General features: G+C 35.6%; 20 protein-coding genes, 1 long non-coding RNA gene and 1 pseudogene across 32 annotated transcripts in view; 12 read left to right on the plus strand and 10 right to left on the minus strand.

Annotated features, from left to right (window-relative positions):
* Positions 1-10,153: 10,153 nt before the first annotated feature.
* LOC110688270 (protein DAMAGED DNA-BINDING 2-like) lies at positions 10,154-15,130 on the minus strand. The gene is made up of 11 exons (XM_021864991.1): positions 14,268-15,130; positions 14,035-14,125; positions 13,233-13,360; positions 12,911-13,033; positions 12,699-12,787; positions 12,447-12,567; positions 12,146-12,237; positions 11,646-11,775; positions 11,191-11,439; positions 10,911-11,107; positions 10,154-10,704 (listed from the first exon to the last, which is right to left on the minus strand). The coding sequence occupies exons 1-11, from the start codon at positions 14,475-14,477 to the stop codon at positions 10,497-10,499; spliced, it is 1,638 nt and encodes a 545-aa protein (XP_021720683.1). The 5' UTR covers positions 14,478-15,130; the 3' UTR covers positions 10,154-10,496.
* Positions 15,131-20,111: 4,981 nt separating this feature from the next.
* On the plus strand, positions 20,112-23,220 carry LOC110688271 (dehydrodolichyl diphosphate synthase 2-like). The gene is made up of 3 exons (XM_021864992.1): positions 20,112-21,415; positions 21,642-21,709; positions 22,449-23,220. Exons 1-3 carry the CDS (start codon positions 21,002-21,004, stop codon positions 22,918-22,920), a joined length of 954 nt encoding a protein of 317 aa, XP_021720684.1. The 5' UTR covers positions 20,112-21,001; the 3' UTR covers positions 22,921-23,220.
* Positions 23,221-24,869: 1,649 nt separating this feature from the next.
* On the plus strand, positions 24,870-26,643 carry LOC110688579 (aspartic proteinase CDR1-like). The gene is made up of 2 exons (XM_021865347.1): positions 24,870-24,878; positions 24,965-26,643. Exons 1-2 carry the CDS (start codon positions 24,870-24,872, stop codon positions 26,402-26,404), a joined length of 1,449 nt encoding a protein of 482 aa, XP_021721039.1. The 3' UTR covers positions 26,405-26,643.
* Positions 26,644-26,839: 196 nt separating this feature from the next.
* LOC110688275 lies at positions 26,840-30,327 on the minus strand. 2 transcript variants are annotated; one of them, XM_021865002.1, is made up of 6 exons: positions 30,121-30,327; positions 29,832-29,932; positions 28,345-28,495; positions 28,138-28,204; positions 27,661-27,895; positions 26,840-27,133 (listed from the first exon to the last, which is right to left on the minus strand). In XM_021865002.1, exons 2-6 carry the CDS (start codon positions 29,900-29,902, stop codon positions 26,926-26,928), a joined length of 732 nt encoding a protein of 243 aa, XP_021720694.1. In that variant the 5' UTR covers positions 29,903-29,932; positions 30,121-30,327; the 3' UTR covers positions 26,840-26,925. The 2 variants fall into 2 exon arrangements, with proteins under 2 accessions (XP_021720694.1, XP_021720693.1); XM_021865001.1 differs by having other exon boundaries at positions 29,832-29,970.
* Positions 30,328-32,162: 1,835 nt separating this feature from the next.
* LOC110688272 (villin-1-like) lies at positions 32,163-47,024 on the plus strand. 3 transcript variants are annotated; one of them, XM_021864993.1, is made up of 23 exons: positions 32,164-32,508; positions 33,794-33,899; positions 34,409-34,508; positions 34,753-34,821; positions 34,956-35,192; positions 36,137-36,314; positions 36,557-36,689; positions 36,952-37,117; positions 37,454-37,604; positions 37,711-37,796; positions 37,876-38,031; positions 38,477-38,545; positions 38,893-38,961; positions 39,041-39,178; positions 40,032-40,160; positions 41,075-41,222; positions 41,363-41,373; positions 44,271-44,411; positions 45,164-45,289; positions 45,534-45,593; positions 45,728-45,947; positions 46,165-46,328; positions 46,600-47,024. In XM_021864993.1, exons 2-23 carry the CDS (start codon positions 33,844-33,846, stop codon positions 46,711-46,713), a joined length of 2,721 nt encoding a protein of 906 aa, XP_021720685.1. In that variant the 5' UTR covers positions 32,164-32,508; positions 33,794-33,843; the 3' UTR covers positions 46,714-47,024. The 3 variants fall into 3 exon arrangements, with proteins under 3 accessions (XP_021720686.1, XP_021720685.1, XP_021720688.1); XM_021864994.1 differs by lacking the exon at positions 44,271-44,411 and having other exon boundaries at positions 32,163-32,508; XM_021864996.1 differs by lacking the exon at positions 34,956-35,192.
* Positions 47,025-47,470: 446 nt separating this feature from the next.
* On the plus strand, positions 47,471-51,732 carry LOC110688273 (non-specific phospholipase C1-like). Its single transcript, XM_021864997.1, has 3 exons — positions 47,471-48,855; positions 50,541-50,717; positions 51,046-51,732. Exons 1-3 carry the CDS (start codon positions 47,652-47,654, stop codon positions 51,357-51,359), a joined length of 1,695 nt encoding a protein of 564 aa, XP_021720689.1. The 5' UTR covers positions 47,471-47,651; the 3' UTR covers positions 51,360-51,732.
* On the plus strand, positions 51,491-54,321 carry LOC110688274 (ammonium transporter 1 member 3-like). 3 transcript variants are annotated; one of them, XM_021864999.1, is made up of 2 exons: positions 51,491-51,608; positions 52,741-54,321. In XM_021864999.1, the coding sequence occupies exon 2, from the start codon at positions 52,764-52,766 to the stop codon at positions 54,015-54,017; it is 1,254 nt and encodes a 417-aa protein (XP_021720691.1). In that variant the 5' UTR covers positions 51,491-51,608; positions 52,741-52,763; the 3' UTR covers positions 54,018-54,321. The 3 variants fall into 3 exon arrangements, with proteins under 3 accessions (XP_021720691.1, XP_021720692.1, XP_021720690.1); XM_021865000.1 differs by lacking the exon at positions 51,491-51,608 and having other exon boundaries at positions 52,122-52,911; positions 53,062-54,320; XM_021864998.1 differs by lacking the exon at positions 51,491-51,608 and having other exon boundaries at positions 52,122-54,320.
* A 267-nt stretch (positions 54,322-54,588) lies between these two features.
* Positions 54,589-58,118, plus strand: LOC110688277 (zinc finger CCCH domain-containing protein 42-like). 2 transcript variants are annotated; one of them, XM_021865005.1, is made up of 5 exons: positions 54,597-55,045; positions 55,174-55,283; positions 55,386-55,573; positions 56,489-56,647; positions 57,413-58,118. In XM_021865005.1, the coding sequence occupies exons 1-5, from the start codon at positions 54,873-54,875 to the stop codon at positions 57,947-57,949; spliced, it is 1,167 nt and encodes a 388-aa protein (XP_021720697.1). In that variant the 5' UTR covers positions 54,597-54,872; the 3' UTR covers positions 57,950-58,118. The 2 variants fall into 2 exon arrangements, with proteins under 2 accessions (XP_021720698.1, XP_021720697.1); XM_021865006.1 differs by lacking the exon at positions 56,489-56,647 and having other exon boundaries at positions 54,589-55,045.
* Positions 57,995-60,647, minus strand: LOC110688278. The gene is made up of 3 exons (XM_021865007.1): positions 59,828-60,647; positions 59,047-59,232; positions 57,995-58,955 (listed from the first exon to the last, which is right to left on the minus strand). Exons 1-3 carry the CDS (start codon positions 60,050-60,052, stop codon positions 58,539-58,541), a joined length of 828 nt encoding a protein of 275 aa, XP_021720699.1. The 5' UTR covers positions 60,053-60,647; the 3' UTR covers positions 57,995-58,538.
* Positions 60,648-60,802: 155 nt separating this feature from the next.
* On the minus strand, positions 60,803-64,159 carry LOC110688276 (pentatricopeptide repeat-containing protein At2g29760, chloroplastic-like). The gene is given in 2 exon segments (XM_021865003.1): positions 60,803-63,056; positions 63,059-64,159. Coding segments are annotated over 2 exon segments (2,232 nt in total). The 5' UTR covers positions 63,954-64,159; the 3' UTR covers positions 60,803-61,719.
* A 719-nt stretch (positions 64,160-64,878) lies between these two features.
* Positions 64,879-66,890, plus strand: LOC110688580 (protein NRT1/ PTR FAMILY 5.10-like). The gene is made up of 3 exons (XM_021865348.1): positions 64,879-64,996; positions 65,160-65,377; positions 65,535-66,890. Exons 1-3 carry the CDS (start codon positions 64,879-64,881, stop codon positions 66,849-66,851), a joined length of 1,653 nt encoding a protein of 550 aa, XP_021721040.1. The 3' UTR covers positions 66,852-66,890.
* A 412-nt stretch (positions 66,891-67,302) lies between these two features.
* LOC110688280 (pleckstrin homology domain-containing protein 1-like) lies at positions 67,303-68,242 on the minus strand. Its single transcript, XM_021865008.1, has one exon. It carries the CDS (start codon positions 68,023-68,025, stop codon positions 67,594-67,596), a length of 432 nt encoding a protein of 143 aa, XP_021720700.1. The 5' UTR covers positions 68,026-68,242; the 3' UTR covers positions 67,303-67,593.
* Positions 68,243-68,478: 236 nt separating this feature from the next.
* Positions 68,479-70,027, plus strand: LOC110688279 (annotated as a pseudogene).
* A 1,923-nt stretch (positions 70,028-71,950) lies between these two features.
* LOC110688284 (probable NAD(P)H dehydrogenase (quinone) FQR1-like 3) lies at positions 71,951-75,606 on the minus strand. Of its 2 annotated transcripts, XM_021865014.1 has the most exons (4): positions 75,581-75,606; positions 75,392-75,485; positions 74,055-74,320; positions 71,951-72,446 (listed from the first exon to the last, which is right to left on the minus strand). In XM_021865014.1, the coding sequence occupies exons 1-4, from the start codon at positions 75,604-75,606 to the stop codon at positions 72,221-72,223; spliced, it is 612 nt and encodes a 203-aa protein (XP_021720706.1). In that variant the 3' UTR covers positions 71,951-72,220. The 2 variants fall into 2 exon arrangements, with proteins under 2 accessions (XP_021720706.1, XP_021720707.1); XM_021865015.1 differs by lacking the exon at positions 75,581-75,606 and having other exon boundaries at positions 74,055-74,332; positions 75,392-75,475.
* Positions 75,602-79,612, minus strand: LOC110688281 (anthranilate synthase alpha subunit 2, chloroplastic-like). The gene is made up of 10 exons (XM_021865009.1): positions 79,336-79,612; positions 79,037-79,215; positions 78,756-78,945; positions 78,355-78,503; positions 78,053-78,168; positions 77,719-77,965; positions 77,468-77,527; positions 77,211-77,363; positions 76,853-76,930; positions 75,602-76,737 (listed from the first exon to the last, which is right to left on the minus strand). The coding sequence occupies exons 1-10, from the start codon at positions 79,502-79,504 to the stop codon at positions 76,417-76,419; spliced, it is 1,662 nt and encodes a 553-aa protein (XP_021720701.1). The 5' UTR covers positions 79,505-79,612; the 3' UTR covers positions 75,602-76,416.
* Positions 79,613-79,898: 286 nt separating this feature from the next.
* LOC110688282 (general transcription factor IIE subunit 2-like) lies at positions 79,899-83,676 on the minus strand. 4 transcript variants are annotated; one of them, XM_021865011.1, is made up of 6 exons: positions 83,514-83,676; positions 83,008-83,114; positions 81,716-82,000; positions 81,365-81,496; positions 81,144-81,260; positions 79,899-80,519 (listed from the first exon to the last, which is right to left on the minus strand). In XM_021865011.1, the coding sequence occupies exons 3-6, from the start codon at positions 81,998-82,000 to the stop codon at positions 80,178-80,180; spliced, it is 876 nt and encodes a 291-aa protein (XP_021720703.1). In that variant the 5' UTR covers positions 83,008-83,114; positions 83,514-83,676; the 3' UTR covers positions 79,899-80,177. The 4 variants fall into 4 exon arrangements, with proteins under 4 accessions (XP_021720703.1, XP_021720702.1, XP_021720704.1 ...); XM_021865010.1 differs by having other exon boundaries at positions 83,008-83,224; XM_021865012.1 differs by lacking the exon at positions 83,008-83,114.
* Positions 83,677-89,880: 6,204 nt separating this feature from the next.
* On the plus strand, positions 89,881-90,422 carry LOC110688285. Its single transcript, XR_002504538.1, has 2 exons — positions 89,881-90,040; positions 90,164-90,422. It is a non-coding gene; the product is annotated as an uncharacterized LOC110688285 (long non-coding RNA).
* Positions 90,423-93,168: 2,746 nt separating this feature from the next.
* Positions 93,169-98,686, minus strand: LOC110688286 (anthranilate synthase alpha subunit 2, chloroplastic-like). The gene is made up of 11 exons (XM_021865016.1): positions 98,273-98,686; positions 98,002-98,186; positions 97,288-97,477; positions 96,052-96,203; positions 95,557-95,672; positions 95,218-95,464; positions 95,077-95,133; positions 94,671-94,823; positions 94,416-94,496; positions 94,243-94,329; positions 93,169-93,492 (listed from the first exon to the last, which is right to left on the minus strand). Exons 1-11 carry the CDS (start codon positions 98,475-98,477, stop codon positions 93,169-93,171), a joined length of 1,797 nt encoding a protein of 598 aa, XP_021720708.1. The 5' UTR covers positions 98,478-98,686.
* A 2,572-nt stretch (positions 98,687-101,258) lies between these two features.
* LOC110687634 (60S acidic ribosomal protein P0-like) lies at positions 101,259-104,847 on the plus strand. The gene is made up of 5 exons (XM_021864272.1): positions 101,259-102,291; positions 102,413-102,481; positions 103,632-103,730; positions 103,823-104,215; positions 104,485-104,847. The coding sequence occupies exons 1-5, from the start codon at positions 102,022-102,024 to the stop codon at positions 104,629-104,631; spliced, it is 978 nt and encodes a 325-aa protein (XP_021719964.1). The 5' UTR covers positions 101,259-102,021; the 3' UTR covers positions 104,632-104,847.
* Positions 104,848-105,144: 297 nt separating this feature from the next.
* Positions 105,145-109,563, plus strand: LOC110688287 (60S acidic ribosomal protein P0-3-like). Its single transcript, XM_021865017.1, has 5 exons — positions 105,145-105,544; positions 105,655-105,723; positions 108,381-108,478; positions 108,564-108,957; positions 109,251-109,563. Exons 1-5 carry the CDS (start codon positions 105,275-105,277, stop codon positions 109,395-109,397), a joined length of 978 nt encoding a protein of 325 aa, XP_021720709.1. The 5' UTR covers positions 105,145-105,274; the 3' UTR covers positions 109,398-109,563.
* Positions 109,564-110,482: 919 nt separating this feature from the next.
* Positions 110,483-117,053, minus strand: LOC110688288 (cell division control protein 6 homolog B-like). Of its 2 annotated transcripts, none has more exons than XM_021865018.1 (17): positions 116,587-117,053; positions 116,413-116,515; positions 115,663-115,883; positions 114,997-115,071; positions 114,809-114,915; positions 114,619-114,725; positions 114,452-114,511; positions 113,893-113,966; positions 113,724-113,774; positions 113,385-113,434; positions 112,659-112,788; positions 112,450-112,539; positions 111,871-111,933; positions 111,691-111,786; positions 111,523-111,606; positions 111,330-111,436; positions 110,483-111,059 (listed from the first exon to the last, which is right to left on the minus strand). In XM_021865018.1, exons 1-16 carry the CDS (start codon positions 116,764-116,766, stop codon positions 111,404-111,406), a joined length of 1,524 nt encoding a protein of 507 aa, XP_021720710.1. In that variant the 5' UTR covers positions 116,767-117,053; the 3' UTR covers positions 110,483-111,059; positions 111,330-111,403. The 2 variants fall into 2 exon arrangements, with proteins under 2 accessions (XP_021720710.1, XP_021720711.1); XM_021865019.1 differs by having other exon boundaries at positions 110,490-111,059; positions 116,599-117,049.
* Positions 117,054-137,586: 20,533 nt separating this feature from the next.
* The window catches only part of LOC110688289, a 3,195-nt gene continuing 1,868 nt past the window's right edge, over positions 137,587-138,913 (plus strand). Inside the window, exon 1 of the mRNA XM_021865020.1 lies at positions 137,587-138,913. This exon is cut by the window's right edge and continues 442 nt beyond it. Within this exon, the coding sequence (XP_021720712.1) occupies positions 138,070-138,913 (844 nt within the window). The 5' untranslated portion in view covers positions 137,587-138,069.

Genomic DNA, 138,913 nt, shown 5'->3' on the forward strand with positions numbered 1-138,913 from the left:
TTCGGCAAGCTGCCGAACCGGGGAGGCAGCGGCCGAATGCAGCATATCCCGGAGACTTGGCTCCCCGATACGCACTATGTTTTCCAAGAGAATATGCTGGCAGCTGTCGGCCTCAGCCGAAAGTTTAGGGATGGTAATCTTCTTCGGCTGGGGCCGAGGCCTTTTAATTATCTCTTTTCTTCTTTCATTTTGCTTTCTTGTGATGTGCCGAACTAACTGAATTGACTTCTCCCCTTTTCTTTTTCAGAACGGGACGAGACCAACATCGGCATTGATTACGCTCGCCTTGGCGTCAACCGAGAACGAGTCGTAACTGATCGGGCTCCCCCTATCACTGAACCAAGGCGCCGAGAGGTTCACCTAGACTCTTCCCACTTCCAAATTGAGGTTGTTGCTCTGTATCAGAGGCAGAAGCCTTGGTGGAAGAAGAGGGATCCCTTGTTTCAGCTGCTGGAAGAAGAAGCTGAAGCTGCCCGTACAGCCGAAGAGGTTGCACGGGTTATTGAAGCTTGTGAAGGAGGAGAAGGGTCCTCCAGAGCTGCTGAAGCCGAAGCTGCAGCTAGAGCAGCTGAAGAAGACGAGGCTTTGCTGAAGACCTCGGTGAGTTTTTAGACAACTTTTTTCTTTCTTTTTTTTTTTTTTTTTTTTTTTTTTTTTTTTTTACTCACACTCTTACTCTTCTTCCCCCCTGTCTGTTACAGTCTGAAGAGAGTAACAGACACAGAGAAGGCAAAGCTCCTGTTCGTCCCGAAGATCAAATACAAGAGTCTTCAGACTCAGATATGGACGAGCAGCCCCTTCTGAAAAGGCGCCGAAGGATGGCTATCATCGGCCCTCATGATTTTCAGCAGAGGCCGATGACCATCGGCGTCGCAATAAGGGAACCTGAGGAAGGCAATGGATCGCCGAGGGTTCCCCAGCCAACACCCCAATCTCCTCAAAAGACCCCTCCACCACCTCCTGAGATGGAGGTGGATCAGAGAACTCCCGGACCTAAGGGAGGGGTCCAAGAAGAAATCAAGGAGAGTGCTGCTGAGCACGGAAATAAAGATGCCGTGATGTCAAGTGCTGAAGGCTTCACGGCAGATATCGCAAGAGAGGTTGAGGCTTTCGTCCTCACCCCTGAAGAAGAGGAGGTCATAGTACTTGACTCCTCTGAGAAGGACGATGCTGAGACAACCAAAGCTAATCAAGCTCCATCGTCGTCCTTCCCTTCTTTCCAGACTCTGCATTCTGGAGAAATGGGTTTCTCGGCCCCCCGAATTCCAATCCCAGATCACATCTGGGACCTCATATGGGGTCAAAACCGAGAAGGAGCTGCAGCCTACTTCGGCAATTTTGCTGGCATGTCCGAAGTAGACAGGGCAAGGATCTGGTCGCTGAAGGCCACTGCTGGGATGGGCGAATCCAGTAGATCAGTTCCTGACCCAGCCAGGTCTAACCAACTGCTGATGATGCAGGTAATTTTCCTTGCCTTGATTTCTTTCTGAACTCAACCTTTCAGCTATTATTTTTTACTTTTTTAACTTGTGCCCCTGTTTTCAGTTCGTGCACAATCAGACTCTCACTGTAGAGCTGATAGATTCCCTACAAGATAGGGTGGACGCTGCCGAGCACGATCAAAGGGTAGCCGAGGAAGAGCTAAAGCTTGCTAAGCTGAAGCAGGCAGCAGCTGAAGAGAAGCAGCAGGAGGTTGAGGAGTACGGCAAAAAAGCTGCCGAAGCTCTGAAAACCTTCTGTGATGCTATGGAGATGGAGGTTTTTCCCCCACTGATGGAAGGGGAAAAATTCCTCCAAGAGCACCTGGGGGTGGACATCTCCAAGTTCAAGGCTGCTATCGAGAGCCGAATCCAAGGAGCTGCTGCACAGGCTGAGGTGCAGCATCAGCTAGAATCTCTTGAAGCCAGCAGAATGGCTGCTGAAGAGATGCTCCAAGCTAGGGATGTCCAACTCTCAAGGGCTGCTGCTGCTGCTGAAGCTCAAAGAGCTAAGCTACAAGAGGCTGAGGATCAGCTCACTGCCAAGAAGGAAGAAATGGTCCAAGTTCAGGCCGAGGCTTCCCAGGTTCAGCAAGAGTTTACCGAGCTGAAAGGCTCCTCCTCCAAGCTCGTCGATGAGCTGAAGAGATCCGAGGAAGACTTGGAGGAGACGAAGAAGAAGTTGGCCGATGCTGAGGCTCTACTCAAAGTCCGTATCTATACCCAAGAAGAGTATGAAATGGGTTTTAGAAACGGGTTCAGAGTGTGCCGAAGGGTCTGCCTTCATGCTGAGCCGAAGCTGGACTGGTCCAAATGTGCTGAATGGGTCCAAGATCCCGAAGACCCTCACATGAAGTATGCCACTCCAATCGAAGCTGAAATCCTTAAGGCTGAGGAAGCCGAGGAAGAAGCTGAGAGGATGGAGTTGGAGGCTGAGCAGAGGGAAAGGGAGGCTCGGCAGAGTGCAAAGCCTGCTTCTTCTGCTGCTGGAGCTGAGACCACCATTGGGCCCAATGAAGCTGATCAGTCTGATCCTCAGGCTGAAGCATAGGAACTCGGGCAGTCGTCTTCAGAATCTTGCGGTTCATCATGCGTTCAACTTTAGACTTGCCGCTTTCTGAATTTTTGCCTTTTGTTTTTTTTGCTTCAGCTTGCCTTATCGTACAACAGCTTATTATATTTTTATTTTGCCTGTACGTATTTCGGCAGCTGTTACTTTCCGCTTGTGGGCGGCTGCCGACTATTTTTGTAATTCAACATTTTTATTTCAAAGAAGTTCACTTTCTCAGCTTTCTTGTGTATTTTTTTTCTTCGCTTTACCAGTCTTCGCACTTTACTGCTTTCTTTGAATGATCTTTCAAATATTTGCTAAGTGCAGAACTTCGGCTAGCGAGAATCATTTCTGCTGAGACTTCTTTTTGCCGTTTGTACTCGGATGTTTTCAACTTGTGAAAAAAACTGACATAAGTATCAAACTTCGGCTGAGCTGAAGGGTATTAGATCAGTTGTGCCATTTCTCTATTTCCCTCTGCCCCCCCAGAAATCTGAAGATGAGGTCTTCTGAATTCTGGAATGGCTGATAATTTTTCTCGGCTAAGCCGAGGATCTTTGAACACTTTGCTTTATTTTCTACATCTGTTTTTAAAGTACTGATTTCCCACTTGAGAGTTTTCACTCTAGAGATGGTACTCTTGTGACACTTTCTTCAATTCATCCAAGGGAACAACTATCCGAAACACCATGCCGGGGCAGCAGTTTATCTGAAGTACGAGGCATCATCATGCAATACTTCAGAGTTGCAACTACCACCCGGAACTGATTCATCCGAAGTACAAGGCATCACTATGCAATACTTCGGGGCTTTATCAGTTCCTATTTTTTAGGCTATGTTTCGGATAAGTCTATGGCCTTTTTGCCCAAAGGAACAGATTCTCCGAAGTACAAGGCATCACTATGCAATACTTCGGGCTTGTATCCTTTTTTGGCAGGTTTTACGGCTTGCCGAGGTACAAGGCATCATTATGCAATACCCCGGACAGCGCCGAATGAAACCTTGAATTTTTTGAAAAACCGTAGAAAGCATAAAGACTTAAAGAATACACGCAATCTGAATGAATACTGGCTCGATGGCCTTTTTACAAACAAAATCAGTGTACTTACATGGATTGTACTATCCGAAGGATTTACACATAGTATTTTTTGAGCACATCGGCATTCCAATGGTTTTTCAGCTCGGTGCCATCCATTTGTTTGAGTCTGAAGGTACCGGGCTGAAGCTCTTGATAAATTTCATAAGGTCCCTCCCAAGATGCTGAGAGTTTGCCATGAATGCGACTTTTTTGAACAGCTGCAGCATTCCTCAGAACTAAATCCCCAACTCTGAGAGGTCGTTGATAGACTCTTCGGTTGTAGGACTTGCTCATTCTGAGCTTGTGTGCAGCCATCCTTTCTCGGGCTAGATCTCTAATCTCGTCAAGGAAGTCGAGGGACTCTTTCATGAGCTGCTCATTTTCCTCGGCTGAGAAGAGATTCACTCGTAGGCTTTCTGAGCCCACTTCCACTGGAAGCACTGCTTCGGATCCATACACCAGCTGAAAAGGTGAATGCCCCGTTGCCTCCTTCTCGGTTGTCCGGAGTGACCAGAGGGTTCCCGGAAGTTCCTCTACCCACTTGGACTTTTGATCCTCTACTCTTTTTCTGAGAGCGTTAAGGATCTGTTTATTTGCGGCTTCGGCTTGGCCATTACTCTGAGGGTGGCAAACCGCGGAGTAAGCCAATTTTATCCCGAACTGATCAGTGTATCGGCGCAAGGGCAGGTTGTCAAACTGTCTGCCGTGGTCGAACACAAAAACTTTTGGGATGCCGAACCGAGTTATTATGTTCTGCCAGATGAACTGTCTGACAGTTTGCTCAGATATGCTTGAAGCAGCTTCCGCTTCAATCCATTTGCTGAAATAGTCGATTCCGACTATCAGCCACTTTCTTCTGTATGGGGCCTCGGGAAAGGGTCCCAGAATATCCAACCCCCATTGTGCAAATGGAAGAGGATTAAGAATTGGCTGGAGATCTAGGCATGGCCGATGGATTACCGGTGCAAATTTTTGGCATTTCTCGCATTTTCTGACCATGTTCTTTGCATCCGAGATCATTGTAGGCCAAAAATACCCTGCCCTGAGAGCTTTGTGGGCTAAGGTTCTCCCTCCTATGTGGTTTCCGCAGATGCCGAGGTGAATCTCTCGGAGAATATAGTCGGCATCCGTTGGACCCACGCATTTCAACAATGGAGCGGAGAAGGATTTTCTGAGGAGTTGGCCGCCGAAGACGAGGAATCGTGAACTGATCCGCTTTATCTTGGAGGCCGAATTCCTATCCTCGGGGAGCTCGTCCCTGAGTTTATAAGCCAGGATGTCATCCATCCAGCTCGGCTCGAGTGCAGCGCAGCAGATTGATATTGCTTCGGCTACACTCTTTTCTCGGCGCACCTCCACATAGACAGAACGGCTTAACTCAGTCAGAGTTGAGCTTGCAAGTTTGGAGAGTGCGTCCGCTTGAGCATTTTGACCCCTTGGGATCAGCTCTACTTCGAAAGATCTCAGCTTCGCAATTGTCGATTTGATCCTTGTGAGGTAAGCTGCCATTGAAGGCTCTTTAGCCTCATACTCCCCCCGGATCTGATTGGCGACCAGCTGAGAATCTGTCTTGAGGTAGACATGCTCGGCTTCCAACGATATGCACAGGTCTAAGCCAGCAATGGCTGCTTCATATTCGGCCTCGTTGTTAGAGGCTTTGAATGAAAATTTTAGTGCATACTCGAAGGTTTTGCCTTCGGGAGAGGTAATGACGACCCCTGCCCCCGAACCGTTCACGGTGGAGGACCCATCCGTGAAGACGGTCCAGATTTTCCTCCTTGCATCCAGAGTCTCCTGATAGGAGCACTCGGCCAAGAAGTCTGCCAAGGCTTGCGCCTTGATGGCTGTTCTCGGCTGATAACCGATACTGAACTCGGTGAGCTCGAAAGCCCACTTTGCTAGTCTACCGGATTTTTCAACCTTGCCGAGGACTTTCTCTAACGGCTGATCAGTTAGAACCGCTATTTGATGAGAATCAAAATAGGGTCGCAACTTCCGAGCAGCCACCACCACTGCATAAGCCACTTTTTCTAACAATGGGTAGCGCGTCTCGGCATCCGTCAGGGTGTGGCTGACGAAATAGATCGGCTGTTGAATTTTTTCTTCTTCCCTTAGCAGCACCGCGCTTACCGTGGCTGGACTGACCGCCACGTATAAGTATAGGATGTCTCCTACGACTGGCCTTGCCAGTGTTGGGAGTTGAGCCAGGTGTTCACGGAGCTGCTGAAAGGCTGACTTTTGTTCGTCTCCCCATTCAATGCCTTTTGAATTTTGGAGCTTCAGCGCCTTGAAGAAAGGGAGCCCTTTGTCTGAGGCTCGTGAGATGAACCTGGACAAGGCAGCCATTCTCCCGGCTAGACGCTGAATATCCCTTTTTGTCTTCGGCTCGGGGAGGTCTAAAGCAGCTTGTACTTTGGCGGGGTTTGCATCAATCCCCCTCTTGCTGACCATGAAGCCGAGGAACTTGCCTGACTTCACGCCGAAGACACATTTCTTCGGATTCAGCTTCATTTTGTATTTTCTGAGGGTGGCGAAGGTTTCGGCTAGGTCCGTGACATGATCTTTTTCTTTTATGCTTTTGACGATTGAGTCGTCAACATAAACCTCCATGTTTCGGCCTTTTTGCTCGGCGAAAACCTGATCAACCAACCTCTGATATGTTGCCCCCGCATTTTTCAATCCGAAGGGCATCATTCTGTAATTGTACAACCCGGAACTTGTTATGAACGCTGTTTTAGCTCGGTCCTCGGGGTGCATGAAGATCTGATGGTATCCCGAGAATGCGTCCATGAAACTGAGCAGAGCATGCCCGCTTGTCGAGTCGACCAGTTGGTCGATCCTCGGCAGCGGATAGGAGTCCTTGGGACATGCCCTATTCAGGTCCGTGAAGTCAACGCACATCCTCCAGTTACCATTTGCCTTCTGAACCATTACAACATTGGCCAGCCACTCCGGATACTGACAGGGTTCAATGAACCCAGCATCTAGGAGCTTATCGACCTCAGCTGCGATATTCTGGTTCTTTTCGGCGGAGTAGTTCCGCTTTTTCTGCTTAACGGGTCGACTGGAGGGGTCGACATTAAGCCTATGGGAGACGAAGTCCGGATCAATCCCGGGCATTTCTGCGGCTGAGAAGGCGAACACGTCTCCACTGGCCCGTAGGAGTTGGACGAGTGCCGCACGGGTGTTTGGCTCCAGTGACGACCCGATGCTAACACATCTGTTCGGATCTCCTACGGTCAGTTCTATTGACTCGGTCAGGTCATCCGTTTCCATGCTCTTAGAGTTGGATTCCTCGAATTCCGGCCTGCTATCAATATTAGCAGACTTTCCTGACCGCGGCTGGCCATCAGAGTCGTTCGGCTCTGAGGCGGAGTCAGCCTCTTGGCCCCCATCAGATTTCTCGTTGTCTGGGGCTTCATTAGCCGAAACGTCTGAGCCTCTCGGCTTTTTGGCGTTTCGGTCCCGGTGCTTTTCCTCCCCATCGCCACGGTCGCCTCGGCGAGACGTGGATGGCTTGAGGTGATTGCATCGGCGGGCTTCTTTTTGACTGCCCTTTATTTTCTCGGAGCGTCCCTCGTCTGAAACGTATATCATGATTTGATGATACGTGGAGACGACTCCTTGAATGTCGTGAATGAGGGGTCTCCCCATGATCACGTTGTATGCAGATGGAGCATCTACGACCAAAAATTCGGCCATGATATTCCTAGCTGCTCGGCCTTCGCCGATGGTGACAGGAAGTGTAATCTTCCCATCAGGATACGATGAAGAGCCGTTGAATCCAGACACCGGGTAGGGTGCGGGGTCCAGGTGCTCGGCTCCCATCCTCAGCTGGTCGAACGCTCCTCGGAAGAGGATGTTCGCCCCGCTACCGCCGTCGACGAGGGTCCGCCAGACGTTGCGGTTGGCGATGCCCAGAATGATTACTAGTGGGTCATCGTGGGGGTATACCACCCCCTCACAGTCTTCGGCTGTGAACAGGATGTTCGGCGCCGGTGACTGGGACTGCCGAAGCTCAGCCTGATGAATCTGATGGGTTAGACCCCTCAGTTGGCGTTTGGCTGTGCCTCGCGAGATTCCCCCGGAAATAACTAGGATGTCGAGGGACTCCTTGCCCTGAGGTCCCTTATCCTTCTTCCGAGCGAAGTCGAGGTCCTGCCGAGAATCTTTTTCAGCTTTTTTCTCCTCGCGCCTGTCCGCGAGGTATCGGCTCAGGTACCCCTTGCGGACCAGATCCTCAATCTGGTCCTTCAGCTGGACGCAGTCCTCGGTGCGATGTCCGGGTGAGTCATGGAACTCGCACCACTGGTCCTTTCCCCTCGTCTGATGCCAGGGAGGCAACGGACGAGGTTTTTTGAATCTCCCCTCGTCCTTCGTCGTGCTGAAAATCTTAGCACGGGGAAGGGAGAGTGGAGTGTATGAATCGTACCTTCCCGTGTAGGGAAAGTGTCTTTCCTTCTTCGGCTCGGCAGCAGAGGACGGTTCTGAGGCCTTAGCCTTCCCTTTCCTCTGCGCCGAGATTTCGGGCTGCTGCCCTTTCGGCTTCTCAATTCTCGGACGAGACTGAGACCTGGATCTGTTCCACTCCTCGGCTCGGATGAACCTGTCCGATGCTTCCAAGGCTTCCTCCAGGGTCTGCGGGGGATGCATGACCATGAAGTCCAGGAACTTTCCAGCTTGGAGGCCGTTCCGTAGCGCGAACACGGCCAGGCCTTGATCCAGGCTTGTGATTCCGGATGACTCGTTGCTGAAGCGAGTCAGATAGTCGCGGAGGCTCTCGTCCTCCGCCTGCTGCAGACTCATTAGCTCTGCAGTGGTCTTCTCTCGGCGGTTGGCCGTAGAGAATTTGCTCTTGAACTTGTTGGAGAGGTCGTTCCAACCGGTTATGGAGCCTTCCTTGAGCCCTTTGGTGATCCAGGATTGGGCAACACCTTTGAGGGTCGTAGGAAAGTATTTACACCAGGTAGCCTCAGACCTCGGGTTCAGATACATGTGCCCCTCGTAAGAGGCAATGTGATCCTTAGGATCTGAGGTACCATCGTAAGTAATATGTGCCGGGATTTTGACCGTTGGCACATGCTCTTCCAGAATCCACTTCTGGAAGGGCGAGTTCGATGGAACCATGACCGCCTTCCCCTTGTACCCGGCCTCAGGGACCTCGCTCCCTCCTCTCTCAGAGGTGGAAGTGGTTTTCGTCCCCGGCTGAGACAAGGTTGGGTGGGGTCCGGTATCCTCTGGGAAGGTGAGGCGGCTATGCACACTCACCTCCCTCGAACCCAAGCGTTCGTGAATGCTTCGGCGGGCGAATTCCGGGTCCTTGGAGGGCCCCATAGAATTCTGAGCTTCAGAGTGGTCAGAGGGTTGAGGGTTCCTCCTCCTCTCCTTACTGGAGTTTCGGGTGTCCCCTCGCCACCTCTGGCCGAGCTGTCTATGTGGTGGAACTTGTCCACCATCATCCTGACCGATCCTCCTTTTCAGGTTTCTCGGCTGGTGATCATCAGGCATCCGGATTGGAGCCCCTTGAGCTTTAAGGAACTCCATGCAGATGGCCACTGCTCTGGCCACTTCCTCGGTGGAGGGTCCGGAGGGAGGAGTCTCCTGCGGATGTGACCTGGATTGCACGCTATGGCGCGGCGGGGAGTTCCTCGCACCTGAGCCACTCGGTCTCGGGGATGGCCCCGGCTGCCGAGTGTGGTGCGAGGTGTTCTCCTCCTGGAGGCTAGGACCTCTTGAGGCTCCCCTTTCCGGAGAAATGGGGGCCTCCGATTCGGAAGAGGCTTGCTCCGGGGAGGGATAAACCGGCTGGCGTTCCCTCACCGTAATCCGGCCTCCTCCCTTCTTAGCCTTCTTGGAACTCTTTCCACTCTTAGTCATGGCGACTGCCGGAGTGTTTGATGACTGACGCGAAATTTAGTAGCGTTCCCCACAGACGGCGCCAAATTGTTTCGGATGAAAACAATCGAATCTCGGAAGATCCTTTTATCTTGAGGGAACTTGGTCTCGGTCCGAACGACGCAGGAGCCGAGGGTTTCCTGCACAACAAATACACGTAAACTAGCCTCGGGGGGGACGCCGAGGAAGGCCCCTCCGATGCTTAAGTCAGTATATTAGAGAGAGAAAGCTGTGCAAGAGTTTAGTTGCTTGAGGCTTATTGTCTTTGTCTTTGTCCTTACCAAGAATTGACCAAATTGTTGGCTTTTATACCTTGGCTAATGAAGGAGGCGGATTGGGCCCGGAAATCAGTTGGGCTGGGCCAAGCTGATTGGGCCGTTGACTGACCTTGACATGGCTTTGAGGATGTTGATTTTTGACTTTAGCATGTTTGGAGAGTTGAACCTTTGCCTTGGGCTTTTAATTGGATCATTCAGTGACCAGGCCCAATTGGACTAAATTGGACCCAAACACATATGATGAATGAATCACAACCCTCGAACAGAGGCAAAGTCATACCAGTAAACTAAGAGGAAGGTGACACCAGTTCTAAAAGTGATACCAGCTAAAGTGGTCAGAAGTAATCAAACCAGATGCAACAATTTAGTTAGGGAAAGATGAAAAATATATACTTTATCTACTTATAATCATATATATACAACAAATACAATACTACGCATTTGCAGCTCATCTTATAAGCAAAATGATGAGGCTGACATAGCAGGCAACATAGAAGAGTTACACTAACCTAGCCATTAATGTATAAGCTAGTTTCAGCCTTCTGCATTCCTATATTTCAGGAGCTAGTTCAACGTAACAGCAAAACAAAATAGCTTGTTTGCCCGGTTGCAAAACCATAAAAGAAGTTCAAGTAACATACTTTTGGTCTTAATTACGCAAAGCACCAGTTACTCTTACCCTTAGGAATGGAAAGTTCATCAAGACATCAGAAACTTCACCTCTTGACTTTTTTGGTGGCAGATGACTTTGTTTTGGACATCTTACCCTTTGATTTGAACGATTCATCATCCGATTCATCACTTTCACCACCAAATTTCCTTTTTAGTTTACTGTCGGCCTTCCCACAGAAAACAATTGTTTTCTTTTCATCCTTCTGTTGCACATCCTCAGATTTATCCTTAGGCCTCCAGATAAATAGAGATCTGAAAGACAATACAATCACCAACTATTATGCTTTCAATACATAACTAGAAATTATCTCAATGATGCTTTATGTTCATGAAGATGAAACCAACATTCTAAAGCAAAATTTTATTTCTTTAATCAACATGCAACACTATAACAATGATAGATAAAAAAAACAGAAAGGTGACAGGAAAATCTGTGGGGATGGCCACCTAATACAAACCTTGAACTACCAGACGCCAGAACATCATCTCTGGGATGCAGTTTATTCACAGGACTGATGGTTGTGATATTCGGGTCAATCACCTCAGCAACTAATTGCCCTGTGCTCACATCTATAAAGTCAATAGGATGCAGAGCAACGCCATTGTAGTTCTCACTGATGTAACGTCCAATAACAGCAAGAGACTCTGATGAATCCTGCCCAAAGGGGAAAAGGAGGAGGTATAACTAAGTCAGCAATGCCTAAAGAAAAGTATGTAAGTTAATGCTAAAAAATCAACCTTGGGATCCCATTCAGCACGAAAAGCAGTCAAGTGGCGATTGAAATCGTGGCTATGTACAATTTCACGGCTTGGTGACTCCATATTGCCATATATTGAATCCCAAACACGAATACGATTGTCTTGTGCCGTAGTGAGAATCTTGCTCCCTGTATGCGGAGAAAAATAAGCAGAATTTACTACTCGGCGGTGTGCAAGGTTGCCAAGAGAAGATCCAGCTTCTAAGTGACGGAGATCCCATAAGCGGGCCTGAAATGGTGCCAAACAAAGTAGAAAACACATTGGGATGAATATCTGGATCAACATAGATCAAAGATCACTTCTTACAGTCAAAAACACAACGAAGGTTCCATCCACTTGTAACAAAACCTATGAAAAAAAAACACACTAATGCTGATGTCCACGAAGCAGATGAAGAAAGAAGTCGACAAATTGAAGTCTAAGCAAAAACTTACAAAGTGATCATTTCCACAACTCAAGAGAAGATCTGGCTGGATAGGGTTACAATGCAACCCTACAACCTTGCTACCCTTTTTATGTATCAAGACAGCCTCCCTTATTTTATCCTTTGTACGTGTATCCAACCTATAAGTATGGCATGAATATTATTGGCAAATATGTTTATGAACAAAAAAAAAATTCACTCATTCGTCAATCATCATAATCATATATCAAACAAAGTTACAACTAAAATATTAACAGAGTTACAGAGTACTACAAGAATAAAGATTCAAAAAAAATTTGTAGCAACACCACAAACCAGTCACAAATCACAACAGAAGCTGTTTTTTTTTCACTTTTTTTTTTTAAAAAAAATATGTACAAAGTACTAGTACTACATAGAGTCCCCAGGTGACAAGAGTGTTTTCCTATTCAAAAAGCTACATGTCACAATTACTAACAATTCAGTACTTCCCACAACTCATTCAAATGAAAGAGTAACAGATGTACTTACATGTACAGATAGCCGAAGTTATCAGCAACTAGAACAAGCCCCTTCTCTGAGTTGATATCTAAGCCATACAACATCCGCCAACTGCTTGGACCCTGCATGTGTTCATGCATCCCATTAATCATAAATGCCTAACTATATTAGCTAAGTAAAAGCACAATAACAAGTCTGAAAAAAAGATAAAGAAAAACTGCTTGGGCATGTTGTCAATTCTCAACGACAGCTGAATGCCATCATAGGCTCATAGCCAAATGCAAGAACATCTAATTCAAAAAAAACAGCCATCAATTAAAAAATGACATACATGCCAACCATTAGGATTTAGGTCCATCAATGATTCTGAGATTCCAGTTTCTAAGTCAGTGCAGCTAATGGTTCCATCAGAGGATGCACCAAATATAGTTCCATCATTGACTGAACTAAATCTGCATGGCAGAAGATAATTGTGAACCACAAGATTCTAGATAAGTATAGCTTACTCATAATAAAGAATGCCACTAAAACAGAGGAAGTGTCAACATTGACGCAAAATGTCAGCTAAGACAATGAAATTAACCTCATAGTGTTAAGTAAGCAAGAGTGAATATTTGTATAAACTCTTTTCTCGTATACTTTATCATAATCCCAGACTCCAAGTTGACCTTTCTGAAGAAAAAAGAAGGGATAGGAAGATAATACATTAGAGACATCAATAATACAAACTCAGCAATAGCAATAATCTACGGTTCTACAGAGTACCAATTAGAGATTTTAATGTTTGAAACTAACCTTATCACCAGATAAAAGTATATTATTATTAGTCGGATGGAATTCCAAACATGTAACTCGTCTACTATGGTATCTGATAACTGCTCGTGTCACTTGATCTGGTATAAGAAATCCTGGCTTGATCTAGATTACATCCGGGGGGGGGGGGGAAGGAAGAAAAATTTATAATCAGTCAGTTATGGGCTGCCAATATTTGAATGCTTAACCAACAATCATTTCATACAATGCATAGGATTTCCATTTCCACAAAGACAACCAAGTAAAACCAATAACCCATAGGATTTAAGCTACTAGAAGAGCGCATGTACTACAAAAAACTTACAGCAGGTACATGTGGCCTAAGCTGACGTTCGAAAATATAGTCCACTGAATGACGAGTACTTTTACGAGGAGCAGGAATGACACCATGCTCAGTAGCAACACGGTGAGGGCAATTCATTGTCGTATGCCCTTCATCCAAAAAACACAGAAAGACGCGTCAAAACCATCAGCAAACTACTACTCAACTCTAACTTACCCCATCCCGACCCTCAAAGGCTCAAATTCCAAAGCAATCATTCAAATGAACAGTGAAGGAAGAAAGAAATAGATTCATATTTAAAAAGGCTATGTTACTCTAACTCTTTCATCACAAGGATAACTTTGAACATTCATTTGAACAAAATTCCATTTGAAAAATCCTAGGAAGTGGAGGATTCAGGGTTTGGCACAATCATGGGAAGTTGCACTTCTAGGAATTACCATTTCGGAGTTTCGGACAAGACTAACAAATGACCAAGTCTATAACACTAAAAAAACGAAAATTTTCTACTAAGTAGTTCAAATGCACACCAAAAATTATTTGTCAACACTCAACAAAAGTGTCAACCAATTACTAACTCGTACATATAAATTCAAACCATTCAACATTTGTGTGTGTTGCACATTATAATGTTCAATTTTGTTTTGAGGTAAGTAGGTAACATTCAATCCGCCAACAAAACCATCACATTAATATGGTAACATCATACAGTAGAAAATACATTCAAACAAACTTTAATAAACTCCAAAATGAAAACCACCAAAATCTGCCAAAAAAAAAAATTAATTAAAAAAAAATCAAGGGAATAATAACAAACACTTACCAGGCAATTTGCAAAGAAAACAAGGCTTCATTGGACAATCAATATAAGTAGCCCCTTGAAACCCTGCTTGATGTCCTGACTTCTTACATACCTAATCAACCCAAAAACACAAATAGGAAAATATTAAACCCAGAAAAAAGTTCAAATTTTCAACAAAATCATAAACCCTAATGCAATTTCCCAAATTAAAAATTGGGAAATTTTCATAATTTTCTTTAAAAAAAAAAACTTACTTTGCAGACTTTTTTAAGAGAAATAGTAATGGGTTTTTTCTCTCTACTCTTAATTTCAACAATTGGTTCATCAACTTCATCTTCTTCACTATCATCAACGACGCCGTTTTGTTCATCTTCTACTTCTTCATCAGAGGAGCTTTCTTCGGAATTTTCATCCCTCTCAATCACAATCTTCGGCGACGCTGCTCTCCTTGTTCTCGGGAGCATTTTCGTCAATTCCTATTACTGCTATTTTCGCTTTCAATGGAGTTTCAGAGGAGAGAGAAACAGGGAGGAAGAGGAAGGAGGAGAGAGAAAGAGGAACAGCAACCGCCTTTACTTGGGAAAATCAATTGAGGTTGAAATTTACTGTTTTACCCTTGGTAGTTAGGGTATGATGCTGGTAGGGAGAGGGGTAAAAAGGGAAGAATGTATGTTGAAATTGGCGGGAGATGACGTGGCTTAGTTGTAACCGTGCAGATTGAGACCAACGACCCTCGGTCTCATTTTTTTTATTTTTTTTTTAACGGTAGGGAGGAGTGATTTTTATTAAATAATAAGGAGTAATAGTCATTTGGCACTTACAATCATCCCTTAATAGATTTAAATTTTCAATACAAGAATTAAACACCTATAATAGCATCGCTTCTGAACTGCTCTTGGATAATTTTAAATAATTTTGCATCGTTCTTGACGGAGCTCCATTGATATATAGTTGCAAAAGTGAAAAAACTAGATATCAAGATCTGCACATTTGCAAGACGAATCTTCTAAATCTGCACTCCTATACCAATAGATCCGCAATTTTACAAATTTGCAAGACGAATCTTCCAAATTTGTATCTCTGCACACACGAAAAACAAACAAATAAACAATATTATACATCCCATCAGGGAACTGACTAAACCCTACATAGAGGGACTGACTATAATCACTATACTGACATACTGTTGATGATCTTTATTAGCTAAAAACATTAAATTAAAGAAGAATTTGGGGCTTACCATCAATAAAAATCGATGGCAGCCCCTAAGTTTTACTATGGTGGTTAGGTTTGAAGAGATAGAACAAAGATTTTTTTTTTATTTTTTTTTTTTTGGTAATATAGATTATCCTCGATCTAATTCATAACGCTTATTTGGTACAATTTAATATAAGATAACACGTGACACATTATGAGGATTAACGCGTATTTAACAATAATAAATGCAAAAATTGTACCAAAAAAGCAATATAATATAAGATGTGATTCATTATGAAGATTTAATTGGCTTAGCAATATTGTTTTTTTTTAAAAAAAAAATAGCATAGCAATATAAAACTTGTACTGTTGTTCAAAAAAAAAATAATAACAATAATTTTACTGCATTGCAAGCACTTATCATCATGCAAATAAAATTCAAGATGCTCACTTAATTATATAAATTAATTTAATACATAGACCGAAAATTTTATAATAGTTGTTTGAAATATGACTACCATAATGTTTTAATAATTATATAGTTCATAATTGACATATTTTTTCCAAGTAATTAATTATATTACTTTATTAATGGTATTGAATATTATTATAAATATTTTTTAAATTTATCAAATTTTTAATTTCATTTATGTAATTTTTATTCTTATTTTATAGTTTCTCGCAAAATATTTATTTTATGTTGGATTAAAATTTTCAAAATTTATATTTACACTGTAGATATTATAAGATTAATTGTGGCTATTTTATAACATGAAAAAATGAACTGATCATATTATATATCATTAAAATAATATAATAGTCATTTTTCAAATGATCGCTGTAAAATCGAAATAGGGTGCTGGTAGTAAGAGGGTTGTGAAAAGAAAACATTATTGCTACGTAAGTTTAATAGTGTTTGTTGCCTTTTCAATTGATGAACTAGCTATGTTTTATAGTAGAACAAGTTTAGAGGCGCACGCAATGCGTGCACGACTATCCCCCCTCTTTATACTTTGTGCATAAAGTTATCTTTATAATTTACTTATTTGCGTATATGGCATATATATTGACATAGTTTTATTACTCCGTATTTTTTATAATTAGTAAAGGTAAGAATCCATTAAAGGGATTAGCTTTTAACCATGCAAAACAATCCTAAATTTTACAGTGCATTTGTTGTATTAGTTCTACAATTACATACATACTCATTTTTTTAAAAGGATGAATTGAACTCATTCAAGGTATTATATTTACAAATGATTAAGTAAATTTAAAGGGAATAGTCGTGCACGCATTGCGTGTGCCTCTAAACTTGTATCATTTAAATTATACATACTTGTAAAATATGTGTATAATGTAAATATTCGTACTACTAATTAAATTATAGTATGTTGCTTTTATACTTATATAAAAGTTGAAAAAACCTATGCAAACTTACAAACACCGACTTTTAAAACACCAAGTGTCAAATTTATATCATCAAATAAATATTCTCGAATTAAACTAATATACCGTCTAACATAATTACACTTGAAGGAATTATTTGATATGAGAAAAAATAACCACCATAAGAGAAGTTATCTTTTTAAATTTATGGAGTAGTTAAAAATGGAAGTTATATTTTAAGGTTAAATTTTAAATACATTTTAATTTTTTTTAATTATAATAAATATTTGTAAAGAGGGTAAAATGGTCCATCCAAAAATTTCCAACCAAAAACACCTCTTCTCTTTATATATTACATAGATTTAGTAGTACAAGTTTTTTTTTTAAGAATTGTACACTAATTTAAGTTCTATATTTATGTACTGTATTTTATTTTTGTAAATAGCACAGTTGTCACACTTGCACATTTCTCTCCTACCATCACCTCCTATGAAAGGATCATTCCACAAGCTTTTTTCCACCACCTCGGACGTGGGACGGCCACCCGCCTTGGCAAATGAGGAGGTGGAGCTGCCACCAGGGCTACGACAAGACGCAATGCCACGACACGTGGCCGTGATTATGGATGGAACTGGGAGGTGGGCTAGGCAGAGGGGGTTGCATGGAAATGCAGGCCATGCTGCAGGACAAAGGTCATTAACACAAATGGTGACTTTATGTGCAAAATGGGGCATCAAAGTTCTTTCTATTTTTGGCTTTTCCCTTGATAATTGGCGTCGTTCCAAAGTTGGTAACTTTTCCTAATATGTTATCTTTAGCCTAGCATATCGTTTGATCCTTAGTCATTATACATGAGCATTTAATTCATTGATGTTTCGCGTACATTAAAAGGTAAACTAAGTTTAATTTTTCTTAACTAGACCGAGAAGTTGTGAGTCTTGTGACATTTTGTGTTGGGTTTATAAAACTAAAAGCCTAGCACCAATTAATACACATCTGACACCATACGATGTCGTGCAACATCACTTAGATCCTCCAATAAATACAACTTGAAGATCCCTTGAGATTACTTAGTTAAAAATTGACTAGTTTTTGCTCCGACTAAACTCCATTATTAGCCAATCAATCAGCCACATGATTAACTTTTCTACAATTATGTCCAATGGTGACCTTCCATCATTAAGTACAATGAAAGCTTTAAATTTTCGGATATCTAAAAGCTAAGGCCAACATTATGTAAGCTACTTAAGCTTGAATTTGTACATCAGTATGTACCACGTATTCATTTTAAATTATATAAGTACTACAAGAAGATTACATTTGCCATGAACAACCGAACAAACACCAATCACACACCAATCACAAATTCAAACGTGATTAGTTTAAGTATGGAAGGACTAATACATCAATTACATGTCCTTTTAACATATTGTGTGAATATTCAATGAGAATACATATCTTTCTTCCATCACTCTCTATAATTACTACGAAGTACTCCGTATATTATACGGAGGGTAGGTGATTTTATTTTTGTCTGATTTTGTATTTGGCAGATGATTATAATGATTAATGAACAATGTTTTAATGACTGAAATTCAACCACAAATGTTTTTTAAGAATTCAACTACTTTATACTATTACCTTCGTTTTTTATTATGTGCAACAAAGTAATATTTTATGTATTACAAATAATTTTTTTTTTGTTGCACATAATAAGAAACAGAGTAATATTTTGTATTGCGTGTATATTGATTCTAATCAGTGTAGTCGCAATAAAACACTGGGCTTCATATGGCCAACAATCCTTGGCCCAAAAATAACGGGAGTCATAAATGCACGTCCCTAAATTAATGATGGCTCGGCCCCACAACCTCACTTGTCAAATAAAGAGATTTTGCAACGTGATATATACAGGCAAACACCCACATCTAAGTATTTATATTTAAGATATTACAGATAAGGATGTTAGTGGGGCGGGTCAAATAGGAGATCCGCCCAACAGAGTAGAGATGGGTCTTGGTTTGACGGGTGATGGGGCGGGGGTAGATTTTAGGTTGTACCCGTCATATCCCCGTCTCACCCCACTTCGCACCCGCCCCATCCCCACATCCATATATTTTTAAAAACAAAATTATATACTTTTATATTATTGTATAAAAAAAATTATGTAAAATAAAATAGTAAATACAATACTTTGTAATACACTTAAATTATAAACAAAAAAAATGTGTAATATTAACAATAATTTTTTTCTTTTTGCAATCTTTATTAATTATGAAGGATTGTGTATTAGGGAGGCGGGTCTTAGGTGGGGATGGATATTCAAGTGGGGGTTGGGGCAGTGATGGTTTTGAAATTGTACCCGTCAGGGGCGGGAATGAGGATGAATTTTAGACTCGCCGCGGGGATGGGGATGGGGATGAATATGAAAATTTTAGATGGGGATGGGGATGGGAAGGCTAACATCCGCTCTGTCCCATTGACATCCCTAATTACGGAGTATTAGTTCTAAATCCTATGGAGTAATAAAGAACATGTGTTTTTATATGTTTATTAGTAATAGTACAATGCAAAGGAGAAAGGAGGTTTTGAATCTTATATGTCTTCTTGTGAATTCAATTTAATGGGGGCATGCTCTTTTCCCTATTTTCATCCCTCAAACTTCTAAAATTTCTACGTTTTATGATCGTAAAACATAATACAAAATATGAAATGCGCGAGAACATGTTCACTAGGAAAAACACGTATTGCATTAGAAAACAATGATGAATAATAACTAGGGTTACTATACGAAACAATATCAGATAATCTAATACTTGTACTCCCTCCATTAATTTTTAAGTGCAACTTTTGCCATTTTAGTCCGCTAACAAATACGTGCAACTTTCTATTTTATTTCTATTTTTGGTACACAAAAACCCTGAAAAATTACAAATGTACCCTTACTTAAAAATTCAGATTTTCTTAATTTTACCCTTATCTTATTTTAATCACAATAACCTTTTTAATCTAATCTAAAATTATTAATCTAATTCTACCCACCCCAAGTCTACCCACCACTTATTCATCTCTTTCTTCAACCTCTCTTCATCTCCTTCACCCTGTTCATCTCTTTCACCTTCAGCCTCTTCATCCCTCCTCCCTCACGAGTCACGACCACCGCCCCTCACACCACCATTCTCTCTCCTATTACAGTAAGCTAGTCTCCCCTCACACCACCGCCCCTCACACCGCCATTAACCCACTCTCTTTCCTTTCAAATTTCTCTGTAAAACTAACCCATAAAAATGGGGTGTACAACTTCAAAGCTCGACAACGAAGACATCATTCGCCGCTGCAAAATGGGATCTACAGTTTGATTTGTTTCGTTTTTCATTTTTGTTTCGTGTTTTTATTGTTGATTATTCTAGATCTACCATTTTTATTGTTAATTTTCCGTTTTGTAAGCTTCTTGTATTTTGTATTGTATTTCTATTGTTAATTTTTATTGTTTATTATTGTAGATCTACAATTTTGTATTTTTTTTTTCGATTTTTTTGGGTGATTTATCTTCGAATTTCTGGGTTTTTTTTTGGATTTTGTTCGATTTTTTGGGTAAGAGTTAGTGTGGTGAGTTGGTTACGGTGGGGTGAGTGGGTGGGTGGAGCTGCCGGATTTTTGGGAGGTCTGGGTTAGAGGTGGGTCTAGGGCGTGGGTTTTTTTATGGATTTTGTTCAATTTTTTGGGTAAGTTTTGCCTCGTGAACTGCAATTTGCCCCAAAGTTGCACTTAAAAATTAACGAAGTACTTCGTATAAATTATCAATGTGTTCTAATGACTTTGTCGCTGCCGTCACGGAGGATGACGCCTCTTGTTGTCATTGACCAAACTGTCAAAATTGAGCTTATTGAAGATAAGAGGAGGATGGAGCATCTCATGCGACCAAGATAAAATTGGATGGAGATGTGAGAAGTGACTGAATCTCATTAGCAAAAACACGGTGAAAAAGGGGAACCGACATGAGTTATGTATTGCCACTCACATAATTTCAAATCACAAACCAGTTCTAAACATTTACTCCATATGTAATTTCATATAAATATAAATCGGTAAACATAACATGTAATAAAATTGATTTGCACCACATAATATGACATTATCACCTCCCTAAACATGTGGGCATAATTTTTGAAGTTACTACCACGAAAAATTAATGCCTCATCAAATTATAAAAAAAATAAAAAAATTAGCCACTTAATATAAGAATTTGGACGAATTACGCTACTTCAAAAACACATTCCTTTGACATTGACCTTAGTAAACTGTTAGTTTAAATGTGGCGGCAAAATCAACTAATTTTGCACAATAGTTTCAACAATTAAACCAACAGAATCAGTCATCAGTCTTCTGAAAACAGAGCCAAAAAATGTTATCTCTCCATCTTTCACCCACAACCACTTTCTCTCTCCTAAAATCCAACCCTCAAAAACCCACAAATCAATTCTTCTTACAATTTCACCCTTTAATTTCTTCTTTTTCTTCTTCCTCCAAATTAGATAAGCATCCTATCGCCACCGCCTCGGCGGCTCCCACTATGGGACCCGCCGTGGCGATGGAAGAGGAGCTGCCACCGGGGCTGCGGCACGAAGCGATGCCGCGGCATGTGGCGGTGATAATGGATGGGAATGTGAGGTGGGCTCGGCAAAGAGGGTTGCCTGGTGGTGCAGGGCATGAAGCAGGGGTGAGGTCATTGAGGCGGATGGTGGAGTTGTCTGGTAAATGGGGTGTCAAAGTTCTTACTGTCTTTGCCTTTTCCTATGATAATTGGGTTCGCCCACAAGTCAGTACTTTCTTATCCTTTTGCTCACCTACGTGTCTTGATTTTTTTAGATGACATGTTTTGACTATGCAATGTCAATCCGAGTGAAATATGATCATATTTATTGTTAAATTTGTTTTGATATATTTTTTAACTTTGTATTTAGGATGTTAAAATTATTTGAACTATGATTTTGTTGGACTAATAGTGGCAACTAACCAAAATTAACGGGTATTCCCAAATGCAGGTAGAAGTTGATTTTTTAATGAGCTTGTTCGAGAGAGGAATTAAATCTGAATTAGACAACTTTATCAGGTAGGTTATGGCATGTCCTCCTTTAAACACCCCCTTCAAATCCTTGTCTGATTCTAATTGTTCGTCTTGATTAGGAAATTAAATTATGTATTATGGTCATTTATGGATGATTTTGATTGAATTTAGTTTGAATATGTTGACTACTAATAGGATTCTACTCCTCTTGTCAAAAAAAAAAAAAAAGGATTCTACTCTCTATTACTAAAACGGCTAATCGATTGGGTGCAAAATCAATTCAATACGTACAATTCGTGTCTCATTTCAAAAATAGATAACAAGCCTCGTATTTCATTTTATAGACGGTTTAGAATAGTTAATACGTGATCGAAGAAGATTTCTTTTGCAAGATTATTTGGCAAGAGAAACTCATATTATCCTCAAAAAAGATTGTGGTTCACCAAATAAATATATTAGTACAGAGTTTTTAAAATGGATTCGTTTTTTTTTTTTTTTTTTTTTGGTTCTTAGCAGTTAGCTGCCCTATATTGCTCTCACCTAGTACAAAGACTTATGGATTAAGACCCTTTTGTCTTAGCAACTAAATGACATACTACTAGAACTTTCTTTTCACTCTTGAGTCTCGACGGTCTAGCCACTTCCAATCATTGTCATAGTCATCACCTTCGCGATTGTAGATATAGACTAGAGCTGAATTTTATCGAAATTCAAGACCACGAAAAAAGGAAAATAATATGTATCAGATAACACTTTGTTTGGCTAATAATATTTGGTTGAACAGGCAAGGTATCAGGATATCAGTAATTGGAGACACTTCCAAGCTGCCCATATCCTTACAAAAATTGATAGCTGATGCAGAAGAGACCACAAAAGATTTCACAAACTTCCAACTAATTGTTGCGGTTAGCTATAGTGGGAAATACGACATCATACAGGCGTGTAAGAACATTGCTCAGAAAGTGAAAGACGGTGCTGTGGAAGTGGAAGAGATTGATGAAGGGTTGATTGAACAAGAACTCGAGACTAACTGTACTGATTATCCTTACCCTGATCTGCTGATAAGAACTAGTGGTGAGCTGAGGGTCAGTAACTTCTTGCTTTGGCAACTGGCTTACACTGAGCTGTTTTTTGTGAGGGCTCTTTGGCCTGATTTCGGAGAAGAGGAGTTTGTAGAGGCCTTGATGTCGTACCAGCAAAGAAGTAGACGTTATGGTGGAAGAGAAGTACAAGAATCAAGTGCTAATAGTCGATGATAACGATGAAAAACTTGCTAATAAAAGAGGTTATTCTATATAATTAAGCTTAATAGAGAGTTCAAGCAATACCCATCCTGCAGAGAAGATTGTTAAACATGCAGATAGTTGGGTGTATATTGTTACTATGGGAAAAAGAAAAAAAATAAAATCCCTTGGCCAAATATTTTGGAATCAGAATTACCCTTAATGTAAACATAAACGAGAAATTACTGCATCTTGTCCTAGAATAAAATTCTTATAATGTATATAAGTTATAATAATAACATGAATTTGGTATTGAGGGCTTGAGGCTCCTAACTTTGGCAGTATGACAGAAGTGTGTTTTTTATAATTTATCTGTGCCGTACCTGATTATGGCTATAGCAAATTAAGATTAGATATCTTTTTAGTTTTTTGCATAACTGGTGCCTGGTGCTCTGGTCCAGGCCATGGCTAGGAAATCCAATCGAGGATATCAGGCCTGATCATACGTGTTCAGCTTTAACTGTTTTCTGAGTTATTTCTCTGAATACTTGCTGCTCAATTTATCAGTTTAAGCATTAACAGCAAGAAGTGCAGTCCTGAAATAACTAATACAGAGTTCGCTCCTTTAACTGGTGGAAGAACTCATTAAGCATAGTATAGCTTTCAAGCACATTAAAAGTTAAACTAATTTTAAGGAGCCTCATTCCATTTGTTAATTGATCATTCAGTCAAAAAATTTACATTGCATCCTACTGTATCATGTTTCCCTTTAATATCCTAATAATCTTTGAGTCGACTATAACATCAATGAATGAAATATTCATCAACAAAAACTAAGCATACCTCCACCACCTTCGTTCTCAGCATGTTTCATCCATCACACTCTCCATGGGAACACAGGATGCAGCTTTTGGTTCTAGTGTCTTCCTTGCATCCATTGCTATATCAAGGGAGAGTCCTGTTATACGAAATTACAAAATAACCTTAAAACCAAAACAATAAGCTTCAATTTCATATCAACAAGTTTCTCGCAACACTTCCCAGTTCAAAGTGGTTTTGTTGCACACTAATTGGAACTCATAATCTGTCTCGTTTCTACTACATTACTACCTATGCAGGAGAAACAGAAACACCGAGCATAGTATTAATGGAAAGTTTTACAGTCTGCAGCTGAAGCGATTCAGACTTTTCACAATGAAGTCTTCAGATGTGCAAATGATCAGTTCGGCCATTGGATCCTTTTTGTACATTCCTGAATAAACATCTCATTTTTCACTGGCTGGATGCAAACTGTATTAATCACACAAGATCTTTTTGATAATTTACACGAAATGATCAAAATGCAAGTAGATGATTGAAAACAAGGGAGATCTAAAGCTCCAAGTTTCCATGATAAGGTATTGACTTCTTTGAAAAAATTAAGGTGTAGGATTTTAGTGGATGCAATTACTTCTAAAGCAACTTCATTTTTATAGTTTGGTGTTACTTTTGTCTTTTTAGCAGAAAGCTTGGTCCATGCGTAGCACGAGGGCTCTTAAAGCAGGATCATTCATGCCAAAAAACATGCTGTATAAATCAGAATGCTAATTAACATTTAGAAACTGTAGGAAAAAATCTCTAGCATACAAGTACTATTTTAGCATCTCCGATAAAAATTATCACCTTTCCTAAAATAGTATTAACTTATGATTATATGTCTTTCTAACTTTTCTATCCTCGGATTTTGTTAGAGTAGAGATTATAAATGTAGACAAGACATGCAACCTATATGTTCATATCTAAACTTCTCTCATCAAGACTGTCAAAGCTTACTTGATCCAACTTACCTCTGTTACCCAAGAATAAAAAAAATGGTTCTTTTTGTGAATTCATGTTTTACATAACTAATTAGTTCAACCCCCTTTTAATTTTATATTTTTTCTGGTTAAAAGATTGGATTTTAACAAGATTGTTGTATTAAATACACCAGCAAACTTTCAATGATGAACAAAGTTACTGAATAGCAAGTATATCTGTTGTATATGTACAAGAGTGTGGCCCTTTTTAAAAAGAAGAACTGATTTTTACACTAAAATAGCATCATAAATTTAAATGCTTCCATGCATTTTTTCACAGTGCTTTATATTGTCCATCAAAATTCATCATGTTCTTCTCCATTATCTTTCTGATTATAAACTTAATCAACTCCCTTGATCAGTGTTTCACCTCATCATTATATCCTCCTGCAGAACCCCCTTTTAATCCGCCAGGGAATGGCGTTATCATGTTCTCAGCGTCCCTCATCCATCGTAGCTCACCAGAATCCCCCTTCTATGACCCCAACTACACGCGAGAGAAGCACATACAGGAAGGGGTCCGCACCTCTGTAGCACGAAGCCGCTACTTCAGCCAACTCAATACATTGACAAAAGACTATGTCGCAGCCCCAGTTTCTGGCTGGAACTTGCTTATGAAATACACCATGGGAACACCAGCATTCAATAGTTATGGTATCTTTGATACTGGAAGTAGTTTTACCTGGGTCCAATGTCGCCCTTGCGTTCATTGCTATAAGCAAGGAAATTATCCAATTTTTAACCCACAAAACTCATCTACCTACCGACAAATCCAATGTAAAGACCAAGAGTATTGTTCCATGGCACCTGGACATTCTTGTGGAAGCTCTACTACTGAAGACCCTGACTTTCCCTTCTGTGTCTATCATGCTTCCTACATGGACAGATCATCAAGAGGAGTAGTCTCGACGGAAACACTAACTCTGTCAGCCGAGAATACCTCAAGGACCTTGAGCAACATGGTTTTTGGTTGCGGTCATGACAACCACGATAAAAGCCATAGTCCAGGAATTGTAGGTGTAGGCAACAATACTGCCTCCCTCATTCGACAATTAACTGTCTCTCATTTCTCTCACTATGTGTTTGCCAATGGGACGCACATACGGGGGGTAGCACACTTTGGGCCTGGAGCATTCACATCAGACGTTGGGATGACAACACCCCTTTTACCCAATGATTATGGCCTGTACTACCTAAACCTAACAGGGATCAGTGTGGATGGAACAGAAGTGAACCTTCCAGATGGGATCTTTGAGAAATCAATAGATAAGAACGGTACAGAAGTCGGATTCATCATTGACTCAGGGGCCTCATATACAATGCTTAGAGCTGAAGCTTTTGATATCTTGGTGAGTGTTATCATGGATTTCATGTCTGAGCAAACCCCTGAGAGCACTGAGCACTTCGAGTTATGCTACAGGGATATCAGTGATGCTCCTGAGGTGGTTTTCCACTTTAATGGCCTTGACTACATGTTATGTGATGCAAATTTATGGATAAGGCACTCAGGGTTATATTGCCTGGCTATGATCAGGCTCAAAGAAAGAGAGGGTAAGGTATCGCTACTAGGATTTCACCAGCAAAGGAATGTTCACATTGGGTATGATCTGGAGAACAACTTGCTCAGTTTAATCTATTCAGGAGCTTGTCCTGATGACGCTGCCGATTTTCTGCAAGGGTGAAGGCAGCATTTACTGTTTACAATAACTACATATAACACTCCAATGACAAGAAGTTGATGCTGAAAGCAGAAATTTTACAAGTAAACCAGATCCTTGTGCTTAATATCTCACATTTAGGGGTGTTGATATAATACAGATGTAAATAACTGAAGTCCTCAAAATATTCAGGGGAAATCTGATTTTTATGCTAGAAGTTGCCTAAAAATAATGATCAAAACTGGTATAATGGTCTTAACTCGCAACAAAAGAGAGTACTTTGATTAATGTTTTGATTAAGTCAGTTTTTCCCCTCTACATGGAATCACTTGCAAGAACTTACAACCATACCCCATATTGCTGCCCATCAAAATTCCATCCACCAAGGCACCAATTAATTTCACTCACAATGATACAAAATTAGAACTTCATGTAAAACCAAGCAAAAGACAGACAAAATGAGAACGTAAGAAACACAAAATTGCGATCTATTAGACTATATATTGAATTAACTGTACATTAAAAACTTCGAACAAGCGTGATAATTAAATGTGCCAATCATAGGATGCAGACCCAGGATATGGATCCACGAGGGGTAACTTATCTAAATAAATGAACAGCCGGTTTAAATTCTCCCTCATGATAACTGATAAATCAACAACATCACGGTCACCAGTGTAAACCCAAAGGTCACCTGACTTGACTCCTCTTAGACAATCCCGACAGAAAGGGCAAGATTGAGACCGAGTAGACCTGCATTGAATAAAAGAAGAATCCAGCATCAGATTCCCATATCTTGTAATGGTGATCTGAAATCTTCAAAAACAGAATTAACATTCCCGATTGATCCAAAGATCCAACATGACAGCCACTAGGTCTACTAATGTAACACAATAGCTTTCATGACTCAAAAGATGTTTTTGGCTGGACAAGTAAAGAATGTTCTTAGAAACTGTGATTAGTATGGTTTCCTAAACCTCAATGTCCCTCACTTCAGTCTTCCCCCTTAATTTTTTCCTCTTCTCTCACTATCTTTTTTTTTTTTTTTTTTTTTTTTGGTTTGATAATCCTGTAAAAAAAGACTGGAAAGATGGGTAGACAGACATTTAAAAAGAAATCCAAGGTACCAACTGCAGATCAAACATATGGCTAGGGCATGAGCTATAAAGAGTGGTTGAGTGATCTGATACTCTGATATCTGCACTGGTTTCTCCCCTTTCAGCATAGAGCTTGCAAAATAAGACAGATCCAACAACCGAGAAAGAAAACAGAGAGCTTACCAGTCTTTGTAACACTTGAAACACAGAGAGTGGTTGCAATTAGGCAGCACACCCTTGTCATTAATTTCCATGCAGATGCCACACTCCGCTTCTATCTCGTTTTCTAGCTCCATTGATTCAGACTTCTCACACGTATCTTTTCTTCTATACCTCTGGGCACATACTTCCTTTTGTTTTCTATCGTCCAATTCTGTAATTCCTGTTTGCAGTTGCAGCAGGGAAGGGAAAATCACACCTAACACACCAAGAAAAATAATTCGCTCATTAACTTCAAAACCTTACTAACTGACTTGCCTATCCCACTTTTTCCACTCCCACTCACACCCCTCCACAACCAAGAAATTTAAAATAATAATAATAATTAAAAAAAAAAAAAAAAGGTAGTAAAATGGAAACAAGAGAAATTGAGAAAAGAAGAAGTTTGAATTTTGAGTATCAACTTGGAATGTATGATAAACATCTTCATTTATGACCCACCATAAAACTGTCGAATGCTTGCTTTCTTTTCATGGACAGACATAGTAGTTTTCCCATCTTCATAAGTCTGCACATCAGCCAAATTGTGAATAAGTGACAAATTCCAATCCATAGGGTATTTGACACTCAGAAGTTTTAACCTTAAATTTCCTAATATACAATTTGTAAGAAAAAAGGTGATCATAAGCAGATACTACGCATGTATACCATAAAAATTAGAATTCTGAGTAGCCCAAGGGCACCAGCAAGGTAACAGTCAGTCCACTGAACAAGGAAAAGAAATAAGTGAGCTGCTGGGCTGTAGGATAGTCTCATCTGGAAGCAAGCGCCATCAGGCTGTCTTCTGTACCCTGAAGCACTAAGAGAAAGAAAAAAGGAGGGTGTGAGATAAATTCAATTGAAATCTCAGCATACATCTTACATCTTACAACGCATAGTTGGTTGCACTGAATGGGACCAATTAAATGACATTATTTATGTGAATAAAACCAAGAACCAAAATTCAACACATCCATCGAAGTAAACATGGAAAGGTTTAAACAAGGTATCTCATACTAGTATATACATTTCTATCATATTGTAAGGAGAAATGAGCATCATGGCACAACTTCTTGTCTGTATGACATACTGGGTTCTGGAAGAAATTACTGGCTTCATTCCCTTGTCTAGCTTATATTAGCACTAAACATAATTTTACACACTTTCCTCTTTGGACTATTGAAAGAGGTCTCATGCCAAAGACCTAGAATATACTTTGTACTTGACAAGCCAAAAACAAAAGCCTCAGAATATCAGTTAGTTGGTTCATGAAATCAACAAGTAAATAAAAAAATTTAAAAAAACTCACTCAAAATCGGAACATAAATTACATTTACTTCACTATCAGATCTCAGGTCAAATACACAAAATGCTTCTTTGCAATATGGGGTATTAGATATTAGGTATTTGCTTCCACATGTAAATACCATTAAAAGCTTATTTTCCAAAAATCACTAGAAAAATTTTCTCGCATTTTAACTACACTTGTCAACACTCCCCTCTCTATTCCTGATGCACTAAATTACCAATTCCACACCACCAAACAGGATCGGTGAATCGCACAACTACGACAAAAGACTACCAATTCAATTTCCTGGTTTTTACCAATAATAAAATTCAATACAGAACTGTAAAGGTAAATGTACCTCGGTGGCTGCTAAGCTAGCTTAACATGTCATTCTTTTTTTCGCACAATGTTTATTTCAAGCAATCAAGCCTATCTATCACACTACCCTTCAACCTCATATTTGCAAACAACCCATATAGTCGATCAATTTCCAAAACCCAGCTTAATAAAGCGTTTAAACGTTTTTGCCATAAGAAATTATGCATGCATTCACCAATTAGACAAATCAAATTCAGCTTCATATGAATCAATTTGATATATACTTGTATAATACAATCAACAAAGATTTTGCAATCAAAATTCTGCAAATTCTATTTTATATATTTTCACAAATCCATGCAAATACAATTGACAGATAAAAGAAATTAATCAAGCAATACAAAATTAAGAGCACATCAAATTATTTCTATAACTAGATTCAAGCTTACGTAACAAAACACAATCAAATTCAAACTAACACAATCAAATTCAAATCAACATAATCAAAATCAAATTAAAAAAAAAAAAGGACAGAGAGTATAAAAATTACAGAGTATTAGCGTGCTGAATATCAGCTTCAAGAGCTTTAACAGATTCTCGAAACGATTTCTTCATCTTCATCACCAATCATACCAATCACTACCAATTCACCTAACAAAATCACTACGAAAAACCTTCATACAAAAAAACTTAAACCAAAAATTCAAAAAAAAAAAAAAAAAATCAGTGTTACTTGATAATCGAAATCAGAAAGAGTATTATAAATTAGGGAGAAATCAATCATAAACCCTAGACAAAAATCAAAAACCCTAGAAATTGTAGAAATCGAAGAAACTTACTTTATCACAATTCACGAGACGTTGAAGAGAGAGAGAAAGAGTGTGTATGAGAGTGTGGGATATTTCGTCGCCTTCCATAGAGGAGGTGAGCCAAGGTAGTTGTAACTTCTAAGCCTATTATATTTTTATTTTATTTTTCGATTTTTTTTAAATGTAAAAAAATAAAGTTGCTTGGGCAGTAATAAAAAGGTTAAAACGCAGCGTTTTATGGTATTTGCTGGAAAAAAAGGGGGGGGGGAAATATGGAAAGTAGTGTATTTTTCGTTATCCTTTTCTTTCGGCAGACGTTATTAGGACGTGGCGCTTTGTATTTTGGTAGTTTGTGTTTTGGCAATCTTAAGGAAAATTCCAACTCAAATTAAGGAATTTTTTATTAAAGTTAATCCGATGTGTTGATTTGATAAATCTATCCTATAATTAATTGGCTAATGACATCTAGCTCGGGTCAAGATGTTTGAACAATTTTATTTTTTTTACATTGACTTTTTTTTTTTTTTTTGAAATGTATACATTATGGTTTGATTTGTTTAGTTGCATCAAGTCCAAGTAAGATTCATTAGAGAGCTTACAAAAGTTTCCTTTCATTAATAATTTTGTTATACAACCTTTGTTTCCTAAATATTGCATCAATTATGTTTTAAGGAAAAATTTACAATTACGGTTTAATTACATAAACTTAATTATGATTTTGTAATCTATATCATTATTTATTTTGTGTGAAATTAAAGGAGTTTAGTTGCATCAAGTCCAAGTAAGATTGAAATCATTAGGCAACTGATAAACATTTCCCTTGAATATTAATTTTTTATTTTATTTAATAATATGGTAATTATACGACCTTGGTTTCCTAAATGTTGCACCAATTATCTTCTAAGAAAGTTTTTTACAAATATTACACAATTTCTTTAAACTCCTTTAATTTCACACAAAATATATAATACCTTTACTAAAGCATTTTAGCCTTACAATTTCTTACTTACTTCCGGCTTATATGTATTTCACCTTCTATATGCTTTATCCAGTATCCACTTCCTAACAACTTGTCTTCCATGGTGCAATATTAAAAGAGCAAATAAAGTATAACTCAACATGACAATATGAGGATCCTTTAAAAAAAAAAAAAAAAAAAAAATCTAGTTACAGACATTTATATTTTATTTGTTTAACACTATTTAGACTAACGATACCTTGTAATGTTGTACACTAATCATAGTTGTAAATGCATGTTGGAAGGAGATAGATCATTTGATTTTCTTACATCAGATTTATTTTGGCATTTTTATACTTGATTTTGACATTCTAATATCAACTTTTGACATTGTTACATCTGCTTTTAACATTCTAATCAAAACACAAAAGAGTCATCAAGAATGATCTAGGAAATTTTATGTAGATGGGACTAGATTTGTGGGTTGTGGCTGGCTTCGAACTCCTAATCTACATTCAATGAAATATGAGCTAGAACCAAATTTGCCAAGTAACCTTGCCTTTCATTCTAGAACCAAATAGTGAAGGTTGGTGGCAGCGCACGTTAAAGGCGGTTGTGGCAGGCAGATTCATGGGGATTGATTGATTGTGGTAGTGAGTGTTGGTGAAAGAAGAGGAGACGAGCGTGTCGGCATCGTCGTCTTCTTCGAGGACAACTATGGTTGAAGGTTAATTAATGAAAGAGAATGTTTAGACGACTCACGGTGTGCCCATTTTACACAATACCTTTTCCTTTTTTTCAAACAAATAATTAAGTTCAACAAGTATAAATTAACTACGGGTACAACAACAACAACAAAACCTTACTACCAATATAATTTAAAATCATTTAACATGAATTGTCATAAGAAACATTCAAAAAGGAACAAGTATAAATTAAGCAAAAATAAGTCATATTATTCAATAAATTTTATCCAAATTAAGTTTAAATAAGTCATCGACTGAACCCAAAGTTTAATACTCCATTAGAAATCGATTCGTTATCATTCCTCGGATGACACACGGTCAAATAAGAATAAGCCATTGACCCCTCTTTCTCCCCTAAGTCAAGACATCATTTAACAATGTTTGCTACGGGGACCCAAAATTAGTTGTGAAGACACCAATTCACCATCTAAAAAACTGGGTAAAAAAAATTCAAGCATGACACTACACTGCCTTTTCCCACTCTTTCTTTCGGTTGGTTTTTTTTATTTATTTTTTTAATCATTGCTGTTACGACTTTTTTTTTTTTTTTTTTCTCACCCTTTTTTTACATTGACTACACTCCACTATATTTTTCCCCCAAAAAAACTGGAAAATTTTCTCATAAAATCTACTATTTTCTCTGCTCTTTCATTCTGAGAAGGCAATTTTCTCAAAAAATCAGCTCATTTTTGAAGAATTTGTAAACAAATCCAGGTAATTCTGGTATTAGTACTAAGTACCAAGTAGCTTTATTTATTTACTTATTTTTTGGCCGTTCTGGGTTTTTAATTGGGCATGCAAAGTAAATTTTATGTTTGATGTTTATATTTTTTTTGGGTGTTTTGCATTTCATACTATGCTAGTTCATCATTGATATTTAATTTGATTTTGAGCACATTTGCTCCTGCAGTTATAATGTATGAGTTGAATGATCTTACTTTTAAAGGAATTAGGTTTAATTGTTTAATTAATTAGTGAAACAGAGAATTTATTTGAGAATTCTGATGCTTATTTGTGTTGAATCAACTAGTACCTTTTGGTTTACTTGATTTCAGCAAAAGTGTAATGTAATGCAATGTGGTTCACTGGTTCATTGTTGCTTGCTATGGTATTGATTAGCAATTGTAGGGAGATTAGAGCTTTATAATGTGGTAACTTGCTTACTGGATCATATGGTATGTATGTTGATGATTATTGTGTGAATTATAATAGGTTTTGTCGTCACGAGGAAATGTGGGTGTGAGATGTAGTCAAATTGAGGGAAGAAACACGTTCGTTAATGGCGATTTGTTCCCCTAAATGCTTGACTGAGAGTTGCATTGTGGAATTACATGCACTTTACCATTTTAGTTGATTTATTTCCTCAAACCATACCATTTATGCTTCATTTATTATTTTTCTTTAAGGAGCTTAGTATAGAGAAAATTGTCGGCCTATTGACAGTTTATGTAATAATCAACAATTATTTACTACGTGTTTGGTGACGAGATCAAGAGGGAAGGGATGGGTGGGAGAGGGAGGATACATTTTTCTTTATTTTTATAGCAGTAATCGGGTTATATAGGAGAAGGGAAGTAAGAGAATAAAAAGATTTTATCTATTATTTAGGGAAGTAAGAGAATAAAAAGATTTTATCTATTTTTTTTTTTTTTTTAATAATCTCTTTTATTGTAGACTTTTAAAGATAGGGAAGGAGAAGGCACCCTTCCCTCATCTTCCTTCTACTCACCAAAATAGTTTTTGTTGATGATATATCTATGGTAGTTTGGTTTATGGAAAGGAAGCCACGTGATGTAGTGCATGATAATACATGGGAGCTCCAAATCTTTATGATACTCAAGGACAGTATTTTCTGTGCCTTTTGTTTCATTATAACTTCATCATGTAAACTTGTTACTTTGTACAGTGAGCACCAAATTTGGGCTTACTGTTAAGTTTTTTGAAGGAATATATTGAGCTTGTTAACACATTGTTAATGATGATTATTTCTGTGATGCAGCATTTGGGTATTGGGCTGATGGTGGTTAGAGAGTTTGGTCTCTAGATACAATGTCTCGTTTTGCTAAAGATGTAGATGTTGCTTTTCAGGGTGCTGGAACAAAAATGTATCCTTTCATGTGCTTGGAAATAAAATATACCAAGTATATCCTGTACAATTTTTTTAATAGTGGTTAAGATTTCGGTGTTTGGTGGTTCTTGTCCTAAATGGCTAAATCTCACATTGTGCTCCTATAAATTTTAAGTATTCTCTCCTCTTTGTTCATAGGCTGCATTTCTTGGTGTGTGAGAAGTTGATTTTGGATTTGGAAGAATAACGTGAGATTCTGAAACACTGGATCTAATATAAAATCAGTTAAACTGACCAAGATGCTAAATTCCTTGGCCTCATGTTAAAGTGTATTCAATAACTATGTTAAGGCTACGCTCCTTGTGCTTAATGCGTTGAAGATTTAAGCGACATTGCTGCTTAGATATGGCTACATTGGCTAGATGATTCCAGAGAAACTATGGAGGCCATACTAATTATCTTTTCTATAGTAGTTCACTACCATTTATAACCTATGCTGTTCTGAATACTCCTATTTTGTTTCTGATTTCCTTGACCTGTGTTTAGCGGTCTAGAAGTTTGGTGTGTTGAGAATCTCAACCTGGTTCCGGTACCGAAGTCATCTCATGGCAATTTTTTTTCAGGGAGTGCATATTTGATTTTAAATGTAAGTTCTTTGTATTGATTGGTTGCGGGGTCTTCATATTAAATATAGTTGCTCTGGGTTGGGTGTTATTTTGCTTACCTTTTCATTTAATTCCATGAACAAGAATTATGGTTACATTCATGCAGGTTCATTATAAGCGTTAAATATTTTTTGCTTGGGGTTTCATTAATTGCAGTTTGAGTTCTGATTAAGGTTACGCTCTTGCTTATTTGTTTCACCTTTAATTTTTTCTCTTTTGAGGCAGACAATTGTGCTGAAAGATGGAATACTTGAACATGATGTACATTACTGGCTTGGAAAGGATGCAAATGAGGTTTGGACCCTTTCTTCCATTTTCTAGATTGCCTTAAAGTGTTTGCACAACCAATGTTGTTCTAGCTTAAATGATCTTTTGTGGAACAACGGTTTTCTGCAATCTACACTGAGCTAGTTGTTATTCTCATGAAGGTGGATTCACTGATGGTCTCAGATAAAGCGCTTGAATTAGATCTGGCCTTAGGATCTTGCACTGTGCAATACCAGGAAAAACAAGGTCAAGAGTCAGCAAAATTTTTGTCATACTTTAAACCTTGTATTATTCCTTGCGAAGGAGTATATACGTCAGGACCAGAGAGGTCAGATAGAGGCACATACCATATGACCTTGTTAGCATGCAAGGGTGAGCGTGCCATTTCTGTCAAGGAGGTTAGACTTATTGAAGCTTCAATCTATATTGTGTATGACCTTTAAAAGCCTTCTACAATATGCTCTTTCAAAGAAAATTGAGCCATAATCTGAGAATACAGAATAGTTCCTTCAAATAATCACCTCTAAAGTTTAGTGTTCAATTTTTGAACTAACATCCAAAGTATCTAAGTTATTTCAGAAAATGAAAAAGAAAACTCATTTTTACAAAAGCTTCATGTTGACTAATGTGCACGACACAGCCAGACATTATTAGCTGGGAAATGCTGAGAGAACACTAGTCCCTAAACTAACATACATTAATACAGGGCATACTAACCAAAAACCTTTTACGCAGAGATCTAATTGAAATTCATTTCTGAAAACACTAGTATTCAATTATTCATCCTATTAGTATCCAAGCACAAAGGTATCCAATTACCAGTAAGAACCACACTTCTATGTTTGGCAAAACATCATTTGGTTTACTGTCATCAGATCTTAGCGGTGGTTATTAGTCCAATTGATTTGTCTAAAGTTTAAACATTTTTTATTGGCTTGCCAATTAAAGATGCCATTAGTCTTTAGTAATTATGCCACCGACCACTTCATTTCCTATCTGTCAGTAATTTTGAGTTGTTTTTAGTAGTAATAAGTTTTTATGTAGGGTCTCAATGGTGGTTGTTAGTTGAATGTAATTGTTGACATTGTCTAAAATTTGTATCAACTTATGTTGGCTTGCCTCTTTAAAGAAGGAAATAGCATTCTTTAGTGATTTAACTGCCCACTTCACTCTCTAGCAGCCTTGCTGTCAATAGCATTGAATTGTATTAAGGATTTATTTATTTATTTTTTCATGTTGATTTGGGTGGAATGGCAAGAAGGGTTTAAAATTTGCTGATTTTTCAGTGTAGGATGTCTTTAGTATTAATACTGATTGTAACATGTGACACACTGACACGCAGGTGCCATTTTCACGGTCATCTTTTAATCATGAAGATGTCTTTATTCTTGACACAGAATCAAAAATATATCTCTTTAGTGGTCACAATTCTAGCATACAAGAAAGAGCTAAGGCTTTGGAGGTCATCAAGTATATCAAGGAAGAAAAGCATGGTGGGAAATGTCAGGTGGCTACAATAGGTACTTAATTTGGCTCTCTTTTCCCCGTCGTGATTTTTATATTTATTGTTTTTCCTTCATGATTTAACTTTTAGCTAAAGATTGATTGAAGCTTTCCATGCTTGGACTTGTTTTTCTACTTTAATGAATAATCACTTTTGTCGTTGAACCTAGTTGGTTAGCTTTGATTCCTTCATTGCTGCTTGATAGCTTTATTCTTTTTTGAGTTGGTTTATTCTTTATGTATATTCCCCATATTTCAGAGGATGGAAAGTTTGTCGGTGATTCAGATGCAGGGGAGTTTTGGAGTTTTTTTGGGGGTTATGCTCCTATTTCTCGTGATTCGTCCTCATTTTTCAAGAAGCAACATGATGCTCCTTTTGTGAAGTTATTTTGGTGAGTTTTTTTCTCTTTTATAAGCAATATATTCCATGTGGTTTTCATATCATATCTCAGTGTGGTGCACTCTTAATTTATAAATAAATTTTAGAGAACAGTATCATCTGATACTACAAGAAATTGCCAATTATTTGTTTTTTGCCTGAAGATCAATGTGTCTCCTCTTATCCATTGTATCTGAAATCCCTTGCTATCCCTTATTTTCTAGTTGGTTCCATATTTTGAAAAATTAAGTGTTTCAATGTTTTTGTGCCAACAGGATAAATATCCAGGGTAAACTATGTGAAACTTCCAGTGGTTTTCTTACAAGGGAAGTGCTAGATAGAGAAAAGTGCTACATGTTGGACTGTGATGCAGAGGTATTTGTTTGGATGGGAAGTTGTACTTCAATTACAGAGCGTAAGACATTGATAACTGCAGTGGAAGTAAGAAAATTTTCCTTTCTGCCTTAATTTATGACAACAAAAAAGTGCCTTTTACATGTATCTTTTACACTCCTTCATTAGTATGTACATCCAGAGCTCTGATTACTACTTAAATCATTTAATCAGCCAGACTATTAGTTTTGTTCTTGATCATACCCAATTATCTACAGATCAGAATATTTTTTCGGCAATTTTCAATTGATAAAAGAATCATGAATATTTTTGTAGTGTTTCGAGTCGTGTGAGAATAAGGATATTAAAGCGGTTTTTAAATGCATTTGCAAATATTCCTGTTGTTACCGAATATCTGTCATTGTCTTTTCTGATCATTTCCAGGATTTCCTCAGATCCCAAGGCAGGTCAACTAGGAGCCTTGTAATTGTCTTGACAGAAGGTGCAGAAACTCCCAAATTTAAATCATACTTTGTAAGCTGGCCTCAAACAGATAACCTCAAACTTTATGAAGAAGGAAAAGAGAAGGTAGCAGGTAATTGTGATTTAACTGACATAAAAAAAAAAAAAACTCATTTCAATATGTGTTGATAATCAATGTGCTTTCTTCTTTTTTTTTTTTTTTTTTTTTTTAATCTCAGCAATATTCAAGCAACAAGGTTATAATGTAAAGGAGCTTCCAGAAGAGTTCTGCCAACCACTGATAAATTGCAGGGGAAAGCTTGAAGTATTGACAATCTATGTTTGATAATTATTGCTCTGTTCTTAGATTAAGTATTCTTATTTTGATCATCTTGATGAATCAGGTTTGGGTGGTAAATGGTGAACATCTTTCTATAGTGCCTTCTGAAGCACATATAAAGCTTTTCACTGGGGACTGTTATATCATAAAGTACACATATCCAAGTAGTCAAAGGGATGAAAGCATATTGTATGCTTGGCTTGGCTTTGCAAGCGTCAAGGTAAGACCAAATTTCTAACTTACAGTTTGCTTATTATGATTTATCTAATGATGCTTTCTCCATAAGAGAGTGCTGAGTACTTGAGTACTTGGGTTATCACCTTACGTGAGAAATCAAATCCAAAATCCACCAACTTCACAACCTCAGGCACAAAATGCCTATATTATTTCATTCTCCCTCTATGCCTCTGTACTGCACCATACTATTATTTTGTTGGCTGGAATTTCTGAATTGCTGTTAAATATGCAACTGCTGTGTCCACCTTTATAACTCCCATTCTGGCAATATACATGGAGCATCTAGTCTTTCTACAGAAGCTTTTGATTCTTTGTTGGATCTGTCTCTAATATACTTGGGTCACAAAGATAGAAAAATTAACTGTGCTAGTTGCTTACTATATGATCCATTTCCTGAGACAATTATTCATCTTCGTTTCCCGTTGCAGGAAGATAGAGTCGATGCTATCTCCCATATGATTGATATGGCTGATTCCACTAAAGGAACTCCTGTTTTGGTGAGATTTCTTGTTTACTCTTCCATGCTTCAATTCTTTATTTTATTGCTTGTGTTGTTTTGCTTAACATTTCACTCGTGAGGCCTAAGATCGTCATATAATTAAGTTTACTCCTGCTTCCTGATAGTTCTGGCTATTATATCATATACCTGATGCTAGAGTTACTTGAAACCTGGTTAGTGAACTGATAGAAACTTGTTACTACAACTTAACAAGTTCATGTTATTTTGCTTATGTTGTGTGAAAAGGGATTTGGTGCCGCAGCAGGAGTTAACTCTTTATGCACCATTATATTTGGATTGTTTTAGTTTCATGGTCTATTTTTGACTTGTACATTTTGGTTCCAGGTGCAAATTTTTGAGGGAAAGGAGCCAGATCAGTTTTTCTGGGTCACCCAAAGACTGATAGTTTTTAAGGTTTGCACTCTAATGGCTGATTTTTCCTTCCACCCAAATCACAAGACCTTATTCTTTTGTTATTTCGGTTTCTAAACAGGGAGGTACGTCCACCAGGTACAGAAATTCAATTGCTGAGAAAGGCATTGAAGACTGCACTTTTAATGCCGGAAGCACGGCACTTTTCCGTCTTCAGGGATCTAGTCCGGAGAATATGCAAGCCATTCAAGTTAACATGGTAAGAAAAGATAATTTGAGAGCATGAAGTTCTGACACTTTCTGTGGTAGTAATTTGTAGTTGCTCCCATTACTTTGAGGGTACCCATTAGCTACAACTTGTGATGAACTGTTTCAAATCTAATTCTTTTGTCGATTTTGTGATTACTAAGCATTCACAATCAAATTATGTGCAAAGACTTTATATTTGGTATCAGAACCTTTTACCTTCTATTGAGAGTTTGAGATCATTGTTATTGTAGTCAGCATTTCCATCAACCTTATTGCAATCTAGCACCTTTTTGCATGCGTTTGTAATTCTTGAAATGTTATCTTGAAGAATAGAGAGACATTTCGAGTACAGGTTTCATAATTAGTTAACTTCTACTACAGGTAGTTCCATCTAACAAATATAATGATCCCTATGCCCAAGAATTAGATATCAGTCCATATCACATTGTCTCAACACCTCATAAGTAATACTAAAAAAACCTTTTTTTAAATGTCATGCAGAGTAAGTGTATCTTGGTAAATCAAATACCTTCTTTATTTTAGGAAAGATGAAAAATTTTCTGGACATTCTATAATAGTATATGTTATTATTGCACTTTCCCATCACACACAGTAAGGGTATCTTGGAAAATCAAAGGTATATATATATATATATATATATATATATATATATATATATATATATATATATATATATATATATATATATATATATATATATATATATATATATTTAATTGTCTTGGGTTTTTTAAGCTTTGTGTGCACATACATCTTTTGATTTGTTTGCTAGTTAAAGTAAAGAGCACCTTGTGTACTTTAGGTGATTAGCCCATCTCTAATCGGAGTTCATCTATATCCAGGTTGCAGGTTCCTTGAATTCTTCATATTGCTATATCGTGCGAACTGAAGAAGCTGTTTTCTCCTGGATTGGAAGTTTAACTTCAAGCAGAGACCATGACCTACTTGACAGGATGTTGGAACTGCTTAACGTATGCACGCTGTCAACTTCTGCCTCTATTCTCTGCATCTCTTGTCTTATTTCTCTCTCTCTCTCTCTCTCTCTCTCTCTCTCTCTCTCTCTGCTGCGTGTGTTCTCAATATTATATATTTTATCAACTTTTACTTTCACCTTTCACAATTTTGTGGTCACTGCAGCTATAACTTCTTATTATGACTAATTGACTACCATTACTTTTAAGGGAGAGTGAACTTTTCTTAATTATTTTAGAAATGTAGGCTTACTATAGAAGATCGACATGACCTTGATGTAGATCACCTCCCCACCCCCCCCCCCTCCTCTTCCGTCTTAATTTATACACATGGCATGGCATTGGCGTGTATGTAAAAGAGGGATTGCTGTATATATAGAGCTCTCAGATAGGCTGGACTGGGTAAGGGGAAGATATCTTGAGTTGGTATGGTCAACTTACAGTTAAATTTGTACTAGAAATTGAATAAGTAGATGGGACCTGACAAGTGAGGTACTCTGTCTCTCCCATTATAAGAAGTCCCAGGTAAATTCTCATTTAGTACCAAATTAAGAGTCCCCTTGAAAGTTCTTTGACTAGAACACTACTATTCTTTTCTTCAAATATGCATGCAAGTTCTATACGGGAACTGTGAATAGAAGATGTGTTGAATATAAAACATGTTCTGGCATTTAATTTATGCCAGAGCCTCTTTTTTCTTCTCCTTTGTGATTCATCTAAATCATATTAAAAAAAATTCAACCTATATAATTTGCTGATTTTGTTATCCATTTGGTGCAAAGGAGTCAAGTTATATATGGTAGAAATACAACCTGGCTTTTGCAATCATTTGATGACAGATTCTTAAGATTCAGATTAGTAGTTTACTTTACATTTAAAATTTCACTAACATAATTTTATTTCTGCATCCACAGCCAGATTGGCAACCTAAATCCTTGAGAGAAGGGGGTGAGCCTGATGAATTCTGGATGGCTCTTGGTGGAAAATCAGAGTATCCTAGGGAGAAGGAAATCAGAAAGCATAAAGAAGATCCACATTTGTTTGTTTGCAATTGTTCTGAAGGTAATCATTGGCCCATTTCCTTTTTATGTTTTTAAGATCAAGTTGCTTGGTTACGATGCAGACTTATCAGTTATAGGTGACTTTAGTTTGTTTCATGGTGGCTCATGATTCTCATTTAACTTGATTTGTTTTTCATGCAGATGATTTCAAGGTGCGTCTCTTATTATTAAGATGGTTGTCAATGTATGGCTGCATCTATTTTCATAGGATGTCTTCTCTTGCCTTAACTTACTGTTAGCATTGCTTTTCCCGTAAGAATGGACTGAATATTTCTACTTTTACTGTAATCATTGCTTGTTTAAAATATTCTAATTATTTAGTTAGTACCATAGATCTTCTTTCTTCCCATTTATGGGGAAAGCAACAATTCATTTTAGAATGATTTCCTGCTGCCAGCTCTTCAGTGAGTTAACCAATAATCTCAAAAGAAAATCATATTGTAGTAGACTAGCAATTTGATTTGTGTATTTATATAAATAAGCATAAATTTAAGGCTGAAAGCTTGAAATTATAATGAACTTGCTGATGGTTTTCTTACAAAAGGTAGTAGGTTTAGCCTACAATTCTCCTTTTAGTGACTTAAGGTCATAACTCTCTAATTAGTGACTTGAGGTCACAACTCTCAAAAGGATTCACTCCAAAATTCTGCCTACTGCTTCCTTCCCCTCCCCCCCCCCTCTCTATTTCATACTGGAGCTTAAAACTATTAACCTAATAATACTAGACTTCCCAAATTGCCCCTCCTAAGGTTATTCTATTACACATATCTCCCAATATGCCAATATGGTTTAAGCAGTTTTGTGGCAGAATAAACTTGTGAACCACTCTCCTTAGCTGTGAAAACTAGGATGCACAGGGAGTTCTATGCCCACATGGATTTTGGTTGTGCATGACTACGTGGGGTCTTGACCACTATGACAGATGCCAAGGTGGCAATAAAAAAACAATGGCTCACCCACCCCTCCCCCCCTTCCCCAAAGAATAAATCTCCTCCTGCTTAAATTACTGAAATATACAATTGCTATATGTAGATTGTTAGGCCTTTGCTATACGGATGAGTTGGCAATAAGTTTAGGTATAGCTTTCATATTGGACAATTTCTATATTTTTCCAGACCCAAAAAGCTAAGAGGTTAGGGCTCTTCCCATGGACCCCATGACACCCCTGAAGACCATTTGGGTGGTTGGAACCATCCACTTTGCCTTTAAACTGCCAATTTATCCATTTATGTACACGCTTCCTTTAATCAACTTAAGGTAGCCACGAGCCTGTATGTGACCAACTAGTGGTCATTTATGGTTTCAAACAATATTATATTACCCCAAAATGCATCATTTACTATCCCAATGTATTTCGACACCGGGTCTCGAAACCTTCAAAATTGGTCCAAAAGCGTAAATTATAGCCTTCAGTTTTGGATAATTTTTTACTTTTCTGGATATGGAAAGGAATCAAATCGGGGCTCTTCCCATGGACCTCATGACCCTCCGAAAGGCAGGCTGTTTGGGTGGTTGAGACCATCCACGTTACCTTTGAACTGTCAATTTAGTCGTTTATGTACACGCCTTTCTTAATTAACTCAAGGTCACCACTGGCTTTTATGTGACCAACTAGTGGTTGTATTTGGTTCCAAACAACATTATATGACTCCAAGATGCATGCTCTACCATCTCGGGACTTTTCGATATTAGGTCATGAAACCTTTACAACTGATTCTAAAACGTAGATTACAACCATCAATTTTGGACAATTATTGACTGTTCCGGACCCGGAAAGGAAACAAGCTCTGGTGCTTCCCATGGACCCCACGACACCCCAGGAGGCCATTTGGGTGGTTGTAATCGCCCTCTTTGCGATTACAAGGTTGTCCGGAAAGGAAACTAACAGATTACGTGTACGTCTCCTTTCATTGACTCAAGGTTGTCACGGGTCTTTATGTGACTAACTAATGAACTTACATTCCAAAAAAAACACTATACAAACCCGAGATGCATCCCTTACAATCCTGACATCTTCGACATTGGGTTTCGAAACTTTCAACATGATCCAATTTCGTGTATTATAGCCTTCAAATTGGCTTCTAGAGAACAATTTTGCAAGATTATGCATCGAAGTTATTCATGAGGTTTCAAGAGGGTCTTAGGCCTTCTGAGATGCCTAGTTGGTGCTCAGAAACATCTCATTCATGCCTTAGCCCACCCTACGTTATCAAGCCTTGTGATGCCTTCAAATGCCTTGTCATACTTTGGCTTGGTTTTGTGATGCCTTGGATTGGTCTTGCATTGCCTTGCCTTAGGCAAGCCAAGGTGCTAACCTCAATTGCCATAATAGCATTTTTTTTAAGGATGAGGTGTTTTTATGCTTTGTCCTTGTGCACATGTCTCGTGCCCATGCCCCATGCCTACAACATGGTCGTGTATTGGCTAGGCAACATCATCCAAAGCCACACTTAGGTGCTGTGCCTTGGACCAATTTCGTACTTAGTATTTTTTTAGCATCGTTACCCTCGTTTAGCAAAATATAGGTGTTTTTAGAAAATAAGTTTGGGGGGCGGGGGTTTGACAGATTAAAGAAGTATAGGGCTAAATCTAAGTGGATCGTGGCAGCAAGGCCAATTCTTATTCTATCATCTGCTATACATATAATTCCACAAACTGGACTGCTTGCAGCTAAGCTTGCTGTAGCACATTCTGTAATCATGTTCTCATACAAAATAGTGGGAACTACTATCTAATTTGGAGAAGTTTTAGCATTTTGTTTAGGAAATGATATGTTTACTTCTGATTAGAAATAAGTGTTTCCACCAAACAAAACATGTTTGCCAGTCTGGGACTTCAATTTAACAAACAAAAGGCGGAAATTATTTTTATGCCTACCCAAAGTTTGCCTGACATTTTTGTGGTTAGACTTGATAAATCTTGTCTGGATGAACCATACCTGAAATCCAGCTGTCTACTTGAAAGGAAAACATACTACAATATGAAATGTAGTAATTTTGCTGTCAATCGCTTATTTTTCATGTCACTGATTATTGCACTATAATTCCAGGTAAAAGAGATATTCAGCTTTACGCAGGATGATTTAACTACCGAGGATATCTTCATTTTAGACTGTTACATTGAAATATATGTTTGGATAGGGTCCCAGTCAATTGTCAAATCAAAGCTACAAGCAATACAATGTGGCATGGTAATACCATTGATATATATTCTAGAATTCCAGCTCTCCTGTATTCTTATGTGGAACTCTTTCCGTGGTGCATCAGAAAATTGCACTTTGTGATGTTTGCCAATGTTGTATCGTCTCTCAATACATTATTCCATCGAGTTCAGGATAACTTCATGGTTCTAGCTCATATATTTGAACTGATGATCTGCATTCACTTCTGGTCTAATCAGGCAAAGCTAATCTTATTGTAGAAACCCATGTAAGTTTATCACTGTAGCTTCTTTAAAGGATCAAGATGTTGAGGTTGATGCATATTGAGTTATTGACTAAAGCAAGTATAACATCAGGGAAGACATCTTGCAACTAGATTAGTCCTGAATGTAACTAAAGTATAATCAAATACTTCTAGAGTTTCTCAACCTTCAAAGTTTATAGTATGCTTAAAACATACTTACTGAGCGTTCATGGTTTATTGCATAATCTCTTTTCATGGAACTGACCTTCTTTGTGACCTCTTGTGCAAATTTATGCATCATAATTTCATGTGGTTTTAAATTCTGCTGATTCAACCTTTGACGTTGAACATCGAGCTGTATTAGTTGTTTGTTACCTCGTAGGATCTACACTTGTGTTCATTGGATGCTCACGGGGACATTATTTTTATTTTATTTTTAATTTTTGTTATTTGAACTTTCTGTACTATGGCACCAGTATAATTCACTGATACTGCTTGTCTTACAAATTATTCTCATGTATTTCACTAAATAATGCAGAATTACCTGGAGAGGGACATTTTAGCTCAAGGATTATTGCTGGAGACACCATTGTACATTGTTACAGAGAGACATGAACCAGAATTCTTTACTTGCTTTTTTGATTGGGATGTTTCAAAATCACATGTAAGGCATTAATCTATGCCTTTGTATCTGTCCTTATGTACTAGTTTGTTGTCATCTCACTGAACTTGCACGTGAAGCACAAGTGATACAAAAATGAAATATTTGTATTTTGCTAATATAGAATGTGCCAGACTGAAGTACTATTAGTGTTTTACTGCAATTTTCATATTCTCCTAAAATGAATATACAAAACTCACTTATATTTGTTTGGCATTTGACACTTTTACTATGTCCCCTCTTTCAGATGGATGGAAATTCATTTGAGAGAAAACTCGCATTACTAAGAGGAGAAAAGAAATTGGAGGTAAGTGTCCTAATACCTTCCGGCATTGTCAATTGTGCAGCCCAAAAACAGTTATATCATCTTATTTATTACTCTCAAGCCCAAACAATAATTGGTCTATGCTTCTAAAATGTATTCTTTCATTCTTTGTCTAGACACCTCCGAGGAGCTCATGTAGGGCACATTCCTCTGAATATTCCCGAAGTGGTTCAAGAAGCAAGTCTGTAAGTTGTAATGGAGTGCCAAGAAGTGCATCTCCATCGAGTTTTTCAAAATCGCATTTAATATCTTCAAATGGTGGGGCATTTTCCAGCCCAGATGTTATTGCTAAGAAACTTTTTTCAGAACAATCTGCGAACCACAGCAGTACTGTTGGTGAGTAGTAAATCCTAATTTTTTTCCCATTACTTATAAATGCAATATTCTGTAGCTGTGAGCCTGTGACAGAATATCAATTACATTTTAATTCATCAAACCATTAGTATGAGAATTAAGTGTTTGTCTGATTGGCTATCTGGTGTTATCAAATTTGATTAGTGTGTCTTCGTTATGAATTTCTCACATTGTGCCATTGTGGGTATGCATGTTGCAGATTTCCATAAACTGGACTCGGGTAATTCTGCTGAGACTGTCAGTTCTTCACTGGTTGCTGAAAATGACGATGATGATGATTCTAACCTGCTAATATATCCTTATGAGCGCTTAATGCTGACTTCTGATGAGCCAGTTTCTGACATAGATGTGACCAAGCGTGAGGTAACCTTCACATAGTCAGCGAAAATTGCACATATGATCAAGTTTCATTCGGAGGTCCATAAATATTGCTTTTCAGACTGAAAAACAGCAAATCTAGTAGTCCATGTTAGAACTAAAATTAGATAATGACATGAATTCAAAACCTTACTTTTTTTTAGTTTTACAATGGTCTATTTTGAACAAAGTACAATTTATTAATATATGTGCAGACCAACAATTTATATTCATTGGCTGTTTATAGTTTTCACTATTCTGTCTTCATGATTATTAGGCATACTTGTCCAAGGCAGAGTTCCAGGAAAAGTTTGGCATGACAAAGCGAGCCTTCTACACGCTACCTAAATGGAGGCAGAATAATCTAAAGGTCTCTCTCAATCTTTTCTGATGCAAGTATGCAGCTATTCTGATCATTGAAGCCTTGGATATGCAATTTAAGTCATCCGTTGGTGTAAGAAATGAACTCAGTTGTTTTCTTCATTCCAAATGTTGACAGGAGATATTCTTGTGATACTTCTTTAGTCTTCAGGGATGTCTTGTATTAGACGGTCTCTGAACGATTAATTATAAATTTATAAGACTGGTGTGATTAATTCTAATATAGGATTGTTATCACCTGATTTCAGAGGTAATTTCTTCTGTATAAAGTGCCTAATTGGCTATTACTTCAATAAAAGAAGTTATAGCTTGTTCTTGTCATCCCATTTTTTTTTTTTTTTTTTTTTTTTTGAAGGAATGTTCCTGTCTTTCCTTTAATATTATCATTTCTTATGTTTCTGACTTTTTCTTTCACAAACAAGAACAGTTAAAAAACCAAATTCAGTAATGGCTCCTATTGATCATATCAAGAATCAAGATATAGACAAAAAAATTTTAATGAATTTTTTATCTGTCCGAAGTTGTTTGTCGTGCACTACCTATATACAAGTATAAAAACTAAACTACTACGGAATATTCCATAATGTTTAACCTGTGTCAATTTCATGACATTGTTTATAAAACTTATTAGCCGTCCAAAGATTGGTGACAATATTAGTAGTACGCAGTACTATTAAAAACTTCAAGAAATCAAAAATTGCTCGTTTTTTATAAGATATTTGAAACTTGATTATTCTATAAACAACGACCAACAAAACTCATCCCGTTGGATGATAGAGGAAAACAAAACGTTTGTTACACATCCATCACTCATTCAAATTCAGCCTTTAAAATGTCAAAATCACTCAACATATAGTATATAAAAGTCATACCAACAAAAACAATGGCGTGTTTGTATTGAACTTTATGGTTAGATTATCACCAAAATAATACAAATAATAGTCAAAGATGTCCAATTACTTTATCTTTCTCCCAAAAAAAGCCCACTATTCTCAACATTATTCCACTAACAGTATATTCCGCAGTTCACCGAGTTCCGGTCACCGGAAAATGTCTCCTCCAACTGTCTCTCTCCTCCCCATTTTCTCTCTCCTCTTTCTTCTTCTCACTCCTCAATCTTCTTCCTTCCCTTTTCCCAAACCAAAACCAGAAATTCAATCACCCATCAAAACCATCGTCATTTTAGTCATGGAAAACCGTTCATTCGACCATATTCTTGGGTGGCTCAAATCAACCCGACCCGAAATTGATGGGTTAACCGGAAACGAGTTCAACCGGTTGAACTCCTCTGACCCCATATCACCCCAAATTCACGTCTCAAATGATGCGGTTTTTGTTGACTCGGACCCGGGTCACTCAATCCAAGCTATAACCGAACAGATATTCGGGTCGACCCGATTAACTGACCCAGCACCTATGAATGGGTTTGCTCAACAAGCTAATTCTATGTCAACCCACATGCCAAAAAATGTTATGAGTGGGTTTAAACCTGAGTTAGTTCCTGTTTACACTGAGTTAGCCAACGAGTTCGCCGTGTTGGACCGGTGGTTCGCATCGGTTCCTGCGTCAACTCAGCCGAATCGGTTTTATGTTCACTCAGCTACTTCTCATGGTGCGTCAAGTAATGTAAGGAAAGATTTAATTCATGGGTTTCCTCAAAAAACAATCTTTGATTCACTTGATGAAAATGGGCTTAGTTTTGGGATTTATTACCAAAATATCCCTGCAACTATGTTTTTCAAGAGTTTGAGGAAGATTAAGCATATAACTAAGTTTCATAGTTATAGTTTAAAGTTTAAATTGCATGCTAAACTTGGTATGTTGCCTAATTATGTGGTAATTGAGCAAAGGTATTTTGATAAGAATATATTTCCTGCTAATGATGATCATCCTTCGCATGACGTGGCGGAAGGACAGAAGTTTGTGAAGGAGGTGTATGAGACACTGAGGGCTAGTCCACAGTGGAAAGAAATGGCTTTGTTGATAACGTATGATGAACATGGTGGGTTTTATGATCATGTTCCTACCCCTGTTTCTGGGGTTCCTAGTCCTGATGGGATCGTTGGGCCCGAACCGTTTTATTTTCGGTTCGATCGGTTGGGAGTTCGGGTTCCCACGTTGTTGATTTCCCCTTGGATTGATAAGGGTACTGGTGAGTTTTCTTGTCCTGTGTTGTTTTTTTGGTGGGTTTTGTTATCTGTCTAGTTTTGTATTTTTATGTTGTTTTGTGGCTTATTGAGGTTTATTTTTATTTTTACTGTGATTATCTTAGTAAAATTGTTGGCTGCTCGATTCTCCTGTTATACTTCAATGTGAAGTTTGATAGATTGAGACTTGAGAGGCACATGTTAAGAATAGACTTTTGCATTCTATCATGTTATAGTACAACTTAAGTGTAAGCATATGACAGATGTATGATCTCAATCCTTTAGCAATTGTACTGCGGAGTAGTTGTTTATGATTTTGCCGACACTCTTCATCTATCGATTTTATCACTATTACGCTCTTTTGTACTTATGTGAACAAGTGAATTTATGAGCAAAATTGTGACAGTGTAACCAATTGTATATTAGCGTGCTGGTGTGAAGATAATTGTTTATTTTAGAGTTGGTGAAGATAATAGGGTTGAAGTTGCACTTGCTAACTAACGAATTATGACAAACTTTGTGGGGGTAGAGATTGTTTGTTTTATTAGAATGAATAAATCTTTCCAAATTAAGTTCAACAATATCTGTGAATTGTTGATTTAACGATGGTAGCATTTGTTGTTGATGTATTTCATTAAGACACCGATTCAATTGTTGCAGCATTAGAGTAGATAGGGTATTAAGTACTGACTGATGTATGTTTAGATAGCAACTCTTTCCCTATGCCTCAGGCTATATAGTACTTAGTGTAGTTGTTTTAGGCAATTCCTATGTAAGGCTTTTATAATGGAAGCTTTGCCGGAGTAGTGAGTGTGTAGTGCAGTAGAGTCTTGCTTGTACATGACAGCATGTCATGTTTTTTACTGTGCTGTACAAAATGCTACCTAGTTATTAGTCTTAGTCTGTTTGCGTACTTAATTGCCTTTTTATCCAAAAGAGTTTAATTTCAAGATGGACTCTTTATTCACTCGAATGTCTTGTCTTTTATGTTGCCAACTTAGCATTTGACTTGGACCCCACAATGTAGTTAGAAAGTTAGCTTGTGAGAGTCGTGACAAAGAGTTTTGGCTTCTTGCTAAAGTCATGACAATATCTTGGTGTTGATAATACTTGCAGCTTGTTTGGTAATTGGTATTTGGTAATCAATGGTGGTTTTTTTATTTTTATTATTATTATTATTATTATGATTGTGTATTGTATTTTTTGCAAGAGGGGGGTATGCTAATAAATTGGATTTGGATTAGACGGGAATTGGAAAAATAAAATTAAATTGTGCAGAGTAATTATTGAAATCATAGCTACTTGTCATTGCTTATTTTTGGATGGATTGCATTTTTCTTTGTGGGAAGCATCTACAGATTATGTCTTTCTTCTTCACATAATAGCTACTTTTGGTTCCTTATATATGTAAGGATTACATTAGCATTGTTTAAAAAAAAAAAACATTACTATCTTAGCTTGGGCTGTTGTAGTTATGTTTGAATCCAAATTAGGTTCTGTGTAAATTGGCAATTTAAACAGAGTTGTTCACTTGTTTGGCATATGTTATGGAACATTATGGGCATGAACCATTGCAGCTTTATTATATAGTGAAGCGTGAAACTGTCTTGAATGAGTGAATTATATTTTAAATTATTCTCTATGATGTCCAAAAATGGAGGAATAATTTGTTCATTTTGGGTTGATACAGTGATCCGGAAGCCTGATGGACCTACTCCAACATCGGAATTCGAACATTCCTCCATCCCTGCTACTGTGAAGAGGCTTTTCAACTTAAAATCCAATTTCCTTACTAAACGAGATGCGTGGGCTGGAAGCTTTGAAAAGTACTTCTATCTGCGTGACACTCCACGTGAAGATTGTCCAGGTTGGTTTTAGTATCCTTTTCTTTCCTCTCTAATCAAACCATTAATGTTTATAAATTATATAACTATAGAGTTCAAGTTATCCCAATCATCTATATAACTATATTGTGGGCTTCTGCGATTTTCATATAACTATAGAGTTCAAGCCTCTGTACTCTAGTTATGTGGTGCTTGATAAGCTGTGCCATTCATTCATAACAGAATTTGATGACCTCATGCCTTTCAGGAACCTAAGATTTTGTAGCTGGTGCTGTCTCATGTTTTGTTTTGACTTTTGAGTATCTATTGATTACTTTCTAACTTGCAAGTATGTGTGGATCCCTAAAACAGAGAAACTGCAGGAGGTTAAGAGATCACTAAGGCCATTTGGAGCCAGAGAAGATGCAAAACTTTCAGAGTTTCAGATGGAATTAATACAACTTGCTTCGCAACTTAATGGTGACCATGTTCTTAACACTTACCCGGATATTGGCAAAAATATGACTGTGAATGAAGCCAATCAATATGCAGAGGATGCAGTGCATCGATTTTTAGAAGCTGGGAAAGCAGCTATTAAAGCTGGAGCTGATGAATCAACTATTGTAACAATGAAACCATCTCTTACCAGTCGGACTTCTGGTGGTAGCCTCAGCAGCTATCAATAGAATCATTGTTTCTTCTAAGTTACACTTTGTGTAAATATTTATATACTACGATCAAATGTACGTTTATGCAACCTTTGCTAAAAACCTAGTAGGAAAAGAGCATTGAAGAATATTAATATCCTGTAAATATAACATCATATTGAAACAGTCTTCTTGTCTCTGGGAGAGGCATGCTGCTGAGTTCAGAGGCAATGGAGCATCTGTTGTGATTTGTCTATATATATTAGATTGAGATTTCAAGGTACTAAGGTATGTCCCTAATAGACCTTATTCCATCGTCTGTAATTTTCATATTACGTTCTGCAACTGTAATGTCCTGCTGAAGATTATGAAAATGTATTTGGTGTTCTGTAATGATCATATTCCAAAAGCATCTTCTTTTGTTTGATTTCCTGTTTGCTCCGTATGCAGTTTATAAGGCACTGAATATCATGAAAATTTGTTTTGCTGGGATCTTATCAAATTTGTTGGGCCCACTTGGTCCCTTAGTATCATGTGGTTCAGTTTTACTTTAGTTGTGTAAATATTAGAATGATCTTAAAAGTGTTGGTCAATTATAGCTGATGAAGTTAACCTGAGGGGGTTGATTAAAGAGTTTCTCTTCCTTTGTTTCTTGTTTATATGCCCCCATTAGGCCTTTTTTTTTTTTTTTTTTTCTGTTCTTTTTGTAAACACACTAAATTCGCCCAAAAATATGCAGGTTATTACTTTTATTTGCGATTTAGAGTATATTTGTCTATCATCCCTCATATGTGATATATGCAAAACATTAGTTGTATAAAAAAAAAAAAAAAAAAAAATAGGCTGCAGCGAGTGTTTTGATGTATGAATGGTTTAATGATGTAAGAGAAATTATGAGGGCTAATCTTATCTGATTTTCCTTGAGGGTGTGGTTTCTCACCCAAATTGGTCTTATAGTAGTAATTGTACCAAGTTTACAAAGGATAAGAAATTCATGTTTGGGGCTCCAATGATTTTGGAAGTGGCCCCAATTTTTAGCTTTGGATTTATTTCCTTTTAACAACTCACCCAAAAGCTAGTTGACAAGTTGCTGATATTCAACTGTCATTCTCACACTCCTGTCATTCTTACATAAGTCCTGCAGCCACTATTCAACTTGCTGATCACCGTAACCCCAAAAATATAATCCATCTGTAACCTCATCATTTATGTCTCTTCTAGTACCAAATTCCATTTATAGTTCCATACCTTGAAATTCTTCAATCACCAATCACTAATCACTTCTTTGTGCCATCTATCAAAGCTGCGATGGCAGTGTCATGGGAAGATAGTGTCACAAGTTCAATAAACGCCATATATCTCCTCTTCTCAGCCTACCTTGTTTTTGTAATGCAGCTCGGATTTGCTATGCTATGTGCAGGTTCAGTCCGTGCTAAGAATGCCATGAACATAATGCTCACCAATGTTGTTGATGCTGTTGTAGGCAGCCTCTCCTACTACCTCTTTGGGTTTGCTTTCGCTTTTGGAACTGGCCCTGGATCCAACCCTTTCATTGGCACACATTTCTTTGCCCTCGAAGGTGTGCCTGATGGTAAATATGACTATAGTTTCTTCCTTTACCAATGGTCATTTGCCATTGCAGTTGCTGGGATTACCAGTGGCTCAATAGCTGAGAGAACCCAGTTTGGTGCTTATCTCATTTTTTCTTTCTTTCTTTCTGGATTTGTGTACCCTATTGCAGCTCACTGGGTTTGGTCTTCCAGTGGTTGGCTTAGCCCTAGTTCTGCTTATCTGTATCTTGGTTCAGGGGCCATAGACTTTGCTGGGAGTGGTGTGGTTCACTTGGTTGGAGGGATTGCTGGACTTTGGGGCTCTATTATTGAAGGCCCACGGGTTGGTCGGTTTGATGCATTTGGAAAGCCTGTTTCCATAAGAGGTCACAATGCAACTCTAGTGGTTCTCGGTACATTCTTGCTCTGGTTTGGTTGGTTTGGGTTTAACCCAGGCTCTTTTGGTGAGATCCTAGTAGCATACCCTACTACAACTGACCAAGGTAATTGGACCGCCATAGGGCGGACTGCTGTTACCACCACATTGGCAGGCTCAATGTCTGGAATAGTTACCCTGTTTGGAAGACGTCTGTTGATAGGTCATTGGGATGCACTGGATGTTTGCAATGGTGTCCTTGGTGGGTTTGTAGCTATAACATCCGGTTGTTCAGTGGTTGAACCATGGGCTGCTGTTATTTGTGGGTTTGTTGCAGCCTGGGTCTTAATTGGACTCAACATGTTGGCGCTGAAATTGCGTTTTGATGACCCATTAGAAGCAGCTCAATTGCATGGCGGGTGTGGAGCCTGGGGTTTGATATTTACAGGCTTGTTTGCCAAGGAAGAGTTCTTAATCCAGGTTTATGACTCAGGTGTTGGTGGCATCTCTCGTTCTCATGGCCTCCTGCTGGGTGGGGGTTGGGGCTTGTTCGGGGCTCAAGTAACCGAGCTTATAGTGATTGTTGGCTGGGTTAGTGTGACTATGGGCCCGCTGTTTTACATCTTGCATAAACTGAGACTGTTAAGGATATCTCTTCATGATGAAGTTGCTGGTCTTGACATATCTAGCCATGGAGGCTATGCCTACCATAACCAAGATGAAGATGAACGTCCACAGAGTTATAATGACTATATACAGATGCGTAGCTAGTCTAAACTTGATTCGCCCAGAACTTGTTATCAGTTCAATCTTGCATCAATGATCGCTACTTAATTTCCCCATCTTATGTTTTTCTAGTCCTGCATGCTGCAGAAATTGTGTATAATGTCTAATTGTCTATAGCTTGTTATTTTTTTTTTGTTTTGAATAAATGTCTATAGCTTGTTATTAGTGTGTAAATTTTGTACCTTCAAAAAATATCGTGTAAATTTTTGTATATGATACCCTTTTTATATTTCCAAAAAATTAATAAACAATCTTACTACTATAGTCAAAATTTATAATATCACTTGGTAACATGCCATTAGATTGTAGGTGATACTGGTTGAACAATTGTAAGCTTGAATTGTGAAGTGAACTTACACGTATCATAACTTGGTCTAATTTAAGTTACTCCAGCTTTCCAATGAATATAATCAATTAATCTCTCCAAAAAAATTACTCCGTAAAATTTTGGACTTAAATAAACACAACAAAGGACAACCTTTTATTAGCATAATACTACTTGTCCAATGATCTTAATCGAGTAAAGCCGAACTTTTTAAATTTTTTTTTTTTTAGGTCAGATAAAAGCCATATTAAACCGACATATCTCACATATTAAGTTAAATTTGTAAGAAATGAATTTCCCACGAACTCTGTAATATTAGACGAGGAAATTAGTTTTACAGTACTCCATATTTTGTATGATGGTCGAGTATAAACTTACAAGGAGATGAAATATTAACAATTCATCGCGGGATTTGGGGTTTTAAAATTCCCCCAAATTGAAAACCCTAGAATTTCTCAACGCTCGATTACTCTTCACTCCTCTTGTAATTCTCAGCTCTGAAAATCAATTGCAAGATGAATCCATTAACATTGGTGAAGAGAATTCAAAGTATAAATGCTAAAGAAGCTGATTTAGGGATTTCAGATGAAGCTTCATGGCACGCCAAGTATAAAGATTCTGCTTACGTTTTCGTCGGCGGCATTCCTTACGATCTTACCGAAGGCGATCTTCTCGCCGTCTTTGCTCAGTACGATTCTTGTTTTTTTTTTTTTTGAATTATTTTATTTAATTTTACATTTTTGTTTGTTTAATTGATTTGTGTTACTAAATTTTATTAATTTTGATTTTTTTTTTCTTCAATTGAATTTGGTGAAGATATGGAGAAATTGTTGATGTTAATCTTGTACGAGATAAAGCCACTGGAAAATCGAAAGGTTTTGCATTTGTTGCGTATGAGGATCAAAGAAGTACAACTCTAGCTGTAGGTGAGATTTTCTCTGTTGTTATTATCGTGTTTCGATTTCGAGTGAGCTGGATGTAAGGTTTGAATGAGTTGGAGTATTTAATTTTGTTATTTTGTTCGGCAGATAATTTGAATGGTGCTCAAATTGGTGGCAGAACTATTAGAGTTGATCATGTTGCTAAGTATAAGAAAAAAGAAGAGGAGGATGAGGAGACGGAGAGGCAGAAGAGGGAAGAACGAGGAGTTTGTCGTGCTTTCCAGAAAGGCGAGTGTAAATATGGTGATGCGTGCAAATTTTCTCACGATGAGCAAGTATGATTGTCCTTTGAATTTTATATGCTCATTTCTGCTGGTTATGCTGTAAATAGATTGATCTTCGGTCTATCTGTTTATTCGTGCCTGTGAAATCCATTGGTGACTTGCTGAGTTGCTGCAATAAGCTTACTTTCACTGTTATTTCATGCATTTGTATGGCATTTACCACGTGTGTGTTTATCCTAGATGTAGCGAGAAGTCTTTGCTTTAATAAGCAATAAAATGGGAGATAGTGTTGTCTTTAAATCTGCAATATCAGTGCATTCATTATATCTTGGAGAAAATTTCCTTGAATATCACAGAATGTGTACTGATCAGCCCTAAAGTATAGCCTGCTGTTTATATGGGGTTTCCTTTTAACTGGGGAACCTGTGCTTCTTGTAAGCTTTATACTAGTAAATTTAGCTTAAGTTTTGGTTAATTGAACCGCATTTATTACCTTTTATTTGTATCCCTGGAGCTCAAACATCCTGTTTGCCGCCAGAACTGCTACAAGGATATTGGAAGGCTCACCAATGCATATGGATCTCTTGATAAAATTGGATTAATTGAGGGTGGGGAGTTTGTCATTCTAGAAGCACACAAGATAAGTGAAGAGCAAAAGGCTGTGTTAATGGAAGATCAGGGCATAGGCTGTGTTCATATCAATTCACCAAGGCATTGCTTTAAATTTAGAAAATAGGTTGTCTATTAAATAGATTGTTTCAAAAACAGAAATGTTTAAAGTGATTAAGTAGGAGTAAGCTCAATCATTTTAGACTATGTTGTTGGTGGTCTTTTGGTTCCTAACCTCCTAGGCTCCTATGTGTCCCTTTTGAATTGTTAGTAGCAATTGACTCATTTGTTGCATTATCTCTCTAGCTTTATAGGCAATTGTTATTATTATTTTTCTAATTGCGCATTTTTCCATAGAGAGCTGCAGATACTGGATGGGGTCACGAAGAAGATAAAAGGTCAAAGTGGGATAATGACAAATCATCCTACCCTAGGGGAGAACGGGGTGTTTGTCGTGCTTTCCAAAAGGGCGATTGTAAATATGGAGATTCGTGCAAATTTTCTCACGATGAGCAAGTATGTTTGTCGTTTTATCTTTAATCTGGCTGTTGATATTTGTCTTTGAATGATTTTACTTGTTGGCTTAACACACAATTTTAGACCTCATCCACCATTGGAGATATCCTTCCGTAATTCCGTCAATGAGCTCATCTTTTAGTCTTATCATACAATTTTAGACCTCATGTGTTTCCTCTGTTTCATCAGTGAAACTTCCACAATTATCTCAGAAGTTGCACTGATGAATCCTACTGTTTTTACTCCATAGCTTATTGTTTATTTGGGGCTGTCTGTTAATCGGTGGGTCTTTGCCTTTTTAAATATTTTGACTTGTGAATGTAGTAAAATTTTGGTAAAGTGAACCCCTTTCTTACCATTTAACCATGTCCCTTGAGCTTGACAATCCTAATTTTCACCAATAGGGGGAAATTGGAAAGGTTGCTATTTCCAATGGATCTCTTGGTGAAATTGGAGTAGTGGGTAATGCCTAAAGGAGTGGAATAGGAGACTGAAGAGTAAGTAGAGGACTTTCATCACCTGGAAGGTCAGGGCATAGTTCATCATTTTGAATGTAGAAAAAAGATGCATACCATATACCGTAGAGGATTTAATCAACTAGAATGATTTTATCAACTTTAGACTATGCTGTAGGTGGTCTTTTCCCTTCGTTCCCTATGTGTCCTTATCCAGTTTCAACTGCCAATTAATTTGCTGCATACCCTTATTTTCTTAGCTTTACTGATAACTGGTATTTATGTATTTTAATTGTACAATTTTCCATAGAGAGCTGCAGACACTGGATGGGGTCCTGAGGAGGATAAGAAGTCAAAGCGGGTGAATGACAAATATGACAATCATTCAAAGGATTATAAAAGATCACGGGATGCTCCACCTAGTCATGGTCCAGAGCGGAAAAAACCTGATGTTTATGGTGGAAGAAGTTCTGGAGGAAAGGACCACATCGAAATTGCTGACAAGAAAGTTGAAGATGGTTTTGACACAAGAGACAGGGGCAAGCGATCAGAATACAAAGATGATCGAGACAAGCGAACAGTTGAAAGGTTGAGGTATGAATCTGAATCAAAATCTAGAGATGATTATGACAGGAGGGGAGAAAAATGGTCAAGGAGGAGTGATACACAACCTTCTGTGAGGGACACCCGAAGTGAGAAAGACTGGGATAGAGATAGGGATAGGGATAGGGAGAAGCGCTCATCCTATACTAGGGATTCTTCCCCTCAACGTCATAGAGACAGGGATGATGGTGATCAGCGTCGAGCCAGACGTGATGAAGATTACCATAGATCTCAGAGAAAATAGGAGTTTCAACTTGTGTAAGCTTTCTAGGACTAGCATGATTTCCCCTTTTTTTTCTTGTGATGAGGATAAAGCATTGCTTCTCTGTTACTTTGATGTATACATTGTACTGTTACTTGCTTTATTAGTTTTCCCTCAATTTTGGGATAGTAAATGCATCTGTTAAAGCTAATGGTGTCTGCTATGATCAAATACTGACATTGTTGATTTACTGACATTTTCTCGCTGTTGTCCTAAGCGCTTTATGCTTTTGGAGGAGTGTTTTTAGCACTATTAAGGTTTGTATTGTCACCCACTAGTTTCTTTTCAGACCTATATGATTGAAGAGAGGAATGCTAAAAATTAGTTTGGAGAAATGTTAGTTGTTGAAATTTGGAGGATATTTGCAGTTAGGATTCTAGGATTAATCTGTACACTGTAACATAGTAAAGGTTATCAATTATGGCTTGTTTCCTATCATAACAAAGGGAAATTTTATTGCTACTAGTATTCATACTTCTTAATCAAAATGGTACATTTGCAATCTGCTTTATTCTTGTTTCCAGGTGCATCAGCACCAAGTGAATTCTCAGTGAGGTTGCTACTAGTTTTTCTAAGCATATTCTTCTTTAGAAGATGATAGCTGAGTCAACCCTGGCACAAGGACCGGACCTTCATCAAGGGGAACCAAATTTCCTTCTTCTCCTAGTTCAGCTGAATTTTTATCTGCCTTTGCCTGTCTTTCAAAACCTTCTCCCACTGCCACTTCTTTCCTCGGGGCCTTTCTGTCTGAATCTGGAAGAGATGGTTCCTCCAATGTGTTACGCATTAGTTCTTCATTTTCTTCGATAGCTTGTTGCTCTTCACTTATCTTGTGTGCTTCTGCATTATCCCATTCTTCTGTCACAGTTATAACATTCTTGGTCTCCCATGCTTCGAAATTCCTGTCTGGACCAGGTTGCCACATAACTTCACCCATGCTGTTCTTAAGCAAGACTTTGTACTGGATAGGCTTCCCAACCGGCAATTCCTAACAAACGTGGGAGGAGTAAAAAGGAAATCAAGCACAATTTTTTGGTTGCACATAGGCATATCTAATTCCAATTCCTTAAGAATCTTACCAAAAAAAGACTCCAGATGTGGCCTTCGGACCAGTCAAATGGTATGGCATCTGATGGGTTCCATGACCCCAGAATTGGGTCATCTCCTACTAAAAGAATTTGATCACCGAATTGGCACTCTTTCTCCAGCTGAAATTTCACACAAACCGACTTGTAGAGCTCTGTTGTTTCAGCTCCTACTCCAACCTACAAAGCCGAGTTTATAAAAGATTTAGATTTAAGTTCATCTCTCAAAAATACTGTGCTTTTCTTTCATAAAATCAAAAAATGTACACATCAGTCGATAAGTACTTCGGACAGAGATTGCTAAATCTGTCAAAGACAATCCCATTGGCTCTTAAAACACCATTTATCGTCAAACAGCAGCATTTGGTCATGTTAGAAATTCTGTTTACGCAACAGATTGTATACCCTTAGAATTTGTAACAGGGTAATATTGTTCTTTTTGGTTACAACAGACATGCTTGTTCAATGGTATATCTAACTTGAGGCTTTCTTCTATGTCCTAATGCTTTTATCAGTCCGTCAGCCTATAGTGTAACAAGTCTGAAAGTGTCCGAAAAACATACTACTAGTAACGCACTACTTAACCAGATAACCTTAATAATACATACTCTGCAACTCTGTAAGAACTAAGTAAAGAGCGAAAAATTCGTTCTATGTTAAGTAAAGAGCGAAAAATTACAAACATTTTCAGTCACAAGTGTACTAGAATAAGTTACTGAATAAGATAAGAAGGAAAACAGTAAAAAAAAAAAGAAAGAGAGAGAGAAGAACTAACCTCAGACTGTAACAATGAGTGGCAGTGGAACACTTTCCTAGTTGGAGATAAGCTTAGTTGAGGAAGATTGACACAATATTGCATCATGCTAATTCTGTCATTTGCTGCAAATTTCTTTGCAAGTTTTACAGTCTTTGGCAACAATAGACATGTTTTTTGCTCATTTACAATGCAACGAGAATCGGCTCCAAACATCTTGGCTGAATAAGCAGTTTGGGTTCCCATCACTTTCAGTTTGGGTTGAAGGAGAGGTTGCTTGCTAGTTGCTTTCAGCTCAATAATAAAAACTGCTTTTTTTTTTTTCTGGCCAAAGAATTCTGGGAGTTAGTAATTTATCGTTACTTGAAAACAGACAAAGGTACAGCTTCAACTATGAAGTTGAATCTGGGACTTTCTTAAATACTTGGAAAAAAAAATGTCTTGGAAAACATGTTTCACGAATTTTGCTAAATCTACTATCTACCACAAATCTTAAAGTAGGGCACTGGTTTATTTGCTCCCACTTGAATACCACAATTTTGTTGCTTTGTTGAACTCCACTAACTTTTAGTTTAGTTTTTTTTTTTTTTATTTATTTTTTATTTTACTGTATTTTCTAATGAAGTATTCAACTTTAAATATGAATCACTTGGCTGATAAGAATTTTTATCCAAACGATTTCCTTTTTACTCGCTCTACAATTTTAGAAGGGTGGAAAAGTATAGAGAAAAAATTATTGTGTGTGTAACATGTGTGAAACTATTTTCAAAGTTAAAGAAAGAGAAAAACATTTACCTAAATAAATAAAGCAAGCAAAATGGAGAACTTAATCATATGAAATGATTAAGTAATACTTCCTCCGATTCTTTTTAGTTGACACGTTTCTATTGTTGATGTTTTGAAAATATATATCGCGACGAATTTAACAAGATCTCACATGACTATTTTTTCATTAGGTATAAAGCACAAAACACAGTCAAAGGGGAGTGAGTGAATAATGCTAAAGTCAAAACGTATCAACTAAAAAAAACGGAGGTAGTATATCATTGGTTACTTTTTTATTGAGGAATATATCATTGGTTACTTCACACTTGGAGGAGTATTTAGAAAGGGTTATATATTTGATAGATTCATTAATCAATAATAAATTTTGCACATATTTTGGAATGGTCCATTTATAAGTATAAATTATTAAAACAAATACAAAGTGTTAGGGGATTCTAGTCATATGAAATAAATATAGTTTTGTTAGAAAATTTTAAAAATTAGGAGGGATCAAGGATAATGTACCTTCCGTCTAGAAAAGAAAAGGATAATGTACCTAATAAAATAAAATTATTTAGAATTAGAATGCTCTTTCAAACATAGATGGCAACCAGTTATACTCACTTCATCTCTTATTGTTTTTCTAGTTTTCTTTTATGTAATCTCAAAATAATTTTATGCAAAGTTGGGTTTTTTTTTTGTTTTTTTTTTTTTTTGACAATTTCAAAAATGAACTTTTATCTAACTCGAGATAACCATTTTTTTAAAAAAAAAAAAAATACGAGAACCAAATATACTTGTACAAAATATTGTAATACGACAACGGGATCAAGGGGATTGCAATTAAAATTTCTTATTATTTAAAAAGAAAAAATTAATTCAGTCTACGAAGTGGAGGCACACTATCGTTTAGAATAACACAAAAGTCACAAATCATTAAAAGAGAAATGTTGACTGTGAGCATAACAAGAGAATAAGACGAAATCCTTTGTAACACTTGAAGTACAGAGAACTACATAACATCATCATCTAACTACAGATATCAATTTAATTAAGCAGATACCATTTACATTTAAACAAAATTTTGAAGGGAAATTGTTTTTATAAACTTCACCTGAATCACCACTAATGTAGTCATGCTTCTAGCTTCACCAATACTCCATACAAGAACATAATCCGTCTTTGAAATGATGAAAACGAAATCGATCTCTCAATAATATCTTCCTGTTATAAACCCTGGATACGATTTTTGCAAATGAGTGGCAATCTCCACAAACTCGAAGATTTTTCACAATTCTGATAGGTTGAGGTGGTGCAAGGCAGAGGAGCCCAAATGCAATAGCTAGTTTCTCACTGTGAACATATAGTGCCTGCTCTTTCATACTTTCCTCATCACCAACTTGCAAAATATGTGGTTCATTTAGTACATACCCATCTGTTTTCAGCTTTGAAACGATTTCATCCAGCTTAGCGTATATTTCCCTGGCCATAGGATGAGAATTGTCAGCGACTAGAAACTCGTCGACAGTGCCATTGACCTCTATAGAACTACAACCTGCTTCTTTCTTCAATCCAGAATCTTTCATAAGCTTCCTCAACTTAGCAACCTTGTCCCAATTCCCGGATTTAGCATAAACATTGGATAGCAAAACATAAGCCCCATCATTTTTGGGCTCTAATCTGAGCAGACGACTAGCAGCCAATTCTGCAAGACTAACATTTGCATGAAGACAGCATGCCCCCAGCAAAGAAAGCCAAACCGAAGCAGTGTAAGGGGCCTCCATCTTCTTTATTAGATCCATGGCCTCGCTAAAATAGCCTGCACGACCAAGGATGTCAATCATGCAAGAGTAATGCTCGGCTTGAGGCTTAATTCCATAAAGAGGCTGCATTTCGTTGAAGAAAAACCTGCCTTCCTCCAATAATCCTGCGTGGCTGCAAGCAGATAATACATTAATAAGAGTCACAGCATTTGGTTTAACTCCAGCATCTTGCATTCTTGAGAAAATATCTATTGCAGCTCTACCGCGACCATGCATTGCATGACCAGCAATCATGGCACTCCAAGTAAACACATCTTTCTTCTTCACAGAGTTGAACACGTCCAATGCTCTTTCTAGATCTCCACATTTTGAATACATGTCAATAAGTGATGTACAAAGATAAGAATTCAACTTAATACATTGCTTCTCTATGTAAACATGGATCCAACTTCCCATGTCAGCTGCACCCAACTGAGCACAGGCTGATAAAGCACAGACGAGAGTCACTTCATTAGGTTTTGAACTCTTATCTGCCAATAATTGCTGGAAGATATTCAGGGCTTCTTTTGACTTTTCATTTTGCTCATACGCCGAAATAAGGGCATTCCAGGCAGCAATATCCCTAAAAGGCATGGCACGAAAAACATGGGAAACTTCTGTAACCCTCCCCAGCTTAGCATACCCAACAAGCATAGTTGTCCATGAAACTACATCTTTCTCTCCATTTCATCAAACAACTTTCTTGCATCCTCCACACTCGCACATTTCATGTACATATCTAGTATTGCATTTCTCAATGTCAAATTCGATTTTATTCTATTCTTCCTTATATGCGAATGCATCACCCTCCCCAACTCCAAATTCCTTGTCTTTGAACAAGCAGAAACAACACCAACCATTGTCACCTCATTTGGCCTAACATCCTCCCCCTCCATAGCCTGGTATAACTCCAAAGCCATCTCAGGGCAACCCCCTTGCACATAAGCATTGAGCATCGAATTCCACGATACAACATCCTTATCATGAATGCTCATAAACACCCTGTAAGCCAAATCCAAATACCCACAAGCAGAATAAAAACGTATAAGCGAGTTAAGTATAAACAAGTCATCAGCAAGCTCAAGCTTCACAACCATACCATGAATTCCCCTTCCCAGTTTAGCATCATCAACAACGTCAGACGCGGCTTTAATAACAAAAGGGAAGGTAAACTTGTTGGGTAAATCAGGGCATTCATGAAGCATACGCAGAAAAACAAACAAACTCCGAACTGGGTCATCATCACTTGAAGCATAAGCTCGAATAAGAGTGTTCCAAGTATAAAGATTTGGTTGGGGAATTTCATCAAACATCTTCTGGGCATAATCAAGATCACTCATAGGTGAAATTGCAAGTGCAGAAAAGAGTTTGCTTGATGAATATGGATCAAAGAAAAGACCAATACGAAGTAATTGGGCATGAATTTGTTTGAGTTGGGATGATTTTGTGCATCTGTCAACCATTAAAAGAAGAGGGTGTTCTGCAAAATAACGGTCATTGTTGACAGTTAAAGATGGGTTCCGATAAAAATGGCGGGAATGTACTGATAACTTTGGAAAGTTAGCAATTGCAACTGCCATTACTTCACTTGATGATGTTCTTGCTTAATTTCTTGATTTTTATTTGTTTAACTCTAATTTGTTCTTTCTTATCTCCATGCTCTACAAATGACAATTAGGGTGAATAATGTAAACCTTATCAAAATTCCAATTGACCTAACTATGACCAACTTTATAAATTTAGGTAATATTACGAAGTTATCTATTGAAACCTGTGGCTGCAAACTACAAAGTAATTTAAATGGTTAAAGTTTTGGGAATGTTATCGAAAATGTTGAATTGAACAAAAACATTTCTGTTTACATTCTATTTAAAATATACAATATCACTGAAAATAAATGTCTCATAAAGTAAATTTTAAAGTACTTTTTTTTTTCTCCTATTGTATATTTTTATCAATTGTTATCGAAGTCCAAACTTTTGAGATTAATGTTTCATAATTCAAGGATAATTATTCTCAAAAAAACTCCTAACAAATTATAATTGAATGTATCTTTAGGTGATTTTAAGAGACGAATGTAAATAAAGGGTTTCTTTACGATTATAAATATAATTGGGAGACGATTATAAGAGTAATAAAACCTTAATGGTATTATTTATGCCAAAAAATAAAAACGATTTAAAACCCTGAATTCTTGTAAAATTGTAAGGCTCATAAACCTAGTATTGATCACAAGTAGCTAGTACTTACTAAATATAGCAAGAGAGAAATGGTATATGAGTGGAAGTGAATTATTACAGTGAAGTTGACAACTTCATAAATCTCTCCGTGCATGTTTTTCCATCCTCCGTAACTTACGGTTTGTCCTTAAGAAAATTGTGTACAAGAAATAATCACTTACTTACATTCTAATCAAATCTTAACAACATTATTGTTATAGTTGTGTTTAATTCACAATAACAAGGTGTTCTTCCTATACTCGTAAACGTGCACTTATCAGTTCTCATGGAAGAACAACAACGATACAGCACGGTAAACACCGTGCCTGGCTATGTCAACTATAGGCATCGTCCTGCTGTTCGATCAAGGCATGGAAAGTGGATATCCGCTTGGTTTCTAATCTGTAAGTAGATTATACAAAGTACTATTATATTTTAACATGCCATTTTATCATATTAATGGACCAACTCAACCAAAAGCTTAAACTGATGGTTGAGGCCCAGGAATACATATTATACTCTATCAATATATAACTTATTATTAAGCACGATTATTATTGTTCAAAGGGTCAGAGGTAGCGGAGAGTGTTGCTTTTTCTGGAATCTCAGGAAACTTGATGATCTTTTTAACGGATAAATTGGGAGAGTCTACGGCAATGGCAGCTACGAATATCAATGCTTGGAAAGGGGTTGGTTTTATCCTTCCTATCGCGGGTGCTATTGTTGCTGATACTTGTATGGGCAAATACTTAACCATTGTTGTTTCTTCCGTCATTTATATCATAGTGAGTATCACTTCATACATTATACATAGTCCTAGATGTAATCGAGGGTGGTTTTAATATTTTATTGTTGAGTTTGTACAATGACACAAATGCACATAAAGTTGCTAATTTTATATTCGTGTGTTTCATGTTCATCTCAATTGGGATGGCTTACCAGGGGCTTGGCTTGATAACTTTGTCAACGGCGTTACCTACCCTTATGAAGGGTGACAATCATGAATGGTCTCTGGTGTTGCAGAAAATAATGTTCTTTGCTGCCCTGTATCTGTTTGCTCTTGGCAGAGGCGGGCAGAATCCTTGTATACAGGCTTTCGGAGCTGATCAGTTTGATGGAAACGATCCTCAAGAGAGAGAAGCCAAAAGCTCTTTCTTTAACTGGTGGAACTTTGGTGTTTCTATAGGTGCTTTGCTGGGTCTTGTAATATTGAGCTATGTCGAGGACAATCTCAGTTGGGGACTAGGATTCGGAATCCCTTGCATCATCATGGTCTTTAGCACGGTCTTATTCTTGCTGGGAACTATGACTTATCGGTTTCCTCTGAAAGTTGAAACCAAAAATCCATTCAGAAGGATTGGAAGAGTGTATGCAAAAGCAGCACGAAATCGAAATCTTGATCATCCTTTTCCTGAGCAACGACCCACTCGTAGACAGCTGAGATGCCTCGATAAAGCCTTAATTGTACGTGAAGATGATGTGGATAGAGGTTGCAGCGAAGAGGAAGTAGAAGAGGCGAAGGCAGTCCTTAGGCTATTTCCCATATGGGCAATGAGTTTCGTGTTAGCCATTGTGTATGCTCAGAGTGGGACTTTTTTCATCAAACAAGGCGATACAATGGATAGAATGATTGGATCTAAGTTACAGGTACCATCAGCATCCTTACAGGGTCTCATGAATATCACTATGCTTATCTCAGTTCCTTTTTATGACTATGTGTTCGTGCCAGTAGTCAGAAGACTAACCGGAAAACCCAATGGAATAACAATACTTCAAAGAATTGGAATTGGTTTGTCCATAACCATTCTTACAATGGGAGTTAGCGCGATTGTAGAGAGAAAAAGGCTAGAGATTGCTTCGCGGCATGGACTGCTTGATTCGCCAACAGCAACCGTACCAATGAGTATTTGGTGGTTGCTTCCGCAATATGTGTTGTTCGGATTCACAGTTTTATTTGCCTTGGTTGGCCTTCAAGAATTTTTCTATGACCAAGTACCTAATGAATTGCATAGCGTTGGACTGGCTATCACTTCAAGTATACAGGGCTTAGGATACTTTTTGTGTAGCCTCATTGTATCATTCGTCACCAAAGCAACCAAAATAGGTGGGAGAAAGGGTTGGATCTCTGATAATCTGAATCGCTCACACCTTGATTACTACTATTGGTTGCTAGCTGGTATAAGTGCCGTAGATTTGGCTCTTTTCGTTTATTTTGCTAAATCATACAAATACTACAAGCAAAGACATAGCTTCGAATGAGACGATATCACAATAATTTTAACTCCTTTGAGGAATACGGTCTCGATCTCCCCAAGACTTACACAAACAAGGGTCATATACTCATATGTGAAGGTGTCAAAATGTCACTCCATACCATAATTTATAGAAATTGTAAGGGCGGAAAAATGTGAATTTAATATCAAAATGAGTTAGTTTACCTTCTCAAAAAATCTACAATAGTTTTCATGTAGTATGGTTGATTTTCTATCTAATATTTTTGCTAATGACAAATGTAAATATATACTAAGTATTTAGAATAAATCAAAAAATTTAGAATACTAAACCCATGATATACTTTCCCCTTACTACTTTGTGCGATTTTACTAGTCACATTACTAACTTAGATTATAAATTATACTATTAACATGATAATTATTTACACGTTAAATAATAGTCCGGTGCCACGGGTTAGATAATAGTCCCTGTCACCCTGTGCCATAGATCATCGTGCCCACAAGAGGTTGAGGGGAACACCATTTAAACTCAGAATTTGCCTAATTTCACTGTGATCGACTAAAAACGAGCACAAATTACCAACATTAAAACCCAAAACACTAACAAACAAGTCAATTCCCTAATTCAACACCAAAATCCAATCAATAAAGAACAAACAATCAATCAAGCCAAAAACATTATACGGAGTAATAACAATATCATTATTATTTAAGTGAGTAATTTAAAAAAAATAAAAAAAAAAAACCTTTACAATAATTAAAGAAAACTAACGACGAGAATCATAGTCAACGACCTCGGAATCAGTGACAGATCTAGAGTGTTGAACAATACATCGACCAATAGAGTTAATCCATTCTTCCTTCTCTTTATCAGAATCTGCAATGAAGTACATCGTACAACCGTCCGAGGTTGCGATCTCAAAGGAAAAGGGTTTATTTAGCGTATCCTCGGCACCTTTGACGGTGAGGCAACGGCCCACTTGAATAACGCCACGTGGAACAGAGGTGCGGGTGACGGTTGATTCTTTGAACCACAAGAGCTTCCCTTGTTTGAGGACGAACCAACGGCGTCTCCAGGTTTTGATGTACTCGCCTTGTTTGTTGAGCCACCCGACCCGTTCTGGGTCGGCCCAGAATTCTAGGCCCATGTAGTCTTCCGGGTTTGGGCCTGACCCTAAAGCTCTCAATATGCTATCCATTGATTGATTTGTTCGAGGTTTCAGATGAGGAGAGAGAAACAAGAGAGAGTTGTTTCAGGGGTTTTTGGTTGGGAAGATTGATTGATGAAGGTGTTACTGAAAGGAGGAGAAGGTTTTGTTGATTTGGTGTCGGTCACGTGATTGGATACGACGTCGTTTATGGTTTTTTTTTTATTTTTTAGGGATTCGTTTTTACCAAGTCAATCGAAAGGGAGAATAATAGGAACGAAGTTTGCTTTGGATTGAAGGAGGTGAGAATCAATGCGATCCATATAATATATAATGCATATAGAATGTCACATAAGCATATCATATCATATCTTAATTTTATACAGTAGATAAGATTCCGTACATAACTAGTTTTAAGATAAAATAATTTATAAGTTTGATTAAAATACAAACATTAAAAATAATTTTTACAAAAGAGTTCGACTTTCTATAAACAATTATTCATAATAGGTAACTTCAAGGTAGATTTTATGAGTGACCTTTATGTACACGGGTAACAATCAATCATATTTGTATTGGATGTATATTTTTTGATTTGGATTTCTATGGTTTATGGCTTAATGCACATGATTGAACCAGCACGGGCCTGGTCCACTAGGTGCATGGGCCGCTGGGGCTGGACTGAAGGAGAGAATCAATGCAATCCATATATATAATGCATACGGCTCATTTCTCTCCCTTCTAAGACAAACCTATTTCCATTGCCGATCCCAATCAATCACAGCCTTAATTATATAAGTAGGGTCGGCGTTAAAAGTAAATTAATAATTTTTCAGAATTGATATGGCAAAAGCATCTTCGGGTATTATGACTGACAATGAAGAAGAATTATTCCTAGATGATTCTGATATGATTGACGAGATTGTACTCGATGGTGAAGATCTCCCTGATGTTGAGGAGGATGATGATGATGAAATTGTCTCGGAAGATATGTCATATGCTGAACCTGATGATACTGTTGAAATATTTGCACGGCATTCTGGGCCACTTTATGCAGTTGCCTGTAGCCCTAAAGAGGCGACATTAGTGGCAAGCGGGGGTGGAGATAATTTGGCTAGTCTTTGGAATATTGGTTGTCAAGATAGGGTAAATGAGCTTAAGGGTCATAGTGACACCGTTTCTTGTTTATCCTTTAGCAAGGATGGACAATTACTCGCTTCTGGAGGACTTGATGCATGTGTTAAGATCTGGGACATTTTCGGCAATCTCAAATGTACATTACAAGGTCCAGTTGAAGGCCATGAGTTTGAGTGGGTAACATGGCATTCGAATGCTCGTCTAGTCTTGGCTGGGTGTACTGATTCAACTGTGTGGCTGTGGAATGCTGATGATCAAGGTGCCCTTCTCAATGTATTTTGTGGTCATGGTGATCACGTCACCTGTGGTGGTTTTACACCTGATGGTAAATCTATTTGTACTGGTTCTTCGGATGCCATCTTGAGAATATGGCATTGACGTGCCTGACGTATATCCCCGATTCAAATCTTGCCCTTACTGGAGCAGAAAATGGTGTCCTCAGTGTAGCCGACATTGCGAGTGGGAAGGTTACCAGCTCATTCTCGCCCCACTCGAGTTCTATTCAAAGTATTGGGCATTCTTTGAGCATGCCTTGGGTAGCAACTGGAGATGCAGATGAGAAGCTCGTTATCTGGGTTTTGCAGCATTCAGCATGTCGCAACATTTTTGAGTACCAGGATGAGATAACTTGCTTGAATTGGCTTGGTGAGTCCATGCTGGTGGCTTCAGGATGCGGTGATGGGCAGATAATGATATGCGATACCCGCTCAGGAGAGCATGTTAGGAGCTTTAAGGGCCACTCAGATAAAATCCAACAACTTGCTGTGTCTGCTGATAACAAGTTTCTTGTTTCAGGTTCAGAGGATGCCACTGCTCGTGTGTTTGACGTATCAGACTTTAGATACTAAGTTCATAATTATCTTGTACCTGTTTTATAGGAACACAACAGTGAATTACTAGTTGTTTAATTTTTATTTGGGGGATTATAAGTTGAAGAGATGCTAATTATTTGGGTGAATAAAACATATATATAATTATAATGCATATAGAATGTTACATAAACATATCATATTGTTGTATCAAAAAAACATATCATATCGTAATTTTTTATATGGTAGAATTTTGGTTGAAATAAGACTCCAAGAATTTATGAGTTTGATTGAAATACAAACATTAAAATTAAATTTTTTTATACTAAGAATTTGATTTTCTATAAACGATTATTCCTAATGGGTAACTTTTAGGGTGGATTTTAAGAGTGACCTTTTTGTAGAACGGGAAACAATTAACCATAAGTCTTGTGTAAGGCGGGTTTACGATAATTTCATTGTAAGAAGGTTAATTTAAGGATAATTTTAATAATTTTTATGGTAACTTTAATCCCTCTAAAGGTAACTTTAATTTGTACTCCGTAATGAATTTGATTGTATTCAGCTAACAAAATTAATCTAATACGTAGTGTTTTTTATTAGGAAAATGTTAACTTTTATAATATATAAGGGTAAATTTGAATATTTAGATTACTTTTACCCGTTGTACAATAACTTAATGAAAGTCCGTCTTAAACTCTTAATCAATACTTTGTGAACAATTAATCGTATTTGTATTGGAAGTACTCCGTACATTTTTTTTTTTATTTGGATTTCTATGGTTTATGGCTTAATGCACATTAACCCGCAGGAGCCATGTCCACTAGGCACATGGGCCGCTAGGGCTGGATGACGACACGTGTACCTATCCAATAAGTCCCCATCAATAATAAAATAATACTAAAACAGACACTAAGAATGACATGTGTCACGTCCTGGTGCTATTTTTTCCCTCCATAATGGTTTTTTTTTTCCAACTACTTATTTTAAACTATTCTTTATATATATATTCATTAAATCATATAATTGTAATTCACTTTTCTAAAATAATATTTATTTGTGATTTACATATTTTCCATATCTTTTATGGTATAAATTATTATTTATATCTATATTATTCCATGTGTAATCAATATATTATATAAATTACATTGATTTTAAAATATATATTTTATTGACTTTGATTGATTCTACATAATTGATTATATTTCCAATATGATAAATATTTTTCATAGTTTATATATTTATGAATTTGTTATTATTGTTTATTTAATTTCAATAATATTTGTACAAGTATATCTTTTTCACAACATATTACTAATTGAACTATCTTTGTTTTTTTTCCTACGAAATTAATAGTTTGATTTATAAACCGTGCATCGCACAGGCACTATATTAGGTGACATTAAATGACACCCTAGCCAGTACAACAGAGAGGTCGGTGAAGATTATCCTCATCTACATTAACATTGATTTGTGAAGCCAAGATAGAGTTGTGAGTTGTGAGTTGTGACAAATTCAAGTTTTAGTTGACAACAATGACCTTATCTGGCAACACAAGTACATATCCTATTAAAATCATCTTATATTGCCTAGGTGATCCACATTATTCAGAGTCTTGATATGCTGTTGACAGCTAGTTTTATGTAATCTTAACAAATAATTTCATCACCAAAAATTCTTTTTCTAAATTACTAATGATTATATCCAAGCAAATCATATAATCCATCAGTCCACAGAAACTTTCATGGTGACCTTTCATCATCATAGCTTCTCTTGGACTTCTCATAGGTCAAGTTAGGAAGCAATCAAACAAAGCATTTAATAAAAAAGCTTCTAATTTCCAATCACTATTCGTATATCATAAGCGTAAAAATACACATATACATACTAATGGAGAGTTATCAATCGCCTTTCAATATCCAATCTCATTGGATACTTGGATTATATCAAGGGACATTGTCCCTAGACAATTCAGGGGGTAGTTTTGGATTAAAAACACTTGAGACTGTGTTATTATATCATAGGAGAGTAAAGAAGAGTTTCTCACAGTCATATTAGATAAAAGTTGGATGTACAGAATGAGAGCACTGTCCTTGGAATAGAATAATAAAGAATGTGTTTTTTTAATGCTGCATCAAAATGAAGATTTGATTCTTTCTTTGATTCTATATTTTCAAGTTATGGTTCAACTTCAACAGAGTACAAATTTGGAAAAAAAATTCCAATTTTACAGTTGGTATGTTGTGATGTTATATACGTTTACAATGATTGATGAGTACGTTGCACCAACAGGGGGTTTAACTTTTGAGCTTCTTTGCAACCTCAGCAAGATACTTACCTTGATAAAATGCTTGCTGAAGTTCCAGCTCCGACGGTTGACGAGATCCGTCTCCTGCAAATGTTCCTGCACCATATGAAGATCCTCCTTTCACCTTTTCTATTTCAAACATGCCCTTCCCAAAGGTGTATCCCAGAGGAACATATAGCATGCCATGGTGAGACAGTTGAGTCACGGCTGTGAATCTGTTAAATCAAGCAACAAATTCACAAAATTCTAGTTAATCTGACAGGAATTTCACATTAAGCTACAATTAAAGCAAAATTCCACAAGCCAATGCCTCCTTTCAAGCAAATTAATACTTATGCTCTTGTATGATGCTAGATTTTGAAAGATTTGCTAACTTTTACAAGCAAAAATACAGCACACAACTTGTTACAATAGACACAAAGCAAAATATACAGAAAATAGGAAAATTATGGATGTATACATACTATCCTGATTTCTTTCCTAGGATATAAGAAAAGAAGGCAACCAATAAAAAGCAAAGCAAGAGCTAGCTATCATGCTTTAAACTATAATTACGGCAATAGTTTCATTACTTTCACTAATACTCCTCCCATCAAGAACAAATTATCAAAGGCAGAATTAAATTGAAAGACCTTTAATAATTGGGTCATTCTTACAACCCCCTCAACATATAACATTGATGAGGATGTTTTTGAAAAGTCAATTAGAAACCATTACTATATACTATTTAAGAAAAAATGACAACTTTTTTCTAAATATTATAAAAACAGTAGAGTACGCGACTGTTATACTTGGACAAAAGACCAAGGGAATGCAGCTAGACAATATTGGTTAGACTTGTAGAAGAGAATCAGGACAAGTTTGGGTGCAAATATGAGACCTAGATTGGTTATATACCGGGTTCTCTTTTCTCCTATTTCTGGTCCAAATTGAAGTGCACATTTAGTGATAATACAGATCATATGAGCACATCAGCACATAAAGATAAAAAAATAGCAATTAGCTCATAGAAGACGTGAAATGTGGCTGTTATTATGGTAATTTCATAGATGATTCTAATTTTAATGATGGACAAGCTGTGAGCTTCTATCAAATAAAGGTGAATCAGAAAGAAATTCTCAATCTTGTTATTGGAGCTTTTATTTTGAAGCTCTGTAGAGCACATTGACATCATTGTCTTTTTTGGAGAAAATTTTGCAAACCAAATAATGGGAATACATGCCTTTCTTATCATAGTGCAAAACAAAGTATAAGCAGATTGTGAGAGGAATAGTCCAAACAGAACTTAGCTCAAACTTTATTCAAGTGGATAATGAAATAAAAGAATAATGAAATATACAAGTATATACAACCCAGTCTGCTGAAGTTATTAACAGAGAAGGATTATCAGACCAGACCAATAAGGTAATGATGTGCATTACTCTGGAGGAAAAGGCACATTTCCAAATACCTAACATTCAATCTAAATAGACCTTGCATGTCTATAACAAGTTAACAATCACTTCAATTTTCATGCCTTATATAGTCCTTTAACATTGGACTACATAAATTTTATAAATACGATATAGCTATTATACAAAAAGTTCCATGATCCACCAAAGTCTCAACTCAAACAATGCAAGTCAGCAGCCTTTATAGCTCTTTAATTTCACACGCTAGAGAGACTGACAAATTGATTATGGATCTTAAGCCAAACATGTCAATTCACTACATTATCGTAAAATAGCAACTTTATCATTCATGATAAAGTTAAATTTAACATACAAAAGTATGCATTGTTTTCTCATGCTCCAAGGCTACAATAGTGTTTTTAGGGAACTTACGCAGAGTTTTCCTGGCCTCCACCATAGAATCCAGTACTCCAAAATACGCCTGCAGGTTTACCAGCGAGTGATTGAGATTTCCATAACTCGTGTGTGGTATCAAAAAAGGCCAGAAATTGAGAAGGCATCATCCCGAATCGAGAGGGAAATCCAAAAAGAAACCCATCTGCATCCACTAGTTGTTCTGGTTTGATTTCTGTAACATCACTTGGTCTTGGAGGAGCCTTCATCTTATCCAATACCCTTTGGGGAAGTGTCTCAGGTACCTATTCAAACAGCTACTAACTAATTAGTAATGGATATGACATCAACATTGCCCAAGAACCTCCAAAGAATCTCCAACCCCAGCTAGAGGACAAGGAAATCAAACATTCATAGCTATATCTATCCAATTATAGAGTCATTGTTCAATTTAACCTATAATTTGATACATACATTACATACTGATCAATTGATTGTTCGGAATAAGTAAAATAAATTAAAATAAAAAAAACCACTACGCAAACGAACCTATACATCAACTACGAAACACAATTCAAATATCCTACAAGATGTTGCTGAAGGCCATCAATATGCCAATTTTTAGTTCATTACATTGCAAAAATGGCTGGGTTATTAGTTCTACCTAAGCCTTCAACCCACAATATAAGTTCGACTTATCTTCCATATCCATATGATCAGCAAATTAAAATTTTGATGCAATATTACTTATCAGTTTAAGGTTTCAACCGTCAATATTACTAAATTTGGAATGAATAGAAATACTTGTACTAATCAGCAACATTACAATTAGCCGTTGTTGGTTGAGAATAATTGATGTTAGTGTACAGTCCCAATCACCCAAAAATCGGAAACTTCGTAGATACAAACTACAAGTAGACAATTTTGGGAAAACAATGAATATGTAGGGTTAGTAATTCAGTTCTTCCCAACCAGACATACATGTTGATCAATTAACACAAGGAAAACACTAGATGAGATTTCTATTCAATTAAACCGAAAACCCGAGTGGGGCTAATTGATTAATTACGAAACGCGTAAGTCTGACAAAGATCATAACTATCATCCGGACAGAATTGAGCTAACTACACAAGCATGAAGTACAACGAATGAAATTGATCTAAATGTACAATATACAACCAGGGCAGATAAAATTGCAGAATTAATTCATACTTATTACAGTAACCAACTAAAAGGAGGAAAACATGGTTAGGTCTAGGTTCCCAAATTAAATGCTAAAATTTTAAAATTCCCACAAAATCTAAGGTCAAATTTACAGATAAGATATAACTATTGAAATGGGAAGAAATTAAAAGGGAAATTAGAAAAGAAAATACCAGCCATAATGAAGCTTCAACATCTTCAACTGAGCTAGCTCCTCTGTGTACTTCTCTAGCCATAGTTTCGACATGCCCAAATACAGAGTAAAACCTGGAATTTTGAGAAATTAAAATTGGTGTAAATTTTTCACAAAAATTAAGAAGAAATTACGCAGATTAAAGATTTTAGAGGAGAGAGAAACTTACACAACGTAAACTTTGGTAGTAGACATTGCTGCAATTCTGCAATAATGGAGAAGAGGAAGAACAATACACTGTTTTGAAACTTTTGGATTTATTATAGTACTTGATTCACGTGGAGGCTTGTCTATATATTTTTTATTTTTATTTTTTTTTTAAAGATAATCAATTCATTAATAAATAATCATACGGCAGCTGGAGGCTTGTCTATATACGTAACGTAAAGTGTGAGATCGGTGAATTACTCCGTATTTATTTTTGGGGCTGTTTGAGAAAACTGACTAATTATTCCTCGAGTTATTGAGACTGTTATTCGCTAATCATAAATTTAGAGTTTCTCGAGTCATATTTTAAGTGTGTGGAGATGTAATATTAGACATTAATGGTATCTAAGGACATGTAAATGTGGTCCATGTAGATAGTTCCAAAAGTTAAAAAAAGCCAAAGGCAAAAAAAATACAAAACCTTATGGGATTTTAGCTTATATAGCTTTTTTTTTAGTGATTAGCTTATTACGGAGTACTATTTACTGCTAATGCTAGTGATAGACATTGTATTAGCTGTTTTTAAAAAGGAGACAAAAATCAAGTTTTGTTGCACCAAAACAAATAAAGAAACATTAACAGCATCATGAGAAAACTTTAGTTAAAGATCACTATAAAAATAATCGAATGTCACTTTCAAGTGTTTCATAAAAGTATAATACAATGAATTCTTCTTCTTGATGTCACCTTTTGTACTTCATCAGCAGCACAAATATATAAATCATATCCTAGTTAGTAAAAGAAGGTAAGAAGTTATCTATGTGATACAATAATAACACAGGTAGATAACTTATAGTCTTACTGAAGAAACGACGACTCAGCAAGATCAATGGCTCGAGAGAGTGCTGCAGCTTCTTGCTCACATTGTCTCTGCTTGTCTGCAGGATCGCTGTCTCCCATGATGTTAGTTCCAGCTTGGATATGAGCAACCCATTCTCGCCGTTTCTGCAAATTTTTGGAATGATACAAATTTTCAGAGGCTTTACCAGTCGGAAACACTATGGTTTTTGAAGCTAGGGTGACGTCCATGTCCTTAGAGAATGAAATGCAGCCGAAACTTCCACCATATGGGCCTCGCCTTTTCAGTTCAAGCTTATCTAACAGTTTAATTGCTTCAATCTGTATTTACCAAATTGGTTCGTGTCAAAAGAATGCAGAAATGGTACGGTAAGCATTGAACATTCCTACATGCTGTTCAAATATTAGCAGAATAATTTGCAAAAAAGAAATCAACCTTTGGCTCTCCAATGAAAGCATCTGAAGGCAGGGCACCCCGGAGAGCATCCCAGCAAGTCGAATACACATCAGTAGCCTACAGAAGAGAAAACCCAACATAAAGGTCATGCAACAGGACTTCAAAATTCTTAGTTGAAGAGACATCTTCCCTTTAATGCCCTAAGACCTAAATCAGAATCAGTTATTTGAAGACTACATGCTCAAAAATCAAGCTGTCATCAGTAGTGAAATTTCTAAGTTATAGGTCAACATAAGTTGTAGCTTTCTGTGGCTGTAGAACTAGCATGATATAGGCCTTATTTTGTTAACTTTCCTTTTTATTAAGTAGAGTAAGCCATAGAAGATAAAATATAAACCTTTTTGACATAGTTGTTTCCCAAGTCAGCTTGCCTGATGTCCTCTACATGATGTTTACAGCCATTGATATGCTGCTTTCCTAACAGAGTATCCTCCTTAAATTTCTCATATTTTCTCTCAGTCGTAGAAAGAGTTGGATTAGTAAACTTTCCCTGCAAAAAAAAAAAAAAAAAAAAAAAAAAAATCTAATATTCAGGGGTATGAGAAAATAAGGGTAATTCCAGAAGCTAAATATACACTAAAGTGACAGTTTTACCTTTTTACCAACATAGGTGAGAATGTGAGGGCTTGAAGCAACAAGGATACACCCCCTAACCTGTTGAATCAGGAACATGGGAGTACATGAAGTGTTGTTGCAGTGAAAAAAATTTACGGATTAAATATGATTCTCTAATCTTATTTTATGTTATTACTGGTCTGAATTATATTTTACTGATCAAAAGATTAAAAATTGATTGCCACTGATTATAACTGAATTTGAAGAGAATAGTGTCTGAGTAAGCTTACTTGTATATAGGCCATAAAAGGACTTGGATCCACGATACTCAATGCCCTATAAACATCAAATGGATCTGAGAAAGTTCTCCTTACAAACCGCTGACTTAGAACAACTTGGTGTATGTCACCATCTAAAATATGCTCCTTTGCCTTTTTTACGGCTGTTTTATATGCTTCAGTTGTTAGACGCGAAACCTCTAACTTATGATGGAGCCTCTGAGTATTTAGTTCTATTGAGCCAGAAGATAGTCTTGGACTGATCAAAGAACACAACAAAGACCTGATAAGGACATAAGGTTATTACAAGAAGAGTAATACACAAAATGAAAGAGAGGCTGCTCACTTGATTATATCATGAACCTTAGACAACAAGGAATCCAAGCATTCCATTCCATTGTCCAATGCCTCATCTACTGATGAAAATCGATCCAATTGAACCCAGTGAATGGCATGAATTTTCTGAATTCACAATATTGGCAAAAAATTATGACAAGTGAGAGTTATTTGATAAATAGAGAATGAATTGCAGTATGCATCATGATAACACTTTAAAAAGAAATTACTACTCTGAAAGATTAATGTAATATTCAGGAATTATGGTAGCAACAGAGGTTAAAAAAAAGAAAAAAAAAAAAAAAAGGATACCTTTTCAATATGATCAAACACAAGCACATCATCATACAGACCTAGATGTACATCAGGGAGATTACTGTCATCTGCTGGGGCACTTGAAAATGCGAGGCTTTTCTCTGCATAACGCACCGTATCATGAGAAAAATATCCAACCCATCCACCTGAAGCACCCAAAAAAACATCATCAGCCACTTTTCTTACGTTTTTCGTTTCATTCTCTAATCAACTTCTATAAACTACAATGAAAAGATGTTTGGTTGAAACTGCAACTTAATGTCAACCAAAAGAAGTACTAAAACACGTGAATATTAGTCGCGCGAATGCTAAAATAGATAAGGCACGAAACTGGTATTCAATGGGGCCCTTGACCAGTAAGGCAAAGGATCACCCCTTCTGAGCCAATCTTATCATACCACAAAACACTTGAGGAAGCTCATCAATGCACTGAGGAGTCCATTTCTCTGTAATTCTCCGAGGAATTGACAACGGATCTTCCACAAACTCCTCTCTCTTCCACCCATCACGATGATTAATCACGGTTACTAAATTCTCCTTGGCTATGATTTCCATTGCTGGATTAGCCCCAACAATACTATACCTTCCCTACAAGTAATTGACATCAAGATTGTAAGGTTTCTTGCGTAAATTCAAGAAAGCCTAATGCTACCAAATAATGATGATCATTGATACTTACAACAGTGTGTAACCCTGGCTCTACAGACTCAAACAAGAAGCTGGGGGCTTCATGATCATTTTCGTTTACTAGACATCGATATGCAAGCACGGGTGTCAACTGATCAGAGAAAATGCACTGCGATAATGGAACCAAGTTTCCTCTTCTAGACTTTTCCACAAACTTAGCAGACTGTTCCACTGTACTCATGAAATTAATATATCAGCAAAGCTTGAGTAACATGCTTGTAAACAAGAAATTAAAAACTCAGTATGACAAATTAAACTAGTTTGGCTATTTAAAAGGTGATACAGTGTTACCTTGTGAAGGAGAGGAAAGAACTGAAAACACTACAAACTGTGTAGAATGAACGGGCGGATCATTAAACAGACGGATTGACAGCATTGAGCTGCAAGACTGAAAAGAAGACGACAGATTTCGACGATGGCAAGTAGACGGCACAAGAGGCAGAGTAATTGCAACAGCCATTTTCAAAGATGATCAGCTGAATTTCATTAAAGGGCAGCTCACTAGGATATTCCCAACTTCTGCACAAGAATTTTAGTCCTAATTGTCTTGTCACTTATCTGTTAAAAGATGTTGCTTCCATGAGCTTTAAATGCTGAAGCATGGACTTGTTTACTGGGTAGTTCTGGACTTAAATTTCATGTGGTTATTTGTTGGCATTAAACACCTCTGTTTTCACATATTTTTATCTTACAAAATGCAGTAATTTTTCCTTTTTACTGGCATAAAAAGCCTCCACCGCTCCACGAACCATTGGTCAAACAACAGCTTGTCAACTTCTATTTAATTGCGGAGTAATTCACAAGGTAGGCGTGCCCTAAAGAACAGTTTTATTATTGGTACAAAAGAAAGCAAGCAATAGAATTAAATGTTCAAGCAAAGCATGAACAGATGACATTGGAGTATATAATCCCGTGAGTTACACTAAAGAAATAGGATCAATACTCAATAATCTTGAGATACAGAGTACAATATTCGATAATAACATTTTATCCACATAAAAAGTGAAGCATCCTATGTAAATGCATGTCTTCCACAAGAAAGAAGATGGAGTATCCAGACAAAGAAAGAAGAGTAAATTTGCGGCAATATCGGCAAGGCAATTGGCAACCTTATCAACAACCAACAAATAACGTCACTGTGTTGAGAGGTTCTGAAACAACTCTGGAAGATGAGCGTTCGTGAGCTTGGTCCTCTTGCTAATTTCATGCTTCTTCTTCTTAGGTTTATTTTTGGAGGAAACACCTTGAATCTGTGCTGCAGCCCTTCTCTGGGCAGTGTTCGTAAGAGGCTTGATTCCAGTTTTCTGAAGTTCTTTCTCAATATCAAGAAAATCGCGAGGCAATTCAATGCTCCGGAAGAGTTGTTTCAGATCATCATCTACCTTAATAGGAACTCGGGGATCATTTGGATATACTATATCTTCCTGTGAATCAAAGTTTGAGAGCAGCCAAACTTTTCGATCGGCCTTCAAGGCCTATGGAGAAAATACACTATCAGCCAGCTTTTCCAGCAGTAAAATAAGGTTCAAAATTTTGAAATCAATGGCAGACTAACAGTAAAAAAAGATTGAAATTCTGTTTTTTTTAACCAATAAATGTCATCCATCCTTTGCAATCCATCAAGCTAAGAATCACTATTGACTGAATTCCACCATGAACAGCTTCAACAAACTGAATAATATTTTGCATAAATGAAGAAAGAACTTGGGAAAAGCAGGATAACAACAGGAACTAAGGAGGATGCTTTCAAATTTAAAGGAAAATGAGTCAAACCAAAACTACCAAAATGCCATAAATCATGTAGAAACCATGCCATGCATCATATATAATATAGGGTAATTGACCTCAATTAAATGTGAATAAGGGAGTTTATTTTCCCTATGAACCAACTTTGAGAAAAATTGCAAACGAGTAAACGTCAGATATTATGGTAGCAAATCCACTCTTCACCATTAATCGTTGATAAAGATAAACTATATGCTTATGTCACAGAGAGGACATATATATATATATAAGAATCCACTGGCAAATTGAAACTACTATTCCAATGATGCTGAAGAAAGGCTAGGAAGGAAAGGTTGAGAAGAAAAATTAGTTACCTGCAAGTCCTCCATCACATTTATATAAGAATCCTTTAAGTCAATGATTGGCATGCCTTCTGGATATCTCCGTATTAAGACAAGCAATTGGTCCTTGTTCTTAACTTCATGCTTTGACTGTAAGGATAAGGGAACTCAAACAATTTAATTGGTAGGAGAATAAATGGTTTCACTATCAAACCCGATGAGCTGATAAATAAAAATCAACCACTGAGGCCTACCTTGTAAGAGAAACACTGCCCATCATAGCTCACTTTTGGGTTGTTCTTCAAACTTTCAAACACGGTTTTGTTTGCATAAACATCGACATGGCATACTTGATTGATTTGCTCAGGAGTTAAGGCTTCCCTCCGCTGCAACCAACCCAAAGACATTAAGCAGAATATCCAGCCAACATGTAATGCAAGATTATTTCACTACTTATGTTCTTGTCTTTGCTTAAACACATTCAAGGTTAACAAAATACTATCATCTATTAGTTAATATATTTCTCTTGGCAATTTGCCATAACTCAGTTCATAACCTAGCTGACAGGTACAAGTGTAACACAACAGCTTGCATACCCAGCGTACCTCTAGAAGCAGATCAATGACACGCTTTATTTGAGCTCCAGCAGGAGCCTTCCTTATGCTATTAATGATCTGAAGCCTCTCGGTATCATTTGAAAATTTGACAGGAGGCCTTGCATTTATAGATGGTGATGCAGTTGGCAAATTTGATTTATGTACATTAGAGTTATGCTTTGGTGGATTGGAGGACTTGGTTGAAGCTTGTTTTTCAGAAGCAATACTCGAAAGAGTTGACTGACACTTCTCTTGCTGTTTCCGAAACCTTGCTAAATTTTCTTGGAGTGACATCTATCACAACAATGGCATAAAGGAAAACCAAACAACGCACTCATCAATGAAAAGATCAAAAGCATAGCAAACAAGAACACTGACAAATCCATCAGAACAAAGAAGGGCCGCACTTTGATCCTCCAATGTATCAAAAACTAATAATACTGGCATACATATGGTTATACATTGATTTACATATGCTAACTATTAGCTAACAAGCAAATAATCTGATAACAAAACCTTGTTTCCTACCAGTGGTGTCTCCAGGATTTTCGAAGTGTGGGTTCGAAACTTTGGAAGTTTGGAATCGTAATTAACGAAGAAATAAAAATATAATAATTAAATATTCGGTACATAAGTTCAAACAAGTTGAAGACCTTTGTGACTTCCCGGCACGTTTCCAAAATGACTCTAAACTCATGGTATATACAGCTAGTCTGCTACACACACATGATAAACGCAGAATGAAATCAATAAATGAATGATAAATTCAATAATCAATATCAATTAAATAGAAAATCAGAAATAATAATCAACATAAATTAAACAGAAATTATACTATTATACGGCTCAAATACTCAAATATACGGTCACAAGTAGTCAAGCACAACTTCAATTTCTAGAGGAAAAATCCCCAAATCGGCTAATCAAAACCAATCCTCGGTTTTTAATCGGCTAACCATATTTAAAAAAATTCATTTGGGACTTATAAATTATGAAGACAAATTAAAATTATCGTAATTTACAGTCAAAAGACTCGAAACCATCTTCAAAAATCCCCAAATCGTAATTTACATTAGCATATGAAATTCAACGATTTAGCAAAAAAAATCCCCAAATTGAGAAGTAAATTAGCGATTTACCAAAAATCCCCAAATCGTAATTTATATTAGCATATGAAATTCAACGATTTAGCAAAAAAAATCCCCAAATTGAGAAGTAAATTAGCGAATTATAACCAATCTTCAGTGATTTACCAAAAAAAAAAAAAAAAACATTAAATCAGCGAAATGAAATTCACTGACCTCACTACCAGAGTACGAGGACGAAATGAAATTCAACGACGTCGCCCCACGTCGGACCGTCGGAATCGTTGCTTGGCTGATGACGCGTCGCCGCGTCGGCTGCGGGGCTGCGGGACAGAGGAAAGGCGGACAGAGGGACAGCCGGAAGAGGAAGAGGTTAGGATTTTACAATTTGGGGGAATGAGGAAGAGGAAGTGAGGTAATTGCCTTCTTGAGTCTTGAGGATTGAGGAAAGCAGGAAACAAAAAGAAAAAAAATTGCCATCCATATTAAAATCAATTGTCTAATTAGGGTCGAAAACTCACATCAAATCAGTCTAGCTTACGTCTATTAATGTAAACAGCACATAATAAGATTCTAGCAACAAAATCGCTCATTATAATCCCTCTAAACTTCAGTAATGATAACCGATAGTTCCTTAATCCACCCTATAAGAACCCTAAATTGACTATATATTAAATGATAAATTGATATTCGATGAGTAAAATTGAAATCAAAAATCTTACCTTAGATGCTGATTAAATGGAAGATTCAGAAACCGCTTCAATGGAGGATTCAGAGTACGATTCAATGGAGAAAGGAGAGATGGGGTGCAGAGTGAGAAGCTCCAAAGAGCATGGGAAGAAACTCGAAGAACACAAACGAGTATGAGACGATTATTTTTTCCCCTTTTTACGATATAATATAATGTATTTTTTTTTTGCAGATTTTTCACCAAATACTATTGAGTTTTTCAAAAATTCACCATATACCACACAAAATTTTATAATTCATCATATACCATTGAGTTACTGTACGTTAACACATAATGCCATTTTTGGTAACTCCCGTTAGTGTGTCGTTAACGCCGTTAGTAATTAGGGTTAATTATGTCACGTGGTTGTCACTTATTGGCTCTTATTAATATTATCTAATTAATTAGTTAAATAAAGAATTAAAAAAAAAAAAAAAAAACCAGCCACCACCTCCTCACTCCACCAACCCCGACACCCCCTTCCCCCACCAAGCCAGCTCACCCTCCCCGCCGGCGGCCTTGCCCAGCCTCCTCCCTCGCCGGCCCTCCAGAGCTCCCCCTACCCCTGCCATCTCCCCTTCTCGTCCTCCTCCCAAACCACCAACGTCCTCCAGCCAACCACCACCCTATCCCAACATCCCCTGCTTGCACGAAATATGACCAGAACCCCCAGCCACCACCCTATCCCGCCCCCACCCACGCCGGCGCCGAGCCCTTCTCTCGCCAGCACGTTGGCCTCCCCCTCCCCCTGAACCGACAACACTCAAAATCTACAACCATACAACAACATCAATTCGACTTATCGGCATTTTTTCCGAACAAATTCGCTTCTAATTCGACCTTCTCTCTCTTCGTCAAGATTTGATGGGTGGTTTCTTTGCCGTCGATATTCCAATTGGGATTTGCAAAGAGGGAAATTGAGGATTTTTTTAGGGTTAGAGAGATCGAGAATTGGGGAATCGGGGAATGGGAGTCCGGCGAGGAAATCGGGAATTGGGTTACAAGTGGGGGATGATTTTCGGGGAAGGGGAGTAGGAGTGGGATGGTCGCCGGCGTAGGGGGAAGGGGTCGAGAATGTCGCCGGCGAGGGGAAGGGGCCAGGGGAGGGCAGTCGCCGGCCATCTGGGAAGTGGCTGGGATCGCAATTGTTGACGGCAGGGGTGGCGGTGGCTTGTATTGGTGGTTTTTAATTTTTATTTATTTTTTAAAATATTTTTTCTAAATTTAATTAATTAAATAAATAATATTAATTAGAACCAATTACAAGCTGCCACGTGGCACAATTAACGTTAATGACTAACTGAGTTAACGGAATTGGCATGTTGTGACATTTATGTTAAACTCAGTGGTATATGGTGAATTGGAAAATTTTGTGTGGTATATGGTGAATTTTCGAAAAACTCAGTGGTATTTCATGAAAAATCCGTTTTTTTTGTGTTCCACCTTGTTTGTCCTTTGGGCTAATTCGGATTCCCGATTTGGAGCTCAGTTCTGAATGGTTAGGTTTCAATCCCCTCTCAATTTTTGGTGCGAGGAATCGAACACGCAATCATCCCTATCAAGTGTTACGATATAATATAATGTTGACTAGACTAGGTAGTTTTTTTTGCTCTTTAGAGAGCCACAAGGGCGGGTGATGAGAATCGATCCCAAGATCTCTTGAAATCGGGAGAAGAGCTCTAACCACTTGAGTTATCCCTCACTCTCTCGACTAGACTAGATAGTGGTTTTCCAAAAATAAAAAAAAAATATTAATAAAAAATGAAAAAAATATTAATAAAAAAAAAACCTCCCAAAATGTGAAAATGTGCCCAAAATAATAACAGCGCGTTTGTATGCCACTAGCCATACCTTGTCGTTGCATGTAAAATAATAAAGGAACCTTTATGACACTAACCGAGTAACCCGTATAACACTGACGAAGTAACGCCTGTAACAGAGATCGAGTAACTCAATAGTACACTAACGAAGTAACCCCATGAATTGCAGCGGTGTGTGTGAGAGATTACCACAGTGTAATATCTATTCAACGATCATAGCTTTGACGAAGAAAACCCTTATTTTACACTTTCAATTATATGAATTTGTTGATTTTCTCCGTAGATTTCCTTTGTAGATGTGGTATGGTTTTTTTTATTAATGAATTGCTTTGTTTAAAAATAAAAATAAAAAAAAAAACAAAAACCCCATAATAGTTGGCCACACGGTGTAGCATTGTGGGCAGCCGCATATAGGAATTAGTGAAATATAGGGATATAAAGAGTACATTATTTTATTTAAGGTTAACCCAAAGATGTCATAATTTTATTATCTATTTGTCTTAATACATGATGCTTTTATTTAGGACAAAATTGAAAGTATTACCATAATATCCACTAATTAATTGTGTTTTCTTACTTTATGGTTACAAGATATTATATATATATATATATATATATATTAGGGATGAGCAAAATTATCCGAAAATTCGAACCGTAACTGAACCTAAAATTAGGGTACCCGTTTCGATAACCATAACGATTCGGGTACCCGTTCCGATAACCATAACGGTTCGGGTACCCGATCCGATAATTTATTATCGGGTACGGTTATTGGGTATCATTTTAAAATTAACGATTACCTGATCCGATCTGATAAGCATTTTTTTCTTTTTTTTTCCTACTTAAATCTATTTATCCAAAATCTAAACTGTTACTTTACTTCGTAATCACTTCATAATTTAAATGATTAGTAATTATTAGTAATTTGGTCATAATCATGTGGTATTATTGTTGATTAGTGTTGAATGATATCATAATAACTATATTATAAAGTCTAAAATTTTATTATTGGATATCATATTGGGTACCCGATAAACGATCTGAAAATCCAGGTACCAGAAATTCGGGTACCCAAACTTATTGATTCGGGTAATGAATATCATTTTTAGTGTTATTGATTATTCGGGTACCCGAATCGAGTTAACGATGTGGGTACCTGATCCATGCTCACCTATATATATATATATATATATATATATATATATATATATATATATATATATATATATATATATATACATACATTTCACACACTATGGCATAGCATTTTTGCATCATTATATACCCCAAACATTGGATAATTTTTAAAAAAACTTAAGAAATAAACATTTATCAACATTAAGCTAATTAAAACTTTTAAAATAATTAGAAAAAATTGTTAAACTTGCATATTTAATATAATACGTGTAAATATGGTAAACAATATTATATGATACTTTATGTAATAACTCGAAAAATCATCAGGCTACATACTACTCCGTAGTATATAATGAAATCAAGGTACTCTAGTTTGGGATATTAAGAGTAATAGTATTTAGCTCATGCGATGTATGGGTTAATTTTGTTGGTTAAATACAAGGTATCTGTTTTTCAATTAAACAATTTTATTATTGTGTATATAAATTGTTCTTAGGTTTTTTTCAAATCAAAACATATGTAAATATAAATTGTATTATGTTAGTAACATAAAATACTACGTAAATGTATTGCAATATATTCTAAAAAAAAAAAAAACCATCATATCAAATATGAGATTTAGAACCAAAAAGTCAAACCCAACAACATACATGTGATGGGAAACATTAGCCTACATATACGGATGTAAATGATAAATTGTATAATACAAAATAATTTATAATAAAATCACTAAACATTAATCAAACAATAATACTTCTGATTAAAATTTTTATTATATATGTTTCTTTAGTTAATATCAATCAAGAGACACTATGAGATAATGAGAGTACAATGAAAATAAAATTATTAGTACAAAACTAATCATATAAAATTCTTATTAAATTATTCCAAATGTCTCTTCACAAAATTGATATACTGTAATTTCCATCCAAACATATTGTTCCTTTGTTGAATATTGAATTTTTCACCTACAAAACACATAAAATCACCAACTAATAAATCAAATCAACAATACTACAAAAGAAATAGACTACTGAAAATAGAAAACACAATCAAAATCGATTATTAAAGCAAAAATATATAGTGAAGTAGAATGTAAAATTTAGAAACTTTTTTTTAAAAAAAAAACAATATAAAATCTAGCTTATGTGCAATCGAACATTTTGAATATTAAAAATAGATACTCGTAATTTTATCATAGAATAAAAGTACAATATAGCATCAAGAAAAGAATACAAATAACTACTTTGCAACATGAAAAGCATCATGTTAGCAATAAATGGAAATGACAATTTAAAAGCATTTTTTTTTTGAAACAATTTAAAAGCATAATTAAAATTAGATCAAATAAGAAAATTATTTTGCAAATCTTGTTCAAAATTACAAAAATGATATTAAAAACACAATAATCGAAAATCATAGACAAAAACGAAGTAAAAAAATGGAGATCTTAAAAAATTAAAACAAAATATATAACAAAATTAAGAATATTGAAAATAGAATAAAAAAAACTCGATCGTTAAACATTGTAAAAGAAAATTAATCATGCAAATCTTTTAAAAAAATCCAAGCAAAATTTTGATACACAATTCTTCTTAAGAAAAATATGATTAAACACCAATCACCCAAAAATTCAAAAACAAATTTCAGAAAAAATTTTAAAAATTATTAAAATACTACATAAATTTGATAAAAATCGAGATCTAAAAACAAGTGACACATGATAAAATAAAAATATATATATTAAAATTAATAGAAAAACTTATCAAAACAACAAAAAAGTAAAAAGAAAAAAAAATAGAAAAAAAAACGAATTGTAAATACAGTTGAGAAAATATACCTTTGATTGCTCTCTTAAATTCAATACCGCTATTATTTTTAAAAGTTTGTATACATCTTGACAATTTTTTTTTTTAATTAATTGATAAATTGTAATTTAGGGTGAAAGAGAAAAATGGTAGAGTTAGGGTAAATAGAGAAGGAGTAAAAGTTTGAGAGGGGGAAGATAAACTGTTATTAATTTGTTTGTGTAATTGAAAATTTGTATAATGAAATTTAGTGAAACCCAAGAGACCAAATGAAAATTGATACTTATCTTTTATGAGGGGATTGAATCATTTAGGAGATTTTTTATTTTATTTTTTTTATTATTATTATTGGAACCAGAGGAAAAAAAAATCAGGAAAATAGGAAGAGGATAATTGTCCTTTAAATTTCATGTTTTAAAATATAAGTATAGATTTTTTTTGATGAAAAAAAAAATTTTCTTGAATAGGCATGATTAGGGGATTGAGATGGAAGAGGTGAAGGGAGTTTAAAGGGAGTATTATTATGCAAAAACAATTGCATAACGAGGGGTAAGGGCGTAATTACATGTAATGTATATTTTTGACTTTAGAGTAGCTCCATTGAGTGATCAATAGTACCATTGGGTGATCAAATAGTACCGTTGAATATTCAGTGGTACAATGTATGTATGTATGTAGTGGTACTATGTAAGCATTCAGTGGTACTAACTACGTGCATATATTGTATCACTAAATAACCAATGGTATTACATAAGCTTTTAGTGGTACAATTAAAAGTTGTCCCACTCACTTTTCTTTCTCCTCCTTTCTCTCTTTTCCATGTGATTTTTAATATTTTAGTATTTGTTATGCATTTGCAAATGCATAACAATACTGCATTAGTACTTCCTCAGAAGAGGTTTTTTTTTTTTGTTGTTCTAAGTAAAAAAAAAAAAAAAAAAAAAAAGCATAACAATACTGCATTAGTACTTCCTCAGAAGAGGTGTTTTTTTTTTTTTTTTTTTTTTTTTTTTGTTGTAAGTATATATATATATATATATATATATATATATATATAACAGGAAAAACAGTGGGAAGACAAGTGTCCCTCCAACTTCCTGTTTTAAAATAATAGTATTGATTTGATTGACTTTACAAGGAGATCAAGGTAACTAATTGGAATGTAAAGCATATAAGATTACCTTTTATCCTTTGAGGAAAATTAGCACAAGGCCAACTTGACTCCCCGAATCACAAATGGTTTGAAATTTAAGTATTTATCTTACGATCTAAAAGGTCCACACATGCACACATGAATCAAGGCTCGGTTATTTAAAATACAGGCAATAACTCTATACATACAATTTTCATCATTCCAATTAAGTACTTGACTCGACTTGACCCGTCTCGAGTTAGATTAGGGTTCAATATTTTCTCACCCAACACCTACGCTTATTTGTCCGAGGTAAAACATGAGTACACGACCTAAATCCGAAGTCACTCAAGAGCACATAAATGACATAACAAGAGTAGAAGTTGTAGTTGTGTATACAAAGCCCAAAACACTTTTTATATTTCAACTACTAGACAGCCCAACTTGACCCAACAAGGCCTAACCCAAACACTCCAAACTAGGGTTTCACTATAAATTATCATAAAACCTCCTTGTAATCTTTTCCTCTTGAAAACCTCTCCTTTTCTCTTTCCTCAGTATTTTCCATCGATTAGGGTTTTGAAGTCGCCGCCTTTTTCGTCTGATCACCATGAGAGCCAAGGTAATTCTTCAATATTCTCATTCAATTCATCAATTCAATTATCAACTTCAAATTGTTAATATTATCCATTAATTTCGACGCTTCTTTTCATTGATTTTGATTGTTTTTTCGTCGATTTTGCAGTGGAAGAAGAAGCGTATGAGGAGGTTGAAGAGGAAGCGCCGAAAGATGAGACAGAGATCTAAGTAGAACGTCGTTATCAGCTGCTGTGTTCGGTTTTAGATTTCCGTCGTTTATTTTGTCTTATTTCGTCAAATTATCAGCTATTTTTGTAGCTTATTGTCTGGTTTTAGGTACTCAGTTTATGGTTATGTATGGTACGTTTTGTTAAACATGATGATATTTTCGGTATTGGAGTATTTTACATAATTTTCGAGTTTTATCCTCTTTTATATGCTTAATTTCATATTGTTCTTGAGATTTCTTAATTGCATTAATTTATTTAGAATTTGAATTAAATGAGAATATACTATATGAATCTTGTCATACCCTAAAAATGCTAATTATAATCTAGTTGAATTTATTGAATCTTATTTATTTATTTTTTTTTCCGTGATTGGAGGTAATAAATTGGATTAGGGTTTTGTTTTTTGGGAAGTCGTTTGTGCTTCGGTTTTGAATTTCGTTGAATTGAACTGTAAAGGAGCTTGTTAACACAATTTTACTGTCAATGCGTGTTACCAATCAGTTTTTTTTAGAGAGAGTAAAGGAGACCTGTGGATTCAATTTGGTTGCAATTCTGTTTTTGTTTGGAATGGAAATTGTAGTATGCGTGATTCGGCTGAATGTCTGTTTTCACATGGGATGGGACTGTGAAGTATTTGTAGATTAAATGTGTTGTGGAATTGCTTGCTTCAACTAGTGATCTCTATATTGTTTGAGGGAGCTATGGCGATAGATTAGTTGTTTTATAGCGTGTTTTAGTATTGTTAAGTTATAGTAAATGATTGGAAAGGCTTGACATCGGAGGTCTTTGTGAGGAAGGTTACAAGAATTTGTAAATCTTTTGTGAGTAATTTTGGTCCGAGGTGATGATGCTGCATAAGGTTTTATTAGGATTGAGGAGCTAAATGCAAAGGTTTAATCATTGTTAGAGGAAAATCCTTTGGAGGTTATTGTACAATGAAGTATGGAAATAATAAACTTATTTGCTACAAAAGTACCTATTAGTTGATGACAGAATTAAGGAAGTGCCATGAAGAAGTCTTCTTGCACTTTGCTAGTGGTTTGGTATTTATTGCACTCTTTCTGATTATGAGTTTTCTATGAGGTTAATCTTGTGAAGAGAAACTGTTGAAGCAAGGGAAGAGATCTGGCTAGAGGGGGGAGATTAAGATTTTAGTCTACATACTCCAAGGATGTAATTTGATCAGAATTGTCCTGGCCTTGTTGCCATTTTGGAGTTTGGAGTAGAGAAGCTTGTCGTACTCAAGTTTCTAAATACTTCGTATGAATCTCTAGAACTCATGGTGCGCTTGTGTTCCCAAAACAAGAAACTTCAAGTAAACATCTGCTTGGTCTCTGTTGATGTGCCCGGGCAGTTATTCCATAGTCCATCCATTGAAGGGGAGCTATGATTTTGGTTGTGAAATGTCTGGTAGCACCCGTAGCGGTTTTGAGCTTTGAATGTCTTTTTTTAAACACCTATTGTGTACAGGATCATAAATGTTCAGTGGTATACTTCGTGTTTCAATTATTATCTGTGATTGCTAAATTATAAAACTTCTGTCTTGCATTAGAGCTTAAAGTAGATCAATGTAATTAGCATAGATTAAGTTTGGGTCGTAGTTTGTTGCATTTTAATATAATAGTTTATTCTTTAGATTGTTCTCATTTATATTCACTAGGCCTCCTTTTCAGTGGGACAATTTCTGCAAGTCTGCAACCACATTTCCTCAAACATGGCATTGGCTCAATTTGTTAATGACATAATAGATTCTTTGGCAGAGTTTTAGTTTCATAATCTTGAATAATAGATGCAAGTACTCTAAAAAATTAATCAGTGCTTTTGAAATCGTGTTATTTAGGGAAAAAATTGGTTAAAATGTTGTTTACATGGGTTGATTTACAATATGCAATGGATATTATGATCATACATACCAAAAGAGAAGGGATATCTGCAATTCAGACGATCATACTTGTAGCTCCTGACAATTTAATAACGTAATTTACCACCTAAATGGTTCATACTTATTGATTGTAAGCAATTTATTAATCTCAGCAATTCGGTAACTAGTTAATTTAAATGAAACAATATTATATGGCAATTAACCAAAAGAGAAGGGACTAATTCAAATCATTGCATATCTAAACCATACTACTCTATGGACCTCCAATGAGCGACAAGATTTGAAGGTACTCTGAATACTATAAATAAATAGTTAAAAACTAGTTGCCGTAAAACCTCGAAACCCTGTCAATTCCAATTAAGCGCTCCCTGTTCAAAACCTTGAAACCCCGTTTATTACTGCTCAGAATCTCCTTTCGTTTGTGTATATCCAGCAATATTGACTTTCTTCCAAAAATATGGAATTCCACAAGCATAGCAGCAAAACATTTGCACTGAGGCTCCAATTAGTTTGACGAAAAAAAAGAACATTTTCAAAGGAAAATACTTTTTTTCAAGGTGATACATTGATTGCAAAACTTTTGTTTTGTTCGGTTACTCACAAGAAAATTAAAATGAAAAGATAAGGGAGATTGACTTTCACCTTTTGTAAACCAACCAAAGGAAAATCATTTTATCGTAAATGTTTTAAACCAACACAACCAACCAACTAAACACTCGATGAAAGTAAAGCCTCGAGAAAAAAGAGACCAATTCTATGCAATTAGTAAAACAAAAGGCTTGGATTCCATTTACTGCCAAACGTTTTGTGCATACAATGATACATTAACTTCTATCTATATGAACATACAACACAAAAAGCCTAATTCCCTCCTCCCTAAATTCACAGCGCCAAGCCACTAATGCCATGCACATTTGAAAATGCACAGGTAACAATAGCATGGTCTTTACTGCTATGATTTCCATCTATTTTAAAATGGTTAACACTAAACAACTACCTTTGAAGACAGCACTTGTTGCAGCTTCATCATCAAAAGGCAAACAAAAATACACCGTCTTTTTATTCCCTCTCCAAGAAAGATGACTCAGCGAGATCAATTGCACGAGCAAGGCCAGCAGCCTTGTTTTCACACTCTCTTTGTTCATCTGCAGGGTCACTGTCAGCCACAATGCCAGCCCCAGCTTGAAGGTGGGCCACCCATTCTCTTCTTCGAGCATCCTTGTATGAATACATTGTATCATATCGCATTGCAGTTGAAAACACCATAGTTCTCAAAGCAAGAGCTATGTCCATGTCACCAGTGAATGAGATTCCACCAAATCCACCACTATATGGCCCTCGTCTATTGACTTCAAGCTGATCTATCAACTCCATAGCTTTAACCTGTTCATTTTCCAGTGGACAATAAGCATACAGAGGATACCTCACAACAATATAATAACTTATGGACCAATGTCATCGAAAGAAGCCAGACTTCAACATAAAATTCTAAGTGTAACTCAGATGGATTCCCATAGGGGCTGAAACAGTAAGCATACATGTCACATTGTCACACAAACACAATATACTTAAACAGACAATGTTCGGGATTTTATGTCCCAAAAAGATTTTCCCAGGTTCCAGTTATATCAAATAATGGCTACCTTAAGTGCATAAACTGGTACTTGATTTCATGAATCCTTCAATCATTAGAATTCTAAAAAAAAGTCTAAAACTACTAAACACGCAATGACTTCTAACCTAGAGATATCAACTCATTACTGGAAAAAATATATTTTCAAATGTCAGCAACTTCTTCAGTAATTTCTTTAGAGAGGGGGGAAAGGGGATTTTCAAATCAGATCTGGAATTAATCAAATAGAAGTTTCACAAAGATTTCTTATTTTGGTTACACAGATTTTTCTGGACTACAAAAATTATAGCTGCCTACTACACAGATGAATACTTTCCCTTTCCAAAGTCTTGACACACAAAATGAACTAGACAACTAGGCAAGACAGCATCCCACACTCAACCACATGCAAAAGCTGTCCAATAACTACTCACAAACTCAGACATACATGAAGGATCGTATCATTTTAAAAAATAAAAGAGGGACAGGAAAGAGAGGCAGGAGCAGAGTAAGAGGGGCACCTTAGGTGCTCCGCTAACTGTCCCAACAGGTAAGGCAGAACGCAAAACATCCCAACTACTTAAATCGTCAAGCATTTCCCCTGTCACCTGAGAGATAATCAACATGTAAACAAAACTAAAATGAAAGAAAGCAGTTGGGGAGGGGGGGGGGGGTTAAGGAGAGTATTACTCACTGTAGAACTGATATGCATCACGTGGGAGTACCGCTCAATATTCATAAGCTTTTCCACATTTACAGAACCAAATTTAGAGACCTGTTTGAACAGTAGTAATCAGATTCCAAATCAAACATATCATACAAAGAAAAATAAGGAAATTTAACATGTTATTCCAAAAACAAAAATAATACTTGTATTTGTTAAACTATTCACAGTATTCACACAAGTTAAATTTGAAATAAAATATATAGCAGTGGGATATGAAAAAACCTTTCCAACATCATTCCTCCCCAGATCAACCAACATTATGTGCTCAGCACATTGCTTTTGATCATTCAAAAGCTGACTTTCCAGCATGGAATCTTCTTTTGGTGTTTTTCCTCTTCTGATGGTTCCAGCTAAAGGTCTGTTAGTGATCTTTCCCTGCAAAGTTTACAGATGCAAAAGCATTGATACAAAGTGTAAAATGGAATTGAAATGGCTACAAAGACACATACGTGACAACTAGCACACCAACTGTGATACAGAACATTAGTACATCACTATTGAAATTGATAATCAATATACACAGATTCGAATGTTGTAACCAGATACCGGCAAAGGGAAAGATTGAGTAAGCATTGAATGAGCAAGAGCATTCAATTAGAATTGGAAAAATAACATCAACAAAACTTACTTTTTTGACACGAGTCAAAATCTCAGGGCTTGAGGCAACCAAAATACATCCTCTTGCCTGACATGTAACAATGAATGAGAGGTAAGCATAAGGGTGGCTATAAAAAAAAAAATATATAATTTAAATAAGGACAATACATGCCTGTAGATATCCCATATATGGACTTGGGTTAACGATTCTTAATGCCCTGTATACTTCAAATGGATCTGCAAACGTTCGTCTCTCAAAACGTTGACTTAATACTATTTGAAAGATATCACCAGCCAAGATATGTTCCTTGGCTTGCAAAACAGCTTCTTTGTATTCTTCACAAGACATATTTGACGTCTTGAGTGTACTACCAAACAGGCGAGTCTGTAATTTTATGGAGCCAGAGGGCAGCCTTGGGCTGAAATGCACAAAAAGACAAGCACAACATATAAAACGAGACAAAATGTCATATGATACTATAAATCACACAAAACTTGATAAATTACTCACGTTACTATGTCATGCACCCTTGACATCAAATACTCTAGGCGGTTAATTCCATCTTTATAAGCCTCCTCTGCAGAAGAAAAGCGATCCACACGAACCCAGTGTATCACATATGCTTTCTGAGGTCACAAAGTAATCCTATGATTACAAGGCAATATTAAGGAGAAACTATAGTTCTAGTTTTTTTTTCTTATAAAACCCTAACATATGAATTTTTTTTTTATTACTACCCCTAACCACAATCAAAATCAATGTCACTTTCACTTTTATAACCATTACAGCTAGACTTTCACTTAATCCTTGCTATTATATCCATTATCTTTGTTCAAGTACATTAATTCTTCCATATATATATAAATATCCACTTGTTCAAGACTATTAACTTCGGTTTGATAGAAATAAAATGATACAAAAGAAAAACCAAAAAACATAAACAAAAACAAAACTTGCGCAGCCATGACAAGTGCAAAAGGAAAAACATAACAATCATAAGCATACCTTCTCCACATGATCAAACACAATGACATTGTCATATAATCCTAGATGCATGTCAGGAAGGTTCCTGTCATCATGAGGTGCACTTGAAAATGGGAGCTTCTTCTTCTCCACATAACGAACCGTGTCGTATGAAAAATAACCAACCCATCCACCTAACCGAATAACAAAAGAAACATAAATCCTTGCATAAAGTTGCAGACATCCAAATATGCAATATGAACATACTTATAGCGTAGGTTCTAATCTATATTCCAGGTTCCCTCCTGGTAATGAAGAGCATCTATTCTCTAGTAGCGAGTAAAATTTGTTATTTTTTATGGACAAAAGATTAAATTTCATCGCCTTAAATGCACATAAATCATAGAATTAATGGAGGATCAGACATTTGCATGATAATGCAATATCATACAACTGCTAGTTATATATAAATGAAAGATGACAATCACACAAAGATAAAATCAAGTAAAAGTAAGGAGCTCAACTAAGACTACACAATAATGTGCAGTGTTGTTTCTTGAACCAATGTAACAGAATTATGCTATGCTATAACTGAGCACAACAAACCTCAAAGGAGAGGATCAGTAGTCATTTTAAGCACGTGAACAGACAACAATAATTGTGTGTCAGTACAATCATTTCATATATACTTGGAAACATATAGTCCTTTTCTTTTTATTTTTCTTTTTATTTATTTATTTATTTATTTATTTGTTTGTAAATAACTTACCAATATCCCACGCCACGAATTGGTTGCATGACACGCTGACGTTTCATAAACAGAAACAACCACCGTAACTTACTCAAGAAAACGACAATATTCGAATATAGTATAATATGTTTGCCAGATTACACGCAAAAACTCACTACTACAAAACCGTTAATGAGTACATAAATGCATACAAACGTGGGCATCACTCCAAGTAAACCAACACCGTCATGATGAAAATAATAAGTGAGAGATGCATGCTAGACATCTCAAGACCTTAAACCATAAATAACTTTCATTTATAAGCAACCTAAATCCAAGACTCAGGTTATTAATTTAGTCTTACACCCTCTTGCAATCAGAATTACAGAAAATAAAGACTCTTCTATGCATAAAATTATCTCATCACAGCATTAAGCCAATAACATGTTGTAAATTCAGTCTAAAGATTAGAATAAATAAGCAATCAGTATAAAATCAAGTAAAATCAAAAACACCTTAAAGGAAGCAAATCATTCAGATTCTCTCACCACAAAAGACATCAGGAAGCTCATCAATCAGCTGAGGCTTCCATTGCTCCATAATCTTCCTTGGGACATCCATTGGATCTTCGACAGACTCCTCAGTCCTCTTCCCTTCATGGTGGTCCATCATTGTCACCAAATTCTCTTTTGCCACAATTTCCATGCTCGGCTGAGCCCCAACAATGCTGTATCGTCCCTACAAAGCCCAATATCACATATAATCATCCTCACTCACTTTGCCATCTTTTTTTTTTCCGTGTATGTTCACCCAAGTATTTGAATTATTATGTAAAACAAGTCTTTTCAAGTAAATTAATACCAAAAAAATTAAAAAAAGCCACGTTATATAAACACATATAACTCTACCAAAAAAATTCATAATTTATTACACAAATTCTACAGTTTTGCAACTTCTGTTGTTATTATGAAAAAGCATAAAAGACATTTAGAGCTGGCTGACCAACTAACAATTTTTTTCTTGCTTATTCACAAATCATGCACATTAATTATAATTATGAAGCAAATTAATAATAAGAACCACTATTCCAATATTAATTTTACTTTAACCATATCAGCTCTTCTTAATTACTACATGCAACACTTGTGTCATAAATTTTGACTCGAATTAAAAATAAAAAATAAAAATGAAAACAAACAATTGAAAGCGAACTAACAATCAATAATCAAAATAAAAAGAAAAAGTGATTGATTGATTGATACCACATGAGAATTCAAAAAACCAGGTTCAACAGCCTCGAACAAAAAACTAGGAGCTTCTCTATCATCCTCCTTCACCAAACAACGATAAGCCAAAACCGGAGTCAAATGATCGGAAAAAATACATCGATATAACGGAATTAAATTCCCGTCTTTCGCAGCTTCAATGAATTCCGCCGAATTCTTTACTGCATTGTTCAATCAAACAATCAATTAACCAAAAAAAATCACAAAAATTTTAATAAAAAAAACAATGAATTAATTTGAAAAATACCAAGCGAAGGAGAAGAAACAGCGGAGCAGGAGAGAGAGCGGCGAGGAGAGAGAAGATGAAGAGGTTGATTGTAGCGTCGGAGATGAACGGCTGGAATTGGAAGGGAGGAAATCCGACGGTGGTGATGAGGAGAGAGAGGAATGCGAGGTGTAACAGCTAGGGCATCCATTGTTGATGGTGTTGAAAAAAGCAGAGAAGAGAACATTATTCAACAGTACACAGAAAATTGGAGGAGAGAGAAAGAAGGAGGGAAGAGCCGACAAATAGGGTGGTCTCTTATGGTGTTATATTGTCAAATTATAAACTGAAAAACTCAAAACTGTGATGTAGTAATGAAGAATTTTATTTTAATTATTTGTAAGGAGAAGAGGGTTTTTGCCTCATTTTCTGCTTTTTTAAACAAACAAGACTTTGAGGTTCTCGTCAACCCACAGTATTATGGCTCTATTCATTGAGATTGCCCCCACGATTTTTTAAATAAATTAACATCTTTATCCAATCACCATTATCTGTGTAGCTCATATTAATAAAAAAATTATTGATTTATTTACAAAAATGTCATGAGAGATACAGTGTTTGTTTATCGCTGAGAAAAAACTTGTATTTTCTCCTATTTATTTCACCTAATTTTATGATTAAACTTATTTTGTGAAGAGAACTTAACCTATCTAGTCCATACCATTTCAATATAATTTGTTCTCTTCGTTTTATTTTTGCCGAATTGTTTTTTATTTAAAACCACCAGCAGAGATTATATTAATGGAGGTCGAGCTCCGCCAAAGTTTCGAGGCATTGGGGGAACAAACCTAGGCAAACAAACTCATTACTACCTCTTGAGTCCCATCTTGCAACTATTTTTGCTAAATTGAAATAATTATTATTAAATTGGAAAAAAAAATTACTAAATTGAAAATAAATTAATAATTTGAAATTAAATTTTACTGATCCTCTCTTATATTTTACTGTTATTAATTTTACATATTTACGATAAAGATAATAGGGTCTTGAGAATTTGCGTTTACTTTGTACTGTATTGAAAACATGTCTTTGAGAAATTATTTTTTTTTCTTATAAAATATACCACATATTAAGGTAAGTTATAGAAAATTAAACAAAGCTAATACTTTGTAAAATCTTATGTGATAAAGTTTGCAACAATATACATTGAGCCAAATCTAATAGAATCTAATGTGATTATAATTTGCCTAATTTTTCATGGGCACAAATGCACAATACACATAAAACGTACAAGATTCTTGTAAATCATTTTAGAATGGGAATCTTTCTATATTTAATCAATGTACATGGAATAAGTTTAAAATGTGTGTTACATACGTATTAAAAGAAAATTGTACCCAACTTTGGGGTATATTAGGAGCAAAAGCTTGTGATGTTTGAGGCAGTCTCGATCTTCGTCATGTCTAATTGGAGGAGTTAAGTGGTGTGGTTTGGTCTCAATTTGTTCTAGACAAGCCTTAGTAACTGTAGTAGTTGTAGTTTGTGTTCCTTTTAAATTTGTTGTTTGTTTTCTTTAAGGCTTGTCCCTCTCTTGCACCCAAAATAAAGTATTTTAATTTGGAAGGAATTTAATGGTTTTGCGTCCAAAATTATAATTTTAGCTACACATAAATTGTAATCTACTTTAAATACCTTATACTCGTATGTACTTAACGAATATAAATCTTTTTTATTCATAATATCCGGTCTTTTCTTTCAAAAATAAAAATAAAAATTAGATGATCAAATTAAGATGTGAATAAAAATATAGCCAAACTTAAGGACCACAAATTCCCAAATGGAATGGGTTTATCATTCGAAATGACCCATTCCAACCTGAATGACAATTACCAGATTAGCACACACACGAGTCTAATAGGCGCTTCAGATAGTGAAAAAGACATAGGTCCACTTGTTATTCTTAGCTTAATTGATCTGCTTGCCCAATCAAACCAGGCCTAAGCTGAAGAATAGTGTATCACTTTATGGCTCACTAGGCCCAATCAAATCGTATCATTATGACTGAGCTTTCAGCCCAAGTTCATCACTGTGTAGCGTGTAAGGGACAAAAAAAAAAAAAAAAAAAAAAAAAGAGGACCATGTAATATTAGGCTTCTATAGTTTCAAAATAATTGCTCAATGTGTTGGGCGCATAGATTTAAATAAACTGCTTTAATTTAGTTTGGCTTATTTAAGTTAATCCTCTTTATTAACTTATTTCAGAAATAATTGGACCAAATCAAATACGAGTATTTTCTTTTTACAATATTTTCTTTTGATTATTGTTAAATGTTTTATTTTCGCAACTTAAAAAATTATTATTTTTTTATAGTTGGATGGTGCATATTGATACGAATTTTAAAGACATCTCCTTTAACAAATTTTTATCTTATAAAATAGTAGTAAAAAAATCAAGGTATCAATTTGGTCAAATATGAAAATTAGATTCACGTGAATTGAACATAGCTTTAATATAAACTATGGAGTGCTTCATTCACATACTGTTTTGCCTTTAAGTTATTTATTTATTGACTCTAATAGTCATATATAGATAATCTAATAATAATATGTAAGAAAGTTTTGGAATGATCTTCATCTATTATGTTAATCATGTTACATCTATCATAAAGCGGATATACTACCTCCGGTTCTTATTACTCGCAACAAAGGGGTATTATTTGCGAGACATAAAATGTTGCTTTGGTGCAAGTAATAAAATTCAGAGGTAGTAATATGTGAAATAGGGTGGTGAATCACGAGTCATTCTAGGGGCTCCTCGAAAAGGGGTTATTTGGCACATATTTGGTCATTTTAACATTACATTTCTCTTTGTTACCAAAAGCATGATGTGATGAGCAATTCCAAAAGATTTACTAATATATGTGAACAATTAAAAGTTCCACGCATTACAGTAAACTAAGATGTAAAAGCATAATACGTGTGCCTACCTTATAAGTTGTAACATTAGGAAATTTTGCAACCATTTAAAAAATGTATACTCAATTGCAAGACCCAAATTATGCAACCTTAATTCCACACAACATCGAAAGACTTGATATAGACCCGTAACAAAGTTGACTCAATCAAATAAAATTTGTCACGTGTAATATTTATCTCTATTAGATAATTTGACAACAAATATTACATTACTTAACCTTTAAATTAACAATTTATAACCCTCATGGCCACATATGACATAGTTTGACTTTCTCACTCAAAACCAAATTGAAAACCCAATATTCATTTGAGTTGTAATTCATACCTAACAATAAAAGTTGAATCTACTATTACTCTTTTCGTTTCAAAATAATAGTTACATTTTACACTAATCTTAAAATACATTGAGTAAATATATAAGTAATATAACCATCGTTTCAAAAAGCTCTTACACGTAGTAAATTGAATTGGTTGCAAAATTAATAAAGGCCCAACAAAATATCTTCATCACTAATCACCACTCCGTATGACTGAATTATCAGCCGAAAACCACGTAAATAAAAAAATCAAACAAACATTAATTAATTCCAAAAATAATTTAACCCTCACAAAACTTTTCACCCATTTAAAAAATCACCACGTTTTACTTCCATTAAATCACAACCGTCCACCTCACCACAAATCCACAAAACCCTACTTATAAAAACCCACCACTCAGATTTCACCCCCTTTTATCTCCACATTTCCCAACTCTTTTTTTTTTACCACTTTCTTCTACAGTTGATCATCATCATCTTTTTTCTTCATCATCAAAAATGGCAGTCGGAAAAAAAGTTGTAAAATCAAAGATGGAGAAGAAGGAAATTTACAGTGCAAAACTCAAAAAATTGATCGATGAATACTCTAAAATTCTTATTGTTTTTGCTGACAATGTGGGTTCGAATCAACTCCAGCAAATTCGTCAAGGTTTAAGGGGTGATTCTGTCATTTTGATGGGTAAAAATACTTTGATGAAACGTGCTCTTAAATCTTACATTCAAGAAACTGGTAATGATACCATTCAACCTCTTATTGGCCTTCTCCAGGTATTTAAATCCTGTTTTTTTGCCTGTAAATTTTTAAAATTTAAGTATTTATGATTATTTTTAATGTTATGAAAATGGGTTGTGATTATATTTTCTGGGTTTTTTTTGTTTGATTTTTCAGGGGAATGTGGGTTTGATCTTTACTAAGGGTGATTTGAAGGAAGTTCGCGAGGAACTTGGCAAATACAAGGTTTAAATTTTTGTTAGGGTTTTTACGTTTAGTTTGAAGCAATTATTCTTATTATTTCTGATGTTTTTTTTTGAATAAATTTGGATTATTTTCTGTTTATTTATAGTGTAATATATAATGGCTATAATGGGGTTGATTATACTGTTATTTGTTGGTCTCAAAAAAAAAAAAAATACTGTTATTTGTTAAGCAAGGATAAATTTGAGAAGAGATTTTTAATCTTAAGTTTGGTAGGATCGGAATCTACATGTTATTGTGACCTATATATCTAATGTCACAAACTAGGGTCATGAATGCATAATTATTTAGAAATTTTGTTGATCTAAATCATTCTTTTGTCGTGCTTAACATTCATGAATTTATCACATCTACTAATTTAGCATGAAAGATTTGCTTTATTGCATTTATAAAACATGAAAAATATATGTTTGAATATTGCCACTGTTTAGATTTAAGTAATTTGTGAAGGACATCATTTGCTTGAGTCATTAAGGGAGTAAATTTCGAACTCGCCTTTTGTGTTCACTAGGTTAAAATCCCGTGCATACAGTTGTTAAATATTTTTGACAATAATATTACAAAAGATGAAGTATATAAAAGATATGCAGAAATATATCATTTGGGTATATATGGAATATGATTCTTAAACGAGAAAGAAAATATTATAGGCTATAAATAGTTTACTTATTGATTTTGCAAAAAAAAAAAAAAAAAAAAAAAAAGGAAAAAAAAGAAAAGGCAAAAAAGGCGTAATTTCAAAAGGTAATGACAAGTGTTATGAAAGGATTTGCTTTTTAGTATGGGTTAATAGATGGGTGGTAATTCATATGGAGTTAGCTTCAGCTAACATCGATCTTAAATTTAACATCTTAAGTTGATACATATATACATCTAGCTAGTTTTCTCCATTTCTATTACAAAATCTTGTATATGCACCTTTATAACTAATTTATGTGACTTGAGAAAATAGGTTTTTAAGTTTGAATTGTTGTGAAGATATACTAACTACAATTATTAGAATAAGTTAGCTAAATGACAATGTAATACACTACTTAGTATATAACAGATTGAAATTGTTAAATAGTAAGGACATACAAAACAACTTCTTCATGCACGTATATGATCTAATGTTAATGGCTATTGGTTGTAGGTTGGTGCACCAGCTCGTGTTAACCTCGTTGCTCCTGTAGATGTTGTCATACCACCCGGCAACACCGGGCTCGATCCATCCCAAACCTCCTTTTTCCAGGTCAATTTGTTCATCTTGAAGTTAAATTGATTTTGAAGTTTTCCAATTTAAGTAATTTTTTTAACCTTAGATTCTATTTTTTGGTTGAATAGATTCTGAACATCCCAACCAAAATTAACAAGGGTACAGTCGAAATCATCACTCCTGTGGAGATCATTAAGAAGGGTGACAAAGTGGGTTCATCTGAGGCTGCGCTTCTTTCCAAGCTTGCAATCAAGCCCTTCTCTTATGGTCTTATAGTCACGATGGTTTACGAGGATGGTTCGGTGTATGATCCGGAGGTGTTAGACTTGACAGAAGATGATCTCGCGGTTAGGTTTGCTTCTGGGCTTGCTAATGTCACTTCACTCGCCCTCAGTATCTCGTTTCCCACCCTTGCCGCTGCCCCGCACATGCTCATCAACGCCTACAAGAATGTGCTGGCTGTTGCTGTTGCCACTGATTACTCTTTCCCACGAGCTGAGGAAGTTAAAGAATACCTCAAGGTTGGTTGCTTTGCTTCTCCTATTTGGTAATTGGTTTGCATATTAGTGCTTGATTAACCTTGTATCTTGTTATTTCGAGGAACTCCTAGTTGATCTCGGGATTGGAGTAAACTATAAAGTCCAATCCTTTAGAATTTTCCAACATTACCCCTACTTTTAGTAAAGGAAAACCCCAAAATACCCCGGTAAATCTGGCATTGGTGTTAGTTTGATCTAAAGTGATTTTTATCATTGCTCATGAATTCATGTTACATGTTCAATGTGTGCAGGATCCAAGCAAGTTTGCTGCTGCAGTATCTCCAGTGGCTTCTTCTACCGGCGGTTCTGCTTCTGCCGGCGCTCCAAAGGAGGAGGAGAAGAAAGAAGAATTAGAGGAATCCGATGATGACAACATGCTTAGCTTGTTCGACGATTAGGGTAGTTTCCTTACCACGCAGATATCATTAGTCAAGTATAATTAGGTGGGCTGGTTTTTCATGTTTTTGGGTGTTGACCAAAACTTCTGTTTTCTACTTTTCTTTTTCTTCCTGTTTTAGCCTGCCTATGTGTGCTCTGGACTTTGGTAATCTACTCTCGAAAACTATTTCATATCATGTTCTACGAAGTACGGAGTAGTGAATTTTTATTATCAGTAAAAACTCGGTTTATCTATTGGGTAAATTATCCACACCACTAATCGCAAACCGAGTAAATGATTGGATTTTAGTAATAGTTCTGGGTGGCCAATGCATTGAGGCCGAATTTATAAATTTGGAAGGCCCACTCATTGGCCCAATCCAGAAGCAGTATTATTTTTTATTACAGTTTTCAGCCCAAAAATTAAGTTAAAAAAGTAATTTAATTTAATTTTAATTAATCACTATAAGTGTACAACATTAATACACCTGATCACAAATCTCCACGTTATTATTCCCATAAAATCACAACCGTCCACCTTTACATAAACCTATAAACCCTACTTATATAATCAACCATTCATTCATCATCAATCATCTCCTACATTTTCAACGTTTTCTCTGTTGTTACCCAACATTTGTTGATCATCTTAATCTTTCAAAAATGGCAGTCCTAAAAAAAGCCGCAAAATCAAAGATGGAGAAGAAAGAAAGGTACAGTGATAAGCTCAAAAAATTGATCGATGAATACTCTAAGATATTAGTTGTTTTAGCCGATAACGTCGGCTCGAATCAACTCCAACAAATCCGTCAAGGTTTAAGAGGTGATTCTGTCATTTTGATGGGTAAAAACACCTTGATGAAACGTGCACTTAAATCTTATATCCAAGAAACTGGTAACGAAACTATCAGACCACTTCTGGACCTCCTTGCGGTAATTTTTTTTTACCATTTTGTTGTGATTTAATCAAAATATGATCATTAGAAATATTATGAACATGAGTATTAATTATTTTTGTGGGTATTTTTTGGTTTGATTTTTAGGGGAATGTAGGTTTGATCTTTACTAAAGGTGATTTGAAGGAAGTACGTGAAGAACTTAGCAAATACAGGGTAATATATTTTTGCTTTGATATTTTTTTTAACGGATATTTTTGTTTTGATTATATATATATTTACGTTTAGTTTAAGCTTTTTGGTTGTATAAAAAATGTGGTAACTATAAATCTAGCTTGCATAAAACAGGGAATTTTTTGGAAAAAATATTTTCCGTACATAACAAGTTAGCATGGTATTTCCTTGATTAGTTTGTTTTAATTTCATAGGTAAAATTATGTGGATCAGCTGAATTAGTGTCATCTATATGAGATTTACTAGATATCTGTTAGCTCTAATCTGTACTTATTTAATATTTATCCTGGTAACTATTCTAGTGTGAAATCTTAAGTTTCTCATCCTAAGTATTGATCGATTATGTGTTGCAAAAATAAATTATCTAATGGCTCAAATTAGCTAGGTTATGAAGTTATAATTTAGAAAGGTTAATAAGCTTTCATCAATTAAAAAAATGACACAATAAATAAACAAATAATGTGATGTGAAAAATGATAGAATAGACACCCCTTATATTAAAGGGTACTTTTGTAAAATTATATCACACTCTTGATTACGGGGGTAATACTTGTACATTGATTCATTTTAGATAGATCTAAAAATGCTTTGACATAGTTTGCAGTTATGAAGATTGTCTTTAAAGTTTATGCGTTAGGTTAGGTGCTACAAGAATAGTGGAGTATCATATTCTTCTTAACTTACTTTGCTTTTGCTTTTGCCTTTTTTTTTTTTTTTTTTTTTTTTTTGTGTGTGTGTGTAACTTGGTGGTGGTCCATTTTGTGGAATTAGCTAGTACTCCCTTCGTTTCATAATGTTAGTCTCATATATTATTTTGGTCGTTTCGAAAAGATCTACCCATATTAGATATGTTTCATTTTTAACTTAATTTTTTTTGGAATTAATTGGTTGTGGATTGATGATATAACTCTAATTAAGGAAATCTCTACCTTGAATTATGCAATTATGACTTATGCTTTCCCAAAAAAAATTAAAAAACTTAAATAAGGTATACAAATTCTTAAATGAACCTGGTTCACACAAATTTATTGTGAACCACTGACATTAGAGATACTATGATTGTTTTATTAATAAAAAACAAAAGGTCACTACATTAAAATAAAGGTGATTATGTAGAAATAAAAGCGATTGTGACATTATAAAAGCTATAAGAGATTAATTTTTTGGGATGTAAACAAAAATAACATTAAAGGTCACATAAGTTTTAATAAAGGTTACTATGTTAAAAAATAAGGATACTACGTTAAAATTACGGTCAATATGTTCTAAATAATGTTAGTTCTGCGTGTATATAAATCTCAAGTTCACAATAATATTATTGTGGATCAGGTTCACGCAAGAATTCTGAATAAGATAAACTAATTATAAATTGTTTTGTACTTTAATGTTAGATTCCAAAAATTCTTCTTTTCTTATTTTATGTGATTAATTCCATATGAGATTAATATTATGAAATGGAGAGATTACAATATATCAAGTTTTTAATGGTTGTAACAAAAAAAAAAAGTGTTTATCTAACTAAATCATGTTTATACAAGTATACCGTGTAAGTTATATCATAATGAAAATTTTAATACGAGTAGCTAACAAGTTATGTCCTTGAACTACACTTTCATGTTTTATTGATGATTTGTCGTGCTCAATGTATGTCAAAACCCGTGGCTTCATAATTGCGTACGTCATATTTTCATTGACGTGTGTAATTCATATGGTTTGATAAAGTTGTGGCCAATGTCAAAAAACTAACTACTGATGTCACAAACCAAAAAAAAAAAAAAAAAAAAACCTAACTAGAACATTCTCTACTATTGTCCAAATATTTAATTTTTTTTAAAAAAATGTGCTAATATAATGTTGCTACTATATATCTGAGGGTGTGATCATACCAGTACTATTACGAATGCACCGAATCCCATTAGAACTTTGTAGTTAAGCGTGTTTGGGCGAGAGTAGTATTAAAGTAGGTGATCTTCTGAAAAGTCCTCATGTTGCACCGCCCATTTTAATTTAAATGTTCAAGCTTATCAGTAGCCTAATAAAACATTATCTTTTGTATCAAAGATCATGGATTCTAATCTCTTGTCCAACATTCATATTATTTTTTTTTAACAAGGCCTTATACTAAAAGTTGTCTAAAGTTCTCTACTTTCATTATGAAGTGTCTAGTTGTCTACTTTCTAATGAGCTTTATGATAAAGGGTACTCTTGATTTTATGTATGCCTTAAAATATCATAAATTGCTAATTGTTCACCACATAAAGCTAAGCTTAGTTATAATTTTGTCCTTTTACTTATTAATCTAACTAATTGGAAGGGTCAATTAGTTTAGCTTAAGCAATTTTATCTTTTTTTAACCTGTATTTTACCTTTCTAATGTGTTGTACATCGTAACTATTAGTTCAATCATTGCACCTAAACTTTTGGGCGTGGTACTTAGACTAGAGTTTAAATCTTGTCTAACATCATTTGTCATTTACTTTAAAAAATTAAAATTGGCATTGCTTTTAAGTGTCGTCTTTTATAATTTGAGTGGTAATAGATTACTACTATAGTTCATGAGAACAAGTCAATATATTATGAAGTAACTGTTAGTTGATGGTTCTTCATCTATGGCCTTATGTTAATGGTTTTGATTCTAGGTCGGAGCTCCAGCTCGTGTCGGCCTCATTGCTCCGGTTGATGTTGTCATTCCACCCGGAAACACCGGACTAGATCCCTCCCAAACCTCCTTTTTCCAGGTCATTGACGTTCATTTGATTTTGTTTAAAGTTCATCAGTTTTATGTTTGTTTTAACCTTAGACAACTTTGTTTATATTTGAATAGTTCTGAACATCCCAACCAAAATTAACAAGGGAACAGTCGAAATCATCACCCCAGTAGAGATCATTGAGAAGGGTGACAAAGTGGGTTCTTCTGAAGCAATGCTTCTAGCTAAGCTTGCTGTCAAACCCTTTTCCTATGGTCTTGTTGTCGAGAAGGTTTTCGAGGATGGTTCAGTCTATGATCCTCAAGTATTAGACTTGACTGAAGATGATCTCACCGAGAAGTTTGCTTCTGGCCTTGCTAATGTCACTGCTCTCGCGCTCAGTATCTCGTTTCCTACCCTTGCAGCTGCTCCTCACATGTTCATCAATGGTTACAAGAATGTGTTGGCTGTTGCTGTTGCCACTGATTACACTTTCCCACAAGCTGAAGAAGTGAAAGAATTCCTTAAGGTTAGTTGCCTTGTTTTTTCCCTTCTTGTAAGTATGTTTGTTATTGCTTGATTAACCTTAAAAACGCATTCTCATTAATATGAGGAACTCCTAATTGATCTCGAGATTGGAGTAAAACTTAAAAGTTGTAATCTTTAATTTTATTTTTTTTATTCTGAAACTACCCACATATTTAGCTAAGGAAATCCCCAAAATACTCCCGGGATTGGCCTAAAGATTTATGTTTTGTTCCCTTGCAATGTTTATGGCTCGTTTATGTTTCACTTACATTTTTGAGTATGTAATGTGTGCAGGACCCAAGCAAGTTTATCGCTGCAGTAGCTCCAGTGGCTTCATTTACTAGCGGTGATGCTTCAGCCGGTGCTTCTAAGGAGGAAGAGAAGAAGGAGGATTCGGAATCAGATGAAGATAACAACATGCTTGGCTTGTTCGACGATTAGGGTACCACGCGGATAGATGGTTGCATGTTTTGTGTGTGTTGAGCATAGCTACGGTTGTTATTCGTGTTTTAGTCAGCTTATGCTAGTGACATTGCATTAGTTTAACCATTCGCAATTTTTTGAACAATTGTGTTGTGGTTAGTCAATGAAAACAATATGTTCTATCTATCATATCTATGTATGCTCCAGTTTTACATTGTGTTGTATTATGTTTATAAAATTCTGTGCCTGTTAATCTGTTATTGTTTTGTACTTTTTAAATCAAAAAATTATGGTAGTCATTGCTGTTTATGAATAGTATAAGTTGGACATAACTCTATATGTCAAGTTACAAGTGTACAACTAGTACATCCCATCATAAAGAAAAAAAAAAGTACTAGTAGTAGGCTAAATAAGCAAATTATCAATATGTCAATTTTAAACAAAGTGTTTTAACCTCAGTAGAACTCTTGCAAATTTATTATTACATAATGTCAAAGTGTCAATTGTTCAATCAAAATTAAAAATTCATAGTTATGCCATTATGATTTTTTTTTTTTAAAAAAAGTTTTCATGTTGACTGCCCATTTTCCTTCCATTGTTCATGTGGGTGCATTATAAGTCTAACCAGAACAATTTACAATTTGAAAAATGGAAAGATAAAAATTAACATCTTAATAAGCGGGTTTATTAACGGATGTATATATTTTATTTAATAGTGACAAAAGCAAGACAAGTAGAAAAATTCTTTCATTGCTAGCAGGTTAGTTTATAGGACTCATAGGAGTATAGGACACAAGTGTTAGACTATGAATGATGTTTGATGGTTCGTGGATAACTATAGATAAAGCAGGGGAGGGAGGCATAATTCGCTGTCACAAAGTATCAAATTGGCTTCTCTCTGAAGCTAAAAACTCTAGGGGCTGCCTTTGCAGAGCTTATTGCAATAAGGGATGGAGGGTTTAATCATGGCATTGGAAGAACCATAAAATTACTCGAAATCGAAACTGATGTTCAGGCTCTAAAATATATGCTAGAAAACCTTCAGGCTATTTGGATCAATAACTGGCTGTAATATAGTATCTACAACTGACTTTGGCATGGAGATTCATGAACATCACCATAATACAGTGTTTTGCACATTGCTGTTCACGAGGTTCATAAGTATCTCAGTTATTTCATTTTCAGATAGATGAAATGTTTTTTTAACCAGATTACTGGCAATCATAGGCATCATAGCACATCCCATAGAGACTGATACTGCAATGACTAACAATATTTTGTACAACATTATCCTCAAGGTTCCAAAACCGTTTATCAGCACACTGTATTCAAGAACATACACAGAGTTCTGCAGAGTAAATTTTTTTGGTGCATCTGCAGTCCATGTATGGCTAATGGTTACCAATAATGTTCATATTTATTGACATACAAATAAATTGTATGAGCAGGTTAAGTGCAAAATTTCAGTTGGGCTAATTCATTCGTACTTTCTTATTATTCTTCTACATGTGATATAGTTTAGTATATAAATGCTATATGTTGTATAATTAGTTTCCAATGCATCTGCACCTAAGATGATCCTTTCTGCTGGGGCCTGCTATTAAGCCGCCGTATAACTCTATCTCCACAGACCATATGATCTATGGATGGTGAATCCCGCAACCTGTGAAGATCTGAAAACTGCATCGAAATTAAACAAACGAAGTTTTAGTGTATGTGAGTCAACAATATGTCTCAACTTTAGGTGTTTGATTTTAAGGCATCACTTTCTGAATAGATTATGATCACATCAACTCTAGACTCACTGAGTCAATGTGCTTAATGTAATAATGTAATAGCCTGTCATGTCATTTGAACTTAATTTTAGACAAGTTATCCTATAAGATAATGTATAATTCTTCCACTTTGTACAGCTAGATGTAGTAAAATCTATAAAAATGGTTATATTACCTTCAAAATTTTGAGGACCTTCAAGCTGTGTTAGATTTTTCGACTATATAGGACACTGACAGAATTTGATTTAATTATTGGAGACAGTTGCGGAATAAACGAACTCCCTGTACCATTCAAAGCAGGCAGGATGAGCATCTAATACAGATAATGATATTTTGACAAACAAACTTTCAAGGTTTTAATAATAGACCTGCAGTGCAAAGGTAATATCTGATGCATCGACTTTCAAAGATAGTTTTTCTCCTTTCTGAGACCGAACAAGCTTCAGCAGTCCCTGCAGAACCAAGAGCCTCAGAGTATTAATATCAGTTATCTGAAACAGCCAAATAGCTGAGTTGGACATTAGAAGATAAATTACCTGGTCATTCAACGCTTTGCACATACTTGACAGCTCCATGATCCCTACAGACCTCAGTTTAGCAGATTTGCATATGGCTTCATATGATTTATTCAGCTGTACAAAAAAATAATTTCAATATGAGTCAACAAATCTGCCTCGGAACAACATTAATGGCACTGAATAGAAAAGAGATATTACCTCTCCAACAATAGACTCTTTTTTCCCCTCACGGAAAAGCTTGACTGCCGAGCAAAGAATGATCTATTGCCAAAACAAATGTAAGAATAAGTTTAACCTTGCAACCATTGGATTACTGAATTTAAAGCACGAGAATGGTATATATAGAGTAATATAGTTAATTCATTTTACATCCCTTAGATAAGCCATGCTATTTTGCAGTTACTAGTTACAGTGGTCCAACTCAAGCAACTTACATCAGCTAGAGGCTTTTTTTCTATAGAACTAAGTATCAAGTAGTCCGTGACTCCGTGATAAGCACTTTCATGGCCTACCCAGTGCTTTCTCAAACAAATTTTTTTTATTCAACATCCAAATGCCGAAGTTGACAGATTTGGATTCCAACAAGACAATTTAAATTTGAAGATATCCCCAACATAACAGGCAAAGATGGTATATACTGACAATTTCACTTAGAAAACTTAGAGACATAATTTAACATACACAACATTAGGCTGAATAGATCCCTTTATTAGCAAAATATGTTGATGGGATTGCAAAAGGAAATACAGAGAAGCAAAGAGCAAATCAAAGACATACCTGTTGATGTTGAGGAAGAGACTGTATGGTCTCCACTACAGGGGATCTATAGGTCTTTGACAAAGCAACTGCCATATGATGTATTTGTACCTGTAATGAAAAACAAAGTCAAAGGTTATAGACATGTCAAGGTAGTAGTAAAAGAGGAAGATGCTATCAGGAGTTCTATAATTGGGCAAAGTAAGGTAGAAGAAAGCTTGAAGACTTACAATGTCGATCTCCCAGAGGACAGGGGTAGCTGGAACATTTTCTTGGTCAGAAGATCCATTCTCACTAGAAAAATTATCAAGATTACTTGCTTTCTCCTTTATCTCTGATTCTAGAATTTCAATTGCACATCTGGAAAAGAGGTTTGAGATGAACATTCAAATTCCAACAGACCATATATAAGGATCAAACCTTATGAAATCACATAGCATGGATAATATTTGATCAGTTTGCCAATTAGCAGCTAGAAAGCACAAGCTGCCAAATCTGAATCATAAAAGAACCAATCAACCAATATGTACAGGTTTCAGATCCTTTTGCGAGCTATGATACCCAGATTTACCCAATCCACTAGTGGTAATATAACAGCATGCAAAGGACTAAGTCTGAACTACTGCAGGTAGAAATTTGCATTGTATGCCACTATATGTTCTTATGCATCAACTGAAGACTACATGACTATCCATTTTTTTTTAATTATTATTTCTAGAAGACAACTGTCTATTACAAACTGAGGCAGTGCTTTTATGTAAGAAATGGAAGCCTAGCAATTTGTGTTAACATATACAACTTATTTTTTGACATCTGAAACTCTGCGTACATTTGCCCTAGATTGCAATCTTTTATCCTGAATCCGAATACCAAATGAAAAAGATATTAAGATTATATTGTGCGAGTAAAATACTAGAATTCACCAGGAGCAATAAACAACATTGAAAAGCACAAACCTGCAAACACTTAAAGCTTTCCTCATGTCTCCTGATGCAGCTGCAACTTTCTGTCATCAAAGCATTGCAAATGTCAGATGTTAGGATTAGACATTATTTTTCAACACTAAATAACTCTGATACCATATTATATTATTTAAAACATAGTAGAGACAGTAATCAAACTTCCATATGAAGGATAAACAAAATTATTTAAAACATAAATAAACATTTTTTGGCCCATATAAAGTGTGCATTTAACACCTCTAAATGTGCCTTGTACAAAATATTTACAAGCTTCCTGTTTTATTGAGCGATTTGAAATAATATCAAAATCCAAGAAGATGTAAAAAGACTCACTCTTGCACAAAGTTCCAAGGTTTGTGGCTGAAAGACTGTGTAAGGAAGTGCCTGCTCGAGAAAAGGAAATTCCTAGTAAGGAGTCATCCTAATTGTTTTTCTTTAAAACAGTTCTACCTCTAGCATGTTCATTTCATGCATGCCAATCACTAATGAGAAATGAACTAACCACAAGCCGCTCCTGAAGAATCATTTGTATTTGGTCCTTTGAGTAAGCCCGGAATGTCAAAACAGAAGGTTTACCTGGCATCAGTGAGCAGTATTAGTAATCGGCATGAAAGATTGGGAGGCATCCCCTTTTCTTTCAGTCATTTTACAAGCTTGTAATGGCAAAAACTTAGAATGCCAAAAGGTCAAAAACATTTGGTTAGAGTAGAATTTGCCAAAGGCCCAAAGTAGTTAATCATTAATGTCCCACAAGTTGACCATTTTATTACTTCTTTTGAGATCGAGTACAACAGACTCTCAACATTCAAGGAAGAGAAGAAAAATAAGTTGTTTTTACAACTGAGAACACTGATGTTATTTGACTAAACCAATTCTAATTCAGCAGGATGGTCATTGCAGCACTGAATAAGTTATGATCAGCTTGCTGCTTATTGAAACTTCAGCACATAACCATAAAGAATTCGAATATGGCACATGGTTGAAGAATGATGTCACATCAAGCTCAGATTTAGTGAACACATTCTAAGCAAGAAAATGCAATAGAAACAATAAGAACTTACAGTTCAGTGATTGCAGTCGAGGAAGAAATCGGTCTGCTAGATCTATTGCATTGGCAATGCCTAAAAGGAGTTTAATTAGATGAGAAGCATTACAAGATCCAGTGCTCAAAAGTCAGGACAAGGTCTTTGATACTAGGGAAAATAGATAAATTTCTTTTCAGCAGTACCTATTAATATACATCTAGAGAATGGCAGTGCAGTGAGCATAAAAAGTTCGTGAAGTACTTCACGATCCTTAGTAATTAGATAATCCAGCTCATCAATAATTAACAACCTGATGAATTGGAAAATTATGAATTAGTTATGACCACAAAACTGAAAGGCTTTCATGTACAACATTTCAGATAGGCTTCTTACATCATTTTGTTGCCTAGATTTCCATCTTGGGCATAAAGGTTTTGTATGTGCTTTAGAGCAGTAGTTGAGCCACTAATCTTCTTCCTTGGTTGAACATTTTGAAGTATCTTCCAAAAACAGATGACAATTGAATAATGTGTACAGGATAAAATTTAAGAAAACTATGCTCGCTTATGATATATATATACCTTGGTAAAGATATCAGAGGACTTTGATAGAGAAGTACAATTCATAAATACGACATCCGGTTGCTCAATATCTGCCTGGACAATAAAGATGATTTTAAAAAATGAGCATTAGGTGGAAATAGCAAATGCACTTGACATATTAAAAAGGCCAATCATCCATATCAAGAGCGCTAAGAAAAAGCCAAGATTACACAGAATAAATCAGGTTGTACCTAAAACTTTAGCAAAATGATGTTTCACTGAATCAAAATTCATATAATCGGCTGCTTAGTATCTACTTGCAACTTGCATTGTAGTTAGATATTACCAATTACTTAGAATTAGCATGAACCATAGAGGGAAGAGGAAGCACTTCATGAAATTGAACCTAGAGAATATTGTAAATTGAGCTTAAAATAACATTGCTTCATCAATCATCTACCTAAAAACCCTCATTAGCACCTTAACTTCAAAAGATGATAACAAATTTCCTTTCAAGAATCATATTTCATCCAACTTTGGAGAATAAACTGCTACAATGAATTCTGAGCAAAGAAGAAATCAGAAACATAATATTAATCCAAATTAATCAATAACGTGAACATCAAAAACACAATCAAATTGATCAAATAGTTTCTTAAACTGCAATCATTATAAAACATCGACATTATTATAAATGTAGCTCACCTCGTTTGACCAGCTAAGCAAAGATTGCTTAACCTTATCCATAACCATAGTCTTTCCAGTCCCAGGGCATCCACATATATATAAACTCCCTGCTTTCTGACTCTCCACACTGGTCTTGCAAAATTCTAGAACCTTCCTTGATTCATCTTCTCTACACACCACACTTGACGGTGAGGTCGACACATGCAATGCTTCTTTCACAACTCTCATTTGCTCAAAATCTATTCATTAATCCATATAATTCAACAAATTAGCACTTTCATGAGAATTTGATTATGAACCATAATCAACTAATTTGTATACAGAGTATGTTGTATAAAAATAACCTACATTATTTAACAACTTAAACTAAACTTATATCTAATCTAACAACTTATATTGCACCAAAAATAATCCACAATTAACTTAAACATAATTCAATTCAATTTATCCATATAATTCATCAACATAAGCTCTTTCCATCCAACATAACACCAAAATTTCACTTACGTCTGAATCATCAACCAATATCAACTATAAGCTGTATGAAAATAATCTAAATTTAGAACAACTAACACTAAACTTATACTTAACCTAACAAATGAAATTGCACCATAATTAATCCACAATTAACCTCATTCAATTCAATTGTTAAAATTTAAGATTAGCTAATATACAAGTCATAATTGATGTTCTACAAAAATTGAAGTAATTGTTAAACAAATGCTACTGAATTTACAAAATTAAAGAAATTAGGAGATAGAAATTAACCTCTTGGATTCCATTTAGGTTTAGCAAATAAATTATCAGACGATTTCTTCAACGGAGATCGGCTCGAGGTATCAAGCTTTTCGCTAAATTCCTTCTCAATTCCCTGCACCAAAAAAACAATTCAAAATTCAAATCCAAAAAACAAAAAAACTATAGTAAATCGAGTTGAAGAACCCTAAAACTGACATTTGAAGGAGATTTCGGACTACTGTTTTTACAACGACGAGGAGATTTCCACTTCGGCGGAGGTGTCGCCGGAATATCATCCTCCGGCGTAGAGTTTGACCTGAGCCGTCTCTTCGGCGGCGTTGCGCCGGGAAATGCTGACGTGGCGCGATCGGCGATTGTCGGCATTGTTAGGGAGATTGTAGAAGAGAGAGAAGTTGGCGTGAGTTTAGAGAGAGAAAGAGAGGAAGTGAAGTGAGATGAGGAGAGAGAAAGTAGAAGAAATGGATCTGAAGAAAAAGAGGAAGGAGAGTATAAAAATGGTGAAAAAGAGAGAAAGAGAGTTCGCGGGAAATTGAAAATGGCGGAGAAGGTGGGAGACTGTTTTGGCGCCAATTAGAGAATTGAGTGGGTTTTTTGGGCGCTTATTCTATGTCAAATTTTGATTTTTCCTGGATTATGTCCGCATTGCTTGCTGTCTCAGTTTTGGTCATGTTGACTTGTTTCTGTTATCGCGTTTGCTAATGTATAAAATCAGTCATAAATTTATTTGATTAATAAATAAAAATTATACGAAATAAGTGGGTATTACTCACATTACGTTTAGAAATAATTCAACATAATTATCTCACATAATTATTTTTTTATTTAAGCTATAACTCACAAAAGTTACTAGACAAAGTAGTACATAGTATTTGTTAATATTGTCCAAGAATCAAATAGTACGTCAACTAATTTAAAATGAATTATGAATAATTACTCTATATAAGAATGATAGTGTAACAAAATATTGATTGGGCTTGTGGGGTTTATTCAATAATTAGGGTTGGAGGACTTGGAGCTTCAATGTTTTATGGGCTTGTAACCCAAATTTTCAAAACACATAAAGGGAAGGATTCTGGATTAATCTTGTACAACTGTAGAGTAGTATCTACGCACCATCTCATCTAGAATTGGCTTAATATTGTCCTATTATTGGCTTAATGCAAACTCTGTAATACATTTTCTAGAATATCTACCCCTTATTATTGACTTGAAATCTTCAATTAATTTGAAATTGACATGTTATAACTGTGTATAGGAGTATTTTGGCTAATAAGGCGGTGTTTTTATTGGGAAAAAATAGACTTATTTAAGATCGTTTATATGGTCTTCTAACACACTTCTTTTTAATTTATGTTTGTAACTAGTAATGGGGTGTTTTCATGATAATATACCCTAAATATCTACTGAACATAGTGAACAAATAAATGTAATATGTAAAATTAAAGGTGTTATATGTATGAAATAAATTTTATAAACTTGTGGAGAAAATTATAACTCCATAAGCCCCTAAAGAAAAATCAATTCATTACAACTCACAAGTTGAAGATCAGATGATAAAGTGACAATTTATAGCTTCCTAGATTAAATTTGTATATATATACGATGATATTTGTTATGAATCAAAATATCCGAACAACTTGGGATAGTCGTCAGACATATTTGTATGCCATTCTTAAATTCTCTTCCTCCATGAATTCAATATCTTCAAAGTTCCAAGGATAATACATTGATTGAATTGCTAGCCAGGAAGCTAAGATAGATTCATCGATAAGACGGTAACGTATTTGGAGCTACTCCATCACATCAAATCATATACTTTAAACAACAAATGAAGCCCAAAAAATCAATCGCAGTTTTTATTTCTAATTATATTTGATATACATATCGTAAGCTCTCTCAATCAAACCTTGATGTTAACTAATAAAGGGATTTTCGTGTAAATAAATAGTGTAATAATGGATACGAAATCAATAAAAAGATGTTGCATGAAGACATTGAGAAGAATGGCAAAAGAAAGAGCCCAATGCACTAGGGCTTGAAAGTGTAAGTCCATAACCAACCGACTCTGGCCCCATGCATTGTTGGTCCCTTAAACGACCATGCATGAATGACATTGACTACATGCATGTTCATTGTATTGTCAAAATTGTAATAACGTACCCGATATGACCTTTTTTTAGGACTCGTCTTTAGATATTTTTATTAATCACAAAAATATCTTCGACTTTTTAAAAATAGTCTATCACGTATTAAGGGTATTATTATTAATTCACCTATTTCGAAAGAAGATAAAAGAGAATGCTCCAAGGAAGAGGGAATATTGATATCAATTGATTTGTGGGGCTTAACTTGTAAGGAAATTAAAATTAATGAATAAGACCTTATGAGTGAAAAATAATTATTATAGTTGTTAGTGAAGGATGAGGAGATAAGAAGATTGGCGTGGTTTAAGCGTCTGCATGTCATTGTCTTATGCATGGTGTTCCATGTGGTCACGACATATATGTGTAATTAAAATGATATTAATGTTCCGATCCAAAAAGAACTTTGTTAGATTATATTGTTGCTATAATACACGTACTACATATATAGATTATATACATTGAATTTTCCGAAAAAAAAATTCTTCATTTATTTCTTTGATGGTGTTATACATCCTCCATATATGTATAAATAATCAACAATACCATCAAATCAATTTTAGACGACGAATGTTCCATAGATATATATATATATATATATACCATGTCTAGTTGTCTACATTGGCCTCAGCTCGAGGTCCATGCAATTGATGCATCAACATCGAGGGTTACAACAATGTAGGGCTAAGAGATAGAGATCAAATGACGGATGTGATGAATTAATTTGATTTAACTAGCTAGCTAAAATTATTTTTCATTTTCTAAAGCGATGTTATGCACTCAATTCTAAAATAAACAACAGGTTAACAAAGAAGTCTGGTATGATGATTATGCAAATGACTAGATGTTTTATTTAATAGTTATCAGATATATCACCAATAGTGCCATTTAATTATATATGACATACAATAAACGTTTTGATAATTGTTAATATATAACGTACGTAAGAAAACATCTCGTCGAATAAAATTGTAAGAAAGCCATGACATCCATGACTTATGAGATTACATGGAGTCATATACTAGCTATAGAATATAGATAGATAGAATCATAGAAGTATAGAATGCATGTACATCTCTTCGAACTTAGAACGTTTTATTTTAAAACGTTAATGTCCGTATGATTCATCTAAATTTTCAGCCTCAAACTAAAAGGAAAATAATACAATCCAATAATGTGTTAAAACAAAATCGAATTTGTAACTCACTAATAAATAATTGAACTTCATTACTAAGCTAAATGAAATTCGTGGCCCAAATTTCATATTGACGCATATAATGTGCTTCACGAGCCAAGATAGAACTTATTACTACGTGTATACGATAGAGCTGAGCATACTATACTACGTGTGTAATCCAAGAAAGGAGGAAAAGGAGAGAAAATTGATTTTGTAATTCAATCTTTTTTTTTTTTTTTTTTTTTTTTTTTTGGAGGCATCTGTAATGTGATTCACGTTTTGCTACTGTTTGGCTTCGAGAGTTTACTTATCAGAGGTTGAAAAGTTGAAGTGATTTTAAAGAAAGTGGATTAGCAACATTATAACAATAATTATGTCAAATCCTTGATTTCAATAGTCGTAGGATTAACGGGGTCGAAAAAGAAGCTAAGGTGGGTAAGATCCTACGAAGTATCAATTATATTTATTATTTATTTATTTATTTATTTATTTTATTTTTTACTGGAAGAACAAGGGTTTTATTTATTAAAGTTAATCAAGTATCACTTACAAACAATTTTTAAGAAATCTAAAATTCTAAATCAATCATATTTATCTTATTTTAAATAGAATAGATCTAAATAATATAAATTCATATAAAAACTAATTTCTAAAAACTGAATCATCGATTCACCAATAACATTTTGAGTAATTTTGTTTGTTTTAGTAGATCGGTTAATGTACCAAATTAATGTTCGTTCTCAGCCTAGGCAACTACTACGTACTTTTTTTTCCCAATAATGTTCTTAATTTTTTTAATGCGTAGTCTGTTAGTAGTCTTAGAACCGAGTATAATTATCTACTAGTGGGTAAATTAACTTTAGCTTGAATTTGACACAATGTATAAATTTATAAATTTAAAGTCATGCTGGTCCTGTGATTGAATAACAGTGTACTGTATTTCTCAATATTCTTCTGGTATTATTCAATTACCAGGCCACATCCCCTCAACTCATTATAAAGTCATAGCCCACCTGATCTCCATACCGAATCCCTGACCACAAGGAGTCAAGGTTTTTTTGTAAGGGTTTCCCCAGCTCAATCAATCTCGAGTATCCCATCATTCATTTAAGTATTGGCACATAACTTCTATTTACATGACAAGTAAATAGCAGCTATAAGACAAAAGAGTGGTGTTTTTTTTTCTTCTAGTGGTACAAATACTGTACCACTGTTACCTATAATGGCTATAAATAGTACTACTAAAACAACTTATACTCTATTAGTATAAAATACATGTATAGTAGTAGTACATTAAAAATACCACTGTAAGTATAATAGTACATTAAAAATACCACTGTAGCAATAAAAAATCACAAAAATTAAGTGAATTTACCAATTAGCTCTCCTATATGCATCCCAAACAAATAGCAACTATGCACCTAATTGCACTCTTCATTTTACAACTTTTTCGTATATATTAACCAATAGCAAGAACAATATACTTGAGCAAACTTTTAATCTATTTAAGAAAACTTGAGCAATATACTTGAGCAAAATTGTAATTCAGTAAATTTTCCGCAATTATTAAGAAAACTTATTTTGACACACTTTTAATCTATTTAACCACACTGCACACCTCTTGAGAGTATAGCATAGAAAATTACGAGTAATAAAGAACATTACAAAACGAAGTTGTTAGCTCTATTCTACGAGTATAAGTTTTAATGCACGGAGTAGTGACAAAATAAACGACAAAAACACTGAAAATGCAATTCACACTTGGTTAAAAATGATGTGCTTGAAGTACACATCAAATAAACACACAACTTAAAAACACGCCATGTGGGCCCGGACCCAAGCTTAATTTTAATAATAAGAACCTTCTGTGTTCGGAAAAATGATAGAATTTGTTATATATATCCGAGTATATTGTACACCCAATTAACCGAGGTTAGGTTTTGTTCTTCATTTAATGATAAAATGAAAAACGATCATCACAATGAAAACAAATATTCATGAGTGTACGGTACTCCCAAGTATATATAACAACCTCTCTAAAAATGATAGGGTGTTTAATTTTATTGACGGTCCATATTCATAAGCACCATGTGAACTCTGTAACCTCCCCATACTTGTGGATCCATTTCAACTACTTTCTTGTATTAGGCATGCAACTATGTATACGTGCATGCCTTCATTTTTTGTTTTTGTTTTTTTTTTTTGTCTTAATTTACAAGTGTACGTACTTCATCAATTGTACACTCATATATAGTTTCAGCTAAATTCCATATGAAACACATGGTTTTTCATGCCACGTATAGTAATTTGATCCCTAGATATTTATCATCATTTCCAGATATTTTCTCCGTCTAAGAGTAGGTTGTGAAATACTCTCTCTGTCCCTATTTTTTTGCCTTATTTGACTGTGTGCGGTCTCCAAGGCGCGTTTTAAAATGTCTATATCTTTATTTCCATATACGTAAAAATTATAAAAACATGATATTAATAAAATATATAATGAGGCGAATCTAACAAGATCACTCATGACTATATTATCTTTTATAGATTAACGGTAAATTATGGTTAAAATTTTCATAGTTTGACCCAAAAAATGGCAATGGGACAAAAATAAAGGGGCAGAAGGAGTATTTCGAGAGCTAGTATTGTCAACGCTAATTAAATTCGCTCAGCAAACTAATAAACCAAGCAAAGCACATTATATATCTTTATTTATTTATGACAATAATAGTAAATTATACGCTATGACATATAAATCATTATTTAATCATTCAATTCATGATCTATCCCACACTATTAATCCGGGACCACTGTACTTCATATAAATAAGAATTTTTTTTGTGATAAAGGTAAAAAAAGTTAATTTGTTAGGTTAGAGTGGAACGATTTCCCTAGAAATTGTTTAAATCAAAATTAATTCTTAATTTGGGTCGTTTAAAAAACTTATTCCCTGAATAGTGTCCATGTAGGATCGGGTATTAGCTTTGTATTTTTTTTTTTTTGGGTTCGGTTTAAAACCGCAATTGGTGATAGCGATTTTACATTTGCAAAACCGCAATTGTTGGCAACGGTTTTATGTTCTTTCTGCAAAATTGTTTGAAGTTCTTGAGGTTGATGTTGAGATATTTCCCTAAAATTAAAACATGAAGTAAAAAAAAAAGAATTCATAATTGTATGAAATTGCCCAAAAAATAGTGATATTAAATCGCAGCAATTTCAATGGCGTCCAAGCTCTCAACTTCATCCATGAATTCCGTCATCTTCTACTCTACTCAAGTTCAACATCATCTTCATCTTCAATTTCATCATAAGTCGGCTTTGGTTTCAACGTCTTTATACTCTTAATAAACTTGTGTTTCAAATGATTAAATCAAAACAAAATTACCCAAAAAATAGTGAGATTATATCAAAATAAAATCACCCAAAATTTTTAATTGTACGAAATTACTAAGAAAATCAATACAAAATTACAATTTTTTTTTTGAAGACAATACAATTACAAATAAAAACTGGTGTTTTAGAGAGAGAAAGAAGAGTGAGAAGATCTAAGAAGAAAGAAAAGGTTTGAAATGAAAAAACAAAACAACAGTGAAACTTGAGGAGAGAGAAATAAGAAGAGTGGAAGACACTCGGACAGGGGGGAGATGTCAGATGCGGTAAAATACGTGTGTAAGAACTAGTTTGTATAACCGTTGTCATCGATTGCGGTTTTACCCTTAAAAAAAATACAAAGCTAAAACTACGTGGACACTATTCAGGGAATAAGTTTTTTAAACGATGCAAATTGGGAATTAATTTTTATTTAAACAATTTCTAGGGAAATCGTTCGGTTAGAGTGTATGACTAATAAATAATTTTCTTTCTCGCAAGAGAAATATAATAATTACTATAATTTATACTTTTTAATAGAAAGAGGTATCAATCAATAACTATATACTAAAAGACACACTATCAATGACACGTGTCATTTTCTGGTGTGTCAAAAAAAAAACACTATTTAGGAAACCAATCTTATATATAAATAGAAGATTAAAAAGATTTAATGTATCCTTGCACTATATATATTGAATATTGATACCATAAGCTAAAGTTAAAAAAAATGAAAACCAAATTCTTAACATAATTTGTGACATAAATACTGCTATATACTACTCTTACCATTTTTACAACAAGGATTATTTTTTAAAAAATATTTGTGTATTTAATTATGTTTGAAAAGCTTGCTAGGAAAGATATGAATTTTTTCCTAAGCCAGTTGATTATTGAGAAGAAAAATAAATACCGCGTAAGAGGGAATGGATTAATAGTGTGTAAAAAGTAAATCTATTTACGAATTAGATACATAGTTGTAAGATATTCATTTGATTAAAATAAGAAATGATGTAAATTAGTTAGTGAAATTGAAAGTCTAACTGGCTAATACAAGAGAGGGGGTGAATTGTATTTGAGGTGAAATCTAAAAACTTTTGCGGAATTTAACTAAATGAAATAATGACGAGAGAAGATATAGGCTTTTCTAAATTTCCACTATGTAATCAAACTCTTTACAAGTGAAGATTCAAACCCGTTAACAAGTTCCACAAATTAGGAACTTGTTCCCAACTCTCACAGAAGCCTTCAGCAGCGAAGCTTCCTTGACCTCACTTTACAAACTCACAATCCCAACCCCAAAGTACTTGAATACAATATGTGATTACAAATACCTATTACACTCAAGAATATAAGAAGAATAATAACTCTCTTTATGTTATTAGATGGCTACTGGAATTTTTATGTTCAAGAGTTATATTTTGCTGAGATAGTTTGCATGAGTATTTATAGAGAAGGCTTAGTCATTAACCTCCACTATAATTACGTCCACATGCCAACACCCCACTAACAACTTGTGGAGTTATCTTGACAGATGGTGATCAAGAAGGAGGTTTCCTAGCCTTATCTCACTAATCCACTATCTCAACAACTTGATAAACATTAGCTATGATAAAACGTATAATCAGCGATTTTCACAAAGAAAACTGCTTGCTAACTTTATCAAAAGTTTGTTTTAAAAAGATTTTATTTTAAAAAGGATTTTATTTGAAAAGATAATTTAATTATTTATATTAAAACCACTAGATAATTATCTTCGATAATTATCTTTATTCGAAATAAAATTACTAGATAAAACTTTTATAAATTATCTTTTCCCTTAAAAAATTATCTTTTAAAAATAACTTTTATTCCAGTAGTCTTAACAACATAAGTCATTGAGTTCCTTTCGACTTTATATTATTGAGTGCTCACAATTAAAACTAGAACGTGAGATTTGCATGAGGCTTTTTAGAGAATGCTACTCTGCATCCAAGTTCCTACTCCGGAACGAACTTTGCTTGAACCCTTTATTCACCAAAGACTCAAAACGTTCATTAGTCGAGTTTGTCAATTTGTCCATCAAAACCAAAAGGCTCAACAAATTCCCCCTTTTTGATGATGACAAACATTGACAAACTTAGGTAAATAAAATCATCCAGGCATGCAACAAAAAGTTAAAGCAAGACATGAAAACAAAAAAAAGTAATTAAAGAACTTAGAAAAATACTAAAAAGTATTTATTTAAAAAGACTGAGTAAAAGAGAAATTAACAAAGATTTTAAAAACTTAGATTATTGAATTAACTGAACTTAGCAAAAGTTTGTACCTTCGATGTGTGAGTTCCTTGGTAAACACCTTAGCCGCCATGAAGTTTGTCTTTTCCCCCTTTTGGCATTATCAAAAGATTGAAAAAAAAACATTTTGCTATACTCCCACTAGACTACGTAGGGAATAGTGAGCTCAAATAATGCAAGGCAAAAATAAGTTAGGTACTAAATTATCAGCAAACACACACAATCATATGAAAAATACGAGCCAAGTTCCCATAGACAAAAAACAAAAGCAGGAAAGAGTAGCAAGAGTTAAGAATTACAAACTGAAATCCAAATGAAACAAGCAAAAACAAAAGAAATTAAAAGTGACAAGTTTGAAATTGCAATTATGGTGAATAGGTAGGTTCATCAGCTGGGGTTATGGGGTCATTAGAAGCTTCCTCCACTTCTTCAAAAGCCACCCTGTTAATCGTCTCCAATATCTCCTGAGTGTTGTGCAGGATGTTCTTCTCAGCAGCATCAACCTTGTTCTCCATCCCAGTAAAACTGGTTGCCTGAGCATCTGCCACAGTCTGCACTTGGCGTTGAAGAGAAGCCAGTTGCTTTGCCATGTCCTCCAGCTTTGTGCACACCATCTTTATCAGCTGCTCCATTTCTGCTTTCACCTGTTGAATATCAAAAACAGAAGCATTTGTTCCAGAGAAGGCAGCAAAGCCTGTAGGCTGTGATGTAGGAAAAGTTGGGGAGGGAGAGGGAGAAGTCTTTTTAGGAGGTGAAACAGGAGTGGAAGAGGGTTGAGCTTGTTTTGGGGGGGAGTCATGAACAGGAGATGGCTCGGAAGCAAAAGGAACTTGTGTAGGGGTGAAATCAGGGTCAGAGTGATCTGAAGAACTAATGTCTTCAATAATCACAGGCTTTAGAGTAGAAGTAGCAGGTTTGACAAATTTTCCTCTTACTCCTCCTGAGTCCCCCTGTATAAGGGAGGTCAAGACTCTCACTTTCTGAGCTAGATTCCCCCTCACTCTGAGTCTCCTCTTCTTTCTCATAATCTGCCTCCTGTGGTTCCCCCTCAGAAATTTCTTCCTCCTCTTTGTCTTCCTCTCGTTTTTACTTTCTTCTTTTTCAGATTCACTTTCCTCCTCTTCTGACTCACTTGTATCTCCCTCTACAACCTGTGTTTTCCCTTTTCCACTATTTTTCTCCTCTCCTCCTCTAGTCAAGAAAGTAATTATCCCACTCTCAAGTTTAAGGCTCAGGCGAAGCAAAGATTGCTCCGAGAGAATGTTCTCAGGTTTAATATAAGTGGGTGACTCACTTTCAACATCAATCCCAAAAGACTTAAACAACACAGTAAGGAGAGATCCATATGGAATAGTAGTTTTAGTAGCATAGAAAACCAAATGTTCAATCATCAATTTTGGAAAGTTTATTTTTATTTTCCGAGCAAGACAAAATATGATGGTTGCATCTAGTAAGGATATTGTGCTTCTTTTTTGCAAACGAGGAACAATGCCTCTCCATGTGAAATTGAACAATAATTTGTGAAGAGGAGTGAGTATGTTATGATGTGAAGTCTTGCTTTTCGGGTTTCCACCTATAAATTTGATTATTCTATTCTCATCATAATGCCCAATTTGCACAATTTGTTTGTGTTTTAGATACGAACTATAGCCAGAGGTGGGGACTTGAAACAAGTTCCCTAAATATGCAACATCAAAATGAATGTGAGTATTTTTGACTGTTGCCGTGCATACACCATTGTTGTGTTTGAAAGTATTTTTGAATTCAAACAAAAGCTTAGGGTAAATTGGGTAGTGAGAACAATTTTGGAACAAATGCACCCATTCTTGATAATCAATTAAGGAGATGAATTCGGAGAACTTACTTGTCGTACACCAGTCATAGTTGATGTGATAGCCGTGAGTGTAGTTCCAAGATGGAGACTTTTGAGAGCTTCGTCTCTTTCTGTCACCTCCTTTCACGGTTGTAGCCTTTCTCTTTGTCGGAGCTTGAGGGTGAACGACGGCAAGTGGGACTGGTTCAGGGGAACCGCCAGCAGAGGAAGGTTTCCGGGTTTTTGGTGGTTTCGGTGTTGAGTTTAGGTTGGTTTTCATGGTTATGAAGGTGAGTTGAAAAGAAGGAGAAGATGAATAGTGTGAATAGGAAGGAGAGAGAATGAGGCCGGTTTTATGAGGGTGTATGGAGAAGTTAATTTGATGTGATTGATGAGAGTGGAGTGTTAAAGGAAAAAGAGTTTAATTTGATGGGATTGATGAGGGGGAGAAAAAGCGACGGTTTATATGGTAAGGTAGTAGAGTAGTTTTAGGGGTAGTAGGAGTTTAATAGGGTAAAATAATTGCAACTTTCAAACTTATCACAATAAAATATAAACGTATAAAAGATAAGAAATATACGGAAGGTAAGGAGTAGTGAATATACTAGCTCCTTATCTTACGAAAAAAAAAAGAATCTTTTTGTATTTTTGAATTGGATGAGGAAGGAATTGAACATAAAAAATAAGGAAGGAAAAAGATAAGAATAAAAAATAAGATAAGAATAAAAATAAGGAAAAAAAAGATAATAACAAGAAGGAAAACAGATAAATAAAAAATGAAAAAGATAAATAAGTGCAAATTGATCGTAAATTATGATGATAATTTACGTGATCATAATACAGAGAATAAAGAATGATGAAAAGGGAACTTGAAACAACATGACTCAATATTTTTAACATATTAAAAGTATGTATAAGTGACTTTTCAATACTTCACAAATCTTTCCCCTGGGTAATTTCAGTTGTGTGCCTGTGTTATGCACACAAGATTGAGCATAACATTGTTAGTTACATCCGATTTTACCTTAGGGGTTCCAAACAAAAATCACTTGAGCCGTAGCATCCCCAATTCCACACGCATCTTTTCAAACTTGTCTCTGCTTAAAGGCTTAGTTAATATATCAGCAATTTGACATTCAGTAGAAATAAAGTCTAGCTTAATTAAGCCCTTTTCAACATTATCTTTCAAAAAGTGATGCCTTACATGTATATGCTTAACTTTAGAGTGTTGTACTGGATCTTTAGAGATGCAAATGGCACTTGTGTTATCACAATGAGTAGGAACGCACTCTAAAATAATGCCATAGTCACGCAACTGTTGTTTTATCCATAGCAATTGAGAGCAACATGCAGCAGCAGCCACATATTCTGCTTCGGCAGTGGATAGAGCAACAGTGTTTTGTTTCTTGGAACTCCAAGAAACCATGCAAGAGCCTAAGAATTGGACCATACCTGACGTGCTTTTACGATTTACCAAATCTCATGCATAGTCAGCATCAGCATATCCTCTTAGGTCAAACGAGTCACTTTTTGGATAAAACAGACACAAGTCTTCTGTCCCTTTTAAGTATCGTAGAATCCTTTTGACGGCTGTTAGATGCGATTCCTTTGGATCCGATTGAAATCTTGCACAAAGACCTACACTAAACGAAATGTCAGGTCTGCTAGCAGTTAAATATAACAAGGAACCAATCATACCTCTGTATTTTGTTTGGTCCACACGAGTTCCCTTGGGGTCTTGGTCCAACCTTGTGGTTGTTCCCATGGGAGTGTGGTTTATCTTTGTGCTTTCCATACTGTATTTTTTCAATAACTCCTTCACATATTTCTGCTGATGGATCATTATTCCTTCGTTAGTTTGCTTAATTTGGAGGCCAAGGAAGAAGTTGAGTTCCCCCATCATGCTCATCTCAAACTCACTGCTCATTAAATTGGCAAAGTACTTGCACAAAGATTCATTAGTTGCACCGAAAATAATATCATCAACATAAATTTGTACAATTAATAAATGAGTTCCTTTTGATTTTAAGAACAAAGTTTTATCAACTTTTCCTCTTTTGAAATCATTTTGTAAAAGGAATTTAGAAAGTCTTTCATACCATGCTCTTGGAGCTTGTTTTAATCCATACAGTGCTTTATCAAGCTTAAAAACATGGTTAGGAAAGTTTGGATCCTCAAATCCAGGTGGTTGTTCAACATAGACATCTTCCTTTAAAAAACCATTTAAAAAAGCACATTTGACGTCCATTTGATAAAGTTTAAAACCCATAAATGCAGCAAATGCAATTAAAATACGAATTGCTTCTAATCTAGCTACAGGAGCGAAAGTCTCCTCAAAATCGATACCTTCCTGTTGATTGTAGCCTTTGACAACCAATCTTGCCTTGTTCCTTACAATTGTGCCATGTTCATCTAGCTTATTCCTGTACACCCATTTGAGACCAATAACCTTTTGATTTGTTGGTTTGGGTTCAAGGTGCCACACTTTGTTTCTTTCGAATTCATTTAATTCCTCTTGCATGGCAACAATCCAATCAGCATCTTCCAAGGCTTCTTTGTGATTTCGAGGTTCCAGTGTTGATAAGAAGGCGTTGAATGCACAAAAGTTTCTCAGTTGGGATCTCGTCTGAGTTCCTTGCTTAGGTCACTTATAATTTTATCCAGGGGGTGTGACCTTTGATGTTTCCATGGCTTTGGTTGAAATGATTGAGCTGGTATAAAAGTGTTATTTTGAGTTGCTCTTTCTTCCATTTCTTCATGGTGTTCTGCTTCTGCATTTGCTTCGCCTTCTGTGTTTTCTGTTTCTTCTGTATTTTGAGCAGAGGCTTCAGTATTATTTGGAACTTCAGTAGGTTCCTTTTCAGCATTTTCAGTAATTCGAACAGGCTGCTTTCTGGGAGTTAATTCTTCATCTTGGTCTGTTGAACGAGTGAGACCAATTTCAAAATCTCCATCTTCATATTCCTGTACACAATCATAATTATTAGTTTCATCAAAAATCACATGTATACTTTCTTCTACACACATAGTCCTCTTATTGTAAACTCTATAAGCTTTACTATTAGATGCATATCCTAAAAAGACTGCTTCATCACTCCTTTCATCAAATTTTCCAAGATTTCTTTTATCATTATTGTGAACAAAGCATTTGCATCCAAAGGCTCTTAAGTGAGCAATATTAGGTTTTCTCCCTTTTAACAGTTCATAAGGTGTCTTGTCCAACATTGGTCTGAGCATGGCTCGGTTGATGATATAGCATGCTGTGTTGACGGCTTCTGCCCAAAAATTCCTTGGAAGTTCACTTGCTATTAGCATTGTTCTAGCCATGTCTTCCAATGTTCGGTTCTTCCTTTCAACCACACCATTTTGTTGTGGTGTTCTTGGCGCTGAGAAATTGTGACTTATTCCCTGTTCCCTGCAAAATTCATCAAACTTGGAATTTTCGAATTCCGTACCATGGTCAGTTCTCATATGAATAAGTTGATTACCTGTTGATTTTTGTGTCTTTTTCAAGAAGGTCATAAAAATATCAAAAGTTTCATCTTTACTATGTAAGAATATGACTCATGTAAATCTAGAATAATCATCCACAAGAACTAAGACATATCTTTTTCCACTTCTACTTTGAATTCTAACGGGGCCACACAAATCCATATGAATAAGTTCCAATGGTTTTGTGGTGCTTACCATTTTCTTTGATTTAAACGATGATCGAACATGCTTTCCTTTGATGCAGGCTTCACAAATTTTGTCATTTAGGAACTTGATAGAAGGTAATCCGATTACCAAGTTCTTTGACCTTAATTTGTCAAGCAATGAAAGACTAGCATGGCCAAAACGTTTATGCCATAGAAGTGGATCATCCTCAATAACACTTAAACAAGATAGATTGTATTTTGGAACTTTGTTAAGGTCCACGGTATACGTGTTCCCTTTACGAGTTCCTTCCAAAACGATTTTTCCAGTGTTATTGTTGATGATTTTGCATTTTTCAGAAGAAAAGCTTATAGAGTTTCCTTTATCACAAAACTGAGAAATACTGAGTAGATTATGCTTCAAACCCTTGACTAAAAATACATTGTCAATTGCATGGGAACTTGACCTTCCTACTTTGCCAACAACAACAATGTTGCCTTTCTTATTGTCTCCAAAGGTCACCGTTCCCCCTGTATAGGCCGTCAGTGAGAGAAATCTGGATTCATCTCCTGTCATGTGCTTAGAACAACCGCTATCGAGGTACCACTGGTTGTTCCCCCTCACTGCGTCCTGCAAAAGAAATTAAGGGTTAGTAGCAGGAACCCTTTCATTCATGGGTTCCTGTGTTGACACATTTGAATTAATTTTCTTCTGCCAAACATAGTTCACATTCTTATTGTACTGTCTTGCTTTCTTAGTACATTCTTCACTGTGATGTTCTTGTTTACCACAAAATGTACAAATAGTCTCACTAGGCAAATCCACATACTTCTTTTTCTTTCCAGTGGACTTCTTCTTATGAACATAGCCTAGACCTTCTGTTCTTTTTGTCTGAGCTTCCTTTACCCACTTGGGAACACCCGTGCTTGCTGTATTTTTACTTTTTCTTGCAATTTCTAGGTCCTTTTCTAGTTTCTCATTTTTATCATTAGTATCCTTTATCTCTTTCTTAACATGCTCTAGTTCATTATTAAACATGATTAAAGGAACTTCAGTAGACCTGCAAGAATCAATGTTAGTACACAACATTTTATATTGAGTCAATTCAATATTCAGCATGATATTCTCACTCTTGACTCTTTCAAGGGATTCTTTTAGCATAATATTTTTATCTAACAATTCAAAGAATCTGCCTTGAACATCATTTCTTAAGCTATTCAGATACTTAACATGATCTCTACAAATTCCACTTGCCTTTTCGGCTTGCCTTAGTTTTGCACATAATTCTTTATATTCATCTAAGGTTTCTAACAATAAAGAGATTAACTTATCCTTTGAGAGAGATTTCAAATAACTAGGTTGAATGACTACCTCATCATCATGCTTTGCCATTAGACAGAGATTTGCTACTTCATCGTCTGTGTGTTCCTGTTCCTCTTCTTCGGAACTTGATTCTCCCCACGTGGAAATCATTGCTTTCCTGAAATTTGTTTTAGAAAAGTTAGGCTTGGAGTTTCTGTTTTGATCAGCTTCTTTTTCCTTGCCTTTCTCAGATTCCCATAATGGACACTCTTTGATGAAGTGGTTGGTGCTTCCACATTTGTGACAAGAAGACTTGGCTTTGGATTCCTGATTTCTTTTACTGTATCCTTTCTTCTTGTCTAAAAACTTGTTATTACGATAGAATTTTTTCAGCTTTCTCACCAACATTGCAGCTTCTTCTTCATCAATGTCAGACTTCTCTTCGGATTCTTCATTAGCTTTTAGTGCTAGCCCTTGACTTTTGACAGTCTCCTGAGTCCGGTTGTTCAACTGGATCTCGTGGGTAATGAGGGATCCCGCAAGCTGTTCTAGATTGAACTTGGTGAAGTCTTTTGATTCCTGCACAGCTGCAACCTTTGCTCTCCATCTGTCATTGTCTGGAAGACTTCTTAAGACCTTTCTTACCTGCTCATCTATAGGAATTATCTTACCAAGACACGTTAGTTCATTAGTAATACTTTTAAATCGAGTAAACATGTCTTTAATGGATTCTTTGTTTCCCATTTCAAAGCGCTCATACTGAGATAAAAGAATGTCTATTTTGGAACGTTTAACATCTGACGTTCCTTCATGTGTAACTTCCAGAAGTTCCCAAATTTCTTTTGCGGACTTGCACCCTTTGACACGACTACACGAGTATGTTCATTGGGTCCAAGTCCCCAAATTAGAAACTTTTTGGCAGTAGCATTCATTTCTAATTTTTCGAAATCAGTTTTTTCATATTCATCCATAGGTTTAGGGATTACCTCATTGTTAGCATTCGTTTTCGTAATTTCGTAATCTCCTACTTGTATAATCCGCCATACCTGATAATTCTCTGCTTGGATAAAGATTTCCATCTTATCCTTCCAATAAGGATAATATTTGTCGTTGAAGTATGGAGGCCTTTGAATGGATGTACTCCCGAATTCCTTTTCCTCTGTGTAAGCCATTTTCCCAGGAACTCACTCAACAGGGTTTCCTGCGTGCTCTGAGTTCCCGCTCTGATACCAACTGAAAGTCTAACTGGCTAATACAAGAGGGGGGGTGAATTGTATTTGAGGTGAAATCTAAAAACTTTTGCGGAATTTAACTAAATGAAATAATGACGAGAGAAGATATAGGCTTTTCTAAATTTCCACTATGTAATCAAACTCTTTACAAGTGAAGATTCAAACCCGTTAACAAGTTCCACAAATTAGGAACTTGTTCCCAACTCTCACAGAAGCCTTCAGCAGCGAAGCTTCCTTGACCTCACTTTACAAACTCACAATCCCAACCCCAAAGTACTTGAATACAATCTGTGATTACAAATACCTATTACACTCAAGAATATAAGAAGAATAATAACTCTCTTTATGTTATTAGATGGCTACTGGAATTTTTATGTTCAAGAGTTATATTTTGCTGAGATAGTTTGCATGAGTATTTATAGAGAAGGCTTAGTCATTAACCTCCACTATAATTACGTCCACATGCCAACACCCCACTAACAACTTGTGGAGTTATCTTGACAGATGGTGATCAAGAAGGAGGTTTCCTAGCCTTATCTCACTAATCCACTATCTCAACAACTTGATAAACATTAGCTATGATAAAACGTATAATCAGCGATTTTCACAAAGAAAACTGCTTGCTAACTTTATCAAAAGTTTGTTTTAAAAAGATTTTATTTTAAAAAGGATTTTATTTGAAAAGATAATTTAATTATTTATATTAAAACCACTAGATAATTATCTTCGATAATTATCTTTATTCGAAATAAAATTACTAGATAAAACTTTTATAAATTATCTTTTCCCTTAAGAAATTATCTTTTAAAAATAACTTTTATTCCAGTAGTCTTAATAACATAAGTCATTGAGTTTCTTTCCGACTTTATATTATTGAGTGCTCACAATTAAAACTAGAACGTGAGATTTGCATGAGGCTTTTTAGAGAATGCTACTCCGCATCCAAGTTCCTACTCCGGAATGAACTTTGCTTGAACCCTTTATTCACCAAAGACTCAAAACGTTCATTAGTCGAGTTTGTCAATTTGTCCATCAAAACCAAAAGGCTTAACAGAAATATATATAGATATACATATATGTGTATTTTAAATTATCTATTTTGCTAACAATAGACTCTTTCATAACTAATTCATTTTACAAAGTAGTAACTTAAATAGATTTTTTTATAATTAAATATAATGTTAATAATTATAGAGTAGTTATTGAAAATTACCGTGCATGACACAGGAACTAACTTAGTACTTTATATTACGGAGTAGATGTTAGAGTTTAATTGACAAAAGTCCAATAACATACTTTCCAATTATCATAATTTATATTAGAGCACAATTTGAGCAACTAATGTTAGTATGTTACTAATGGAAGAGGGTGCGCAAGATTTGACCCCAACAAAAGCGGGGACAAATGATGAAAACTAAATAGTGCAATAACTGTTCCTAAATTGATATTACAACGACATATCACAACAAGTTGTAACAAAATCACCAATACTAAGTAGAATACCGGTAAGAGGAGCATGGCCCAAAACTTAGTTTGAAATTGACGTCTTAAAAATGGGAAACCGTAGATGTAACACTCAACTCACAAGCAAATGGCCTGGTCGATCGTTTTGCTTGTGTGGCAGCTGACCATACTAAGGGACATCTTAAGTATTAAGCATAATTAGTGGTGCCTGGCTGTTCCCACTGCCTTAGGTTAGGTATTATCGATATTGTACTATGATTAAACCCGTCTTATGATTTCAAACATCAAATTTCAAAAACTAATAATTACTATTGGTATAATTTTTGTGTGCTTGAATTGCCTAGATCGGATATTAGCGCGTAACTACGGAGTAATATAGAGTATATATTGGCCAATTCAAGTATGTAATAGTAATTTTTTTTTTTTTTTTTTTGAAGACATGTAATTGTAATATAGGTGGGTGAAATGGGTCTTATTACTCTTCTGAACTCATTACTCGTAAAGTCGTAATAGCTAGCTTGTCAACTATACAAGTGTTTAGTACACTTTATACGGAATACATTGCTCAAATTTTCAAGCTATATGTGTTTAAGTGATTGGCTAAAATTTCAGCTGTAGATTAATTTATTTGTAGCTTTCAATTTTATAGTGTTTGAATGATAGATACAATCATACGATATTTCATTTTTCATTGTCAATGCCTGAGTTTTGGTTTTTTTTTTTTTCAAAAAAAAAAACTTTAGCAACCTTTTTAATTGGCTTAATAAGTATATATGAACACTCTTAAAAAAACATTTTGATTATTAGTGTAATTAACTTAACAAAAAGAAAGAAAAAATATGTATAGCTTTAGTCAAGCAATTAAACATTTTTTTTACACGATAAGATACGGGGGGTGCCCCTCCTAGGCTCCTATCACAAAAGGGGTGAGGTGAGAATCGAACACAGGTCACTCTTGGGCGTCCCTCCATTCCTTGATCCTCAAGCAATTAAACATTATGGTTAAAAAAATTGCACTTTTTTTTTTTTTTTTTTTTTAACTTTAAACTACGAGCTGAGTGATTTATCTAAGTACATACTTTTGTAAATCGAATCAGTTCCTCTAATCTCCGAGTCCGATGTGGCAAACGGATCTGTACAATTGACCACTTAAATCCGTTACTTCACTACTCTAGCACATATGATGTCAACATGCTCATCACCTCATCACTCGTCACTAGCTACACGCCTACACGCCTGAGTAGCCAAGTATTCCCTTCCATTATTATTATTATTATTATTATTATTTATTGTTCCTATTTTGATTTTTCATGTCAAATTTCAAAAGAAACCAAAAATTCTTATTAATAGATGAAGTCTATAAAAAATATAGTCGTATAAATATTGTTAATTTGTTACATTTTTCATGTACTCATATAATATCAAATTTTTTTTATAAATTTTATGCTATTAGAGAGTAACATACAGTGAAAGAAATTGATAGGGAGATTGAACAAAGTCAAAAACAGGAGAAAAAAATAATAATAAAAGAAGTATATATACTGTATTTTAATACACCGTAGTATTATACTTGTACTTTATTTATTGATTTGTTCTTAATAAGTCAATATGTTTGGTTTAAAGTTTTAGCCCCACGACCCTGACCCTGATGTACCAGTTACATATTGATTCTCCAATCTCCACCGTTAGTTCCATAGCAGCCAGCTGCTTAGATTTTATTTTAGTTGTTTTTTATGACTGCCTAAGATTGCATATATTTCGTCAGAGGAATACCAAGACAAATTATTAATGGGTATTATATATATATATTATTATTTTTTTGGACGTTATATACACTCAAATAATTAATGATATGTAGAAGTGATAAGAGAAATCCCTAAAATTGACCCTTAGATATTTGATCCTTAAACCACAAGTCCATAGGGATTGAAACGGGAACGATATCACTACTCCACCATTTGAATTCAATCAAAATAAATTTAATTTAATGTCTAAAAGGTGGGATATACCATATACGTACGTATCTATCTAGCTGTAGTATTGACTACTAGCTACCAATAACAAGGATAATTCTGTAGCGAAGTAACCTATTAATTAGTGATTACTAATTACGTATATATTCTTAACACGTAAGATGTGATTTAAAGTGTAATTAAGTTCTTCTTGCATGTTGACATTATGACAAAAAGGCCAATGACCATTCCTAATTTAGGAGAGTTACAATTTATGGTTGTGATTATATAAGATCATCTCAATCTCTCCCAAAACAGGAAAAGAAACAATCGTTTTGCAAAAAAAGAGATTAGGATCAAGCAAAAACAGTAGAAAACTAATTCACGTTGGACATGTTTATTTCCCATGCTTTAGCTAATAAACAAAACCAAATTGAAGTGGAAATCACACTAGATTGCGGAATCAGACTTCAACAACAGAGAATCAAAGCCATATGCAACGTTAACATGGTTAATTCTTCACTTATGTAGAACATTAGAATCGTTCTTACTACAAAAAAAAAAAAAAAAAAAAATTACAAAAATACACCCATACACTTTACCAGTTTGCCTATGCTGTACGGTATGGTCGTTATCAAAATACGGAGTATACAACCTAATACTAATCCTTCTACGTACTCCGTAGACAACTCTTTGTCCTTTATTTCGTTTTTTACTTGCGTAATTAATTTAGTAATTCATTCCCCTTTATATTTTATTCTTCAAAGATTTTTTTTATTAAATTCGTCTGTATTGTTTCATATACCCCTATAAATATCACCCAAAGATTCCTCTCTCACTCCAAAGTGTTCATAAATAAAAATTAAATTAAAAAGAGAAAGATCCTTTCTCTCTCTTCCCTTTCTCTCTGCTTCACTCTCTCACCGGAAAATTCTCACCGACTTTTACCTTTTCGCCGACTTTCCATTTTTTTTTTCTCTCCTCTAAAATCACATAACATACTATTAATTTCAAACAATTCAAATCTATATTTTAATCTCATAATTTAATTATATTTTCGATTTGTGAACCGCATTGAACTGCGTTTTCCGATCCGATTTTCCTGGCTTAACTAATGATTAAAGTGCCAGCATAATTTTTTAAATTTTTATCAAAATTATTATTAATAATCTTACTCTTTGATTTTGTATGTTATTCCGAATTTTCTTTCTCAAATTTATTTGATTTTGAAGTTTTTTTTTTTATTTTTTCTAATCAGTTTGATTAATATTGTTATTGGAGGAAAGAGAAAATTTACGGCGGAAATGGCGGTGGCGACGCCGTATCTGCATTTTCCACATTCACCGAAGAAATTAACATCATCAAACGACGCCGTTTTGCTTTTCCGATCTACCTTTCTCGGAACGACGTCGTCTTCTTCAAAGATATACAGAATACGTTCTTTCGAGTTCAAACCAAAACAGAGGCCTTCATCTCTTCCTACTATTCGTCGAGCTTGTAGCGCGAACTTCGATACATTTTCCGACGAAGATTTCTCCCGGAAAATCCAGGAGTTAACCTATAGTTTTCAAATTTCCGACGAAAATTTCGTCGAATCTCAAACTAATTTTAATTTAAACGATAGCAACGATGATGAAGAAGATGACGAAAAATCGTTGTTAAAATCGCCATTAATGGAGATCCAAAGTGTCGAAATGAAGGCGAAAAGCTTAGATCTACCTCTATCTCTTCGGATGATTAAGAGGAAGAAGAAACAATTGGAGGATAGTTTGATACAAGCTGGAGAATCAGCTTATTGTTCGGTAAAAACAGCGTTTTCATCAATGGTGTTTATAATCAGAGAGCTTCATAGTTATACTCTTCAGATGAGAGAGATTTTGTATTTTGAAGATTTACAAGGTATTTTAGGAAGAGTTCAGAGTGAAATGCATGCTTCATTTGTATGGCTTTTTCAACAAGTGTTCTCTCATACTCCTACTTTAATGGTGTATGTTATGATATTACTGGCAAATTTTACTGTTCACTCTATGTCTACCTCCGCCGCCTTTGCTGTTTCTCCTCCGGTTGCCACCGTGGAGGAGAGAGAATTCAGCGGCGGCGGTAGTCGATTTGAGTTTGACGGTGCTGCGACGAAGAGTTTTACAGTGA

This window comes from Chenopodium quinoa, unplaced genomic scaffold (assembly GCF_001683475.1).
Source record: "Chenopodium quinoa cultivar QQ74 unplaced genomic scaffold, ASM168347v1, whole genome shotgun sequence".
In the NCBI taxonomy this organism is placed as follows: domain Eukaryota; kingdom Viridiplantae; phylum Streptophyta; class Magnoliopsida; order Caryophyllales; family Amaranthaceae; genus Chenopodium; species Chenopodium quinoa.

Coding starts and splice junctions, on each gene's coding strand:
- LOC110688280 (XM_021865008.1), bottom strand. CDS start 68,025: ATGGATAGCATATTGAGAGCTTTAGGGTCAGGCCCAAACCCGGAAGAC.
- LOC110688287 (XM_021865017.1), top strand. CDS start 105,275: ATGGCAGTCCTAAAAAAAGCCGCAAAATCAAAGATGGAGAAGAAAGAA. Junction 105,724..108,380: donor AAGAACTTAGCAAATACAGG/GTAATATATTTT, acceptor TTTTGATTCTAG/GTCGGAGCTCCAGCTCGTGT. Junction 108,958..109,250: donor AAGTGAAAGAATTCCTTAAG/GTTAGTTGCCTT, acceptor TAATGTGTGCAG/GACCCAAGCAAGTTTATCGC.
- LOC110688281 (XM_021865009.1), bottom strand. CDS start 79,504: ATGGCTGTTGCAATTACTCTGCCTCTTGTGCCGTCTACTTGCCATCGT. Junction 77,528..77,718: donor CTTTTATGGCCTATATACAA/GTAAGCTTACTC, acceptor CTGATTCAACAG/GTTAGGGGGTGTATCCTTGT. Junction 76,738..76,852: donor CTTTCATTGGAGAGCCAAAG/GTTGATTTCTTT, acceptor TGGTAAATACAG/ATTGAAGCAATTAAACTGTT.
- LOC110688271 (XM_021864992.1), top strand. CDS start 21,002: ATGTTATCTCTCCATCTTTCACCCACAACCACTTTCTCTCTCCTAAAA. Junction 21,416..21,641: donor ATAATTGGGTTCGCCCACAA/GTCAGTACTTTC, acceptor TCCCAAATGCAG/GTAGAAGTTGATTTTTTAAT. Junction 21,710..22,448: donor GAATTAGACAACTTTATCAG/GTAGGTTATGGC, acceptor TTGGTTGAACAG/GCAAGGTATCAGGATATCAG.
- LOC110688284 (XM_021865014.1), bottom strand. CDS start 75,606: ATGTCTACTACCAAAGTTTACGTTGT. Junction 75,486..75,580: donor ACTACCAAAGTTTACGTTGT/GTAAGTTTCTCT, acceptor TCAAAATTCCAG/GTTTTACTCTGTATTTGGGC. Junction 72,447..74,054: donor GGAGGCCAGGAAAACTCTGC/GTAAGTTCCCTA, acceptor TTGATTTAACAG/ATTCACAGCCGTGACTCAAC.
- LOC110688275 (XM_021865002.1), bottom strand. CDS start 29,902: ATGAAGATGAAGAAATCGTTTCGAGAATCTGTTAAAGCTCTTGAAGCT. Junction 27,896..28,137: donor AAGCATTCGACAGTTTTATG/GTGGGTCATAAA, acceptor TTGGTGTGTTAG/GTGTGATTTTCCCTTCCCTG. Junction 27,134..27,660: donor TTCAAGTGTTACAAAGACTG/GTAAGCTCTCTG, acceptor TATTCAATGCAG/GTCTACTCGGTCTCAATCTT.
- LOC110688286 (XM_021865016.1), bottom strand. CDS start 98,477: ATGTTCTCTTCTCTGCTTTTTTCAACACCATCAACAATGGATGCCCTA. Junction 97,478..98,001: donor GTTTTTTGAATTCTCATGTG/GTATCAATCAAT, acceptor TGGGCTTTGTAG/GGACGATACAGCATTGTTGG. Junction 94,497..94,670: donor GGAGGAATGATGTTGGAAAG/GTTTTTTCATAT, acceptor CTGTTCAAACAG/GTCTCTAAATTTGGTTCTGT.
- LOC110688277 (XM_021865005.1), top strand. CDS start 54,873: ATGAATCCATTAACATTGGTGAAGAGAATTCAAAGTATAAATGCTAAA. Junction 55,046..55,173: donor CTTCTCGCCGTCTTTGCTCA/GTACGATTCTTG, acceptor AATTTGGTGAAG/ATATGGAGAAATTGTTGATG. Junction 55,574..56,488: donor AATTTTCTCACGATGAGCAA/GTATGATTGTCC, acceptor ATTTTTCCATAG/AGAGCTGCAGATACTGGATG.
- LOC110687634 (XM_021864272.1), top strand. CDS start 102,022: ATGGCAGTCGGAAAAAAAGTTGTAAAATCAAAGATGGAGAAGAAGGAA. Junction 102,482..103,631: donor AGGAACTTGGCAAATACAAG/GTTTAAATTTTT, acceptor TATTGGTTGTAG/GTTGGTGCACCAGCTCGTGT. Junction 103,731..103,822: donor CCCAAACCTCCTTTTTCCAG/GTCAATTTGTTC, acceptor TTGGTTGAATAG/ATTCTGAACATCCCAACCAA.
- LOC110688288 (XM_021865018.1), bottom strand. CDS start 116,766: ATGCCGACAATCGCCGATCGCGCCACGTCAGCATTTCCCGGCGCAACG. Junction 114,726..114,808: donor AATCTAGGCAACAAAATGAT/GTAAGAAGCCTA, acceptor CCAATTCATCAG/GTTGTTAATTATTGATGAGC. Junction 113,435..113,723: donor CCTTGGAACTTTGTGCAAGA/GTGAGTCTTTTT, acceptor CTTTGATGACAG/AAAGTTGCAGCTGCATCAGG.
- LOC110688580 (XM_021865348.1), top strand. CDS start 64,879: ATGGAAGAACAACAACGATACAGCACGGTAAACACCGTGCCTGGCTAT. Junction 64,997..65,159: donor ATCCGCTTGGTTTCTAATCT/GTAAGTAGATTA, acceptor TATTGTTCAAAG/GGTCAGAGGTAGCGGAGAGT. Junction 65,378..65,534: donor CTTCCGTCATTTATATCATA/GTGAGTATCACT, acceptor ATGGCTTACCAG/GGGCTTGGCTTGATAACTTT.
- LOC110688270 (XM_021864991.1), bottom strand. CDS start 14,477: ATGCTCCCGAGAACAAGGAGAGCAGCGTCGCCGAAGATTGTGATTGAG. Junction 13,034..13,232: donor TTAGGCCACATGTACCTGCT/GTAAGTTTTTTG, acceptor GATGTAATCTAG/ATCAAGCCAGGATTTCTTAT. Junction 12,238..12,446: donor TAAATCCTAATGGTTGGCAT/GTATGTCATTTT, acceptor GAACACATGCAG/GGTCCAAGCAGTTGGCGGAT.
- LOC110688273 (XM_021864997.1), top strand. CDS start 47,652: ATGTCCAATTACTTTATCTTTCTCCCAAAAAAAGCCCACTATTCTCAA. Junction 48,856..50,540: donor TTGGATTGATAAGGGTACTG/GTGAGTTTTCTT, acceptor GGGTTGATACAG/TGATCCGGAAGCCTGATGGA. Junction 50,718..51,045: donor TCCACGTGAAGATTGTCCAG/GTTGGTTTTAGT, acceptor TCCCTAAAACAG/AGAAACTGCAGGAGGTTAAG.
- LOC110688278 (XM_021865007.1), bottom strand. CDS start 60,052: ATGGGAACCCAAACTGCTTATTCAGCCAAGATGTTTGGAGCCGATTCT. Junction 59,233..59,827: donor ACTCATTGTTACAGTCTGAG/GTTAGTTCTTCT, acceptor TCGGCTTTGTAG/GTTGGAGTAGGAGCTGAAAC. Junction 58,956..59,046: donor ACATCTGGAGTCTTTTTTTG/GTAAGATTCTTA, acceptor CACGTTTGTTAG/GAATTGCCGGTTGGGAAGCC.
- LOC110688274 (XM_021864998.1), top strand. CDS start 52,629: ATGGCAGTGTCATGGGAAGATAGTGTCACAAGTTCAATAAACGCCATA.
- LOC110688272 (XM_021864993.1), top strand. CDS start 33,844: ATGTCTCGTTTTGCTAAAGATGTAGATGTTGCTTTTCAGGGTGCTGGA. Junction 37,605..37,710: donor AGGAAAAGAGAAGGTAGCAG/GTAATTGTGATT, acceptor TTTTAATCTCAG/CAATATTCAAGCAACAAGGT. Junction 40,161..41,074: donor GGATGTTGGAACTGCTTAAC/GTATGCACGCTG, acceptor CTGCATCCACAG/CCAGATTGGCAACCTAAATC.
- LOC110688282 (XM_021865012.1), bottom strand. CDS start 82,000: ATGTCACTCCAAGAAAATTTAGCAAGGTTTCGGAAACAGCAAGAGAAG. Junction 81,497..81,715: donor TCATTGATCTGCTTCTAGAG/GTACGCTGGGTA, acceptor GGTTGGTTGCAG/CGGAGGGAAGCCTTAACTCC. Junction 80,520..81,143: donor ATGTGATGGAGGACTTGCAG/GTAACTAATTTT, acceptor TTTTCTCCATAG/GCCTTGAAGGCCGATCGAAA.